This window comes from Muscardinus avellanarius (genome assembly GCF_963383645.1).
Source record: "Muscardinus avellanarius genome assembly, chromosome: 4".
Classification (NCBI taxonomy): Eukaryota; Metazoa; Chordata; class Mammalia; order Rodentia; family Gliridae; genus Muscardinus; species Muscardinus avellanarius.
The window spans coordinates 76,875,931-77,020,109 of NC_137789.1; the positions used below are offsets into that span (position 1 = coordinate 76,875,931).

Consider the following 144,179-nt stretch of genomic DNA (forward strand, 5'->3'; position numbering starts at 1 on the left):
AGGCTGAAGTAGAAGGATCACATATTTGAGGCCAGTCTTAGCAATTTAGTGAGGCCCTGCACAACTTAATGAGACTCTGTTTCAAAAATAAAAAATAGAAGCTGGGTGTGGTGACGCACATTTGTAATCCCAGCATTTGGGGAGCTGAGACAGGAGGATCACGGTTTGAGGACAGCCTCATCTGTTCTCAAACAAAATAAAAATAAAAATAAAAAATAAAAATAAAAAATAGAGCTGGGTTATGTCCCTGGGTTCAGTCCCAGGTAAAACACACCTGGGGACTTAATCTGAAAGTAGAAGGCCCCTGGCTTCCATCCCCAGTGCCATAATAAAATAAAATTAAAATTAAATAAAGCTAGGAGTGTTTGTAGCTTAGATGTAGAACCCCCTCTGTGGTCAATCCCCAGTTCACTCCTTCCCCAAAAGGAAGTAGTTAGACATATTGGATGCACATATCATAGATATACTAAATGCCACTAGATTATTTATTATATTTATTCAATCAATTTATTTTTGCAGTACTGGAGATTGATCCCAGGAACATTCTACCTCTGAGCTATACTTTCAGCCCTATTTTTTAATTCTTTATTTTGAAACAAGGTCTCATTAAATTGCAAAGGGCTTCACTAAGTTGCTTAGGTGGCCTTGAACCTGCAATCCTCCTATCTCAGACTCCTAAGTATTAGGATTAGAAGCGTGTGCCATCATGTCCAGTTAGAATTGTTGATTTATATTATTTATTTTTGTGTGTGATGCTGGGCACTGAACCCAGGGTCATTCTACCTTTGAGCTACACCAGCAGCACAATTTTTTATTCTTTTTTTTTAAACAGGGTCTTACTAAATTGTGGAGGGCCTAAGTAGCTGAGGCTGGCTGGGAACCTAGATTCTCCTGTCTCAGCCTCCCAAGTACTGGGATTACAAGAGTGTGACACTATGTGTGACTCAAGAATTGTTGATTTAAAAGTATTTATTTATTTTGCAGTACTGGGGATGGAACCCAGGGGCATTCTACTTTCGAGCTACACCTCCAACCTTATTTTTTATTCTTTATTTTGAAACAGGGTCTCGCTGACTTGCCGAGGGACTCACTAAATAGCTGAGGCTGTCCTCGAACCACGATCCTCCTGTCTCAGCCTCCCAAATGCTGGGATTCCAAGCGTGTGCCACCACACCCAGTGATGTCTTTTTAAAAAGACTATTTCAAGCCAGGTGTGGTGGCACATGCTTGGAATCTCAGCATTCGGAGGCTGAGACTGTAGGATCACGGTTCGAGGACAGCCTCAGCTCTTTAGTGAGGCCCTCCGCAACTCAGTGAGACCCTGTTTCAAAATAAAGAATAAAAATAGGGCAGGGGATGTGGCTCAGAGGTCAAATGCCCCTGAATTCCATCCCCAGACCTGCAAAAACAAAAAACAAAAAACAAAACTATTTCAAAGCCAAATATAAGTTTTTTTTTTTTTTGTTTGTTTGTTTTTTTCAGTACTAGTGATGGACTCCAGGGGCATTTTGTTTTTTTTTTTCAGTACTAGTGATGGACTCCAGGGGCATTCTGCCCCCAAGCTACATTCCCAGTCCTTTATTTTATTTTGAAACTCTCACTGAGTTGAAAAGGGCCTCATTAAGTAGCTGAGGCTGTCCGTGAACCTTGATCCTCCTGTCTCAGCCTCCGAATGCTGTGTGCACCACCACGCCTGGCTCCCCTTCCCTTTCTGATGCTCTAAAACCCTCACTCCCCTAACCATATTTGCGATGGGCTGAATTGCATTCTCCTGTAGACAAAAACTCATGTTGAAGTCCTGAACCCTAGGACCTGAGAATACAGTTGTGTTTGGATTTTTTTTTTTTTTTTTTTTTTTTTGCCATACTGGTTATTGAAACCAGGGGCATTTTACCTCTGAGCTATGCTCTCCAACCCTATTTTTAAAATCAATCCTTCCTTCCTTCCTTCCTTCCTTCCTTCCTTCCTTCCTTCCTTCCTTTCTGTTAGGTTGAAAATAGAGTTAGAGGGTTTAGGAGAAAGGTAAAAACACCAACTGGGTTATCAGAGGCCGTTGTTTTATTCAGCCCCTCCATAGAGTCAGCCAGGCGGGGGGTGGAGGAAGGGACAGACGGGCCATGCGTCTGGAGAGCTGCCATAGTCCTGATCGGCCGGCTGAGTCACCTGGCAGATCGGAGGCACTGATGTTTTATAGGCATGCTGATTCTCTTGTGACATCTGTAGTCTTGCGATGTTTGGAGTCTCGCAATATCTCCGCTTCTGACTTCCGGGGTTCTGCCTCCTGTTTCTGCTGACCTCACATAGGGGAGGGACCCGACTTATCACTTTCTTTATTTTTTGCAGTACTGCAGATGGAACCCAGGGGCATTCTTCCTCTGAACAACACCCCCAGCCCTTTTTTTCTTTAGTTTGATACAGAGTCTCACTAAGTTGCAGAGCCTAAGTAGCTGAGGCTGTTGAGGCTGTCCACGAACCTTGATCCTCCCATCGCAGCCTCCCAAGTACTGGGATTACAATTGTGCACCACCATACCTGGCTCCTTAAAATTCTTTTATTTTGAAGCCATGTATAGTGGTGCATGCTTGTAATTCCAGCATTTGGGAGGCTGAGAGAGGAGGATATCAGTTCGAGAACTGCCTCAGCTACTTAGTGAGACCCTTTGCAACTCAGTGAGACCCTGTCTCCATATAAATAATTAAAAAAATAGGGATGGGGTGTCACTTGGAGGTAGAATGCCCCTGGTTTCCATCCCCAGTGCTGCAAAAAAAAAAAAAAAATCTTTATTTTGAAACACAGTCTAAGTTGCTGAAGGAGTATGTAGCCGAGGCTGGTTGAGAACCCCCAGCACCATTTTATTTTTTTATTTGGAAAGAGGGTCTTGCTAAGTTGCCCGAAGCCTTGCTGAATTTCTGAGGCTGACTTTGCGCCTGCTATCCTCTTGTTTCAGCCTCCCAAGTACTGGAATTAAAAGTGTGTGCCACCATACCCTGCTGGAAATGGGGTTTATATTTGCTCTTAGCCCAAAGCCCAAGAAGCAATGGCGAAAGTGGAAAAAGGTGTTCTTTTGTGGGGAGAGTATTGGGGATTGTACCCAAGGGCATTCTACCCCTGAACTACACTTCCAGCCTGATTTTATTTTGAAACATGGTCTCACTAAATTGCTGAGGCTGGCCTCAATCCTGCAATCTTCCTGTTTCAGCCTCCCAAATACTAGGCTTACAGGTATGTGCTGCTGAGCCCAGTTTAAAAAGGTTTGACAGTATAATGAAGCTTAAATGAGGTCATTAAGGTAGGCCGTAATCCACTATGACTGGTGTCCTTGAAGAAGGGAAAGTTGGGATAGACACACACACACAAAGGGAAAGATAATATGAAGACACAGAAGTTAAATTACCTGTCACATAATCTTTTTTTCTTTTTTCTTGCGGCACTGGTGATGGAAGCCCGGAACTTGCACAATAGGGAAGCACTCCACCACTGAGCTATACACTCCACCTCCAGCCTCACAATATTCTTTCTTCCCTTTAACATCTTTGGAGGCCCATATCAGCCAACAGAGATGGGTTCTTTTTTACTGGGAAATGTGAATCTTCAAGATCTTGGGTTTCTTTAACTTTCTTTGTTGTCTGATTCCATGGAAATCACATCAGTTCATAGAGATCTTTCTCAAATCTGTGTGTGTGTGTGTGTGTGTGTGTGTGTGTGTGTGTTACTGGGGATGGAACCCAGGGGCGTTCAACCTCCGAGCTACACCCTGAGCCCTATTTTTATTCTTTATTTTGAAATAGTGTCTCACTGAGTTGCGGAGGGCCTAATATCTGAGGCTGTCCGGGAACAGCGATCCTCTGGTCTCAGCCTCCCAAATGCTGGGATTACAAGCATGTGCCACCACGCCTGGCTCTCAAACTTTTTAAATGGCTCTGTAGGATTCCATTGTGAGTGCACACTCTTTATTTAATCACTCTGTGTGCAAATAGATTTTCAGTATTTTGCAGTTACACCCGCATGCTGCATGGTAACATTGTGCATGTGCAGTGTTGTCGGGGAGTGGACATGCATTGTATTAATTATGGTCAAGTTTCCTCCAGACAGTACTCCCAGCTGGCACTGCCCCCAGCACGATGGCACAAGATGCCTGACCAGCTGTATGTGGCACTCTCATGCTTTGACAGTTCATCCGGGTACCTTGGTTTTAATTTGCATTTCTCTGTTTAAATTAAAAAATGTTGTTGTCTCTATCTAAAGTGCACAAAAGTGATTAGACACATTTACTCCCCCCCCCTTTTTTTTTTGTGGTGCTGAGGCATTCTACCTCCGAGATATACCCCCCAACCCGAGTTTTTATTCTTTATTTTGAAACAGGGTCTAAGTTGCAGAGATCCTCAATAAGTAAGTACCTGCGGCTGTCCTCAAACTCAGATCCTCCTTCTCAGCCTTGTGCATGCTAGGGCAAGTGGTCTACCATTAAGCTACAACCATAGCTCTTGTTACTTTTTTGGGAGGTCTGGGGGTGGAACCCAGGGGCATTCTACCTCCGAGCTACACCTCCTGCCCTATTTTTTATTCTTTATTTTGAAACAAGGTCTAAGTTGCAGAGGGCCTAAGTAGCTGAGGCTGGCCATGAATGGCAATCCTCCGGTCTCAGCCTCCCAAATGCTGGGATTACAAACATGCGCCACCACGCCTGGCTCCTTATTTGTTGAGACTGGGTTTCATTCAATTGTCCTGGCTGGGCTCAAACTTGTGACTCTCCTGCTTCAACATCTTGAGTAGCTAGATTTCAGATGTGTGTTAACAGGCAGTTTCCTTAAAAACAAACGGTACAATGTAAAGTTCTCATACACTGCTTGAATTATCTAATTATATGCCACTTTCAAACATTGGCTCTCCACTCATTTTAAATTTAGAAGACAAATGGTGATGTTTCTATAAGGATTGTATATCAAGACATTAAAAGTAGTTTTATTTTTTGTAACTGATTTCCTGGCTATTATAACATGGTATAGCTGGGCGTGGTGGTGCACGCTTGTAATCCTTGCGCTTGGAAGGCTGAGACAGGAGGATCGTACAGGTTCGAAGCCAGCCTCAGCTACTTAGTGAGGCTCTCAGCAACTTAGTGAGACCCTGTTTCCAAATAAAGTAAAAAATAGTTGTGGGAGTGTAGCCCAGGGATAGAAAGCCCCTGGTTCCATCCACCCCCATCACTTACAGTAGGAAAGATTTCATCACAGGCAGCAATATTACATTGTTGTTCATGACAAAATGAGTAAGGAATGGGAACACTACCATTGCTTTTCAGTTAACATAAGGGATTCATGTTTTTTCAGTGGCAGATCAGCTCTGTAGAGATAGTGACAATGGTTTATAGAGTGGTCTGCCTACTTGCGCTGACTGTCCTGGACAGGGATGCAAGGCTGCAATGGAAGCTTTATTTGAGGGCCCCATTTTTCCTTAGGATATTAAAACACATGCTCATTTGTTGCTTGTTTTAGCCATTAAGTTATTATACTTGATTTAGAAAAAAATTAAGGGAGATAGTATGGAACAAAAAAATGCACTGAACTCCTGTAAAAGTTAACGCTGGTTTTAAAGTTTCCAAGGAATCAAATCTGGTGTGGTGGTGCACGCTGGTGACCCCAGCATTTGGGAGGCTGGGACAGGAGCCTCGCAGGTTTGCGGCCAGCCTCAGCTAATACTTAGTGAGCTCCTCTGCAACTCAGTGAGCCCCTGCTTTAAAATAAAAAAAAAATATATAGGGCTGGGGTGTAGTTCAGAGGTAGAATGCTCCTGGGTTCCATCCCCAGTCTCCCCTTTCACCCCCTAAGAATCATTCTTTTCTAAGTACGAACAGCAAGTGGCCTCCTTAATGACTACTAATCAGGAAAGAGGGTGGTGTGTGCTGTCAGTGACTCTGTTGTGACCACTTTAAGAAAAAGAAGCTCACAACAAAAACACTCATGAAACTGTTTCCTTTCCACTCTCCCTCTACCCTCCAGGAGCAAGAAAAAAAACTACAACAACAGTTGGTGATTTTTCACAAGAGTAACGTCAAAGCTTTGACAGAATTTTGCTGAATCTTCAGGAAAGACCTGCAGAAAGTTGATGTTAGTGACTTTCACACTTCCTGCGTCTTCTTACAGGCACAATGCTCCTTTGTGCTAATTGTTGCTTACTTTGTCAAGAATTTTAATATAGTGTGGAGTTTTATCACATTTCAATAAAATTTTTATTCCATTTCCCATTTAGAAAAAAAGTGCAGTTTGTTGCCACATTCATTTTATTTTATGTAAACACCCTCTTTGGAGGGTGAAGCAGATCTGATTCACTGCTTGAAATGTTTTTGTTTGGACTATATACAGCTGTAAGCTTATTTACAGGAAAGTCAAAGGTCTGATTTTTTGAAATGAAATCTGGGCCTTTGACTGACCAGCAGATATGAAATAATTATTGACAGGATGCCAACACTAAAAAAGCAAAAGTTGCCGGGCGTGGTGGTGCACGCTTGTAATCCCCACACTTGGGAGACTGAGACAGGAGGATCACACAGGTTCGAAGCCAGCCTCAGCTACTTAGTGAGGCTCTCAGCAACTTAGTGAGACCCTGTTTCCAAATAAAATATAAAATGGGTCTGGGAGTGTAGCCCAGAGGTAGAAAGCCTCTCAGTTCCACCCTACTACCACAAAAACATAAAATAAAATAAAATAAAATAAAAAAGCAAAAGTTGTAATCTGCCCGAGGTAAGGTGTATCCAAATGAGGCCTGTCCACCAAAATATCTGTAACTCTGGTTTCTGCAGTAACATTACTGCTAAAAAGACTTTGACTTCATCACTGTCAGGGTCTTTATATTCTCCCATTTGTGAAACTCCCTCACAGCAATGTAATTCAAGGGTTATCTTGGAGTAAACGCTGCAGCTCCAAGCTTCACTGGTGAGTATTCTTAGGGCAAACGAGAAATGGGTTAAAAAAGGGCGAGTGTTAAGCCTTCTGACCCTTTTACAAAACATCCTTAAGTACATGTGAAAGCTGTAAGTGAACTAAAATAACAATTTTTTTTTAAAAAAAAAGATGTGGTCATAAAAAAGAACACTTTTATATATAGTATTTTATTTTGCACTGCTGTAACAATTTCATTATAGACCAAGGGAGAAAAAGAAAAAAAGGATAAAACCACACTGAGTAAATTACTAAAGCTTTTCTACTTTTTAACAGGATTTTCCACCTGGTAGATTTATTGTCATATTCCCTTCAAAACAGACAAGATGCTTACCATATTGTAAAGATTATAGGTTGCCACTGAAAGAAAAATTTTACACAGTCACTGTACATCAAGGTTGAAAAACTGTCCTGCATGAAAAATATACTTGGAAATCATGTGAATAAAAGAAAAAGAAACCATTATTGTGTTTAAGGAAAGATTAAAGTCCTCATAATGTGCCATCTAGGTGTGGACACTCAGTCTTCTTGGAGTCACAATGATGCAGGGATTTCCTGCTTCTGCCCTTTCCACTCAGCCTACTGTGTGTTTACCCAACAGTATCCATTAAGGCAAACAAATCCTTTTCTTAAGAGGTCTTAAGGAAACGGTGGACAAATAGCAAACTTTTGGCATTAAAACAGGTTAACACATACACAGCCTTTAGTAATATACATTAAGCATAGTTTTCTTGGACTAGTGACAAGAAATGATGAACATGCTTGTTAACAATGTCAAAAAGTTTAAAATTCAGTGTCCAAGCAATTCCTAACAATGCTTCTGTAGCTTTAAGCTCTAAACAGTATAGAATTTATGCAAATGCATTAAAGAATTCAAGCTTGGCAAATTACACCCAAGCAAGTTATTAAACTATATATACAGAAAGTAAATGATAAATACAGAATTAAAAGTCCTTCTGTTTTTCCTTAGAGCTTTGAAAATTGACAAACTTTCTGAGGACAGTTCTATAATATTAAACATTAGGTAACCACAGGTGTTGGGAAACCTAACTACACAAACTGATTTAAAATACTCAAGATGACTTTGTAGTGTTTAATACAATTCAGTTTGTAGTTAAGGGCACAAGACAACATTCAACAAAAATAATCACATCAATTGACCTAGAAATCAAATGTGAAGATATGAATACAATCTCCAAAATCTGTCTTTTTAAGTGAACATTAACCATTTATTCAAAGTTATACAAGAATCTGAAGGATTAAAGTCTTCTGTGACATAAAGCCATTTTGAATAGTTTCATGTCTCAGCTGAGCAGGAGGAGAGAGGGTGAAAAGAATAGGTGAGTAGCCCCATTTGGGCGGCTAGACGGTAAAAACAGACTCAACAGCAGCCACCCCCGGCCTGCTGTCCTCCCTGATTGCCTGCGTGCGTTGCATTAGTAGCAGCATGCTGAGGGCCAATTTTAATGCCATTTGCCTGAAATGAAAGAGAACAGAATAATAAGTACAAGTGGACCCAACTAGCCTAGAGTTTAATTAGATTTTTAAAATGCTCACTTAATTCTTAATGATATAATTTTTTAAACAACTTTGAATAGGTGGATCTTGTAGCAACAATGAAAACAATACCGCTCAGGAGATATTCCTTCTTTCTAAAAACAACACTGCATAAATTTTTCTGAAAATAATTCTTTTATTATAATGCCGGTTTTCAAGGAATTTTTAAAATGGGGAAATTGTTTAAAACACTTATTGCAAGGAGTCTTTAAAGGATAAAAATACACAGAGGCCCTGCTACTCTAACATGAGGTAAAATCTTTTCTCTCGACAGCATTTCTGTTCCATGTTGAATCAGCTGTACAGGCTGAGGGCATATGAGTGTTCTGTGTCATCAATAATTTCTATGATCCCCAAAGACATGGCAGGTTGCCAAGAACCCACACACACAGAGTAGTTCTTTCATTCATCAAACTCACACTTATGTCTTAACCCTCACTCCCTCAAGTGGATTTTACCTAAAAATACAACACTCTGAGAAAAGTAATACAGTAGCTTCAGAAATTAAGCTCTTAAGGAAACTTTACGTCACAGTAAATCTCAGATTTATAGTGCTTGGCAGTTGTTCTGCAACAGTAGTAGCCTTGGGGTTTCTGGCACTAGCTCAGTATTGACAGCAGCTGATGTGGTTTCTTCTCGCTCTTTTGACTCCTCTTTAATGAAAAGCATGCCCTATGGCTCATTGGTTCTGCCCCCTCTGGGCTGGTAGCAACTTCTTGAGGAATTGAGGAGTCAGACTTGGCATTAGGCCAAATAAACAGCACGGCCGGTTGGCTCCTGACAGCACATTGCAATCAAAGCTGCACAAGGCACAGTAAAGCAGTCAGCTACTATATGAAATCAGACAGTAACAATGAATGTGCTCTTTTAAACAGAGGCCCAATTACTGTTCAATTTATAGGGCATTAGCCTCTGAATGGTGTCATCTTTAAATTAATTCAAGAAGTACTACCATAAACTAAATAAGTACTAAGTACTACCATAAACTACCACAAATAAAAAGGAGTGAAAAAAGATCAAGTACTTTTTGGAAACCTTTGGCAAACTGCTATGTGTACAGGCCAAGCAACATGTACAAAATAGTTTCCCAGGAGGTTTTTCTAAAGCAGCTAGGGGAGGAATCAGGGCTTTTTTTCTCGGAAGCCTGAAGTCTTAATACACACTGGCAAAAATATTTATGTAAAAGTAAGTAATAGAGCCGGGCGTGGTGGCGCACGCTTGTAATCCCAGCATTCAGGAGGCTGAGACCTGAATATTGTGGTTCGCGGACAGTCTCAGCTACTTAGTGAGACCTGGTTTCAAAATAAAGAATAAAAAATAGGGCAGGGGGTGTAGCTTAGAGGTCGAATGCCCCTGGGTTCCACCACCAGACACGCAAAAAAAAAAAAAAAAAAAAAAAAAAGTAATAGGCTCTATTCACAGAAACTTCTTTGAGATAAGTAAGAATACACGCAGAATAGGGAGTTAGGTCAAAATTATGGCTAATAAATATTAATCACGTTTCAGAAGCTTTACATTTCATTGAGTATGGTGGTTCATGCCTGTAATCCCACTACATGGGAGGCTGAGACAGGAGGATCAAAGGCTCAAGAACAACCTCTGCAAATTAGTGAAGCTCTCAGAAACTTAGTGAGACCTTGTTTCAAAACAAAAAATAAAAAAGGATTGGGGATGTAGCTTAGAGATAGATATGCCCCTGGGTTTATCTCTAGTACCCCACCCCCCAAAAAATCTTTACACTTTTATCTTAACCACACTGACCAAAACAGGTTCAAAATAACATTACAAAGAACCCACTGAAAATCCTAAATTCTATCTATTTAGTCTTCAGAAAACATACTCTGCTATATGGGGAATAATTTCTAAATTGGGAATTTCTTTCATAACAGAAAACAGAGAGAGCACCTTGCATTAGTAACAAAGTACACACACACTTTTCTTTCTTTTTCTTTTTCTTTTTTTTTTTTTGTGGTACCGAGAGTAGAACCCTGGGGCCTTTTCTACCTCCAGGCTATACTCCCAGACCTATTTTATACTTTATTTGGAAACAGGGTCTCACTAAGTTGTTGACAGCCTCATTCAGTGACTGAGGCTGGATTTGAACCTGTGCAATTCTCCTGTCTCAGCCTCCCAAGTGCTGGGATTGCAAGCGTGTGCCATCATGCCCGGCTCACACTTTTATTTTTATTTTATTCTACCTCTGAACTACATTCCCTGTCCTATTTTTATTTTTTGGTGGTACTGGGGGTGGAACCCAGGGGCTTTCTACCTTGGGCTATACTCCCAGACCTATTTTATATTTTATTTGGAAACAGGGTCTCACTAAGTTGCTGCGAGCCTCACTAAGTAGCTGAGGCTGGCTTTGAACCTATGTGATCCTGTCTCAGTCTCCTAAGTGAGGGGATTACAAGCATGCGCCACCACGCCCAGCTCTATTTTTATTTTTAAACAGGGTCTTATTACGTTGATGAGTCTCACTTACTTGTGAGGCTGTTCTTGAACTTGGAATCCTTCTGCCTCAGCCTCCAAAGTATTGGGATTACAGGCATGGGCCACCCGTGTCTAGCTACAGTACATGAATTTATATACCAGAATACTATTTCCCAAAGCAGATGGCACCATACAGACATGTGAATAAAAGTGGATTTTTCTTTGCTCTCTGGGGATTTATATTATTTTGCATTGCCTGCTAATAATGGAATAGAACCACTTACATTTATGTAGGTAAAGTGGTTCTTTACTAGAACATAAAGATACACTATATACACCATGTTTTTAGTCAGAAAACTGCTAATGTTTTAGCTGATTATCAGTGATCCATTTAGGGATTAAAAAAAAATATGAAACTGGGGCATGGTGGTGTACACTTGTAATCCCAGTACCCGGGAGGCTGAAATGGGAAGATCGAGGTTTGCAGCCAGCCTCAGCTACTTAATGAGGCCTCCACAGTTCAGTGAGACCGTTTCAAAATAAAGAATAAAAAAAACAGGGCTTGGGATGTAGCTCAGAGGTAGAATGCCCCTAAGTTCCATCCCCAGTGCCCCCCCACATTAATATAAAAAAAAATCATGAATGTAAATAGTAAAATCAATTCTAAATGAATACTAGTCAATACTATTTATATGACTATACCTCGTTATTAATGTCAAAGACGCCTTCCTGGATTTTTTCATAAATTTCTTTCGCTGTATTAATAAATGCCTGAAATATAAAGTAGAAAAATTAGTTCATATTATTCATGTAAGAATTCATGTAAGAATTCATATTATTCCATATTATTTCATATTTCACAACAGTGAAAAAATTATGTAAAAGCTCCAGAGATTATTTTAACATTTGGCATATACTATACTGATATATTATACCCTATTGATAGAACAAAGGACAAAAATCACAGGATCATCTCAATAGAAGTAGAAAAAGCATTTGACAAAATCCAACAACCTTTTATGATAACAGTACTCTACCAACTAGGCATAGAAGGAACTTCTTCAACCTGATAAGCATCATTTATGAAAAACAACACCTAAGATCATACAGAAGACTGAAAGTCTTTCCCCCTAAGATCAAAAGCAAAGCAAGGAGGCCTGCCTGTGAATTTTCAGTAGCAGCATTATTCACAAAAGCCAAAATGTAGAAACAACAAATATATTCATCCATCAATGAATGAAAAAAAAATGTGTACTACTGCTATAAAGAAACATTATTCAGCCATAAAGGGGATGGAGTGCTGATTCATGCTACAATATGGATGAACCTTAAGAACATGCTACATGGCAAGTGGCAGATTCAAAGCCCACACACAGTACAATGACATTTATATGAAATGTTCAGAACAGGCAAATCCAGAGACAGAAAGTAGATTACCGGTTAACCAGGGACTAGGAGGAGGGGAAGCAGGGATTGACTAGTGAGTATGGGGTTTCTTTTTGGGGCAATGAAAATGTTCTGGAATTAGACTGTGGTTATGGCAGCACAATTTTGGGATTTAACTAAAGCCCACAATTTATAAATGTGAATTTTTTTTTTTTTTTTTTTTTTTTTTTTTTTTTTTTTAGTACTGGGGCTGGAACTCAGGGGCATTCTACCTCTGAGCTACACCTCCAGCCCTATTTTTTTTATTCTATATTTTGAAACAAGGTCTCACTAAGTTGGAGAAGGCCTCATGAAGTAGCTGAGGCTGTCTGAAAACCATGATCCTCCTGTCTCAGCCTCCCAAATGCTGGGATTACAAGCATGCACCACCACTCCCGGCTTATAAATGTGAATTTTATGGTGCATGAATTATATCTCAAAGAAAAAAATCATGGCCATAGGAGGCATGGAGAGTTAAAAAATGTGAAAACAGCACATGTAAGAAAAACACAAGTCAACTAGGTAACCTGCATAACCCTCCATGTTGAAACCAGCTTACTCTGGAAGACACTGTTCCACACAGGCCCTTGTGGCCATATATAATATATAATTTGGGAGGAAAAGAACCAGGATGTTTATAATAAAGACATATAAGGCAGCTGAAATCTTATGCCCTGTTCAATAAATTTCTACTCTTTTCTCATATAGTGTTCTACTAAATTGACAGAAAATTAGCTTTGGAATACTGTAGACCAAATTAAGCCCCCAAACCCAAATTTATCCTCAAACATTCTATATTTATGCAAAATAAGGAATTTTAAATATCACCAATGCTATAGAAGATGTACACAGTCTCTGATAAGGTTCTAAACTCAGATTTATGAAAGAACAGATGATAATATTAATCAATATTATAAACAAGGTGCTCTTTAATTAGTATTCTATGAAAATCCATAAAAGACATTCTCCTGTGCCACTGATACGGACCTAATTCAAATTTTAAAAAGTAAACAGGGTTCATGGAGAGGCACAAATCATACCTTTCATCCTTTCTATACTGGTAATATTTGACTGCTGAACTTGCCATCAGAGCTTTTGTTTTCTAATTAACAGGACTGATATGTTTTCACCTTTAAAGGCCTTACAGCTCCCCAGAGTAATCAATCTACTGCAGCTCAATTACTGCACCAAGCACACACCAGTCAGTGAAGGAGACTTGAATGACTGCGGCAGGAGCAGAGATATGAATATGCATAAACTCTACTTGGCTGATCGAATCATCACAGAGGGTCATGAGAATTTGCAGCAAAATAATGAGAAGAATTAATCACTGCAGATTCACGAGGCACTTAGGATGTGAGTATGCCTTTCATGTGTGTGCTGGAGTTAAAGTGAAGGAGAAATTGGCCTCCAGCCAACTATGAATTGATTCACATTTTTCAAAATTGAAGTTCTCCCTATAAATGAGGAAATTTTTAACTTTATTTCCAATAACATTTCAATTACTGTGCTGGCCTTAGAAACCAGGCTGACTAAATACTGAGGTCAACAGAAATATAAATTTACAGGGTGAGGTTCCTCATGGAGATAACCACTTGTGCACATTTCACTTGAATACTAGGCAGAACTACAAGGTTCCATAAATGAGTTTTAACTTCAAATAAACAAGCAGTTTTATGTTAAAAAAGTCTATGAAATATGCCAATTTATGTAAGTAAATTGTCTTTTTGCCACTCTGTTGATAAATCACTTTAAAAACTGGCTTAAAAAAGCTGGGTGTGGTGATGCATGCTTGTAATCCCAGTGCTTGGGAGGCTGAGACAGGAGGATCGCACAAGTTCAGAGCCAGCCTCAGCTACTTAGTGAGGCTTTCAGCAATTTAGTGAGAGACCCTGTTTCCAAATAAAATATATATTAACAAATAGGTCTGAGAGTGTAGCCCAGAGGTGGAAAGCCCCTGGATTTCATTGCCAGTACCGCAAAACAAACAAACAAACAAACAAACAAACAAACAAACAAACAACTGGCTTAAGCCGGGTGTGGTGGTACACATTTATAATCCCAGCACTTGAGAGGCCCACTACAGCAGAACTGCAGGTTTTGGTCAGTTTCAGCTACTTAGTGAGGGCTTAGGCAATTTAGTGAGACCCTGTTTCAAAATAAAAGAGTAAAATGGGACTGGAGGTGTAGCTCAAAGTTAGAATGCCCCTGGGTTTCATCCCCAGTACTACAAAAAAGCTCCCCTAAAACCAAAGCAAAACAAAAGAACCTTGTTTAAGAGCTGGGAGTGGTGGTGCACGCTTGTAATCCCAGTACTTGAGAGGCTGAGACAGGAGGAGCGCAGGTTCTAGGACAGTCTCAGCAACTGATGAGACCCTGTTTCAAAATTAAAGAATAAAATAGGGCTTAGGACATAGTTTACAGGTAGAATGCCTCTTGGTTCAATCCTGAGTACCACACAAACAAAAAACAAAACAAAAATCTGGCTTATGCCATATAAAATTTCCCAAGTTACTAATGATTTTATTTCCTAATAAGTACTTAATAATATTTTATTAAGCACATTCATTCATTCATTCATTCATTCATTTTGCGGTATTGGGGATAGAATCCAGGGGCATTCTACCTCTGAGCTAAACCCACAGGCCTATTTTTTAGTTTTTATTTTGAAATAGGGTCTCACTGAGTTGCAAAGGGCCTTACTAAGTAGTAGCTAAGGCTGTCCACAAACCACAATTCTCCTGTTTCAGCCTCCCACACGCTAGGATTACAAGCATGCACCACCACACCTGGCTACTAAGCATTTTATTTATTATTATTTTTTATTTTTTGGTGGTACTGGGGTTCCTGGAAACCCTTCTACCTCCGGGCTACACTCCCAGACTTATTTTATATTTTTTATTTGGAAACAGGGTCTCTTAAGCCAGTGAGGCTGGCTTCGAACCTGCGCGATCCTGTCTCCGCCTCCCAAGCATGGGAGATTACAAGCGTACACCACCACGCCTGGTTTACTAAGCACTTTTAAATCTTAGTTGTACCACAAGGACTCTAAGGTGTATTTTATATATGAAAGACTAGGTTCTTTAATTTTTTTTTTATATTGGGGATGAAACCTAGGGGCATTCTTCCTCCAAGCTACAGTCAGCCCTATTTTTTCTTTATTTGGAAACAGGGTCTCACTGAGTTGCAGAGGGCCTCACTACATAGCTGAAGCTGTCCTAGAACTGCAATCCTCTTGTCTCAGCGTCCCAAATGCTGGGATTACAAGCATGCACCACCATGCCCAGCTTAAGACTAGGTTCTTCAAATTGCAATATAACAAATGGTTATATATTTCATTATAATTTCTGTCATCTCGATATTGAATAGTCTTTGATAATGCTACATTTACTGCCATACAATTCTCTACTTACACTTTAAAGACACTAGTATATTTTCTATCCTTCTAAGTATATTATAGCTAGGCATGGTGGTACATGCTTGTAATCCCAGTATTTAGGAGGCTGAGACAGAAGCATCACAGGCTCAAGAACAACTTCAGCAAGTAGTGAGACTCTCATCAACCCATTGAGACCTTGTTTCAAAATAAAAATAAAATAGGCCTGGAGGTATAGCTTGAAGGTAAAATTTTCAATGATGACTGAAAATGAGTTAAATACATACATACATACATACATACACCATAAGTGGATTGTTGCAGTTGTTGTTTTTGGTACTGGAGATTAACTAAACCCAGGAACATTCTGAGTTATATCCCCAGCCCTTTCTTAAAAAGTTTTTATCTTTTACTTTTTTTTTGTTTTTAGTACTAGGGAATGAATCCAGGGGGCATTCTACCTCTGAGCTATACCTACAGCCCTATTTTATTCTCTATTTTGAAATAGGGTCTCACTAAGTTGCAGAGGGCCTAAATTGTGCTGGCTTTGAACCTGTGATCCTCCTGTCTCAACCTCCCAAGAACTGGGACTACAGGCATGTGCCACTATGCCTGGCTATCTTTTACTTTGAAACAGGGGTTTGCTAAGTAATTGAGGCTGCCCTCAAACCTGTGATCCTCCTGTTTCAGCCTTCTAAGTACTGGGAGGCATGCACCACCACACTTGGCCAAATGGATTGTTTTGTATACTTCACGAAAAAAAAGTAAACATCTAATGTATCTTACTAAGTGATTACTGGTCAATTTTAAAGAGTCCCTACAGTGTGCATGCAGCTCAACATGACAAATGTAGACATTAGTGTATCTGGGTTTTTTTTGGTGTGTGTATGTTTGGTTCTGGGAATTTGAACCTAGGGGTTCTCTACCTCTCAGTTTTCTACGTCCGAGCTATACCCCTAGCCCTATTTTTTCTTTTTCTTTTGAAAGAGGGCCTTACTAGGTTGATGAGTCTCACTACTTGCTGAGGCTGTCCTCAAACCTGTGATCTTCCTGTCTTAGCTTTCCAAGTACTAGGATTACAGTAGCATTTGCCACTATATTTAAGTATTATTTGGTAAATATTTCATGGCAGTACTAACATTCTTCACAGAACGAGTTTAATTTGAATGGCTGAGTTATTCTCTTAAAATACTTTACTTGAGCCAGGTGTGGTGGCACACCTTGTAATCCCAGCATTTGGGAGGCTGAAACAGGAGGAATGCCTCTGGGTTCCATCCCCAGTACCACAAAAACAAAACAAACAAAACACTTTACTTGTAGCCAGGTGTGCTTGTAATCCCAGTACTAGGAAGGCTGAGACAGGAGGATTGCAGGTTCATGGCCAGCCTCAGATACTTAGTGAGATCCTATTTCAAAATAAAAATTTGGGCTGGGGTAGTAGCTCAGAGGTAGAGTGCCCCCTGGGTTCAACCCCCAGATCCATTAAAAAAAAAAAAAAAAAAAAAAAAAAGGCTGTAGAATGCTCCTGGGTTCCATCCCTAGTAACACACACACACACACACACCCCACACAACAAAAACAACTTTATTTGTAGATATTAAACATGTTTTTGTATCTCTAGTATAATGCCTAAAATAAAGTTAATACTTAAAAGACCATTATTAAACTCAATTACCCTTAGCAAGGAAATATGTAAAGGGACCACTGAGTTTACAGAAAATGACAATTTCTTTTTGTTTATGTACACATTTCTTTGGGTAGAGATTCTCTTAAGACTTTACTAAGGGGCAAAACTAATAGATTGGCAAATTTGCTAAGAAACTGCAGCCCACTGATGTGGTGATCCTCTTGCTTCCCCTGCAGTGAGCACTAACCAGCACTGGAAGCCTGCTTCTGTCTTGGCTTTACCTCCAGCTCTCCCCTTCACCACACTTTGATTAATTGCCACCTTCAGTGTTCTACCCTCATTGTCTTCATTAGCCATTAATTCTCTTGCTTTTTACTTCAGACACTAATCATTCAACCCTTGGCAGCAGTTATCTGAATGGTATTGATAATACCTCAACTCAAGGCAAATTTTCAGGGACTTCTAAAGCACAAACTAAAATATATAATCATAAAATACTATAAATGTGCTATAATTCAAATACACATTCAGTTAGTACACATGTTGATGTGTTTTAGGTCTCACTGACATTCATTCAAGTCATTACCCCATATTATTAGATCATTACCCAATATTCAGAACGACTTAGGGACCACGGGAGATACAAGAAAGAGGAGGACATGGTTCCTACTGTTGTTGAACTAAAGCTAATTAGTTGGGAGAATGAAAGCACGAGGGCTCAAATCTCAGTTCGAGACAGAGGACAAAGAAACTTCCTGCATTAATGGAGAGAAGGAGAACAAGGCAGGGCTGAGGAGTTCTTCCTGCATACCACATACAATGTGCCAAGAGGGCCGTCAGTACTGACTAGAGAAAACAGGGGTAAGAAGACACTTAGAAAACTTAATAAAAATAAGATATTCTTTTTATGAAAGTAAATTCTGTATTCAATAGTGCTAATTTCCTTATGCAACATGCTGCCACCTGGTGGCAAGATAAAAATCACTGTATCTATTAGGCCGACTTAAAAATCACAATGCAAATGTTTTATTTTTTTACTTATTTTTTTGGCACTAGTAATTGAGCCTCAGGGGAATTCTACTTCTGAGCTACACCCCTAGCCCTAGTTGATTTTTAGTTTGAAACAGGGTCTCACTAGATGATGCTGTAGTTTTATTGAAATAACCTGAATGCAAACACACCAAGTGATTTTCACTGTGATTTATAACTACAAAGCACCAAATAAAAACGAAGCAAAATGTAAATATCTTGAATACATGTTAGAGAGCAAGGTTTCTTACAAAATCAGTTAACTTTTAGTTTTTGAGTTAAGAAACATAAGGTAACTACCATGCTGTTTAATTTTCTTCTCAATTGCTGAAATGAATTGCAGGTGTTCATTTGACTAAACTAATAATATTCAACACTTTCTAATGTATTTGTTAGGGGTTAGTCACTAAACTAAGTGCTTTTTATTTTATTTCATAAAAGAAGTTAAAATTAAACCCAGTGTGGTGCATGTTTGTAATCCCAGCATTTGGGAGGCTGAGACAGAAGTATTGCGGTTTAAGGACAGCCTCAGTTACTTAGTGAGGCCCTTTGCAACTCAGTGAGACCCTGTTTCAAAGTAAAAAATAGGCATGGTGTGGTGGTGCATGCTTGTAATCCCAGCATTTGGAAGGTGAAGACTGAAGGATCTGTTTTGAGGATAGCCTCAGCTACTTAGTGAGGCCCTTCACAATTCAGTGAGACCCTGATTCATGAAATAAAAAAGACTAAAGAAAAAAAAGCTGATCATAGTTCGTGGACAGCCTCAGCTACTGGGATTATAAGAGTGCCACCACACCCAGCCAATAAACAACTTTTTTATACAGTAAAAATTTTAAGGTTTTCTAGGTTTAAAATAAAGATTAATAAGATGAACATAAATGCCATCAAATAGACATGATTAGCTGCCTAGACCAGCATTCCTTCTGCTTTTCCTGAATATCTACAAAGCCCTGATTTTCCATGAGTACATTATCTTCCCTTCTCTAGTATTGAGAGACTACACCGACCAGCCCACCTTGTAGCTAAGTTCAGGCAAAGAACCATGTTCTGGCCAACAAGCACTGTGGAGTACTTCTGGAAGGCTCTTAAAATGGTTAATCAAGTTGGGTGTGGTGGCACACACTTGTAATCCCAGCATTTGGGAGGCTGAGACAGGAGGATTGCAGTTTGTGGACAGCCTTAGATACTTAGTGAAGCCCTTTACAACTCAGACCCTGTTTCAAAATAAAAGATTAAAAAATAGGGCAGATATAGCTAGGAGGTCGAATATCCCTGGGTTCTATCCCCAGACCCACACACAAAAAGGGCTGGGGGAATAGCTTGAAGGTAGAATGCTCCTGGGTTCAATCCCCAGTGCTGCAAAAAAAAAAAAAAAAAAAAAAAAAATTAAAATTATGTATGTAGATACTGAAAATGAACTTAAATTTTCTTTAAAGAAAACTATGGCTGAAGAATGAAGTTATGACTATAAGACTAACAAAATGATTACGGTTCTAATGAAGTTATGACTATAGAACTAGCAAAATGGTTATGGTTCTAGACCTAGGTTCTCAGGATTAAAATCTTGCTAGCTATGCTGCTTGGGACTTTCTACTTAACCTCTCTATAAAATGAGGACCGTTAATGGTGCTCCTTCACAGGATTGCTGGGTTAGTGTAAGGCACTGAAAATAGTGCTTGACATGCAGTAACTACTCTCTGTGTGTTGGCTTTTATCATGAACGTTTGGGTGCTATAACATATAGGGAGCGCTAGGAGAAGGGAGTGCAGGTGCCAATGTGAATGTGCCCTGAAACACTGCAGAGTAAAGGAAAGAAAGTGATCAATGCTCTTTGGTAAATTAAATATCCTGATTAAATAACGCTAACATCAAGGAAGTAAATTAGCAACACAACATGTGTAGAGTGAACTCTATGATAGATTGAGGCAAAGCTTAAATATTATGCAAAGAGGGAAAACTCCTGTGAAAAGATCACTAAGGAGAACTTGGTATTAGGGAGCTTAAATAAGTAAGAAACTGCTTCAGATTCTGTGACCTTAAAATGTTCTGATTCCATTTGATTTAGCTTCAGTGGAAGACTTATAGAGCATCAATTAATGGCTTTCAAGTCGTATTTCAAGGTGATTCTACTGGGTCTTTCTTTTGGAGATGAGGTAGAGTAGGGATAGCCCAGTGGAGGGTGAAACTCTTCCTCGTTCCCCCACTCCAAGGTAGAGCTGTTCTGCCTTTACTTCTTTCATGCAGTTTCCTTGTGTTTCGTGGAAAGAAGGCCACTGCTAAACCTGGTCATCTACAAGAATTCTCTCATGTAACAAATAAAACTGAGCTGCAAGAAGAGAAGTGATTTGCTTGAGACCACACATGAGTATGGCAGAAGCAGGATTTCCTTTACTAGGATTACTTATCTTCAGTATAAGACTAAGGTGTAGTTAAATTGCACATATTTTCCATATACTTCAAAAACTTTATAGCTAGAAATTATTTTTGATTTCTAGGATTATCCTTGGAAGTAAATGAAATTTGTTTTCATGTTCTGTCTCCTTCCTTCTTATCCTTTATAAAAATTAACATCACCAGTGATTACTTAAGAGGGAAAGAAGGTAGCCTAAACAAATCCAGATCAATTTTAACAGGGGGTGTAGCTCAGTGGTAGAATGCATGCTTAGCATGTGTGAGATTCTGGATTCAATTTCACAGCACCCTGCACTCCTACAAATGAATAAATAAATAAATAAAAATAATAAAACAGCAGAGGAATTAAAGGGGGGGGGAAACTGGAACTATAAGATTAAAGTTTGGAATTAAGCTGGGCATGGTGGCACACGCTTGTAATCCCAGTACTTGGAAGGCCAAGATGTGAGGCCTGCAGTTCCTGGCCACCTTCAGCTACTTAGTGAGGCCCTCTGCAACTTAGTGAGACACTGGTTCAAAATAAAGAATAGAGCCGGAGAGCTGTGGTGGCACAAATTTGTAATCCCAGAATTTGGGAGGCTGAGACGGGAGGATAGCGGTTCATGATTCTCAATTACTTAGAGAGGACCTTTGCAATTCAGTGAGACCCTGCTTCAAAATAAAGAATAAAAAATAGGGCTGGGGGTGTAGCTTGGAGGTAGAATGCTCCTGGGTTCCATCCCAGTACTGGAGAAAAAAAAAGGGTGGGGGGTGGTGTTCCAGATTATAGTATTTAAGAATCCCTTGTTCTACTTTGTCAGTGGTAACATGAAGATATATTTAATTCCTTAGTAATCTAGTTCTTTTATTCAAAAACATTTATTAAATATGTGATCTGTAGCAGGCATTGGGAATATTTAGGTAAATATGAATATTATATGCCTCAAGGGTGAGCAGGTAGAACATATAGCTGCAAATCTAAAATTGGAACACAGCTTGAAGACCTCCAGTTGATTACAGGCATAGAGCATCACTATTTCTTTTCTTTTTCTTTCTTTCTTTTTTTTGGATCTGGGATAGAACCCAGAGCATTCGACCTCTGAGCTACACCCCCTGCCCTATTTTGTGTTATTTTGAAACAGGGTCTAAGTTGCAGAGGGCCTCACTAAGTAGCTGAGGCTGTCCACGAACTGTGATCCTCTAGTCTCAGCCTCTCAAATGCTGTGATTACAAGCGTGCGCCACCACGCCCAGCTCAGGCATCACTCTTTCCATGAAAGAAAGACCCATGAGTGAAGACCTGTAGGATAAGCAAGTTCCTACTCATTTATTAGAAAAACTGGAGAGAGGAACAATTGAGAGTTTATGCTCAGTTCTGTTGGAAGCTAGGGGCATGCAAGCATGTGAGCTGACTAGAAGTGGCCCTATTCAAACCAAGGAACTCTGAAAGGTAACAAGCAGGTGAGGAATAGACTTGAAGGACAGTTTGGAGGATAAATAATAAGAATAATGATAATAATAATAACAATTATTATTACTTGTAGTATTTGGGATTGAGTCCAGAGGTACTCTACTTCCGAGATACACACCCAGTCCTATTTTATTTTGAAACAGGGTCTAAGTTGCAGATGGTCTCATTATTTGCTGAGGTTGTTTTCCAACCTGTGATCTTTCCGTCTCAGCCTCCCAAATACTAGGATTATAGGCATGAACCATACCTGGCTTGGAGGATTAATTATAAGGGGGGCAAGGCTGGCAACACAAAGAGCAGCAAGAAGTCTAGAACAGAAATCCAGTAAGAAGCAAAGGCTTGATGAATTAAGATGGTGGCAAAAAGAATGAAAAGCAAAGATCAAATTTAATATCCATTTTAAAGAAACTAATAGCACCTGGTGAATGATATGTTAAAAATGGTAAAGTGTTGCTGGGCATAGTGACACATACTTAAAATCCCAGTAACTTGGGAAACTGAGACAGGAGAAGCACAGCCTCAGCTACTTAGTGAGACCCTCTGAAACTTAGTAAGACACTGTTTCAAAATGAATATAGCCTGACATGGTGGTGCATGCTTGTGATCCCCCCGCTTGGGAGGATGAGACAGAAGAATCACACAGGTTTGAAGCCAGCCTCAGCTACTTAGTGAGGCTCTCAGCAACTTAGTGAGACCCTGTATCCAAATAAAATATAAAATAGGTCTGGGAGTATAGCCCAAAGGTAGAAAAGCCCCTGGATTCCACCCCCAGTACCACCAAAAGAGCAAACCAAACCAAAACAACAACAACAACAAAAAACAAAACAAAACCAAAACCAGGGTTGGAGGTGTAGCTCAGAGGTAGAGTGCCCCTAGATTCCACACCCAGTATCGCCTGCGCGCGTGCGCGCGCGCGCGCGCGCGCGCACACACACACACACATAAGGTGCTTATGACTCCACTTTTGGTTCCAGTGACTGAGATAAAGGGTATATCATGAATTGAGATAAATTAAAAATAAAATAAATTCTTGCAGGAAGAAATGAGATATTTTCGATGAAATCCTAATGCTTATGGTATCTAAATGGGCAAGTCTTGGTAGCTGGCAATCTTTTAAATTGCATGTTTATATGTTACCATACACTATAGGTATGGATAAGATGGCATGCACATATAGCTATCCTGGTTTAGAAATAGAAAATGAGAGCTGGGTGTGGTGGTGCATGCCTGTAATCCCAATACTTGGGAAGCTGAGACAGGAGGATCGCAGGTTTGCAGCCAGCCTCGGCAAGTAGTGAAACTATCAACCTAGCAAGACCCTGTTTCCAAATAAAAATAAAACAGGGCTGGGGATGTAGCACAGAGGTAGAATACCACTGAGTTCAATTGCCATTGTCACCAAAAATAAAAAGCATAAGAAATGGACATACCTTTCAAGACTTAAGAGTCTGGATTGAATTGAATTTTATTTTCGGTGCTGGGGATGGAACCCAGGGGCAATCTCCCTCTGAGCTACACCCCCAACCCTATTTTTTATTCGTTTTGAAATAGAGTCTCACTAAGTTGCAAAGGGACTAAGTAGCTGAGGCTGTCCGCGAACTACAATCCTCCTGTCTCAGCCTCCCAAGTACTGGGATTACAAGTGTGTGCCACCATGCCTGACTTATTATGCTGGTTTTTAAAGGTACTTGAATTTTTAAAATTTAAACTACTATTTATTTATTTATTTATTTGGCGGTACTGGGGTTCCTGGAAGCCCTTCTACCTTCGGGCTACACTCCCAGACCTATTTTATACTTTTTATTTGGAAACAGGGTCTCTTAAGACAGCACGGCTGGCTTCGGACCTGCGCGATCCTCCTGCCTCCGCCTCCCAGGCCTGGGGATTACAAGTGTGTGCCACCACGCCTGGCTTAAACTACTTTTTAAGCCGGGGGTGATGGCACATGTTTTTACATTTTCCCCAACATTTGGGAGGCAGAGACCTGAAGATCATGGTTCGCTTCAGCTACTTAGTGAGGCCCTTTGCAACTCAGTGAGACCCTGTTTCAAAAAATAAAAAGACTAAAATAATAGGACTGGGGGTGTAGCTCGGAGGTAGAATGCCCCTGGGTTCCATTCCCAGTACTTCAAAATAAAAAACAAACAAACAAACAAAAAAACTATACATATTTATGGGGTATCATGTGATGTTTTCATACATGTTTACATTTTTTTTTTTTTTTTGCAGGTCTGGGGATGGAAGCCAGGGGCATTTGACCTCCAAGCTACATCCCCTGCCCTATTTTGTATCCATCCATCCATCCATCCATCCATCCATCCATCCATCCTTCCTTCCTTCCCTCCCTCCCTCCCTCGTGGGTTTGGGGATGGAACCCAGGGGCATTCAACCTCCAGGCTACACCTGCTACCTTATTTTTTATTCTTTATTTTGAAACCAGGTCTCACTGAGTTGCAGAGGGCCTCACTAAGTAGCTGAGGCTGTCTGCGAACCGCGATCCTCCGGTCTCAGCCTCCCAAATGCTGGGATTACAAGCGTGCGCCACCACGCCCAGCGTATTCTTTATTTTGAAACAAGGTCTCACTAAGTTGTGGAGGACCTAAGTAGCTGAGGCTGGCTTTGAACCTGTACGATCCTCTTGTCTCAGCCTCCCAAGCCTGAAGATTATAAGTGGGCGCCACCACACCTGGCAACATTTTTTTTTTAATGGTGAAAACATTCAAAATCCTTTCTTTGGCCAGGCATGGTGGCACATGCTTATCATTCCAGTACTTGGAAGGCTGAGACAGGAGGATCATAGGTTCATGGCCAATCTCAACAACTTAGTAAGGCCTTCCATAATTTAGTAAAAATCTGTTTCAAAATGAAATAGGGCTGAGGTGTATCTTGGAGATTAAATGTACTGGGGTTCAATCCCCAGTACCTAAAAAGAAGGAAAAAATTTCTTCTAGCTTTTTGAAATATACAGAGAGTTACTTTTATCTATAGTTGTTCTACTATATGAAAGGATGGCACAACTTCTTGCTCCTTACTAACTGTAACTTCTCCCTGTTCTTACTCTTCCCCCATCCTGCTCCAGCCTCTGGTAATCACCATTCTAGTATCAATGTCTATGAGATCAACTTTTTTTTTATATTCCAAATGAGTGGCATCATCAACTATGTATTTCTTTTCTTTTTTTTCCCTTGAAACAGGGTCTAAGTTGCAGAGGGCCTCACTAAGTAGCTGAGGTTGGCCCTGACCCTGTGATCCTCCTGTCTCATCCTCCCAAGTATTGGGATAAACTATGTACTTCTATGATTGGCTGTACTTCACCTAACATAATGATCTCCAGTTCCATCCATGATGCTGCAAACGACAGGATTTCAGGTTTGAATGGCTAAATAGTATACCACTGTGTCTGTGTACCACAAATGGTACCTTGCCCATTCAGCAGTTGATGGAATGCCTGTTTCCATTTCTTGGCTAATGTGAATATTTTTTTTAAGTTTTTGTAGCTTTATTTAAGCACACGTGTGAAAGCACGCTTGTGGCGTCTACTCGTTTTCCTCACTGCGCAGCCTGGCGTTGGGATTGGTGACTCTGATGGCCAGCTGGGCTGCTCTTTTCTGATGGCTTTGCGGTTCTTGGAGGAGACCTTGTGGGCAATCTCAGCACAGTAAGATTTGTTGCACAGCAGGAGAACTTCCAGCTCCTTGACGTTGTGGACCAGGAACTTCTAGAAGCTGCTGGGCAGCATGTGCTTGGTTTTCTTGTTGCTCCCGTACCCGATGTTGGGGATCAAGAATCTGGCCCTTGAATCGTCTCTGCACCCGGTTGTCAATACCTCTGGGTTTCCTTCAGTTCTGCTTAACTTTGACATATCGGTCTGACTGGTGCCGGATGAACTTCTTGGTCCTCTTTCACAATCTTAGGCTTCACGAGAGGTCTGAGGGCGGCCATTGTGCTGAGTGGGAGATGGCTGCCACCTCCGTAGGCAGCGCCAAGAAAGAGCGGCTAATGTGAATATTGAAGCAATAAAAATGGGAGTTGCAGGTGTGTCTTTGACACATCAATTTCATTTCCTCTGAATGTGTTATACCCAATAGGGGGATTGCTGGATCATATACTAGTTTTATTTTTATTTTTCGAGGGACCTCCATACTGTTTTCCATAATAGCCACACAAATTTATATTCCTACCTGGAATGTGTAAGGATTTCTTTCCTTTTCTCTATATCTGCACCAGTATTTGTTTGTATGTATGTATGTATGTATGTATGTATGTATGTATGTATGTATGTATTTTTTTTGTGGTACTTGGTATTGAACCCAGGAGTACTCTACCTCTGAGCTAAATAGGGATCCTAGTCCTATGTTATTTTCATTTTGAAACAGGGTCTGGATAGGTTGATGAGTCTCACTACCTGTTAAGGCTGTTTTTGAACCTGAAGATCCTCCTTGTCTCAGCCTCCAAAATACTGGGATTGTAGCTGTGCGCCACCATGCCTGGCACTGGTTATATATATATTTTTTTAATTTAAAAAAAAATTTTTTTTTTTGTGGGTCTGGGGATGGAACCCAGGGTCATCTGACCTCCGAGCTACACCCCCTGCCCTATTTTTTATTCTTTATTTTGGAATCGGGTCTCATTGAGTTGCACAGGGCCTCACTAAGTAGCTGAGGCTGTCCGCGAACCGTAATCCTCCAGTCTCAGCCTCGTGAATGCTGGGATTACAAGCGTACGACACCACGCCTGGTTGGTTATATTTTTAATTGCTAGATCTGTGTTTTGATATTTAGCAAAAATTATGGCATGCTATGGAAAGCATTCCTTCCCAAGGTCCTTGTGATTTTTGCCTCAAGTGTTTTTGTTTTTTTGGTAGGACTGGAGATGGAACCCAGGGGCATTCTACCTCCAAGCTACACTCCCACCACTATTTTTTATTCTTTATTTTGAAACAGGGTCTCACTGAGTTGCAAAGGGCCTCACTACATAGCTGAGGCTGTCCGCGAACTGCAATCCTCCCATTACAAGTGTGTGCCACCACACCTGGCTTCAAATGTTTTTTGATGCTTCTGTATTTCTCTAAGAAAATTTTCAGTTCGTTCGTTCGTTCATTCATTCATTCATTCATTCATTCATTCATTCATTCATTCATAGTACTGGGGATTGAACCCAGGGGCATTCTACCTCTGAGCTATACCCAGCCCTGTTTTTATTCTTTATTTGGAAACAAGGACTAAGTTGCAGAGGGCCTAAGTAGCTGAGGCTTGCCCTGAACCTGCAATCTTCCTGTCTCAACCACACCCACTGACAAATTTCAAATTAGAGGGAAAATACAAAGTAGTTTTAGAATTTGGGAGGGCAAGACAGGAAGATCACAGGTTGGATGACAGCCTCAGCAAACTGACAAGACTCTGCTTCAAAATAAAAAATAAGCTGGGTGTGGTGGTACACGCTTGTAATCCCAGCGCTTGGGAGGCTGAGATAGGAGGATTGCACAGGTTTGAAGCCAGCCTCAGCTACTTAGTGAGCCTCTCAGCAACTTAGTAAGACCCGTTTCCAAATAAAGTATAAAACAGGTCTGGGAATATAGCCCGGAGGTAGAAAGCTTCTGGGTTCCACCCAGTACCACCAGAAAAAAAAAGAAGGGCGGGGGATATAGCTTGGATGAATTACGGAAGCAAATATATCAGCATTTTCCTAATATTCCAAAAGGTGGCATATGGAAGGTGGCATAGGGAATGTTTTACCAAGCCTTCCATAATCTTTGCTAATCATCATGACAGATATCCCTGAATCTTAAAAAAGCTCTTTTTTTTTTTTTTTTGGTACTGGGGGTTGAACCCATAGGCATTCTACCTTCAAGCTACACTCCCAGCCTGATTTTTATTTCTTATTTGAAACAGGGTGCTGCTAGGTTGATAAGTCTCACTACTTGCTTTAGGCTGTTCTTGAACCTTCTATCCTCTTGTCTCAGCTCCTAAGTACTGGGCTTACAGGTGTGCCACCACGCCCGAAATAAAAAAGCCTTTTCAAACCACACAGACCACAGGCAACTACAGGAGAAAGCAGTCCTTAAACGAAGAGCCATCTGCTCACCCGCAGTTTCTAAAATCTCATGTTTTAAGATACTGAGGACAAAGGTAAGGTTTAGGACATTTCCACCTACACTAAGAAGTGAGACCAAAGCATAAGCTAAGGCTGGGCATGATGGGACACACTTGTAATCCCAGTAGTTGGGAGTCTGAGACAGGAACATCACAGGTTCGAGGCTATCCCCAGCTACTTAGTGAGGCCCTCTGCAACTTAGTGAGACCCTGTTTCAAAATAAAGAATAAAAAATAGGGCTGGGGGTGTAGCTCAGAGTTAGAATGCCCCTAGGTTCAATCCCCAGTAACACACACACACACACATGCATGCGGGCTAGGATGTGGCGTGGAGGTAGAATGCCCCTGGGTTCAATCCTTAGTACCAAGAAAAACGAACAAAAAACATAAGCAAGCTGAGCATGGTGGCGCACGCTTGTAATCCCAGCATTTGGGAGGCTGAAACGGGAGGATCACACAGGTTTGAAGCAAGCCTCAGTTACTTAGTGAGGCTCTCAGCAATTTAGTGAGACCCTCTTTCCAAATAAAGTGTAAAATAGGTCTGGGAGTACAGCCCATAGCCCAGAGGTAGAAAAGCCCCTGGGTTCCATCCCAGCACACCCCCCACCCACACACACAAAAGAAGCATAAGCTAACTACTACTAAAATGTGTGCCTATGACTATTCCTTTCTTTCATATCAGCAACAATAGTCAAATTACAAAATATCTGAGACTATTTAAAGAAAGAACAGAAAAGCATCTGTTAGGTGTGGCAATTAGAAGGCCCAGGATGACTGCAGCTTATGGTGGAGAAAGTGAGACCATGAAGTGAGGTGTGAAAAAGAATGAGGAAACAGATCGCTCTTAATGGAAGCTAAAAAGGAACATATTCAGGAGAACTGAAGTGACAGGTTTTTATTTTGAAGATGGTTGTATAATTACATGCTAGGTGCCAAGAATCAATGGAGAAGGAAGGGATGAAGATCATGAGAAGCTCTGAAGCAAGAATGTATCTGAGAAGATGAGAGGGGAGAGTACTCTGCCAGATTTTTCTGTTATGTAGCACAGCTTGCTGGACTCTTGATGGCCTCTACAGATTCTCCGGGAGCAATTCCAGATCAGCATACTGGTAGCAGTAGAGGGCTAGTAACAAAGAAAGACTCACAGGCCACATGACAGAGTTACTGAATCTGAATTTGCATTTTCTTTTTTTTTTTTTGTGGTACTGGAGATTAAATCCTGAGGCTTCCTACCTCTGAACTACACCCTCACATCAACTTTATTTCTTATTTGGAAACAGAGTCTTTGCTAAGTTGCTGAGAGCCTCACTAAGTTGCTCTCACTAAGTTGCTGATAGGCTGGTTTTGAACCTGTGATCCTCCTATCTCAGTCTCCCAAGTACTGGGATTACAGGTGTATGCCATTGTTCTTGGAAAAATTTGCATTTTGACAGGATTCAAAACACTGCTCTAAAAGACAAAAAAATCAATAGCCGTATGAGATATTCTGAGCTTAAGAAAAACATTGTCTTCCTGACTCTTACCACCACCTAGATGTTATACGATGAAGTAAGAGAATTAGCACATTAGAGAGACACCAGTCCACAAACGTAAATGTAATTTTCCCTCAAATTCCATTTTTGGAAAACTCTGGGTTAAATAAAAATCAGCGACTTCTGGGAAGATGGCGACTGAGAAAAGCAGCATTTAGGAGCCCTGCTAAAACTTGATCTCTACTGCCACAAAATCAGTGCTTTTCATAGCCAGAAAACACCATCAGCAGAGAAATAAAAAAAATGTAAACACAAGGGACAGAGAAAAAAAAAAGACTAGAAGAACAACCAGAGACCAGAAATCAAGCCCGCAATGCAGCAGCAGGGCCGCGCCAGCACCATCTTACCTCACAGCACCAGGATCCAGAGAGGAAAGGTAAACAAGGAGCTGAAGTGAGCTGCTGAGGATCATTCGGGTGTAATTCAGCAGTTCTTTCAGCACAAAGAACATCTAAAATTCCCAGTGGTCAAGCTCATCACGCCTTCCAGGGACTCCAAATGGAGCTCAAAACCAGAAAAGAAATACGCCAGCTTCACAGCCAAGGGTGTGGCAGTGGCACCATATTGCCAGCAGCGCCAGCCTCACGGCTGAGGGTGTAGCAGCGGCGCAATATTGCCAGCAGCGACAGCGAGCTTACCGCGCCCTCGACAGCTCCTGATCAACAATTACAATAACTGTGAGTGAAATTGCAGCCCCTAAAGGAGAAATCCCGGTACTGCACACCCAGGGACTTTGATAATCTCCCTGGGTCTGAGATTTTGCAGTCCAACCCAGTGAAGGAGTAGCAGTGGCAGAGATACCACACCTTAGTCACAGCTTCCTGTGGGAAAACACCCAGCCCAGCACCCCCCACAGTCTCATGCAGCCTCAATTAACTTCCTGGGTCTGACACTTTATGATACAACCCAGTAAAGGAGTAGTGGGGGCTGAGATTACCACAGACTCGAGATACAGAGCACCCTAAGTCAAGTCGTAGTGACCCAGGGAAGGCAAAAACTTCTGAAATCATGGGAAAGAGGAACAACAATAGAGCAATGAATGTCCACAACCCCATATTATCAGAGCCTGTCAACACAAAAATTCAGAGATCTCCAGAAGATCAAATCAGGAATATAACTGTAGAAATAATACAGGACCTTCGAAAATAATTTAAAGAGAGTCTAAAAGAAATAAAGGATGCAATCATTGAGGTAAAGGCCTCAATTCAAAGTATAAACAATCGATTAGACCACATGGAGAATAGTCTTGCTCCTAAAAGATGATCACTCCAAAAACAACGCATAACTTATAACTTAGAAAAAAAAATCAGACAGCAGGAATCAGGCATTGAAGAAATATGGGCCCATTTTAAGAGAGCTAACCTAAGAATAATCGGAATAGAGGAGGGAAAAGAGGTGAAACCAAAGGGATCAATAATCTCTTCAAAAAATAATAGCAGAAAAATTTCAAAACATAGAGCAAGAGGTCGATACACAGGTCCAGGAAACTTATAGAACTCCCTTTAGACAGGATCAGAGAAGAGGTTTCCCATGCCACATAATTGTCAAAATGACCAATGTGGAAGCCAAGCAGAGAATCTTAAAGGCAATAAAAACAAAAGGCCAAGTGACATTCAGAGGCAAACCAATTAGAATCATTCCAGACTTCCCAAACCAAGTCATGAAAGCCAGAAGGGCTTGGAGTAACATATTCCAAACTCTGAAAGAAAACAACTTCCAGCCAAAAATTTCCTACCCAGCACAACTATCTATCAAATCAGATGGGGAAATAAGAAGCTTCCATGACAAACAGAAACTCAAGGAATTTATGTCTTCAAAACCAGCGCTAGAGAAAATACTCAAAGAGATTAACTACACAGAAGAAATAGGTAATACACACCAGAACCAAAGAAACAAGATTTTCCATTCAGCAGACAACTAAGCAAAGAAGAATATATTCATGTGTTTATTGGTTAAAATCTTTGGAGATTCATTATTTATTTTAGTCTTTTACCTATTTCTAAATTGTATTGTTTGCTTTTATTATTGCTAATTTTTAGGATTTCTATTTGGAATATTAATATACCTCCAGATATAGCATTTGGAAATATTTTTTCACATTCTATGAGTAACTTTTAACGTTTATATTGTCTTTGGATGTACATTATTTTTTAGAAAGTTTGTTTATTCTTTTGTTGCCTGTGCCTTTAAAATCATATCCAAGAAATCACTGCCAATTTCAATGTTGTGAAGTGTTATGACCCAGGTTTTCTTCTATAGTCTTAAGATTTATATTTAGGTCTTTTATCTATTTTGAGTTAATATTTGTATATGGTGTTAGGTAAGGGTCCAACTTTATTCTTTTTCATGTAATTATTATTTTTCAACAATATTTAGTGAAAGGATCATTATTTCCTTCACCAAATGTTCTTGGAAACCTTGTAAAAAATAACTTGACCATATATGGAAGAATTTATTTCTAGGCTTTTTATTTTACTCCACTCCTTTATAGCAGTACTACACTGTTTCAATTATTGTAGCTTTATAAGGTTTGAAATCAGAAAATGTACATCGTCTAGCTTTGTTCTTTTTCGAGATTGTTTTGGGTATTTAGAGTTCATATTTTATGTTAGGATAGGTTTTTTCTGGAAAAAAATGTATGATAGTTTCACCTTAAAAAAAAAAAAAGAAAAAAAATCCTCTGGTAAGAAAGAAAGCAAAAAGAAATATTGAAATGTTATCTCTAAGTGATCAAAAGTTTGATATCAGACAAATGAATCTGTTATGTGAAATTATCATTGTTAATTTTTGATAAATTGCTATAATATTAGATGTCAACCACTAAGCCAAGCATGGGAAAGAGGGAGGGTGAGGGAATGGTGTTGGGTAGGGGCTAACTGGGCGATGTGTGCAAGTATGTCTACACAAGTTTTTTTATCCCATGATGATGTATGAATACAGTGCACCAATTAAAAAAAAAATCAGCAAGTTTCTTAACAGTGAGTTCCCAGGAATTAACATACTATTGTGAGTTCTGCTACTCTCAAAAGGGAGCAGAAAAATGCCAGATTTTACCAGACTCACCTGTCCATGGATCCTTAAGCAGAGGTGGTCCTTTTATCCAAAGATCCTCTGCAGCAGGAGGAGGGAATATCCTTTACTACCCTTCTCTAGGGTGCTGCATAACATAAAGGGGAAAGGACTGGAAACTGTAACACCTGGGTTTGAGCTCACTGTGAAACTGGAATAATACATATGAAAAAACTCTGACAAAGTGCCTATCATTAAGCTTATATAGCATTCAAATGCTATGTTTAAAAAATCAGTATTAGGCACTGGAAATGTAAAGAATGAATTCCAGTCTCCTGTTCCTATGGGAATGACATATGAACAAGAATGTTGTTGTTGAAATTGGCTTTTTTATTTCAGTGACATTTAGGAGATGATCTCTGAGGATGACTTCTATTATCACATACAAGGTGTATCTCCTTAGTGAATAATAAAAAGAATAAATGATAATAGCGTATTTGGAGCCATTCTAAGTTGTAGAAAATGGGGATTAAAATCCACTTCATAGGAGCAATGACTTAAAACTTAGAAACTGATCCCCTCTCTTTTTTCCATACACATACACAATTCTGTCTGAGAAATTCTTATTTCTGTAAGCAATTTCAAGGCAGACTAGGGTATCATTTTGTTTTATGCTCTTAGAAATTAACTTCAAAGATCCTAGTTCAAGATAGGCAGCATAAATTCAAGCAAAACAGTTGGCACATCAGGCTACAATTAATAGAGCACTGCTTAAGAATGATTCTGATGAGCCAGGTGTGGTGGTGTACGCTTGTAATCCCAGCATTTAGGAGGCTGAGACAGTAAGATCGCAGATCGTGGACAGCCTCAGCTACTTAGGCCCTTTGCAACTCAGTTAGACCCTGTTTCAAATTAAGAATAAAAAATAGGGCTGGGGGTGTAGCTGAGGTAGAATGCCCCTGATTTCCATCCCTAGTACTGGAAAAAAAAAAAAGATTCTGGGGGGGTGCCTAACTTAGAAAGGAGGAAAAAGAGGTCAGTAGGGGCCAGGAAGTGAACTTGGATCCAGGTACCAACAAAACTAGCATGGAGGTTGAAATAGTTGAGGGTATACATTTTAGGACTGGCAGGTCAGAGGCAGCCCATTAAGGACATAATTTCATAACGGTATTGTTTAGTTTTATTCTTTCCCTCAGGCTATCATTGAAATAAGCATTTTGAATGTGAAATTCACAGTACAATCCCCTCCTATTACTCAACAATTAAAGAGGATTCATGTATTATTTTGTGTGGCTGGTGATTCACTTCCTTGAATTTTATTGTATTTTATTATTCTGACTCAATGCTTTTCAATCTCAACACTGCTAACATTTTGGACCAGGTAATCCTTTATTATGGGAACAAGCCTGCATACTTCTCTCTAAGACTAGTTCTTGGCCCCTTCTACCCCTCAAAAGATCCTTCATGGATGAAATCACTAAGCTGACTAAAAGTAAAGAATAAATTTGTAAACATTAATAGTAAAGCTATTTTCAGCAACAATGCAGCTAACACTGAAACAGTGGGATAGTTATCTTATGCTGCAATAATCTAAATCCTAAACTCTTCCAAAGGGAACAGGTCCAGTTCTAAACAACACCAATTTACAGTTTATTCAGCCTCCTGTCTCAGCCTCCCAAGCACTAGGATTACAAGCATGTACCACCACACCCAGCTTTATTTTTTATTCTTTATTTTGAAACAGGTCTCACTGAGTTGCAAAGGGCCTCACTAAGTAGCTGAGGCTGTTTGCAAACTATGATCCTCCTGTCTCAGCCTCCCAAATGCTGGGATTACAAGCATGTGCCACCACACCTGGCTCATAATTTAGGTTTTCAAAAAGGCTTTTGAGATGATTCATATATGGGCTTACTATTTTTTTTTTTTTAATGGTGGAACTTGGGATTGAACCCAGAGGCATTCTACCTCTAAGCCTACCCCCAGGCCTATTTTTTATTTTGAAACAGGGTCTAAGTTGCTGAGAGCCTAAGTAGTTGAGGCTGGCCACAAACCTGCAATCCTCCTGTCTCAGCCTCCCAAGTACTGGGATTATAAGCGTGTGCCACCAGGTTCAGCTTACTTTATTTTTTACTTTATTTTTTAACGTGGTAACACTGGCTGAATTGATTTAAGACAGCAGTTCTATCAAGTTTATTGTGAGCCCACCAAAATGCTTTAATATGTTATGCAGAAAAATAATCCAGTGGATAAAAGCATACTGTTGTAAAAATGTATGTATTTACTTAATTATGTACTTATCTATGCTTTAAAATCTGATATGTAGACATCGTGAATGAATTGTACTCTTTTTCAACCTGGTTTCTTATTCCATATAGCCTAGCTGTCTCTTTTTTATGATTATTACTATAATTCCATCATCAGCTACTTCTGAGAAATGTTCTTAGAAGAGTGTATGCCTAACAATAACCTGAATATAAACTGTTTGTAAGGCATATGCTAAACATTTAACATTTGGCATGGAGGAACCCAGTTATATAAAAATTTTCTTTGTGTAAAATATGACATAAAGACTCATTCTTAACAAAAATTTAGTAAGCTAATAATTTTTTTTTGGTGGTACTGGGGTTCCTGGAAGCCTTCTACCTCTGGGTTACACTCCTCTTAAGCCAGCATGGCTGGCTTCGAACCCGTGCGATCCTCCTGTCTCCGCCCCCCAAGCGAGGGGATTACAAGCATGCCACCACGCCCAGCAACTAATAATTTTTTTTGTGTGTGTGGTGCTGGGGATTGAACCTAGGGCATTCAACCTTCAAATTACAACCCCAGCACTTTGTTTCTGAAACAGGGTCTTGCTAGCTTGCTGAAAGTCTCATTAAATTGATGAGGCTGCCCTTGAACCTATGATTCCTCTGTCTCAGCCTCCCAAGTACTGGGATTACAGGTATGCACCACCATGCCCAGTTGTAAATTAATAATCTGACAAAAAAAATCTGTATTCGCCGGGCATGGTGGTGCACGCTTATAATCCCAGCATTCGGGAGGCTGAGACCGGAGGATCGCGGTTCGTGGACAGCCTCAGCCACTTAGTGAGGCCCTCTGCAACTCAGTGAGACCTGGTTTCAAAATAAAGAATAAGCCGGGCGTGGTGGTCTGGGAGATCTGGGAGTATAGCCCAGAGGTAGAAGGGCTTCCAGGAACACCAGTACCACCAAATATAGCCCAGAGGTCGAATGCCCCTGGGATCCATCCCCAGACCCACACACACACACACACAAAAAAAAAAATCTGTATTCTTACTGGGCTTGGTGGCATGCACCTATAATCCCAATACTGGGAAGCTGAGACAGAACTGCAAGTTCAAGGATAGCCTCAGTAATGAAGAGAGAACCTGTTTCAAAATAAAAAAAGGGCGCCTTGCTGGCTTAAGAGACCCTGTTTCCAAATAAAAATATAAAAATAAAAATAAATAAATAAAAATAAAAAAGGGCTGGGGGTATAGCTCGGGTTCAATCTTCAGTAAACAAAACAAAACATACTGTATTCTTCATGAATCAACAAAAAAGTCATTTATTTTTTTTTATAATCATTCCACATTCCCACACTTATATTTTATTGTAGTTGTGAGGTGTCTCCCTCCATTCTCAATTTTACATTTTAAGCTGTCATTATGGGCTGGCCATGGTGGTGAGCACCTGTAATCTCAGTACTTGGGAGGCTGAGACAGAAGGACCACACAAATGACAGACTTAGTTAAGTATCAAGACTCTCAGCAACCTAGAAGACCTGCTTCAAAATAAAAATATAAAGGGCTGGGGGTGTAGCTCGGCAGTAGAATGCCTCTGAGTTCAATCTCCAGTAACACACAGACACACACATACAAACTCATTATGATGTTAAAGTATTTAACTTAAAGTTGTATTTTTTTGGACAAAACCTCATTTTGAGGTAACTCTAGATTCATTTATAGGAATGAGAAGTAGTACAGAGATATTCTCTGTGACCTTCATCTAATTTTCCCCAATGGTGACTTTGTACATTGTTACAACCAAAATTCTGACAAAGGATGCAGATCATTCCTATTACCACAAAGATACTTCATGTTGTCTTTTTATACCTCATCAACTTTCCTCCCAGTTAGCACCTTCTTTAAACTGCTGGTGACTTTCTCCATGTCTTTAATTTTGTCATTTCAAGAAAATGCTACTCATGGAATCACAGTGTGCAACATTTGGGGACTGGCTATTCAGTGAGCTTAGCTCTCCAGGAGTTGACCTGGGTTGTTGCAGGTGTCAGCAGCTTCTTGTTTTATGTGGAATAATGGTATTCCATGGTGTGGATGTACCACACTTTGTCTAACTTTATTCAGCCACTGAGGTGTCCTTCAATCCTATGTCTTTGGGTTGCTTACAATGTGGGGCTATTAAGAATAAAACAGCTATAAACTTCTGTGTAAGTTTTTGTGTAAACATTAAGTCTTTGTTTCTTTGGAATAAGTGCTCAGGAGTGATTTGCTGGGTCATATGGTAGTTGCATGTGCAATGTTTAAAGACACTGCCAAATCGTTTTCCAGAGTGGCTTTACCATTATACATTCCAACCAGCATTGTATGAGTAATCTAGTTTCTTCACATCCTCACATTTGGTGTTGTTACCATTTTTAATTTTAGCTATTCTCATAGGTGAGATTTCACTTCCTTAATGGCAAGAGATGCTATCTTTTCCAGTGTTTGTCATTTATATATCCTTTCTGATGAAATGCCTGCCCAGGTGTTTTCCTCATTTTCTAGTTAGACTTTTTTTTTTTTTACTATTGAATTTTGAGAATTTTATTTTGAGATGGGGGTCTCCCTATGTTACTCAAGCCTGGCTCTAGACTTGGGCTCAAGTGATACTCCGATGTTAACCTCTAGAGTGCTGGGACGACAGGCTTGCGCCACCATTCTACATACATTCTATGTAGAACAGCCCTTTGTGGGATATGTGGCTTGCAAATAATTGCTCTCAGTCTGTAGATTTGTCTCTACATCTACATAACAGTATTTCACAGAGCACACATTTCTGAAGTCTAAGTGATCAACTTTTCCTTTTATGAATGGGTTCTTTTGATAGCAAGTATGCCCAGGTCCCAAAGATTTTCTCCTACTTCTTTTTCCTAAAAAAGATTTGTTTTATATTTAACATCATAATCCAGTAGAGTTAGTTTTTGTAGCAGTACAGGACTATGGGTTTTTAATGACTATAGCACCATTTATTGACAAGGCTATCTTCTTCATCCACTGGATTGTGTTTATATCTCTGTTAAAATTAGTTGTGGAAGCCAGGCGTGGTGGCGCACACTTTAATCCCAGCATTCGGGAGTCTGAGACTGGAGGATCACGGTTCGTGGACAGCCTCAGCAACTTAGTGAGGCCCTCTGCAACTCAGTGAGACCCAGTTTCAAAATAAAGAATAAAAAAATAGGGCAGGGGGTGTAGCTTGAAGATAGAATGCCCCTGGGTTCCACCCCCAGACCCGCAAAAAAAAAAAAATTAGTTGTGGATATTTGTGAGTGGATTTTTGGGCTATTTATTCGGTCCCACGGACATATGTTACTCCTTCACTAAAATTACACAGGATTGATGAATGTAGCTATGCAAAACTTGAAATCATGTAGCGTGCCTCACTTCATTTTATTGTGCTTTTCTGGGGAATGCTTTGACCTGTCAGAAAGGCAGGATGTCTATTCTTACCATTATTCGACATGTTGATAGAAATTTTAGCCAGAAAATAAAATAAAACCCTTAGAGAAAGGAGAAAATTCAACTTCATTTGAGGATGACATTAATTGTCTCAGAAGAAAGTTTTAAGGGATTTATAAGGAAAATACACTGCTAGAACTAATAAGGCTTTTTACTTTTCTTTGCGTTCTTAAGATTATTGATTTGAGATAGTTTGTCTTTCCTATAAAATTCCTTCTTTTTTTTTTTGGCGGGTTTGGGGATAGAACCCAGGGGCATGTGACCTCCAAGCTACACTCCCTGGCCTATTTTTTATTCTTTATTTTTTGAAACAGGGTCTCACTAAGTTGCAGAGGGCCTCACTAAGTAGCTGAGGCTGTCTGCACACCGCGATCCTCTGGTCTCAACCTCCCGAATGCTGGGATTACAAGTGTGCACCATCACGTCTGGCTCATAAAATTCCTTCTTGTGAGATTGCTTTAACTGATTCTATAAAATTGATATGTTTTATCATTTTTGTTCAGTTCAATATGTTTTTCTATTTTTTTCCTCTTTGACACAAAGAAGTGTACTTTAAGGTTCCAAGTATGGGTAGATGTTTTGTAGTTATCTGTTACTGATTTCTAGTTCAATTCCATTGTGTTTGGAGAATACACCGAGTATGGATTCAATACTTTTAAATCTATTGAGACTCATTTCATGGCCCACATGTGGTCTAATATGGTATATGTTCTGTGGGCAACAAAGGGATAGTAAAGTTTCCTACTATAATAGTAGACGAGTCTCTTTCATTCCATCAGGTTGTTTTTTTTTTTGGTGATACTGGGGGTGAAACCCAGGGGCTTTCTACCTCTAGGCTATACTCCCAGATCTACTTTATATTTTATTTGGAAACAGGGTCTCACTAAGTTGCTGAGAGCCTCACTCAGTAGCTGAGGTTGGCTTTGAACCTGTGCGATCCTCCTGTCTCAGCCTCCCAAACGCAGGGATTACAAGCGTGTGCCACCATGCCCAGCTCATTCCATCAGTTTTTGCTATATATATATATATATATATATATATATATATATATATATATATATATATATATCTTATAGCTCTGTGTCTGGCTCATACACATTTAGGACTGCTATATCTTTCTGGTGAATTGACTATCACTGAGTTATACCCTTAGCTCTTTCAATTTTTTTATTTTGACACGTCTTGCTAAGTTGCCCAGGCTGGCCTTGAACTTTTGATCATCTTCTCATCCTCCTAAGTAGCTGTTATAAGAGGTGTGGCTTGATTAGTGTATTTAGATAATTTAGTTTACAGGGAATGTCATTTTACATTAATGTAATTCACATTACATTACATGTCATTTTACTCTGTTTTCTTTTTCCTGCTTTCCTGTGGGTTAAACATCTGTTTGAGTTCAAAATTATCTATTTTTTTTTTTTTTTTGGGTTGTACTGGAGGTGGAACCCAGGGGCTTTTCTGCCTTTGGGCTATATTCCCAGACCTATTTTATATTTTATTTGGAAACAGACTCTAAGTTGCTGAAAAGCCTCACTAAGTAGGTGAGGCTGGCTTGGAACCTATGCGATCCTCCTATCTCAGCTGCCCAAGCGCTGGGATTACAAGTGTGTGCCACCATGGCTGGTTTTTTAGTGTATATGTATGTATAACTTTTTAAGTAGTACCTTCAGAAATTGCACTCTACATATATAACATTACAGTCTACTAGTGTCATTTCCCCAAATCTAATAAAGTATAGAAATCTTTCCTCCATTGACATCCTTTTCTTTTTCTTCTTTCTTCTCTCTCTCTCTCTTTTAACTGTTGTGCTGAAGACTGAACCCAGAGGCATTCCACTTCCAAGCTACACCCTAGCCCAATTTTTAAAATAATTCTTTATTTTAAAACAAGGTCTCACTAAGTTATGGAGAGCCTCAGTAAGTAGCTGAGGCTGGCACGAACCACGATCCTTCTGTCTCAGCCTCCCAAGCACTGGGATTACAAGTGTGCATCACCATGTCGGGCTTTTGAAATCCATTTTCATCTATGATTTATAGTATTTCTATCTATACTGATACCATATCTGACAGTGTTACTGTTTTTTTTTTTTGCTTAAACCATCAAATGAAATTTTCTTCAAATGTAATTTATTCAAAAGAAAAAAGTCTGTCTTATCTGTCTATATTTTTGTTTACTGTATTCTTTCTTCCATTACAGTGTTCCATGATCTTTCTTTCATCATTTCATTTCTATTACATAACTTTCTGCTATACCCCTGGCCCGATTTTACTTTTTATTTTTGAAACAGTCTCACTAAGTTGCAGAGGACCTCACTAAATTGCTGAGGCTGACTGAGATCCTCCTGTATCAGCCTCTCAAGTACTGGGATCACAGATGTGCTCCACCACAACAGGCTTGAGAGTGTGTGTGTGTGTGGGGGGGGGCACACTGGGGATATAACCCAGGGGCCTTCTACCTCCAGGCTCCAACCCCAATCTATTTTGTATTTTTATGCGGAAACAGCGTCTCACTAAGTTGCTGGGAGCCTCACTAAGTAGCTGAGGCTAGCTTTGAACCTGCATGATCCTGCAACTCAGTGAGACCCGGTTTCAAAATAAAGAATAATAAAAAAAATAGGGCAGGGGGTGTGCTCAGAGGTCGAATGCCCCTGGGTTCCACCCCCAGACCCCAACACACACACACACACACACACACACACACACACACACACACCAAAAACCAAACTTTTATTTGGTTCTTTTTATCTTTTTTTTTGAGACATACTGGCTCAAGATTATTTGTACAATCAACACAGGAAGAGGACACCAGTGCCACGATCTCATCAGTGCTTCTTAAGTAGACAGAGAGAAATCTTTATTGTGAAACTTTCATGAGGGCCTGAACCCCTTTGGGAACCTGAACCAGAGCTTATTGCGCCCCTTGGGACCCACACTTCTAGTCTTGAGGTAATACACTAAAGTCTGTTGATTCTGTGGCTGACACCCTTTGGGACTGTGGGCTTTACAAAGGCCTTGGCATGGGCTTTCATGACCTTGGCATTGTCTGTATCTTCTTCAGGCCTTTCTTGTGCTTGCTGGAAAAACTCATATTTCTCACTCTTAAGAGATTCATACGTTTGTGACCAGAGTTTCTTGATACTATTTCTGTGCCATTTTTCAGGACTGTGGTTCTTGAACGTGGCTATGCCTGTACCATAACCTGCCCTCTTATATTTCTTTCGCTGAAACTTCCTGTGTGTGTGCGAGTGTGTGTGTTTGCAGTATTGAGGATGGAACCCAGGGACACTCTACCTCTGAGTTACACCCCCAGCCCTATTTTTTATTCTTTAGTTCCTGAGGGCCTAAGTAAGTAGCTGAGGTTGTCCGTGAACCACGATCCTCCTGTCTCAGCTTCCTAAATGCTGAGATTACAAGCATGTGCTACCACGCCTGGCTCTCAGTCCTATTTTTTATTCTTTATTTTGAAACAGGGTCTCACTTAAGTAGCTGAGGCTGGCCATGAACCTGAGATCCAACTGTTTCAGCTTTCCAATTACTCAGATTATAAGCATGCGCCACCACACTGGGCTCCATCCCCCTTCCCCCCCACCTTTTTTTTTTTTTGCGGTATCAGGAATGGAAACCAGGAGCGTTCTACCTCCGAGCTACACACCCCAGCCCTATTTTTTATTTTTATTTTATTTTTTGTGGTACTGGGGTTCCTGGAAACCCTTCTATCTCCGGGCTACACTCCCAGACACCTATTTTTTTTAATATATTTTTATTTGGAAACAGGGTCTCTTAAGCCAGCGAGGCTGGCTTCGAACCTGCATGATCCTCCTGTCTCCGCCTCCCAAGCATGGAAATTATAAGCATGCGCCACCATGCCTGGCTCTATTTTTTATTCTTTATTTTGAAACCGGGTCTCAGAGTTGCAAAGGGCCTAAGTAGCTGAGGCTGTCCACGAACCACAATCCTCCTGTCTTAGCTCCCTAAATGCTGGGATTACAAGCGTGTGCCATCACATCCTACTAGCTCCATCCCTTTTTAATGTTTATTTTATTTTTTGGTACTGGGGATTGAGCCCAAAGGCATTCTACCTCTGAGCTACACCCCTATCCGTATTTTTTTTTTTTTGTGGAACAGGTATTGAACCCAGGGGCATTCTACCTCTGAGCTATACCTCAGCCCCATTTTTTATTCTTTATTTTAAAACAGGGTCTCACTAAATTGCAGAGGGACTCATGAAGTAGCTGAGGCTATCCGTAAACTTGTGATCCTCCTGTCACAGCCTCCAAAGTACTGGGATTACAAGCATGCACCATCACACCTGGTTCCTTGTATCTTACTTTCCTTATCTTACAAATGACAATAATAATTAAAAATATATCATTTTCAAGGCTTTAGATGAATCAATACACAAGCATATTAAAACTGTGCATGGAAAATGCTAGCAACCAGCACATACAATAAACATGCCTAGAAAGTATATTACAAAAGAAGTAATAATCTATTCTTGAAAAATTTCTATGGAGTATGTATGTGCTGTCCAGGGTTTTAAACAGATGCACTTAGGAGGAGGAATAACGAAAAGCAAATCTATCTTTCTAGGAGCAAAAGTCTCTTGGCTATTACTTTCATGTTTAATCATTCCAAAATCATATCAAGAGATTTAACATTGATTTAATCCTTTATCAGATTATAGAAGTCTTTATTATTATTATTAATTATTATTAATTATTATTAATTATTATTATTATTATTATTATTAATTTATTTTTGACGTACTGGGGATTGAATCTAGGGGCAGTCTACCTCTGAACTATACCCCAGCCCTATTTTTTATTCTTCATTTTGAAACAGAGTCTCACTAAGTTGTAGAGGATCTCAATAAGTAGCTGAGGCTGGCCGCGAACCTGCGATCCTTCTGTCAGCCTTCCAAGTACTGGAATTACAAGTATGCGCCACCATGCCCGGCTAGTTTTCTTTTAAAAATTCTTTATCACGAGGTATTGTTTATTTTATTCTATTTATTTTGTGATGCTGGGGATTGAACCCAAGGGCATTCTACCACCAAGCATACATCTAGCCTGACTTTTTTTTTTTATTCTTTGTTTTAAAACAGGGTCTAAGTTGCAGAGGACCTCATTAAGTAGCTGAGGCTGGCTGTGAACCTGGATCCTCCTTAGTCTCCCAAGTACTAGGATCATAAGTGTATACCACCATTCCCAGCTAATATGAGGTATTTTTTAGATTAAAACCTTATGGATGATTATATTATATACTATGAATCCATGAATCCTTTAAAAATTAAATCATGTCAGATTATTTATTTAAATATTTGGGTTTAAGAAGAAAATTAATTTTCACTGTAAGTAAAATACATATTATATACTCCTGAGGGAGGCAAATTTCTGTATAGATTAAATTTAAACAATTATTTTATTAATCACAAATACACTTTTTGTAGTAAATGATACCCAAACACTCACAGAATATTTCATTTAAATGCTTAGCCAATGGCTGGGTATGGTGGTACACGCTTGCAATCCCAGTTCTTGGGAGGCTGAGACAGGAGGATCATGGTTCATGCCAGCCTCAGCTACTTAGTAAGGCCATCTGAAACTTAGTGAGACCCTGTTTCAAAATAAAGAATAAAAAATCGGGTGGGGGGGCGTGTAGCTTAGAGGTAGAATGCCCCTGGGTTCCATCCATAGTGTAGAACACCCCCCAAAACAAAAAACAAACACCCCCCCCCCAACTCAGACAAAAGGACAATAGTAGTGGGTATGGTGGCGCATGCTTGTAATCCCCATACTTGGGAGGCTGAGACAGGAGGATTGTACAGGTTCGAAGCCAGTTTCAGCTACTAAGTGAGGCTCTCAGCAACTTAGTGAGACCCTGTTTCCAAATAAAATTAAAAAACATAGGTCTGTGAGTATAGCCCGGAGGTAGAAAGCCTCTGGGTTCTACCCCCAGTACCACAAAAAAAAAAAAAAAAAAAAAAAAAAAAAGGACAATAGTATTTACTGTTTTCCAATAAATACCTACTTTTATTGTTAAGATAAATGAACGTAATGGCATTAGAGATAGTATGGCTCTTTTCTTTTCTTTTTCTTTTGTGGTACTAGAGATTGAACCCAGTACATTTTATTTCTAAGCAACACCTCCAGCCCTATTTTGCTTCCTTTTTGAAATAGGCTTGCTAGTTTGATGAGAGTCTCACTACTTGCTGAGGCTGTCTTCAAGCATTCCGACCTTCTTATCTCAGCCTCCCAAGTACTGGGATTACAGGCATGTACGACTATGCCTAGCTTGACTCTTTTTTAAGATACAAATAGTTTTGGGTTTATGGTTCTTAAAATCAATATGTACTTCGTTAACATTTTTTTTTTTTTTTTTGGCAGTACTGGGGATGGAACCCACAGGCATTCTACCTCCGAATTACACCTCCAGCCCTATTTTTTTTATTCTTTATTTTGAAACAGGGTCTCACTGAGTTGCAAAAGGCCTCACTAAGTAGCTGAGGCTGTCCATGAACCACGATCCTCCTGTCTCAGCCTCCCAAATGTTGGGATGACAAGCAGATGCCACCATGCCTGGCTTCATCGTTAACAATTTAACAAGGATATGTTTCAGATGTCTTGAAACCTTCTGGGGATTTTATGGTTTCAAATGCAATACTCTTTTTATTTTTAAACAGGGTTTCCCTAAGTCATTGAGGCTGCCTTCAAACTTGCAATCCTAAGTACTGTGATTACAAGCATGTGCCACTATGCCTGGCCAAATGCAATACTTCTAATAGAGGAGCACCTCTCTGAAATCAGTAGCTTTATATGTTTGTTTAAAGTTGAACAAAAGAGTACAAAGAGTACAAAAGGTTCTTTTGCTTGTGAAGTAAAATGTTACTCTTATATGTTATCAAGTTGTAATCATTGTCAATAACAAGTAAAACATTAGTGCCTACAGGAAGTACATTTATAGTAATTATGAGGTACCTCATCAAGTACAGATAACAGGCTACCTAAAAAAGAATTCTTTGGCCGGGTGTGATGTCACACGCTTGTAATCCTGGTACTTGGGAGGCAGAGACAGGAGGATGGTTCAGGTTTGAAGCCAGCCTTGCTGGCTTAAGAGACCCTGTTTCCAAATAAAGAAAAGAAAAGAAGAGAAAAAAAAATATATATATATATATACACACATATATAATAGGTCTGGGAGTGTAACCCGGAGGTATAAGGGTTTCCAGGAACCCCAGTACCACCAAAAAAAAAAAAAAAAAAAAAACTTTGGTGAAAACATCAGTGTTATGAACTTATTGTAGTTTGTTTCTGGGGACTGGGAATGTCACTCATTGATACAGTACTTGCCTAGCATGTATAAGTCCCTAGCTAGAGGCCCAGCATGACAAAAAGGAAGAAAAAAAAAAAAAGAATATTTTTCTGGGCTCAAGGGTTAATTGGGAGAACTCCAAGTATCATTGTAAATAAATATTTACTGAGTGCTTACTATGTTGAAGGCACAGTGCTAGCTGCTGTCTAGGATCCTGCGCTCTCCTATCCTTAAAATGGTGAGGTTTTTTTCCCAATAATTTGTTTTCTAGAATCTCTTTCTGTAGCTGCTTTTATATGTTATTGTTATATAGAAGATAGAAATTAAACATTACTTGTAAGCTAATAATTTTCTTAGTCTTATTTCCTTTGATAAAATAGCAATATTTACCTTAGTCATCTATGTACAGTTTATAAATACCATATCCAAATACACCATAAAAGAACATGATGCATTAAGAAAACTTTCAATTAGCTAAGGCTAATCAATGGAAATAATTGATATGATGCAAATCTTATCTATTAAAGATGGCCCTTGCCTTGTACAGTGTTATGTAGCAATAACATACATATGAAGAAAGATGTGTTAATAAATGCAGACTTAAAGAAAAGGCTGCAAACATAGTTTAAGAATTTGATAGAAGAAAAGTGTTACAAGGCATTTCAGAGGGATACAATTTTTCTACTCCATGATATTCAAGGACTGCTGGAGACTAAGAAACACTGGTAAATAAATGCTGGGGTATATGAAACATTTCTATTAAGTAAAAGATGATAGACATTAAAAGTGCCTCTTATTTACCTCTTCTACATTGGAAGCAGTCTTAGCAGAAGTTTCCATGAAGATAAGTCCATGCTCCCGTGCAAAAGCTTCACCTTCTTCTTTTTTTACTTCTCTTCTAGATTCTAAATCACTAAGCATAGGAGAAAAAGGTTGTTATTAACCAACACAGTATAAACACTATCTTCAGAAAGCATATCATGGGATTAAAAGTTGTGCATAACATTCTTTCAGTTAGTAAAAATAACAATTTGAAAGAGCAGGATCCTATTAATCTCCTCACTTATCAAAGTGAATTGTTATGCATGTGATTAAAATATTAGCCACCCAAGAAACATTAATTAGATTAACTAATTAGTCTCAATTGGTTTAATTCTCAGTTTATTCTTAAAACTATAATGGGGGAAGGTAGAGACAGATAGCAAACGTCTAAGTTTAAAATTCTGGATGGAAATATAACATTCATTTTATTATACTGGAACTATACTAGTGATGTAAGGGGAAAAGTAGCAAGTCTCTCTTTTTAACATATATATATATATTTTTATTTGTGCATTGTAGTCATACATCTAACAAGTCTCTTTGAAGTATGTTTTAAACATTTATTGTGAATGTTTAAAAACTTTACTATTGCTGGGTGTGGTGCTTGTAATCCCTGTTCTTGGGAGGCCAAGACAGAAGGATCGCAGGTTGGAAGATAGCCTCAATTAAGTAGTGAGACTTTCATTAACCTAGCGACATCTTGTTTCAAAATAAAAATAAAATAGGGCTGGGGTGTAACTCAGAGACAGAATGTCCCTTGTACCCAAAAGACAGAAGAAAACTTTACTATTATACAACATAATAACTAGAATATAATACCTATGGCCGGGCGTGGTGGTGCACTCTTGTAACCCCGCGCTTGAGAGGCAGAGAGAGGAGGATTGCGCAGGTTCGAAGCCAGCCATGCTGGCTTAAGAGACCCTGTTTCCAAAAATAAAATAGGTCTGGGAGTGTAGCCCGGAGGTAGAAGAGCTTCCAGGAACCCCAGTACCACCAAGAAAAAAAAAAAGCGCTCTCCCTCTTTCTCTCTCTCTCTCTGTACTGGGTATGAAATCCAGGGACATTCTACCGCCGAGCTATTCCTTCAACCCTATTTTTTCTTTTTATTCTTTATTTTGAAACAGGGTCTCTGTAACTTGTAGGTAGAATGTCCCTGGGTTCCATTCCCAGTACTGCCAAAAAAACCAAAACACCAAAAAAACAAACAAACAAAAACCACCACCACCACCACCACCACAACAACAAAACAAAAAGGCACTGGAATATGTACCCAGAATATTTATATATATAATTTTTAGTACACTATAGTATAGCAGTAAAAAAAAATTAAAAAGTAGATCTACATGTATTCTGTAGTGAATTTGAAAGATTTGATTTTAACCCAAACGAACAACTTATAGAAGAGTAGCTACATCTAGTCTTTTAAAAATGCAGAAAATACTAAACACTGATATAAAAAATACATGAGAAGGAAACACAAAATTCAAGATACTGGTTATTACATAAGACAGCAGAATCAGGAATACTGGGGAAGTAACTGAATTATTTTTCTATCTTAAACAAAATCTGAAATAAATTCGGCAAAATAGTTAATCAACGGAGACAGGAGGATCACAGGTTTGAAGCCAGCCTCAGCTACTTAGGGAGGCCCTCTGCAACTTAGTGACACCGTTTCAAAATAAGGAGGAAAAAAAAAAAAAAATAGGGCTGAGGATGTAGCTCAGAGGGGGAATGCCCCTGGGTTCAATCTCCAGTACTGGTGAAAAACAAACAAAAAAAAGAAATAGAATGGAAAAATCATTCATTATTTCATGGATTTTGTCTTAAATAAATATATAATTTATGCATAATGTAAAATGCATTTATTATAGATCAAATAAAACCCAAAAGCTACTGTATTTACATACATGCTTAGTGCAAAGCTGCTTTCCAAAACAATGGTCATCTCCTCAGTTGTACAGTCAGGTTGCTATCTTTGACTCTGTACTCTCTATAAATTTCGCTTAAGTTGCTCCCATTACGTACTCATCTGTCTTTCCTAAACTATTATTTTATGCACCTTTATTGCTTAGAGTTTATAATTACAATCCTTTTACTATGAAAAATTAATCTTTTTAGGCTTTGCTTCCTATTTCTTACAGAACTGATTTAAAACAGCACAGTAAGAAAAATTTGTGTCATTTGTCATTCTGACGAGGTCAACTGCCTTTCTCAAATCTTTTCATTTCTTCCCTACTGCTTACTACTTCTACTTCAAAAACTGCTTATTCCGTTTTGAGATCTATCCCAATTCACCTCACTCATTCAATAAAATTGTCTTAATTTATTTTTCTGTTTTTTTCCGAATCATTCTATTCTATTTTTTTTTTTTTTTTGCAGGTTTGGGGATGTAACCCAGGGGCATTTGACCTCCGAGCTACACCCCCTCCCCTATTTTTTATTCTTTATGTTTAAAATAGGGTCTCACTAAGTGTAGGGCCTAAGTAGCTGAGGCTGTCTGCGAACCATGATCCTCTGGTCTCAGCCTCCCGAATGCTGGGATTACAAGCATGTGCCACCATGCCTGGCTTACTTTTTTTTTTTTTTTTTAATGGATGGATCCCAGGGCATTCTATATCCGAGCTATACCTCCAACCCTATTTTTTATTGTTTATTTTGAAACAGGGTCTCACTAAGTTGTAGAGAGCCTAACTAGCTAAGGCTGGCTATGAACCTGTGCTCCTTCTATCTCAGCCTCCCAAGTACTGGGATTACAATGTGATGCCACACCACGCTATACTCCTACTTATAAGTTTCACCAATCTACAATCATTAGACACTTTTCTTTAGTGTACACTATACTTTGTTTTTCCTTTACACATTTGAACTACAAGTTCCTCATGGTCAGCTACCAAATATAAAGGCACAAGCAAGTTGCCACACACCATGTTTCAGAAGAGTGAAAAAATAAGTACGAAATATATTTTATTCTCCGAATATTCACCACTTATTATTTCATACATTGAATGGTAGAATGAATACCTTTATCACAAAAAGACTAAAGTCTCCCTGCACTAGATTTAAGCTTAAAAAAAAAAAAAGTTGAGCTGGTCATGGTGGTGCACGCTTGTATTTCCAGTACTTGGGAATGCTGAAATAGGAGGATCACAAGTTCACAGCCAGCCTTAGCTACTTAGTGAGGCCTTCTGCAACTTAGTTGAGACCCTGTTTCTAAAAATACAGAATAAAAAATCAAGCTAGGGGTGTGGCCTGGAGGTAGAATGCCTCTGGGTTCAATCCCTAGTACTGGGGGAAAAAAAAAGTTTAAGTGAGGAAAGAATACCCAAGAAAAGGCTGTGTGACTGCCAAGATAATACTTCTAGTTACAAAAAAGTAACTGATAGTTGGTATTTTATTTTTTTAAATATATTTTTATTGGTGCAGCGTAGTCAAACATCACAATGGAATACAAGACTTGTGAGGATATCCAAGCATACACCATTCAATTGGCCTTTATCCAATCCCCATCCCACTTCCTCCCCCTCCTTCAATCCCATGCTTGATTTAGTGATTAACTTTGATATATTTGTTTATGTACATCATGTGTTTTAAAGAGATTCCATCTTCCCCCCATCCCATCCCCTCTGATTTGTCATCTTAATTGCTCCTCCATAGGGCCCTTTCTTCAACTAGATTTCCTATTACCCATTTCTTCCTAGTTTTTGCATATTAGGGAAAGCATCTTATTTTTTATTTTCTGTGATATTTCTCTGTGTATGTTGCATTGCAAGTTCCGATCCCACTCTTGAAGGCCCCGGCACCAGCCTGGCCACCCAACAGACTCTGATCCCGGCCTCGCTGGCTCCAGAACCGGCCTTGCCTCAGGCAGGCTCAGATCCTAGCCTCGGAGGCGCCAGCACTGTCCTTGCCTTAAGGCAAGCTCCTATCCCAGCCTCACTGGCTCCAGCTATGGCCTCATGGCATGGCAGGCTCTGATCCCGGCCTTGGACTTGAAATCATGATCCTCCTGTCTCAGTCTTTAGAGTAGCAGATTACCATTGCACCAGGCTTCATTTTTCTAACTACTTTTGAAGAGAAAAAGGTTATTTCTGTTAAAGTGTAATTTATTTTCTTTTATACTCCACATTTTTTTTTACAGTCCCTTGGTTGCCAAAAGTTGGACCACTAAATTTTTTGTCTTTAAAAAATTTTTTTTAACTCCTTACTTAATTTATTTTTTGTGTGGTACTGGGGGTGGAACCCAGGGGCTTTTCTACCTTTGGGCTATACTATAAGACATAAGTTGCTGAGAGCCTCACTAAGTGCTGGTGCTGGCTTTGAATCTGTGGGATCCTCCTGTCTCAGCCTCCTAAGTGCTAGGATTACAAGCGTGTGCCACCACACCTGGCTCTTTTTAAAGATTTTTTAAACAGTTTTAGCTTTTACATTTAGGTCTGTAATCTGCATATGGTATAAGGTATGGGTTAAAATTCATTTTTTGCATGTGGCTACTCTACTCAAAGACTCTTTAAAGAAATTACCCCTTCCCACACTGAATTAGCACCTTTGTCAAAATATTAAACATGTATGAATGGATCTTCTTTAAGACTTCTTACTCTGTTTCACTGATCTACATATGTCTATGCTGTTATAGTTTGGATCCTAAATGTCTCCCAAAAGCTCATGTGTTAAATGCTTGGTCCCTAGCTCATGGAACTACTAGAAGGTGGTGGAAGTTTAGAGGTGGGTCCAGTAGAATCCTAGCCTCTCTTCATGCTTCCTGGCCACCATGAAGTGAGAAGCTTTACCTCACACTGCATTCCCTGCTACTGTATTTCTTGCCTCGCTACAGGCCTCAGTGAGACCCTATTTCAAAATAAAAATAAAAACAAGAGCAGGAGGGTGGAGCTTAGAGGTAGAATGCCCTTGGGTTCCATCCCCAGTACCGGAAAAAAAAAAAAAAAAAGTTAAGAAGCTAGTAGCTATGACATGCAGGCAAATATACAAGAAAAGTAGTCATACAAATAGAATCTGCAGTGTTCATTATTACTGTAAAGTATGCTCTAAATTAGACCTTTACCTTTTATTTCCAATAAGCATAATGACCATGTTGGAATTGGAATGCTGGCGAGCGTCTTCTAGCCAGGTTGTCAAGTGGTTGAATGTATCTCTCCTAAACATAAATGGTAATTTGATTATCATTTCAAACTATTTCTTTTAGTGATACACAACAAATACATCTCATTAACCATTAGTCATTTTTAGCCATGTCCACTTATGTAATGAAAAAAGATTTCAAGTATATTATCTGAGTTTAGAGTTCATTGATTACATTTCAGTTTAGAAATTAAATGTAACCATGCTTTAGAAAATTTTAATGTATAAATAATATTACCACATTGATCTGGGGTGCTTATTTAAGTAAGAAAAATAATTTAGTAGCAGATCTCTGTAGTGAGTTTAGATTTGAATCAAGACATAGTTATTACAGTGATTAGTCAAGGAATACAGGCAAAGCCATACTTTTATTACTTGTAACCATATTTCTTTAGAATTATTCTCTGCACTGACCACTGGATTAAAAAACTGACAAATACTCACCTTGTAATATCATACACTAGTAAAGCTCCTGCTGCACCTCTGTAATATGACCTCGTGATGGAACGGAAGGACTCCTGTCCTGCCTGTGAAGAAAGAAAAGAGTGAAAGTTTCCTTTAAAACCGTGTCCGAGTCAGGCATGGTGGTGCGTGCTTGTAATCCCAGTGCTTAGAAGGCGGAGACAGGAGGATCGCACAGGCTCGAAGCCAGCCTCAGCTACTTAGTAAGACCCTGTTCCCAAATAAAGTATAAAATAGGTCTGGGAGTATATCCCAGAGGTAGGAAAAAAAAAAAAAGTGTCTGGCCGGGCATGGTCGCACACACTTGTAATCCCAGTACTTGGGAAGCTGAGACAGAAGGATCACAAGTTCGCAGATAGCTTCAGCTACTCTGTGAGGCCCTCTGCAATTTAGTGAGACCCTGTTTCAAAATAAAGAATAAAAAATAGAGCTGGGGATGTAGCTCAGAGGTAGAATGCCCCTGGGATTCAATCCCCAATACTGCAAAAACAAAAACCAAAATCTTGTCCTTTACATTTTTATATTACTTCTACAGAGGGTCTAAGCAGAAAGGGGGAAGAAAACTTCCCCAATATTAGGAAAAAGTTGCATAATACCACTGCTGCTGTTACTGGTATGTACATGCAGCCTTTCCTGCAAACTTTACTCCCCTACTCCAAAGAAGACCCCTAACCCTTTTTGGCAATCCCTGACAACCCAATTTACTGAATGGCTTCACAATACATGAATCATTATTAGAATACAGAATGGACTCCTAGCAACTAAGCTCTGAAGACAAATTTGAAAGGAAGCAAATAACCCAGAGCCTCACATTTGAATTCAATAACCCACTCCTCCCTGGGGCAGCTGTTGACACTAGAATAAATAAAGCCCATTGTAAATAAATGATGAATGACATCTTTACGCCCACCATCTGCTGGTGGAAAGGTTGTTGGAAGGCCAAGGATGCAGATTTTTATCAGTCATATCATAAACTGCAATGAGCTTTCAACAGTCATAAGATGAAATTCTTTGAGCAATCATTTTATTATGAAAAACAGAAAATGGTTATGAATTTAATTTATATAATCCCCCCCCACATATCATCAATTTTCTCTGTATTTGATATACAATGCTTGTCAAAAGGCTATAGGAAGCATCCATTTGTGAAACAGACAACAGAAATTATACAAAATTAAGTAATTTCTCTAACTTGTGGTAGTAACATTCTATATTTTAAGAAAGACTGATAATAGAACTATTGCCTGAGTTAAAAAGATAGCTATCAAAATTCAAATTTAAATTAATCACTTATTTTCTACCTTTAAGAAGAAAATAAGTATTTTATTTAGGTAAACAAAGTCAGTTTTTAACAACTTTTATATTTAAAATCTGCTAACTTAGCTGGGCATGGTGGCGCACACTTGTAATCCCAGTACTTTGGGAGGTTGAGACAGGAGGATCGCGCAGGTTCAAAGCCAGCCTCAGCTATTTAAATAGTGAGGCTCTTAGCAATTTAGTGAGACCCTGTTTCCAAATAAAATATAAAATAGGTCTGGGAGTATAGCCCAGAGGTAGAAAGCCCCTGGGTTCCATCCCCGCTACAAAAAAATAAACTAAAAAATCTGCTAACTTGAAAAGTATGCAGGTTCATATTGAGAGTTCTGATCTTCCAATGTAAATATAACCCCCCCACACACACAAATAAATAAATAAAATATAAGTTAAAGCCAGGAGTGGTGGTGCATGTCTGAAATTCAAGAACTTGAGAAACCCTGTTTCAAAATAAAAAATATAAGCCTGGCGTGGTGGTGTACACTTGTAATCCCAGTGGTTGGGAGGCTAAAACAGGAGGATCGCACAGGTTGGAAGCCAGTCTCAGCTACTTAGTGAGGCTTTCAGCAACTTAGTGAGACCCTGTTTCCAAATAAAATATAAAGTGGGTCTGGGAGTATAGCCCAGAAGCAGAACTAAGGCCCCTGGGGTTCCACCCCCTGCACCACAAAAATAAATAAATGAATAAATAAAATGACTGGGGGTATATAGTTTAGAGGTAGAATGTCTTTGGGTTCAATCCCCAGAAAACACAAACACATATTTCAAAATGGAAATGATATGATAGTGGAATTTCTTCTCTAATTGCTTCTCACGGAAAAACTAAGGAATTTTTTTTTTTTTTAATGGTACTGGGGGTGGAACCCAGGAGCATTCTACCTCTGAGTTACACCCCGAACCTTATTTTTTATTCTTTATTTGGAAACAGAGTCTCACTGAGTTGCAAAGGGCCTCACTAAGTAGCTGAGGCTGTCTGTGAATCACGATCCTCTTGTCTCAGTTTCCCAAATGCTGGGATTACAAGCGTGTGACACCATGACTGGCAGGACTAGATCTTTAAAAGACTCATTTTATAAATTCAATATAAAAATCATGGTTAAAGCTCTTCCATCTTTCAAAGCTAACCATCAAGTAAAAGTCCTTTAAAACAGTCTACTACCTGGGCATGGTGTGCACACCTCTAATCCCAGTACTTGGGAGGCTGAAACAAGAGGAGTCCAAGTTTGAGGGCTGCCTTAGTAACTTAGGGCGATCTGTTTCAAAGTAAAATGGGTTTGGGGGTGTAGCTTGGAGGTAGAATGCCTCTGGGTTCAACCTTTAGTACTAAAATAACAAAACAAAACAAACAAAGGTCTCCTGGGAGCGCTAGCATGGTGGCTCATGCTTGTAATCCCAGCATTCGGGAGACTGAGACAGGAGGACAGCGATTTGCAGACAGCCTCAGCTACTTAGTGAGGCCCTTTGCAACTCAGTGAGACCCTGTTTCAAAAAAAAAAAAAAAAAAAAAAAAGACTAAGAAATAGGGCAGGAAGTGTAGCTTGAAGGTAAATGCCCCTGGGTTCCATCCCTGTACCCCCCCCCCCCCATAATCTCCTGGGAACACTGTGTTAAGAATAAAGTGAGCACATTGCTAGAAAAGACTACTCTGGAGGTAAAAATACTAAACTTCATTGTTCACAGTTTAAATAATATACTATGAAACAGTAAAAGGTAAATGCAAACTTCTATTGTTAACTTCTGGTTAACTGTGAATGTATGTGTGTGGTACTAGGGACTGTCTATCTGAGCTCACATCTAGCTCTATTTTTGTTATTTTGAAACAGGGTTTTACTAAGTATCTGAGGGCCTTGCTAAGTTGCTGAGGCTGGCCTTGAACCTGTGATCCTCCCTCTGGTCTCAGCCTCCCAACTACTGGTATTACAGGTGTGCACCACTACCCTCAGCAGAAATGCAAACTTCTATAAACCATTCCTACTCCTCTTGAATTGTTTTACAGAGAACAAAAAAAATGTTCCAATATGTAACTATACAATGTACCATTTTATACTAAGTCCATTGAATCTGGATTTTGTCCATTATGATTATGAATGTAGCTGTGTTTCTTAAAACATTATGATTGTTTTATAATAAATGAAATCTGTATTCAGAATAATTTCCTAATTTTTGAGACTTGACTTGCATGAAAACTAATATACACTCTGATCTGATCTCTGGTAATGATATAGACAGCCTCAAGATAAATCTCATCCAATAAAGTGTTTTATACAGCATTTGTGTGTGTGTGTGGGGGGGGTACTGGGGTTCCTGGAAACCCTTCTACTTCTGGGCTACAATCCCAGATCTATTTTTTAATATTTTTATTTGGAAACAGGATCTCTTAAGCCAGCGCGGCTGGCTTCGAACCTGCGCGATCCTTCTATCTCCTCTTCCCAAGCACAGGGATTACAAGCATGCGCCACCAAGTTTTGTTTTATACAACTTTTGACTATAGTTTGTTTGTTGTTCTGAGGATCAAACTCAGGGCCTTGCACATTCACATCAAGTGCATTAGCATGTGGCTGCATTCATTAAATATAAAAACTGTCATGCAAACTAACTGCATTAAGCAAGTCAAATGGTTAACTTTCTTGATCAAACTAAAGTAAAATAATCTAGTTTAAAAAGAATTCTTTAATATTTTGTCTAAATTTTGACTGCTCTATATTGTGACAAAGGATATTAGCTTAGGAAGCCAGACATCATGGTGGCACATGCTTGTAATTCCAGTGCTTGGAGGCTAAGACAGGAGGATGGCAGATTTGTGGCCAGCCTCAGCTACTTAGCAAGGCCCTTCACAACTTAGTGAGACCTTGTTTCAAAATAATAATAAAAAATAAGGCTGAGGGTATAGCTGGGAGGTAGAATGCCTCTGGGTTCAATCCCCAGTACTGAAAAAAAAAAAAAAAAAGTTAACTTAGGAAATATAGGTGTTGTATTTGATCTTCTTTACCATTAAGTGTTGCTTAAAGAGGGATTTTATTTTATTTTATTTTAATTTTTTATTGAAGGGTGTAAGTTTTATTTTTTTTAATTAATTAATTTTTTAAATTGGTGCATTGTAGTCATATATCAATCACATTGGAGTACAAGACTTGAGAGGATATACAAGCACACATCATCCAATTAGCCCTCATCCGGCCCCCATCCCATTCCCTCCCCCTCTCTCCATCCCATGCTTCTTTGGTGATTTACTTTGATACATTTGTTTATGTACCTCCTGTGTTTTAAAGAGGCTCCGTCCTCCAGTATTACATACCCTCTGATTGGTCACATTAGTTGCTTCACTATAGGGCCCTTTCTATAGCTCAACCTCTTCCTGTTGCCCTTTTCCTCCTAGTTATTGCTGATTAAGAGAAGCGTCTGATTTATATTTTCTGCGATATTTCTCTGTGCATGCTGCGTTGCAAGTACCAATCCCACTCTTGATGGTCCCAGTAGTGGCCTGGCTACTCAGTGGACTGATCCAGACCTCGCTGGCTCAAGCAGCGGCCTTGACTCATGGGAGGCCCCAGTTCTGGTCTCGCTGGCCCCTGAACCGGTCTAACCCCTAAGCTGGCTTTGGTCCCGACCTTGGAGGCCGCAGGAGTGAACTTGCCTCACGCCAGGCTCCCATGCTGGCCATTGGCCCCTGCACCGGTCTAACCCCTTGGCAGGATTTCAATCCCGGCCTCGGAGGCCCCAGCACCGGCCTAGCCTCATGGCAGGCTCCAATGCCGGCCTCGTTGGCCCCATCACCAGCCTAACCCCTCGGCAGGCTCCGATCCCGGCCTCGGAGGCCCCAGCACTGGTCATGCCTCAAGGCAGGCTCCGATGCCGGCCTCGCTGGCCCCAGCACCGGCCTAACCCCTCGGCAGGCTCTTATCCTGGCCTCAGAGGCCCCAGTACCAGCCTTGCCTCAAGGCAGGCTCCGATGCCGGCCTCGCTGGCCCCAGCACCGGCCTAACCCCTTGGCAGGCTCCGATCACGGATTTGGAGGCCCCAGTACCGGCCTTGCCTCAAGGCAGGCTCCGATGCCGGCCTCACTGGCCCCAGCATCAGCCTAACCCCTCGGCAGGCTTCGATCCCGGCCTCGGAGGCCCCAACACTAGTCATGCCTCACGGCAGGCTCCGATGCCGGCCTCGCTGGCCCCAGCACCGGCCTAAACCCTCGACAGGCTCTTATCCTGGCCTCGGAGGCCCCGGTACCGGCCTTGCCTCACGGCAGGCTCCGATGCCGGCCTCACTGGCCCCAGCACCGGCCTAACCCCTTGGCAGGCTCTGATCCCGGCCTCGGAGGCCCCAGCACTGGTCATGCCTCAAGGCAGGCTCCGATGCCGGCCTCGCTGGCCCCAGCACCGGCCTAACCCCTCGGCAGGCTCTTATCCTGGCCTCGGAGGCCCCAGTACCGGCCTTGCCTCACGGCAGGCTCCGATGCTGGCCTCGCTGGCCCCAGCACCGGCCTAACCCCTCGGCAGGCTCTTATCCTGGCCTCGAGGCCCCAGTACCGGCCTTGCCTCAAGGCAGGCTCCGATGCCGGCCTCGCTGGCCCCAGCACCGGCCTAACCCCTTGGCAGGCTCTTATCCTGGCCTCGGAGGCCCCAGTACCGGCCTTGCCTCACGGCAGGCTCCAATGCCGGCCTCACTGGCCCCAGCAGCGGCCTAACCCCTCGGCAGGCTCCGATCCCGGCCTCAGAGGCCCCAGTACCGGCCTTGCCTCAAGGCAGGCTCCGATGCCGGCCTCGCTGGCCCCAGCTCCGGCCTAACCCCTTGGCAGGCTCCGATCCCGGATTTGGAGGCCCCAGCACTGGTCATGCCTCAAGGCAGGCTCCGATGCCGGCCTCACTGGCCCCAGCACCGGCCTAACCCCTCGGCAGGCTAAAGAGGGATTTTAGAAGCTTGAAACAGGACAGAATTCTTATTAGTCTGGGACAGAATTCTTATTAGTCTGGGATTCTTTGCGGTAGCTCAGGACACAGAAGGAAAATGCATTAAATGAAAATGGGAGTGACAAGTGAACAGCACCAGAAAGCAAATAAATCTGGGTGACAGGTGCCCAGAATGGACCATGGGTTTCCATCAGCTCTCAAGACAACTGTTTGAACCAGGTGTGGTGGCCCACGTTTGTAATCCCAGCATTTGGGAGGGTGAGACAGGAGGATCACGGTTTGTGGTCAGCCTCAGCTACTTAGTGAGGCCCTCTGCAACTTAGTGAGACCCTGATTCAAAATAAAGAATAAAATGTAGGACAATGGGTATAGCTCAGAGGTCGAATGTCCCAGGGTTCCATCCCCAGACCTGCAAAAAGAATAAAAAAAAAGACAACTTGTTTGGTTTATAGGGAAAAAAAAAGCAGCAAAATACTCAGATATACACACAAGTAAGCAGTAAGTCAGCTTTAAGAGTTAATGGACACACTCATTTTTAGTGATGTGTACAACTTAAATCAAAATCAGTACATTTGTGCAAAAGAAGTCTTATAGACCTTAATTTTCCTTATGAGTGTTGCTAAATTAAATAAACTTGTTCTTCTGTGCCATTTAAAACTTACTTCCAATAGCCAAATAAAGATTCCCCCAAAATAGCTTTCCCACGTGTCTGAGTCTGTCAATACCAAGTTTTATAGTAACCAGGCTGGCTACTGGTGGCAATCTTAGCTACTTTTCCTTGAAGTAGCTATTGCTCAAAAATCTCTAACTTGAATTAAAGTTGTGAGCTCAAGAATCTGTTCTATATTGGTCTATAAGAATTTTTTTCCTTTTCATTAAATGTTTTGTTCATATAGTTAATTTTTTCCTTCTGATAATTTTACCTTTAGTCTAAATATTACTGCTTTTGTGTCTGGTCCTTAACTCCCTACCCAAAAAACTATTTCCTCCTCCCTCCACTTGTCCAATTTCTGTTTCCTAAGGGACAAGTTTTTTTTTTTTTTTTTTTGGAACCCAAGGGGTTTTCTACCTCCAGGCTATACTCACACACCTATTTTATACTTTATTTGGAAACAGGGTCTCACTAAGTTGCTGAGAGCCTCACTAAGTAGCTGAGGCTGGCCTTGAACCTGTGCGATCCTCCTGTCTCAGCCTCCCAAACCCTGGGATTACAAGCATTCACCAACATGCTCGGCCTAGGGACCAGTTTAAAACCCTGTATTTTCCGCAAAACTAGGAAGCATGTCTACTATAGTCCACAATTATCCTTTTTCTTTTTCTTTCTTTTTTTGGTGGTATTGGGGTTCCTGAAAGCTCTTCTACCTCTGGGCTACTCTCCCAGACCTATTTTATATTTGTATTTGGAAACAGGGTCTCTTAAACCAACGAAGCTGGCTTCGAACAAGCGCGATCCTCCTGTCTCTGCCTCCCAAGCGCGGGGATTACAAGCGTGCGCCACCATACCCGGCAATTATCTTTTTTCTCCTGACAAATCCAAAAGCACTTTTATGTGGTCTTATGGTCTTAAGAGTATTGATTAGATAAAAGTGAACATACTGGCTCAAATACTTCCTCTTTTGTTCTCCTTGAGGACTTAACTCAGAGTACTGAAATGTATTTATAATAGACACTGAAGAGCCAATAAAGACAAAATTAAGATTTGTAAGAATCAACATTATAGTATTTCTTTTAAATTGCTATTTATCTAAAAATTTCAGCTTTATAGAACACAGATAAAAACCAAAAAAGAGAAAAAATCCTAAATAGCCAAATAAGCTGTCAGTTGCCTAAGCATTACATCAAGCACTTTAATAATCAGATTCAATTTTAAAGTTTAGACCTATGATCAAGGAACTGTTATGACTTGAGTTAAAATTTTGAAATCTACATGCATCAACAAGACATCTGCTTTGGGTGACAATCACTTTACAGAACCAAACTAATTTTTACACTGCCTCAGTGTTCACAGCAAGAATGGTAAAAATGTAAAACCAGACTAATTCTGAGCTTTATAAAGGCGTCTCCTTTAGAAACTAAATCAGATCCTGAAAGAAAAACAAGGGTTGAAAATAACTACAAAGAATAGCACATGTTTAATGCTTTAAAAAAAATTGAGGGCTGTAAGAGTTGGACCTCAAAAGCCTCTCAGTGGGCTGGGGTGGGGTGGAGTGTGAAGGGAGCAGAGCACCACAAGGCCAGGCAGGGCTGTTTTCCCGCTCTGAGTTCTAGGCATCTCTTCCCTGGCCCTACTGCATTCTGGTCATCCATCTTTAATGATACACTGAAACAAAATAATATTCAGGTTTTATGCTACTAATGATTAAATCCAGGGTATTCTACCTCTGAGCTAGATTCCCAGCTCTTTTTTATTTTGAAGCAAGGTCTTGTTAAGTTCTATGAACTCCTCAAACTGAGATCCTCCTGCCTCAGCCTCCCTAGTACTGAAATTACAGGTGTACAGCACTGTGTCTGGCTTCACTTCTTAAATACTTTGTCAATTATTTCACTCTTGAGAAAATATTTGTAAATCTAAGATAAAAATATAGGAAGACTGAACAGATATATTTAACTGAAACGTGTTAAGTTTATTTGGTTGTGCTGGGGAAGCAACTGAAAAAGGAATAAATGGCAAAAGATGAGTAGGAGTATAGTAGGTTGGGTAAAGGCTGGCTAAAGTCTAACAAGAAGAACAGCATTCCTCTGCCCCCTTCCAACAATCAGTGACCAAGAACAAAGTGCATATTTGGCTTCTGCTTTTGATTAAAAAAGAAAAATCACTTATTACTGGGCCCCCAAACAGTGCTTAACAGGAGGCAACTGATAGACTTTTATCATTGCTCCCAGCTGTGAAACTGACTGATGGCCTTAGGGCATTGAAGGAGCCATCTGCTGGGAACTATTCTTGCTGTGGAAAAAGGAAAAGGAGAAGGAAGGGGAGGAGGAAAGAGGAGATGAAGGAAAAAGAAAAAGACAAGATGGTAGATGTAAAATTTTGCAAAGGAAAACTTAAATTATTATTATTATTATTATTTTATTTTTTTTTTTTGCAGTACTGTGGGTGGAACCCAGGGGCATTATACCTCTGAGTTACACCCCCAGTCCTATTTATTAGTATTTTTACTTTTTGAAACGGGGTCGCACTGAGTTGTGAAAGGCCTAAGTAGCTGAGGCTGCCCACGAACCCAGATCCTCATGTCTCAGCCTCGTGAATGCTGGGATTACAAGCATGCGCCATATCTGGCCTTATTTTAAAATTTTTGGTTAAGTGAAAATGGATATATCGCTTCTTGGCCTTTTGGCTAAGATCAAGTGTGAAGTGAAAATGGATAAACAACGAATGACACATATCCTAAGATATTGTAACTTGGCCACAGAGCAAGGGTATTAATTTAAGATTGATGAAACAATAACATTTAGCTAATTTTCCTTAGAGGACTCTAGGATGGTTCTGAAAATGTCCTAGGTCAGGACAGACACAACTCTCACTACTAAAAATGTAATAATGTATACATACACTGCAAAACATTTACATTATGGAAAACTGTTTCACTTAGATATAAAGCGTGAAACCAACTTTAATCTTGTTATATTCACTGAAGAGTTTTGGAAGTTAGATATAAAAGAAAACCAATGAAAGTAAGAGGAGAATCTGTAAGGCTGAAGAAACAAATGTCAAAAGAAATGTTAGCACAATTTTTTCAGTTCGTTAAATCTAAAACAGGCCATTGGCTCCTAATGCTCTGTATGCCAGGAACTCTGAAATTCCTTCTTAGGATTTATGATGTTTTCAAAGGTACCCAAGTCAAGAACTAGGCCTCTGCTCTCTTGGAGGAAGTACAAACAGGGGTTTCTTCTTTTCATAATTGCATAAACAACTATTTTATCTTTTAGCCCCCCCCCCCCCCCCAGTTCTAGGGACTGAACCCAAGGACATTCTATCTCCAGGCTACATTTCAGCTTTACTTTTTATTATTTTATTTTATTTTGCAGGTCTAGAACCCAGGGGCATTCAAACTCTGAGCTACAGCCCCTGCCCTAATTTTTACTTTTTATTTTGAAACAGGGCCTCACTAAGTTGTGAGGGCCTAAGTAGCTGAGGTAGTCCCTGAACCACAATCCCCTGGTCTCAACCTCTGGAATGCTGAGATTAAAGTGTGGGCCACCAAGCTTGGCTACTTTTTATTCTTTATTTTGAAACAAGTTCTCACTAAGTTGTGGAGGGCCTCACTAAGTAGTTGAGGCTGGATGCAAACCTGTGATCCTCCTGTCTCAGCTTCCCAAATACTGAGATTACAAGCATGCACCACTGTACTGGGCTTAGATTTCATCTGAAAGATCTCTGCCATGTAAGAAAATCAGCTGACAGGTGGGGTGCAGAGCTCTCATCAAAGAAGGCATGACTAGTTAACATACAAAAAAAAAGATAACCATGGAATGAATGGCTTACTAAAGTTTCCCCAAACAAAACAAGATTATTTAAGGGAACATGTTAAGCACAGAAAAAAAATGGAATAAATTAGAATAAACTATATACAATGAGGTGATTTGCATCTAAAATACAACTATCACTACTACATTAATCTTTTCCTTTTTAAAAACAGCTACTTTGAGCCAGGTGTGGTGGTGCACGCTTGTAATCCTAGCATTCGGGAGGTTGAGACCTGAGGATCATGGTTCGTGGATGCCTCAGCTACTTAGTGAGGTCCTCTGCAACTTAGTGAGACCCTGTTTCAAAATAAAGAATAAAAAATGGGGCAGGGGGTGTAGCTCGGAGGTTGAATGCCCCTGAGTTCCATCCCAGACCTGCAAAGAAAACAAAACAAAACAACCCAGCTGCTTTGGTACAAGATATTTATTGACCACAACCAGTAATACTGTAAGATATTTATTGACCACAACCAGTAATACTACTAGATGCATCACTGGGCATGGTGGCTCAGGCTTGTAATCCCAGTACTTGGGAGGCTGAGACAGGATGGTTGCAGGTTCATGGCCAGCCTTATTAGCAAGGCCCTTCAAAACTTAGTGAGACCCTGTTTCAAAGTAAAGAATAAAAAAACAGGGCTGGGGGTGTAGCTCAGAGGTATAATGCCCCTGGCTTCAACCCCTAGTTTTGCAAACAAAACCCCCCAAAAACTATAAGATGCATAGATGAGATTCTCTACTTATTACTTCAGTTAAATTTGCAACTGTTTCAGTCACTGAGCTAAAATCACAACAAGCAAGACTGAGTAAGACAGTTGGTTCCTTCTCTTAAAATGCTCACTGAGGATGATGAATAGGTAAACAAACAAACAAAAAATAAGATGACAATGGCATTGGAGCTATAATAAAATGCACATGAAATACTGTGGGAAGAGTAAGTCCTTCTCATGGGAGTCAGAAAGGCCTCAGAAAAGAGCTGATACCTAATGTGCCTTAAATGGTAAGTGAAAAGAGACATTTGAAGCAAAGCAAGCATTTACGTACTTAATGCAGGTAAAACATGTTTAGTAGACATTCTGATTCACACTACAATAAATAATGTGCATATTTCAGGTTATTAACTAGTTTATGTAGATTAGTTCTAGAAAAAACATGTTTTTTTTAAAATTAGAAGCTATTAATACAGAAGTAGCAAATACTTGCTTTTGGTTGGAGAACCTAATTTTAAAACTCTCAAAAAGAAAATAATTGGTATATTTTATTTCTCTTTCCCATGACATTTTAAATCAAGTTGCCTGAAAGAATATAAACCAAAAATGTTTTGAAAGCCAGGCATGGTGGAACACACTTATAATCCCAGTACTTGGGAGGCTGAGACAAGAGGATCACAGGTTCATGGTCAGCTTCAGGTACTTATGGAGACCCTGAGCTACTTACTGAGACCCTGTTTTGAAATAAAGAATAAAAAATAGGGCTGGCAGTACAGCTCGGAGGTATAATACCCCTGGGCTCAATCCCTAGTAACACACACACCACACACACACACACACACACACACACACACACAGCCGGACCTCTGGGCTCAATCCCTAGTACACACACACACACACACACACACACACACACACACACACACACTCAGCCGGACCTGGGCACACTTGTAACCCCAGAGCTTGGGAGGCTGAGACAGGATCACACAGGTTCGAAGCCAGCCTCAGCTACTTAGGCTCTCAGCAACTTAGCGAGACTCTGTTTCCAAATAAAGCATAAAATAGGTCTGGGAGTATATCCCGGAGGTAGAAAGCCTCTGGGTTTCACCCCCAGTACCACCACAAAAAAAAAAAAGGGGGGGGGGAGGTTGACATGCTGTAAGCTCAGGGAGGAAACCTCTAAGAAACTGTTAAAGTATGGAGAAGCAGGGTTTACCAACTAGAGACAACTGTAGGACACATAGGGGGAAAACAAAAACAAAAACAAAAAACTACTACTTAGTAAGACCCTCTGAGACAGGCGTAGTGGCACACGATTGTAATCCCTGTGCTTGGGATGCTGAGACAGGAGGATCGCACAGGTTCGAAGCCAGCCTCAGCTACTTAGGGAGGCTCTCAGCAACTTAGTGAGACCCTGTTTCCAAATAAAGTATGTTTCCAAATAAAGTATAAAATAGGTGTGTGAGTATAGCCTGGAGGTAGAAAGCCCCTGGGTTTCACCACCAAAAAAATTTAAAAACACCAACCCCCCCAAAAACAAACTTCCAAAACCCCCACAACCCTCTGAAACTTAGTACGTCCCTATTTCAAAAATAAAGAATAAAAAATAGGGCAGGAGGTGTAGCTCAGAGGTAGAATGTCCCTGGGTTCTATCCCCAGTACAGCAAACAAACAAAAAACACCAAAAATCAAAAAACAAAAAACTACACTGCATGACATGTAACAGATACTCAATAAACAGGGATAAATGACAAAATTAGGATATTGGATTAGGAACAAGATGGCTTCCTTCAAGAGTTTGGGACTAAATAAAAATTTTTTTCCGGTTCAAGTCACTTTATTGAAGGGCTCGGAGGCAGGGAAGAGGGGCTGAGGAAGCGCCGCAGTGCAGTGACCTCCGTTGTCCTTGGCAGGCCTGGATCTGCCATCTTCGAAAGCGGACTAAATCAAATTTAAAGTTGTCAAGGTAAATTATCCTATGGTACTAATATTATTTTAGTTCATACATATACTTTAGACATGCTGATATTTTTCTTAAAAGTACAGTTTCTAGAGCACTTCCATTTAGACTAAACAGCCTGAACATTGATTCAGATGTGTTCACCAACACCCAATGCCTGAGGCTACACCTGCATAAGAAAAAACAACCTCTTTTAGCACCACATTTGATTCCATAACTACAGGATTTTAGTGTCTACAAAAGTGTAACAGGCATAAATAACACTAAACAAAACAAGCATACAATGTACTTTAATAAATTAACTTTATTTAAGTCACATAGTGTACTTCTGCTATACTTACCGTGTCCCATATCTGAAGCTTTATCTGTTTTCCATCAATTGTTATCATTCGAGCACCGAACTCTACACCTGAATAGAACAGAAAATGATTTGTCAAGTAATCTAGCTGAATTATATTTCACGTTCAAGGATTAAAATGTAGAATGTTTATTTCCAGGATGCACTATGCTATGCAATATATAGATCATCTTTAACAGTTACTGTTCTTATAAAATATATAAGCTAAGGCAGAGGTGCTAATAAGATATAAGTTAAAGGTATACTTAAATTATTAAAATACTGTGGTCTGGCATAATCAATGTCATGAAGCCAACTGTGGTCTTTATGCTTTAAAGCCTTTAACAAAAACAACTAAAAAGTAATTCAAAAGCCATAATTATTACTATTGAATATTAAAATCTATTTAAAATTACATTAGTATGGTATAAAAATCACTAAAAGGTAAATAAACTTCAAGATCATAATCCTGGTTCCCAGACTATGAAAAAATCTCCATATCTGTTCACAAGATTATAACCAGTTTAAACATACTTTCAGACATTGCTGTGATTACTGACACAAGCAGAAATACACATATGGGAGAATATAAGTGCTATTGTGTAATTTGCTTTTCATTTAATATGTCGGAGACAATATCCCACATCACAATCATCTTTGCAAACCAATACACATAAAATTTTATCATTACTTTTGTCTGTATAATATTCCTTTGCATACAGATCATTTACTAAATTGATGTTCTATGAACCGGGTATGGCGGTGCACACTTGTAATCCCAACATTTAGGAGGCTGAGACAGGAAGATCACAGGTAACAGACATGCTTAGCTACTTAGTGAGACCCTTTGCAAGTCAGGGAGACCCTTTTTCAAAATAAAGAATAAAATGCAGGGCTGGGAGTACAGCTTGGAGGTAGAAAACCCCTGGGTTCCATCTCCAGTACCACACACACAAAAAAAGGGTGCTCTATTGCTATGAATTTAGGTCATTTCCAAGTTTTCACTAAATAGTAAATGCTGAAATGAACTTTCTGCATACATTGTCCGACTTATTACAATTTTAAGACATTATAGAAAGCAGAACTATACAGGTCAAAGGGAATATAGACTTTGTGCTTAAAAGTTTACTTCTTTGTCTTTTTTACTTGCATTTATCATCTGTTTAAGAAAATACTCTTGCAAAAGTATTACTCAGGAGAAAGATAGGAGATAATTTTATAACAGCAAACAGATGAGACTTCTGAAAATAGTCTATCACTTATGTCAAATCATTACTGCATGAAGTATGTCCTATCAATATTTAGATTAGAATCAAGGAGGGAAAATACGCATAGTCTCCAGAAACCAGATGTTACGTTATCCTGGCAGAAAAATAGCTTAGTTGAGTTTCCAGGGAAAAGCAAACTGCCTACTGTCAGAATTCCATTTCTGCATGCCCTATAATTCCTCCAACTGTGATAAGTATGAGATAGAAAGATTATTTGTCTTTTCAGGATATAAAACTAGGTGTGGTCTTTAATTTTTTTTAATTTTAATTTTATTTATACGTGAATCATATTGAAATTGTACACATTTAGACTGTGCTTGGTGCCACCCCTTTTCCCCTCCCAACAATGAGTGTCCAGGGCAACCATGCTATGCTATATTCATATATATTCGGGTGTAGCTCCTCCATTAATCAACCTCAGCCTTCTTCTTCTCCTATCCTTCCATTTTAGCTTTGCTGAGATTTCCCCTCCAGTATCTGGAGTCCCTATGGTATCTACAATGCTCCCTACTTTGGGCATATTAGAGAAAAACCTTTGTCCCTTCGCTTTCTGTACTTGGTTGATCGCACTTAACATAATGTTCTCCAGACATCTTGCGAATGGCATGATTTTGTTCTTCTTTATAGCTGAATAGAATTCCATTGTGTGTATTTCTCATAATTTTGCAATCCATTCATATGTTGATGGAGAACTAGGTTGGTTCCATATTTTGGCTATTACAAATTGTGCTACTATGAACATAGGTATGCATATGTTACTGTAGTTCTTTGATTTCAACCCCTTTTGAAAAATACCCAGGAGTGGTAGAGCTGGACCATATAGTGGATCTATTCCCAGTTTTCTAAGAAATCTCCACACTGATCTCCATAGCCGCTGAAATAGTTTGCACTCCCATCAACAGTGTAAAAGAGCTCCTCTTTCCCCACATCCTCACCAGCATTTGTTGTTATTTGATTTCTTTATGCTTGCCACTCTGATTGGGGTTGGAAGGAATCTCAGCGTAGTTTTGATTTGCATCTCCCTGATGGCTAATGATGTAGAACATCTTTTTATATATCTACTGGCCATCTGTATCCCTTCTTTTGTGAAGTGTCTATTCAGTTCAGTTGCCCATTTCTTGATTGGGTTATTTGTTTTGCTGGTGTAGAGTCTTTTGAGATCTTTGTATATTCTGGATATTAGCCCTCTATCCAAGTGGTGGCTGGTAAAGATCCTCTCCCATCTAAAATCTAAAATCTATTTAGATTTTAATACTTATTCCATCCTAAGAAACAATCAGTACCAAGAAACGAATGGTGATATACATGTTTCTCAGGCTCAGAAATATTGGAAACCAAGAGAAAAATAGACCAGGAATCATAATGTACTAGTATTAAGATGCAAAATTATGCAATTGTACAACATAAAACCATTAGTGTTCATATATCTACTAAGCTCTATACAGATATACATATCTGTTCTAAGTCATTGAATGGGGACACACACAGAACCACCATCCACCAATGGCACAAAAATGAAAGCACTCGTGGAAAGAAATCAGTGGTTTATTACATTTTTTTGAAAGAGCTACTTCTATCTAAAAGGAGAAAATTCTTCTTGTCAGCAAAGTACTTGACGCAGCAGAAACCTTCCTATGAACCTATTGTTTGCATTCACAAATGAGAGAGAGAGAGAGAGAGAGAGAGAGAGAGAGAGAGAGAGAGATTGATTGATTCTATTTTTCTTTCTGCCCATTCCCAGGCCCAATTCCTGAGACAACTGCAGATACCCTAGCACAGTCCCTTTTGCTTAACTGAGTCGAGTATGTTTTTCTCTTTATTCAAAGTAGGTAAAAGCACCTCTAAAAATATCAATTTTTAAGAAAACCAGTCATTTGAAAATCAATGTTTTGAAAGCAAGAAAGTATTATATGATTGATGATTTAATTTCATTTCTCAATAGGGTGAGGACAGAGAACTATTTTTAAAAAGAGGTAATGACCAGTTAAAAAGCTAAATAATACAGTAATGCAACATTATTTCTTAGACGTGAGGTAGAAAATGGTAGTAAGAAATACACATTTCAAAAAGAAAAATTCGCCGGGCATGGTGGCGCATGCTTGTAATCCCCACACTTGGGAGGCTGAGACAGGAGTATTGCATGGGTTAGAAGCCAGCCTCAGCTACTTAGTGAGGCTTTCAGCAACTTAGTGAGACCCTGTTTCCAAATAAAATATAAAAAAGGTCTGGGAGTATAGCCCAGAGGTAGAAAGCCTCTGGGTTCTACCCCCAGTACCACCACCAAAAAAAAAAAAAAAAACCTCACAGGCATTGATTACTGAAAAACCATAACTTATTTTCCTATCAAACATAACAAAAGTAGCCTTCAATTTCAGCTTCAGAAAATTAGCTCTTCCCATTTACCTCTTAACTGGGTCCAATATAGATCTTACTCTTATGTTTTATGAGGCAAAAGAAAATATTAAAACCAAAAGTATCCTGTAAGTCTCAGAAGCAAATACAAAAGACAAAACCTCATTTCTTTTCTGGATTGTTAAACATTTTAAGTCTTTTTTCCTCTTAAGTGTGAGAATCCCATTTAGAAAAATGTCCTTATCTTTTTTTATAAGCTAAACCATCATCCCCTATGCTCTCGAGACTCTTTTCCAGATACATTTTCAGTTAATGGCCAATTTGGCAGCCAGAGAAATTATCAGTGGAGCCAAAGTCAAGACCTCATTTACCTGACACTGTCAGAGAGTGATGCTTAGTTTTCTCATTCAGGTTATTCACTTCCAAATATCTGGAACAAAATGCTTGGGATATAAATACACATTTTCTAATTGTCTCAAGATTATTATCATCCTTACAAAGTAATTATACCATTTACTGAGCACTCATCATCAATACCTTCTACTTGTATGACCCTGGGCAAGTTATTGAACCCTTCCCGTGTCTTAGTTTCCTCACCTCTTAAATGGTATTTCCAATACCTACTTCATGAGGTTTTATCTCTTAGATTAAAAGGGCTGTTACACAGAAAACAGAATAGTGTCTGACACACAGCAAGTATTTAGTATGTCAGATATTATTATTCCGTATTATACAACAGAATTTCTAAAACCACATCCCGCCTAATAATGACAGCTTCAGTAAGAAAGGGACACCTGTCAAGAGCCAGGAGATTGTGGAGATACAGAATGTGGCACCTCCTGCAGGAGAGGCTGGGGCAGGAATATTCAGGCCTTCTTATAATGCCAAGGCCAGAACCTTCAGGCTGCTAGGTACAAGAGGGTGATGTCAAAGCAAAAAGCAGAGGTGAATTTAAACAAATAGCCAGGTCCAACCTTCCTTAGACCATTGTGGGGATGTACTGGCTTCTATCCCCTACTGCTGTTACCTAGATACCACAGAAGTTCAAGTTGGAGACTTCTGGGAAGATGTCTTGATTTTTCCTAACTCTAGAAACAAAAGAAAACTACATATAAAAAGTAATGTCCTTAATTTTCTACTGAAGCAAAAAAGCAAGCACCAAATTTAATAGTAAAACACTAGAGGAAATTAAATTACAATGAAAAAATATATAAATGTCCTCAACTTGAAATTCTAGCAATTTTGTCAAAAAATTTAAGATCATGTTGGTCGTGGTAGAACACATTTGTAATCCCAGTAATGGGGAGGCTGAGACAGGAGGATCACAGGTTGGCAGCAAGCCTTCGAAACTTAGGCCCTGTTTCAAAATAAAAACTAAAATAGGGCTAAGGGTATAGCTCATAGGTAGAATGCCCCTCGTTTCAACTCTCAAGCATCAAAAACAAAACAAAATTATAAAAATAAAATATATATGTTAACTAAAGAAAATTATCAATATATTTGGCAGAAAAAAAACCAGCAGAAGGGACAAAGAAGTAACAGAAAAGTCAAGAACAAAGAAGTGATTCTTAAATATTCAAAAATCATCAGCCACATCAAAAATTAAAAAAGCTAAAAAGTACTCAGGTGTGGTAAAGCATGCCTGTAATCTCAGTAATTGAGAGGCTTACAGGAGGACTGTAAGTTCGAGGACAGCTTCAATAACTTAGTGAGACCTTATTTCAAAATAAAAAGGGCTGGGGGTGTAGCTCAAGAGGCAGAATGACCCTGGATTCAATTCCCAGGAACAAAACCCTGAAAATTAAGATCACAATTATTTCTCGTCTTTCTGATCCACAAATTTTAAAGCTATACCAGATGAAGGGTGAGAGAAGTGGGTAGTTCAGGACATATTAAGTTTGAGATGCCTACAAGAGAAGCCTACTAGACATCCAAGAGAAAAGCTGGTGAATATGCAGCTGGATAGGTACATGGTGGGGACTGTAGTGGGTTCAAGAAAGTATAGGTGGAAAGAAATTAAAGATTAAAAATATGGACAATTCTGAGGAATTTTGCTAAAATGAGAGAAAGGGATTGAAAGGTAAAGTAAGAAAAACACCATAAAAAAGGGGAAAACAGCATCAAAATAAGAAAAACAGCCATCAAAAAGGGCAAAATTAAAGAGGTTTAGAGAAAAAAGAATTGCTAAGGTGTCCATGAGTAGGCTCTGGCTATGAGCTAAAAGTTCTCTATAGTAGTCAGGAGAAGGCTAAGTTATTGGCATAACATAGGTAGGTTAGGTAGGTCTATGTGGTGGTGGGAACCTGAGAAAAAGCTCTTCTAGCAGGGAATGGTGGCGCATGCTTGTAATTCAAGCATTTGGGAGGCTGAGACAGAAGGATCTCAGATTCATGACAGCTGCAGCTACTTAATGAGACCCTTTGCAACTCAGTGAGACCCTATTTCAAAATAAAGAATAATAAAAAAAAATAGGGCTGGGGGTGTAGCTCAGAGGTAGAATGCCCTCTGTGCATTTAAAGGTAAGTAACTTGCCTTTACTTTCTGAGGGAAACAGAAACCAAAGTTATCAACAGACAGTAAAAATAGGAAAGGTGCTATATGTTTGGAGAATAAGAAGGTACAATATAATTTTACAAAAAAAACCAGAGAACAATGGGCTGGAAATAAAGTACAAGTGTCAGGTAATATTAAAGTTTCTCTTCAAATTAGTGCCCAACAAATTAAAAACAGATTGGTTAGCATGCTCCTCTGTTTTTCTCCAGCCACATCTCCTTTTACACATGCAGGCATGGAGTACAAATAACTTAGCTATAGAAAAAATTTTTTTTTTGTGGTACTGGGGGTGGAACCCAGAGGCTTTCTACCTCCAGTCTATACTCCCAGACCTATTTTATATTTTATTTGGAAACAGGGTCTCACTAAGTTGCTGAAAGCCTCAATAAGTAGCTGAGGCCGGCTTTGGACCTGTGTGATCCTCCTGTCTCAGCCTCCCAAGCGCGGGGATTACAAGTGTGCACCACCACGCCCAGCTAGCTATAGAATTTGATGAAGCAAGAGAACTGAGATGTATGCAGGGATTGTACATACATAGGTTTATAATGACACAGTATTTAGAGTTAAAGGTTGGTAGGCAGGGAAATAAGAGGACAAATGGGGGTGAGAATAAAACAATGGTACAATCAATGAATTATAGATCTATGGGATAAAAAAATGCTAGCATTCATAATTACAGGGAGTGAGCTAGAAGATGGGAGAGAGAGCACCAAAAAGCCAGCTGTCTGAAAGTAAAATCCCAGAGTGGCTCCTGATATTGGCAATACAAATGTCTTGGCTGTTGTGGGGGACTACATAGCTAAGGTTGGGAGAAGGCAGTCACTGGAGATTAGGAAGGAAAGAAACTGGAGACCAAAATGTGTGTGGGTCCATGCACGTGGACAGACAGATGGTACAGAATGTATTTCTAGCTGGATAATCAGTATTTAAAAGAAAGTGTTCTAATACTTCTCAAACTTTATAGCACATATGAATTACTTGGGAGATTCTGTTAAAATGCACATCATTAATTAGTAGGAGTGTGTACGCGCGTGTGCATACTGCGAATTGAGCCTGGGGCCCTGTGTGTGCTAGGCAAGTATTCTGCCACTGAACCACATCTATAGTCTTTGAGTAGATTCTTTAATAAGCTGTCACGTGATACTGATGATGTGTCCAAAAAGCCATTTATAAATGGCTTCTTTGATGTATATTTTATAATTCCCACTGAGATAAAGTATAAGGAATATTTTATAGTCCTTACTAAACTTTTATGATCTTTCATTTCTTCTTTTCTATTATATAATACTTTCTTGGTCATGACCCAACCTTTAAATTTGTCACCATCTATTCATCAGGCAAAGGCAAGTATGCAGCAGAATCAAGATACTGTCTACATCTATCTTAGCTAACAGCCCAACAATTCTTTTAAAATTATGTGCTGATGATCTGCTATTTTTATGTCTCAAAAATAAACTGCTGTGATGGGTGTCAAAAAAATGTTAGCCGGGCACGGGGTACACGTTTGTAATCCCAGCATTCGGGAGGCTGAGACCTGAGGATTGCAGTTCACGGACAGCCTCAGCTACTTAGTGAGGCCCTCCGCAACTTAGTGAGACCCTGTTTCAAAATAAAGATTAAAAAAATAGGGCAGGGAGTGTAGCTTGGGGGTTGAATGTCCCTGGGTTCCATCCCTAGACCCTTAAAAAAAAAGAAAAGTTAAAGGGGCCATATGTAGAAGTAGAAACAGTAATTAACATTTTTTGCTTGTTCTGCTGGCCTGCTTTCTTAGAATGCAGTCTGAGTGTACTACATGTACATTCCGAGTGTACTACCTAAGCTGTTAATGGTAGGAAGGGGTATCAGAAAGAACAACTGGGTCAGTCTTTACTTCTTAAAGTGCTCTGCTGTGGAAAAAATGTACTTATCAACATCAACAGTGAACAGTAAGCATCTTAATATTTTGAGAATAGTTCTATGATCCTGAATAGTCATTTGCTTTGGAAAAAATTATGAATTTCTGAAACATTTTAATTTGAGGCCATTTACATTTCTTGACTAACAGCATCTACATAGTGAATTTATTAAGTACATATGCATTTGATTTATAGAATCTGAAATAAAATCCCAGTTTAAGAAAGGAAATCTGGCATGGTGGCACACACTTGTAATCCCAGTATTTGGGAGGCTGAGACAGGAGAATACAGGCCAACCTCAGCTATTTAGTGAGGCTCTCCATACTTAGTGAGATCTTTTTTCAAAATAAAAAATAAAAAATATGGCTGGGGGTATAGCTCAGCAGTAGAATGCCTCTGGGTTCAATCCCTAGTACGGGGTGGGGGGGGATACATTTCTAGTGGCTAGTGTTTTTGAAATAATGAAATTATTATTTTTAGAGTTGGACTATGTTCTCTAATAGTTATAAGGAAAAATATAATCTACTTTTTAAAGTCCATTGGATGTAGTTTCCCTGAACACAAAGCAGGTACAAGATGGGCTTGCCTATATCCATTCTCTGTAAGATTTACTCTGTCTTTTTTGTTTTGTTTTGTTTTGTTTGGTGGTACTGGGGATGGAACCCTTCTATCTCTGAGCTACACTCCCAGACCTATTTCATATTTTATTTGGAAAAAGGGTCTCTTAAGCCAGCGCAGCTGGCTTCCAACCTGCGCAATCCTCTTGACTCCACCTCCCAAGCGCAGGGATTACAAGCGTGCACCACCATGGCCAGTTACTTTTGTCTTTTTAGGAGTAATGACCCTGATCATAGACAAAGAATGTCTCAAGCATGACCTACTATGGACATCACCATTTACCACTCAAGTTGGTACTGGGCATCATGTTGAAACTGAGTTCTATAAAGTTATTCTACATTGGGTGTTTTCCAGCATTTAAAAAATTTCTTTCTTGCTAGGTGTGGTGGCACACACTTGTAATCCTAGCATTTGGGAGGCTGAGACAGGAGGATCATGGTTCATGGACAGCCTCAGCTACTTAGTGAGGCCCTTTGCAACTCAGTAAGAACCTGTTTCAAAATAAAGAAAAAAAATAGGGCTGGGGGTGTAGCATGGAGGTAGAATGGCCCTGGGTTCTATCCCCGGTACTGCAAAAAAAAAAAAAAAATCTTTCTTTACAGTCAACAAAAATTCCTCATATGCATAAGTATACAAATCTCATTTCCTATAAATTTGGGATACAGTTTGAGGCATGCAAAATTGGTCAGGAAATAACTTCAATAAGAGACATCAAGCAATCAGCATGTACTGAGAAGAAAAGTTTGAGGGTATGAAAAATTACTAAGTATTCAGGGAAGAGGAAGAGGCTAAAATCTGATTGGACATGTTATATTCATGTGTTAGGACAAAGTAGGAGAGAATGAGAAGGCAGGCTGAGGAGAATCTGAAGTTGGGAGTCAGTGACTTGGGAGTCAGTTGGGAGAAGTGACCGTTATAGTAGGCAGAAGTTAAAATGTGATGACTGGTAAGAAAGCTAGGTGTCAGGGCACTTGGGTGGCAGCTATGTGTGATTATTCACCCAAATTGCCACCTATCACTACCAATTTAGTAACCATGCTGTCTGGGCCTGCAGCCAGGGCTGATAAAACGGGTGAGCGGGCCTGAACCCAGCTGAGATTTGAATTCTCTTCCCAGGGAACTTGGAATTGAGTTTAAAAGAATCTCTGCCCTCCTGAATGAGATATGAACTTTGGAGCTATTGTAATGGTTGTTCCTTATCATGGATACAAGGAAACCCAAAACACTGGTTAATAGGGAGAGAGCAAAATGAAGCAGGTATAAAGAAAGAATGAAAGAAAAGGAGGAAAGAATGTGAAACAGAGAGCAAGAATTACTTGTGTTTCTTTACGAGTTCTCACCCTGATTCTGCTTCTTTCCCTCAGTTCCTGTGGGACACACTTTAATATTCTCCTTTGGCTTCAGCTAAGTTAGGTAGATTTTGATATTTACAACCAACTGTCAAGACTAGAGGTGGGTTATCTATCTAGTTAGGGTCTGACCAGAAAAACAGAGACTACACTTAAGTATTTAAAGAAGAGATGAGGAATCAACTCAGAGATTAGTCACAGCAGGGAGCTGCTACCCTTCCTAGGCTGGGAAGACAGTTAGAAACTAGAGTTATCAGAGCTCAGAAGCCAGACCACCAGTGGGTTTGCCAGGCAATAGGCTGAGCTGGAGTAAAAGAAAATGCCAGTCAACCCAGGCTGACAGAGAAAGAGAAAAGGATCCTTGGCTTTTCTTTTCTTTTTGCCTTTTCTTTTCCAGTGTCTGCCATCAGCAAATCTAGAGCAAAGCCAGTTGGCAGTTACATGAGTTACAATTTTCCAAACAACTCTTTTTGGTCTGCTCCCTCATCTCCCTTTCACAAGTGTAGCTTATGCCAATTTCTGACAGCAGGCTCAGACCCATTCTCCACTGAGTGTGCCAAAACAACTCAAAAATTTATATTTAAGACTCAATAAGAAGGACGAACACTTAAATTTTGTATCATTTATAAAGTACAACTGACTAGTTGTCTTAGGACTGAATCATGCCTAAAACTGACTTGCCAAGGTTCTAAACCTTTTGAGCAAAGAGCAAATCCTACACAAAACAAAGCTCATAAAAGTAAGTCATGAGGATCAGCATGAAACAGTATTATCTGGTCCTCTCAGCATTATTGTATACAGTTGAAACTATCAAAATAAAAACAATATGAATATTCTTATTTACGGTAGTTAATTAAGAATTTCAACATTTCTACCACCGAAACTATTAATCGATCCAAATAATCAGATTAATAGGCTTTATCTTTGATTTTATACTTTAAAAACACATACAAAATCAACATGCTGTAAATGGCAAGTTAATATCAAGAGAAAATAAGCAGTGACTGAAGATTCATTAAGCAATCAGTTGAAGAGTAACTAGACCTCCAACTGCCCTTTTTACTTACATTTTTGGGGGGGGGGTGGTACTGAGGTTCCCTGGAAGCCCTTCTACCTCCGGGCTACTCTCCCAGACCTTTTTTTTTTTTTTTTTCATTTTTATTTGGAAACAGGGTCTCCTAAGCCAGCGCACGTGGCTGGCTTTGAACCTGCGCAATCCTCCTGTCTCTGCCTCCCAAGTGCGGGGATTACAAGCGTGCACCACCACGCCCGGCAATATAATCATTTTTAAACTTGAACCTCAAGACAGTATGACTATCTAAAACTTTTCGGTTCTTATTCATTTTGATTTTATAACTGCATACTAATAACAGTATATCTTATCACTTTAAAAATAATAGGTAATATTTATCAATTATTTCTTACCAGTAATTATCTCATTTACTCTTCACAACTGTCTGGTAGTAAGTTTTCTTGGTTAATAATTAAAGGTAAGTTTACAGGATTTACCATACAGCTAGGCACTGTTCCAGCACTTCACATTTATTATTCACCTACTGCTCATAATAATTGTGGGACTAGTACTACTATTATTTTACTTATACACACTCTATCAAGAAAAATGAAACGGAGTTGTGAAGTGGCTTGACCAGAAAATGACAGATACTAGATTTGATTTCTAGCAAGCTGATTGACAGTCTGCTCCTAACATGATGTTATACTGCCTCTCAACTATTTGTTTCATCATGAAATGCAATTGAAATCTTAAATACTAGTGTCTTTTGCACTCTAACCATTTGTGCAAAGTTAGGCAGTATTTATTTATTTATTTATTTATTTATTTATTTATTTATTTATTTATTTATTTATTTATATTTTGTGGCACTGCGGACTGAGCCCGGGGGCATTCTACCTCTGAGCTCTATCCCCAGAGCAATTTTTTAATTCTTTACTTTGAAATGGGGTCTAAGTTGCTAAGGCTGGCCACGAACTCAGATCCTCCTGTTTCAGTCTCCCAATTACTGTGATTACAAGTGTGTACCACCATGACCGGCATAATACTTATTTTTAGTACACTTATTTATAAAAAAGAAGTGGAGCTGGGCATGGTGGTGCATGCTTGTAATACCCGCACTTGGGAGGCGGAGACAGGAGGATCACGCAGGTTCGAAGTCAGCTGTGCTGGCTTAAGAGACTGTTTCCAAATTTTAAAAAAGTATAAAATAGGTCTGGGAGTGTAGCCCGGAGGTAGAAGGGTTTCTAGGAACCCCAGTACCACCACCACCAAAAAAAAAAAAAAAAAAAAAAAAAAAGAAATGGAGACTAAACTATCCAATAACAAATCAAGTTTTAATTGACTTTGGAATCATCACTAATAAAATGGACTCTCTTGCATCTTAAATTTAAACTTATTCAAAACGTGTGTGTGTGTGTGTGTGTGTGTGTGTGTGTGTGTGTGTGTATTGGGGGTTGAACTCAGGGGCATTCTGCCACTGAGCTATGTCCCTACTCTTTTGCTCTTTTTATTTTTTTTGTGTGGTACTAGGGGTGAAACCCAGGGGGCTTTTCTACCTTAGGGCTATACTGCCAGACCTATTTTTATACTTTATTTGGAAACAGGGTCTCACTAAGTTGCTGAGAGCCTAAGTTAGCTGAGGCTGGCTCTGAACCTATGTGATCCTTCTGTCTCAACCTCCCAAGTGCTGGGTACAAGCATGCGCCACCACGCCTGAATGCTCTTTTTATTTTTAAGCAAGGTCTCTCTAAGTTACCAGTGCTGGCCTGGAACTTCAAACTTGTGATCCTCCTGTCTTAGCCTTTCACCTATGTATCACCCATACCTGACTTAAGTATTCAAAACTTTTAATGTTTATTTCTTTTATAAAACTTACCAATAGTGAGGTCATGTACTGGCTGAAACCTCTTGTCTGTGAACTGTAGCAATAAGCATGATTTACCAACACCTGGAAGTTTAAAAAATAAAAATTAAATCAAACTTAGAGAAAATTAAGAAACATTTTATAAAAGCACATGGAAAAATGGCAGCAAGGAGTCTCTGAGTGCTGTGAACAACCTACCATGATTGTTTAGTGCTCTTAACTTATCAAATACTCTTTACTCTTTCTTATTCATTTAACATTTCCACGTGAATGATCGATGTGTCAGCTAACCTCCTAGAAGACAACTTGTCCTCCTAGTATCCTCTATCACATTACCATGCAGTACAATCTTCATGTACTTTTGTTTTTGTGTAACAGTAAAAATATTTAAAATATACCAATTTCCCAATGTTTATTTATCATATGCCCCTATAAACAAAGAAACTAGCCAGCAGTAAGCATTTGGGATCTATTTTTCTAGAAAAAGCTGCCTGTTGTATTCTTGCTAATTCCTTTCATGAGTAATTAATCTGAGTTCCATTCCTATATTCTACTAAAATTAATTTCATTGAGGTCATGAATAACTTCTACATTCCTAAATTCAAAGAAAAATTTTCTACATTCATCCTATTTGTTCTGTAGGGGAACGGAATATTGAATACTACACCTCTTTCCTACTCATTTTCAGGTCTTCTAAGAAACATTTCCTAATCCTCACAATAAACTAAGACTGCTTAACTGATAGCATCCCACACTACACAAAACCCAAAAGGCAGTCATCATTCACTCAAAATCTTTACTAAATGCTAAGTATACACTGCACTAGTGACTTATACCGACATGTTTCCTGCATATAGAACTTACATTCAACCATAGGTGAATCAATTTGGAAAAAAAAAAAGAATACTCACATAATATATATGAATCACAATTCATAATATATATGAATTATGACTATAATTCGAAAAAATAAAGTGCTATTAGAAAAAGTAACAAAAAACTATTTATTTTAAGGGAGATTGAATTCTTGTACCCTTACAACTTTCCACTTTAATGAATCTTTCCCCTCAGGACACAAGCTCAAGTCTACACTCAAACAAACCAACTCCCTTCAAGGTAAGCTCAGTCAGGCCTTGTTCACTCTCAGCAGCCAAAGTAGAAACTAGCACTAAACCACAACCCTAAACCTAAACAGTAAGGCTTAGAAAATTTAAGAAAAACCAAAAAAGTTCAATAAAAAGAATTACCCTGCAAGTTTGGAGAGAAGTCCCTAGATGGCAAAGATTTATTTTTTTGTTTTCTTCAGCAAATAGAAAACCCAAAGCCCACCCTCCACCTTATCTCTGAGCTTTACAAGAGCCAGTCACCTTCATGAAGATTTCTGGATTTTCTCATTAGCTGGATGTGATCTTTGCCATAATGGGCTTATAGATAAGACTTTATTTCTTTTTCTGAAATGACACTTAATATTAACTTTTATCTTACATTCCTAGTTATTTAAAATTTTAAAACTCTTTTATACACAAAGTTCCTTGAAGGCAAGACCTATATTCACCTTTTCATCCTCCAAAGTACCTAGAATGATCCCTTCAGCCAGTAGTTATTAAATATTTGTATAATAAAAAGCAGATGTGTAAATACTATTCTTAAGGCCTTGTGTGGATATTTTGGATATCGTTATCTCTCTATTATTAATAAAAACTATTAATTTTTTTTTGGTGGTACTGGGGGTGGAACCCAGAGGCTTTCTACCTCTGGACTATACTCCCAGACCTATTTTATATTTTTATTTGGAAACAGGGTCTCACTAAGTTGCTGAGAGCCTCACTAAGTAGCTGAGGCTGGCTTCGAACCTGTGCGATCCTCCAGTCTCAGCCTCCCAAGTGCAGGGATTACAAGCGTGTGCCACCATGCCCGGCAAACTATTACATTTAATAGTGATATTCTGAGGGTTCCCACCATGAAGTCACCTTATCTTTTTCCTTTAATCAGAGACCAAGTCACTGCCTAACAATTATAAACAGCACTCATTAAAAATGCAAATTCCTGAAGCTGGACTCCAGAAATTCAGTAGTTCTTTGGTAGAGCCCAAGATTCTAATTAGTAAGTCCTCTAGTGGTGTTGTTCTTGTTTGTTTGTTTGTTTGTTTTGGCGGTATTGGGGATTGAACCCAGGGGCATTCCACCTCTGAGCTACACCGCCAGCCCAATTTTATTTTGAAACAGGGTCTAAGTTGCATCTGAGGGCCTCCACAAGTTGTGGCTGACCTCAAATAGCAATCCTTGCCTCAGCCTCGTGGTTCGTGGACAGCCTCAGCTACTACTTAACTGAGGCCCTTTGCAACTCAGTGAGACCCTGTTTCAAAATAAAGAATAAAAAATAGGGTTGGAGTTGTAGCTCAGAGGTAGAACATCCTTGAGCTTCATCCCCAGTACCGCAAGAAAAACAAAAACTTAACTCAAGTGCTACATCTTTTAGGAAACTTTCCATAACACATACCCCCTTTTCACAAAATATTTCAGGTATTCTCCTTAAATATGGAGATTTCCTGACTGAGTATATAATTGAATTGTCCGGTTTCAGAGAGAAATACAATATTCTCTGTTGTCAAAGGGGGGAGGGAGATAACTCTAGAAAAACAAATCTAGACTTGCACTTTGACTAACAGATGATGTCAGGCCTCCCTGAAGGGTAAAATTGACCTTAAAAGTAAGCTTATAAAGGGTGACAAACACACTATGTATTGAACATCTCTTTAATGAGCACTTATAATGGATACAAATAGCGAGGATAAAAGATTTGGCAGTTTATTCCTTCACCTGGACTCCTTACTTTTTAGTGGTACTGGGGATTGAACCCGGGGGTACTCTACCACTGAGCTATATTTCCAGGGTTTTTTTTATTTCGTTTGTTTTGTTTTGTTTTATAGTACTGGGGATGGGACCCAGGGACATTCTACCTCTAAGCTACACCCTCAGCCCTAGTTTTTATTCTTTATTGGAAACAGGGTCTCACTGAGTTGCAAAGGGCCTCACTAAGTAGTAGCTGAGGCTGTCTACGATCCATGATCCTCCTGTCTCAGCCTCCCAGATGCTGGCATTACAAGCATGTACAACCACGCCTGGCTAACCTCCTCCAAATTTTAACCTTTACTTCTCCTGATCTGTTGCTCTTGTTATAATGTCATCTTTTGTCTCCATAACCAGTTTTTAAGCCCTCTCACACCAATTCTGTCTGTCCATCTGCCTGCCCAGGGGCATTCTATTTCTGGTACTCTACATATACTCCCAGCCCTTGTTAGTTTTTTGTTTTAAAACAGGGTCTCACAAGCCGGGCGTGGTGGCGCACACTTGTAATCCCAGTGCTTGGGAGGCTGAGACAGGAGAATTGCACAGGTTCGAAGCCAGCCTCAACCTTAGTGAGGCTCTGAGCAACTTAGTGAGACCCTGTTTCCAAATAAATTATAAAATAGGTCTGGGAGTATATCCCAGAGGTAGAAAAGCCCCTGGGTTCTGGTACCACAAAAAAAAAAAAAAAAAAAAAAACCAGGGTCTCATCAATTGCTGAAGATCTTGCTACATTGCTGAGGCTGTTCTTGAACCTGTGATACTTCTGTGTCAGCCTCCCAAGTCCTGGATTAAAGGTGTACACCACCACGCCCCGCTCTAATACAGTTTTAATATCATGTGAATGCATTATTTTTGTTCAAAGACAAATAAAAAAATCTATATTTGAGGTATTCACTCTTTAGAAATGAAAATTACTTTCATCTTAAATCCTTTTCATTTCCTATAACATTATTCACTGTTAATTTTCTCACTTCTAATCGGCTTTTCATTTTCACTATTGTTACAATACATAAGCCCTTTACTAAATCTTGTCTTGACCAGTATAATAATTATAACCCTCCCATGTCTAACCATACCACATGAGACTGTACCAAGGATGGATAAAAAAAGATAGAAGGAAAAGATTACCTATACCATCTATTTCTGCTGACATATTACAACATATGCACGGCACAATGATGTTTCAGTGATGGACTGTATATAGAATGGTCCCATGAAATTTTAACACAGCTGAGAAATTCCTATTGCCTAGTCACACTAGCTGTCACATCTCACAGCTGTGACATCATAGTGTAATGAATCACTCCTGTGTTTTGGGGTGATACTACTAAACCCATTGCATTACCAGTTGTATAAAATTATAGCATATACAATTATGTACAGTAGACAATACTTGACAGGGGTATTCTACCTATGAGCTACACCCCCTGACCCTATTTTTTATTCTTTCATTTTTGAAACAAGTTTTCACTAAATTGCACAGGGCCTCACTAAGCAGCTGAGGCTGGCCACAAACCTGCAATCCTCCTGTCTCAGCCTCCCAAGCACTGGGATTACAAGCATGCACCACCACACCCTGCTAGAGTATACTCCTTTTACTTATTAATAAAAACAACAAAAAGTCAGCTGTAAAGTAGCCCAGGCAAATCTTTCAGAAAGAATTCAGAAGGCATGGTTATCAAAGAATGGGACAGTTCTGTGAGTGATACTGTCCCTGAACACCTTCCAGTAGAACAAGATATGGAGGTGGAAGGTAGTGATATTGATTATTCTGACCATGTGCAGGCCAGAAGGAAAATATGTTTTGTATAGCTATAAAATGTGTTGATGTTTTAAGTCAAAAAGAGTCGAAAGTTTAAAAAAATATAAATTAATGAAATAAAAACTAAGCTAAAGTTATTATAGTATTTTTTAATAAATATAGTGTAGCCTCAGTGAACAGTGTTTAAAACATCTATAGAGTACAGTATGTCCTAGGCCTTTACTTTCATTCCCTATTTACTTGTCAAAACTGACCCAGAGTAATTTCCAGTCCTGAAAGTACTATTTATTTATTTATTGGTACTGAGGATGGAACCCAGAGCTACTCTCCGAGCCCTATTTTTTTTAAATAGGTATAAGATTTATTTAAAAAAATTTTTTTATTGGTACATTGTAGTCATACATCTTAATGGAATAAAAGACTTGTGTAGGCATACATGCATGCATCACCCAATTAGCTCTTACCCAATCCCCACCCATCTCCCTTCCCATCCTTCCTTCCCATGCTCGGCTTTGATAACGTTTAAGTACATCATGTGCTTTAGAGAGTTTCCCTCTCCCCACTCCTATCCCCTCAGTTAGGTTACCTTATTCTGAGCCCTATTTTTTATTATTTATTTTGAAACTGGATCTCACTGAGTTGCAAAGGGTCTCACTAAGTAGCTGAGGCTAGCCATGAACCCTGATACTCCTGTCTCAGCCCCCCCCCCCCCAAATGCTGGGATTACAAGCATGTGCCACCACACCCGGCTATTTTTTAAAATTATTTTTTGTGGTACTGGGGTGAACCCAAGGACATTCTACCTACAAACTACATTCCCAGCCCTTTTTATTTATTTATTTTTTGTTTTCAAACAGAGTTTGGGCTGGACATGGTGTTACATACTTGTAATTCCAGCACTTGGGAGGCTGAGACAAGAGGATCATAAGTTCACAGCCAGCCTCAGATACTTAGTGAGGCCTTCTGCAACTTAGTGAGACCCTGTTTCAAAATAAAAAATAGAACTAGCCAGGTGTGGTGGTGCACACTTGTAATCCCGGCATTTGAGAGGCTAAGACCAGAGGATTGCGGTTCGTGGACAGCCTCAGCTACTTAGTGAGGCCCTTTGCAACTCAGTAAGATCCTGTTTCAAAATAAAGAATAAAAAATAGGGCTGGGGGTGTGGCTCAGAGATAGAATGTCCCTGGGTTCCATCCACAGTACCGAAGGAAAAAAAAAACCCCACCCCAAAATAAAAAAATATAAAATAGGGCTGGAGGTACAATGCCCCTAGGTTAAACAATTAGTACTGTTCCATACCTTTATTTTCTTCACTTAAGGATAAGTCTTATGTTTCTTTCCATATCAACACATATAAATGATGTATTAAGAGCCAGGCATTGTGGCACACGCTGAGACTCTTATCAACCTAGTGAGCCCCTGTTTCCAAATAAGAAATAAAAATTGGGCGGATAATATAACTCGAAGGTAGAATATATCTGGGTTCAATCCTGAGTACCACACAAAAAAATTTTTGTGCACAAATATAAATGACTAATTAAAAAAACTCTCCAAGCCAGGCATGGTGGCACATGCTTGTAAATCCCAGATTTTTGGGAGGCTGGGACAGGAGGATCACAGGTTCTCAGCCAGCCTTAGCAACTTAGTGAGACCCTTTTTCAAAATAAAAATACAATAGAGCTCGGAGTGCAGCTCAGAGGTAGAATGCTCCTAGACTCAATTCCTAGTTCAAGGCCAGTCTCAGCAACTGAGTGAGACCCTGTTTCAAAATTAAAAATTAAGCCGGGCGTGGTGGCGCATGCTTGTAATCCCCGTACTTGGGAGGCAGAGACAGGAGGATTGAGCAGGTTCAAAGCCAGCCGCGCGCTGGCTTAGGAGACCCTGTTTCCAAATAAAAATGTAAAAATAGGTTTGGGAGTGTAGCCCGGAGGTAGAAGGGCTTCCAGGAACCCCAGTACCACCAAATAAATAAATAAATAAATATAATAATAATAATAATAAAATAAAATTTAAATAAAAATTAAGAGCTGGGTGTGTGCCTCAAAGGCAGAGTGTGCCCCTGGGTTCAATCTTCAGTACCAAAGATAAATAAGTAAATTACCAGCAATGCTTCTACATGATTGAAAATAGTTATATTAAATAATGGTCTGTAAGAAAATTACAAGGAAGCCTGCAAGTAAACTAATACATTATAAAAACAGATTTTTATTTTATTTATCTCAAAAAGTCTTTGAAGACCACTACTCTATATAACTCTGCACATATCTATTACATTTGCTTTTTTGTGTGTGTGTATGGTACTGGGGATTGAACTCAGGAGCATTCTATCTCTGAACTACACCCCCAGCCCTATTTTTAATTTTTTTCTAGGTAGGTTGGTAAGAGTCTCACTAAGTTGCTAAAGCTGCCCTTGAACCTGTGACGCCCATGTCAGCTTCCCAAGTACTGGGATTATAATAATGCACCACCATGCCCGGCTCATTTGCTTGTAATTACTGTGGCAAACTGGTCTCCAGGGTAGAATCAAATCACAACCCTCTACCTTTGTGTCCATCTTCTAAGCCCTAATATGTATCAATCAACCCCCTGCTTGAATAGCTCCAGTACAAACTGATTTACCACCTAACCAACTCTCCATTTCATAGAGTCCATATCTATCTTTTTTCTACTCATGGTCTTGGGTCTGCCAACAAAAAGCCAGAAAGTCCAAGCCCTTATTTTATATGACAGTCACCTAAATATCTGAAAGTCATTGTATTATCTTTTAAATATGACTCAAATGGTCCTAAAGAATCATGGTTGATATAGCCATCAGACTATTCTCATTGGTCTCCTGAGCAGACTCCAGTTTATAGATGCTGCTCTGAAACAAGTTTCCATAAATGACTTGCAGCTAGGCCTTAGAGTGTAGAACTATTGCCTGTCTTAACCTTACATTATACTTTTACTGACCTAGCATCACATTTCTTCTTTTATTACCTCTATTACTCATCTGAGTCATATGAATCAAGTCATATAAAACTACAGTAAGTTTTTAGATGTGTGCTACTAATTACTCAGGGTAGTTATTCTTTAAGTAAATACAGGGCATTAATTCCTTTTTTTTGGGGGGGGTACAGGGGATTGAACTCAGGGGCATTCTACCTCCAAGCTACACCCCCCAGCCCTATTTTTTATTCTTTATTTTGAAACAGAGTGTCATTTAATTGCAGAGGGCCTCACTATGTAGCTGAGGCTTGCAAACCTGTGATCCTCCCATCTCAGACTCCCAAGTACTGGGATTACAAGCATGTACCACTTCACGGGCTCATTAACTCCACTTTGTGTGTGTGTGTGTGGAACCCAGGGGCATTCTACTTCCCAGAGACACCCCTAGCCCTATTTTGTATTCTTTCTTTTTTTTTTTTTATTATTTTTTCAGTCTGGGGATGGAACCCAGGGGCATTCATCCTTCGAGCTATACCCCCTGCCCTATTTTTTTTATTCTTTATTTTGAAACAGGGTCTCACTAAATTGTGAAGGGCCTCACTAAGTAGCTGAGGCTGTCCGCGAACCGCGATCCTACGGTCTCAGCCTCCCGAATGCTGGGATTACAAGCGTATGCCAGCACGCCCAACTTGTATTCTTTATTTTGAAGCAGGGTCTCACTGAGTTGCAAAGGGCCTCACTAAGTAGCTGAGGCAGTCTGAGAACCGAGATCCTCCTGTCTCAGCCTCCCAAATGCTGAGCTTATAAGCATGCCTGGCTCTCATTAACTCCATTTTTAAAATGTCAATTTTGCTAATCATTCTGGCTATCAGGTCATTTTAGATTTTGTTATAATCCATATTATACATTAACTCTTTCAACCAAAGTAAACTTTATCCAAATTGTTGTGAATGTTAAAAGTAAAAAAATCCAGAACTCAGTGTAGTAACATGTGCCTACAGCTTGCCTATAAGGACAGCCTTTTGTGGACAATTATTCAATCAGTTGATTAATACTGGTAATTTCTTTACCTCAAACCCAAGGTCATTCTGAAAAAGTGTAACAAATATCTTTACTTATAAGTAAACTCACCAGGCATACAATTACTACTGTTTCAATTGATAGTTGTAAGTCATTATGTTATTATTAATTTTAATATCAATCTAAGTTTTAAGCATAAGTGCATTCTTACACTGAACTAAATTTTTTTATTTTTGCTGGTCTAGAGATGGAACCCAGAGGCATTTGACATCTGAGCTACACCCCCTGCCCAATTTTTTATTCTTTATTTTGAAACAGGGTCTCACTGAGCTGCAATGAGCCTCACTAAGTAGCTGAGGCTATCCACAAACTGTGATCCTCTAGTCTCAGCCTCCCAAAGGCTGGGATTACAAGCATGCGCCACCACGCCCAGCTTGAACTAATAATAATTTATCCAAAGAATTAAGTATTGATCAGCTGATTTATACCAAAGACTTCTGCAAATCTACAAAACTGCCTCTTTCCAAAGGGGCAAAAAATTGAGAGAAATCACTTACTGGTATCATAAGATATCATCTTTTCCCTGAAGACTAGTAAAGTTTCTTTTTTTTTTTTTCCCCATACTGGAGATGGAACCTAAGGGTATTTTACCTCCAGCCACACCCTGGCTCTATTTTTTTTAATTCTTTACTTTGAAACAAGGTCTAAGTTGCTGAAGGCCTCACTAAGTAGTTGAGGCTGTCCTCATACTGTGATCCTCCAGTGTCAGCCTTCCAAGTCCTGGGATTACAAGTGTGTGTCACCATGCCTGGCTAGAACTTCTTTTTTGGTAGTCTTCAATCTCAAGTGGCTCATGAAGACATCTGAATCACAGAGCTGCCATTTTGTGGTTGCCACATGATACTGTTTCTTTCAACTCCAATAATAACAATTTGAAGTCAGCTGAGCAAATAGCTTTTTTAATAGGCAAAGACCCATTCTGCTAACATAACTTTAGGATGCTCAACAGATAAGAAAAATTATGCCTCAAATGTTATTATTCTTATTACTATTACTGCAATTATTATTATTACTATGGTACTAGGAATTGAACCCAGGGACATTCTACCTCCAAGCAACAGCCCTAGCTCTATTTTATTTTTATTTTGAAACAGGGTCTCACTAAGTTGATGAAAGTCTAACTACTTGATGATACTGTCCCTGAATTTGCGATCCTCCTGCCTCAGCCTCCCAAGTAGTAGGATTACAGGTGTGCACCACACCTGACTAGATGTTATTAATGAAGTACTTCACAGCTTATAAGGCACCTGCACACAGTATTTACATTAAGCTCATAAAAATCTCATGAAGCAGATAAACCATGCAGTACTACTTACTGGCTTTTCTAGATGAGAAAAAATGAAGATGTTTAAATTTTACCATGGTTATAAGAAAACAATGAAGCCACCACACTAATCAAGATATTTTAATTTCAAATGCTAGACTCTTGGAAAACTTCCAAGTGTGCTAAGTTAAAACAGCAAGAAAAGAATTGGAATAAAATATTATTTGACCACTAATACATATCAGTCATTGCTAAAGATGACCAAATGCAAAAAGGAGAGTCACCAATCATTTTTAATAATGCTAGGGGCAGAAGAGAAAGCATGAATACACTACTTATCCTGATATATCAACTGCGAATAAGAGAAGGAAAAAACAAAAACAAAAACCTGACTGCTGCGCTTGGGAGGCGGAGACAGGAGGATCGTGCTGGTTCGGAGCCAGCCTCGCTGGCTTAAGAGACCCTGTTTCCAAATAAAAGATATAAAATAGGTGGAACCCCACTACCACCAAAAAAAAAACCCTGACAATGGAATTTCAAAGACAGCTATAAAATTAGAGGGAAAATGTGACTTTGAGCTTAGGTGAATAATTGTATAGGATACACTAGACAATACTATACCAATTTTACAAACAGAAAACTCACAAATCAAATCAATTGTTCAATTCTAGAAATCATTAACCTCTTTCTACAGTGTCCTACAAGAAACAGATGACAATACACATCTTGGGAAATCTGACCATCATATTGCTTTCTGTGTAAGATATGTGCCTAACTCAACCTAAAAACCGATAGTGAATGGGCACACCTGTGAACTACTCCTTGATCCAGCACATTTGACTAAACCAGAGTATTGCTTGATAACAGAAATAAATCCAAATTCACAAATGATTAATAAAAGAGAAGTCCTGGGGGGGAGAACAAAGATTTCATTTGTCTCATATGTGGTCATACAATGTTATAATTTGGATCTGGAACGTCCCTCAAAGGTTCATGTGTTGAAGGCTTAGTCCCTGATCAGTATTCAGAAGTAGAGCTTTTGGGAAGTGACTGGTTTACAAGGGCTTGGCTCTTATCAGTGGACTAACCCACTGATGGATTTAGAGCTGAATGAAGTGCTGGAAGGTGGTGGGAACTGTGGGAAGTGGAAATAGTTTAAAGAAGTAGGTTACTGGAGGAATCCCCTGGGGGTCTGTCTTTGGTCTCTTCTGTGGGCATATGCACAATCACACTGTGTGTATGTGTCTCACTCTTGCTCTGTGCTATCTGGCTGCCTTGAGGTGAGCAGCTTTGCTTCTCCACATTCTTCCACCATGATGTACTATCACACCATATGCCCAGAAACAATGGAGCCATCAAGCATGGATTGAAACCTCTGAAACTATGAGCCAAAATAATTATTTCCCTCTTTAAATTGACTTTCTCAGGTATTCTGTCACAGTGATGAAAAGACTATTCACACACACAGTTTTTCTTGGATTTCTTTAAGCCTTCTTTAAATTATTACATTTTCTTTCTTAGCTAGTGGGAATGGGTTTCTGTTTCATATACTCAAATGGCTCCTTCTAAGAACAAAACCCCAAGTCCTTCTAATTAACTAGAGGATTTCGATGGTCATACACATTAAATTAAGCAAAGCTGCTATAAATATATGTGTATACACATATACCTGGGATAAAATGAATCTTGGTAAAGTATCTCTGTAATGTAAGGAACCTTTCACAAAATATCTAAATGAAAACAAATATGGCAAAAAAAAAAAAGCCAAATTAAGCTAAGAAAAAAACAAAATCAAGGATAGTAAACTCCTTAAAGTACAACTAGCCACAAATAAGCAAGCTAAGCAGGGATGTGGGGGGAGGTGGGGAATGAACATATCAGGACACACAGAGGACAAAATAAATCATTTCTGCTCTTTGATCAGCATTACTAAGGCATTACAGCACTAATCAAATTAGGGTTAGTTTTTTTAAATGCATATGGTGAAATTACAGAAACATTCAAGGAAGAAGGATAAAAAGAATGAAATATGAACCATTTATTAATGAAATCACTGTTACGTATCTAATCTCATTTATTCATTTCCATTTTGTAGATGAAGACACCAAGATTCAAGTTACTCATAGTTACATGGCTGGTAAGTTAGCAAAGACTTTATCTTAGTTTTATACAGGATAGCTCTGCCCTGCTTTGTGAAAGTGGAGGTGCCATCTGTCTAAGTGAAGGCAACAGAGGGACTAGACACTCCCAAAGCAACTCAACAGACCAAGCAATTAGGAGGTCAAAAGCAGAAGACTGATATAGAATTTATGGGAATCAAGAAATATATGAGAGTTGGACATTGTGGCACATGCCTGTAGTTCCAGTATTTTGGAGGCTCAGACAAGAGGACTGCAATTTTAAGGCTAGCCTGATAACTTTAATGAGACTCTCAGCAACCTAGTGAATTCAAGGTAGAACATCCCTGGTATTGGGGCAGTGAAGAATATATGTGAATTCACCATCGTTCACTAGTATTTACCAGTGAACAATCCCCATTACAAAATAGAGAAAGAAAAACATAAGAAATATATATATCGGAGGAGAAAGCACAGACTTTGGAGTCAGAAAGGCATAGGTTCAAATCCCAGCTTGGTAAGTTCCTAGGGTTATGACGAGACAATTAGTATCCTTTTTCTCATAGAAAAATATCATCTTTACAGATATTACTGTTCAGATTCAATGAGTTATGTCACTAGAGAAAATGCCCTTATCAGTTTTATATTTATAATTTTTCACTATATTACACAGTATTCATTTATTCATTCATTCATTTATTTATTTATTTGCAGTACTGGGGATGGAACCCAGGAGCATTCTACCTCCAAGCTATACTCCCTATTTTTTATTCTTTATTTTGAAACAGGATCTCACTGAGCTGCAATGAGCCTCACTAAGTAGCTGAAGCTGTCCTTGAACCGTGATCCTCTGGTCTCAGCCTCCTGAATGCTGGGATTACAAGTGTGCGCCATCATGCCCAGCTAGTATATATCACTTCTTAACACACACTTTAGGTATTAATGTCCCTTCTGATTTTAGCCTGTTGTTTCCACCATTTGCTCCTTAGCCTTCTATGGTAAGTAGAATAATGCCCTCCAAAAGATGTCCACACCCTAATTTGTGAAAACTATGAATATGTTACCCTACAATGTAAAGGTAACTTTGCAGACATGAATAAGACCTTGGAATGGATAGATTATCCCAAATAATCCAGATAAGCCCAATCTAATCACACAAAATATTTAAAAGTGGATAAACTTTCCTAGATTAGAGAGAGATGAAATGGACCAAGAATTAGAATTATGGGACATGAGAAAGATGTGCCTCACTGTTACTGCCTTTAAAGGTAGAGAAAGGGAGCCACTAACCAAATAAAATGTGGGTATGGGAATGAGTTCTAAATGCTGGGAAAAGCTGAGCATGGTGTCACACATATATTGTTACAGTGAAATATGTTACGGTGTGGGAATGTTATGGTTGTGGGAAAACTGTTTCCGGGGACCCCTATTAGGGTCCCGGACACAATTTCCCTCAAACCACAACAAAACCCAAAACATCCCCAAACAGAAAAACAGTGGGTTCTTGTCCTGAGTTAAGGATAAGTATATATAGCTCGGACACTTGCTGAAGATTTAAAGAAGTTTATTAAAAAGACAAAAATACAGAAGATAGTTACAGCCCCATGTCATTCTAGCATGGGGGCCGGTGGTTCGAGCCAATTCACCACCCAAAGTTACAGTACGCGACCTGGACTTTTTATATCCATGACCTCCATCTTGTTTAAGTAATTCTGACATAGTAAGCGTCCCTGTAAGGTATCTCCCTTTACCCTGTAAGGTTCCTCCCCCAGAAAGGTGTGGCAAGGTGTCTCCTTTCAAGAAGGTCGACCCCTCCTACCATCTTAGCTAGCTTATCTATTCATGTAGATCTGTCTTTAGACAGAGAAAGGCCTAGTTCCCCTCTCCTATAGACTTGCTAATTACCTTTAGCTAGGTTAATTTACATTGAAATAGTTGCCTGCTTTTAGGCAGAACCGAAGTCCTTTCACAGATTTGCCCCTCACCCAATTTTTGGAATATATTAATAATCATAGCTTTCTCAAATCTTTCTAGGCCATTCCCAATACTGGTACACTATAATTCCAGTAATTGGGAGGCTGAGACAGGAGGATATCAGGTTTAAAACCAGGCTCAGCAACTTAGTGAGGCTCTCAGCAACTTAGTGAAAACCTTGTTTCCATATAAAAACAAAATAGGTCTGGGGGTGTAGCCCAGAGGTAAAAGGCCCCGGGTTCCAACCCCAGTATCACAATAAATAAATATGTAAGTAAGTAAATAAACAAATGAATGAATAAATGAATGCCAGAAAAAACTCTCAGGTAAAAGCTAGAGAGCAAATAGGTATTACAGCCCTACAGCTACATGGACCTAAATTCTGCTAACAATCTGAATGAACAAGGCCTCTCCAGAAGAGAATTCATCCCTGCTGAAACCTTAATTTTAGCCAATAGACACATTAGATTTCTGAACTAAAGAATGTTAAGATAATTACTATTTGAGCTCCTAATTTTGGCAGTTATGGAACAAGAGAAAAGTAATATATCCCCTTCCGTCTCTCGTTTTCATAAAAAACTATCAAATTTTACATATGTGCTCTTAAGTCCTCTTGGAAACAATTAGGAAAAAAAATGGGTCAATGCATGCAGTCTACCCAGGACACATTCATCATTCACTGAAGTACTAACTGTGCCAGGCACCATCCTGCTTCAAGGAGTTGGCAGCACGCGGCCATCAATATTCACTTTCCCCTTTTTTGCTTGAGTGTTTGGCCATAAGCACAGTAAAACTGTAAGCTACCTCTAAAAATGGGAATATCTGGAAGAGAGTACAAAGAGAACCTAAACTTTCATCAGTTATGAAAAATAAAGTCTAAGAGGTAGATGGAGAGAGCAAAGAGGAACAGAGCCAGGTGATACTATAGTCAAGGGTGTGGGACTAATTGGCTCCAAAAACATAGTTCATTTTCTTTATCTATAAAATGAAAACCTCATAAGTGTGTTCAAGGATTAAAAGATAACAAACCTTTGACATGGTGTCAGAACCATAACATGTGAAGGATTCCTCATGAGAATCTACTACAAAGACATTGTGCCAAAAGCTAATGTGATGGAGAATACCAGAGAAATACTGTCTAGATATAACTTAGGTTGTATTTAAATAAAATATAAGAAGCCAGAGAATAGTAGTAGGAAAGAATAAAATTTAGGAAAATAGAAAAAAAGGACTAGGACTGAACAACAGAGGAATGGATCATGATACTACTGGTACAATTACTGGTACAAGAAATATGTTTTAAAAATACAGATACAAAGCTGGGTGTGGTGGCACACGCTTGTAATCCCCGCGCTTGGGAGGCAGACACAGGAGGATCGCGTAGGTTCGGAGACAGCCTCGCTGGCTTAGGAGACCCTGTTTCCACATAAAAATGTTAAAAAAATAGGTCTGGGAGTGTAGCCCGGAGGTAGAAGGGCTTCCAGGAACCCCAATACCACAAAAAAAAAAAAAAAAAAAAAACCAGATACGAGCCGGGTGTGGTAGGTTCACACTTGTAATCCCAGCATTTGGGAGGCTGAGACAGGAGAATCAAGGTTCAAGGACAGCCTCAGCTACTTAGTGAGGCCCTTTGCAACTCAGTGAGACCCTGTTTCAAATTAAAGAATAAAAAATAGGGCTGGGGATGTGGCTCAAAGGTAGAATGTCCCTGGGTTCCATCTTTAGTACTGCAAAACAAACAAAAAAATACAGATACCCAGTATTTACTTTGGAGCTATTAAAACAGAATTTATATTAAAAAAGTTGTTTTACAATTATAAAACACTGATGGAATTAAAAGGAGATGACTACCTGTGTTTGGTAGCAGAGGAAATCTAACGTCTTTTTTTTTTGGTTGGTACTGGGGATGGAACCCAGGGACATTCTACCTTCGAGCTGTACCCAGCCCTATTTTTTTTATTGTTTATTTTGAAATAGGGTCTCACTGGGTTGCATAGGGCCTCACTAAGTAGCTGAGGTGCAACCCAAATCCTCCTGTCTCAGCCTCCCAAATGCTGGGATTACAAGTGTGAGCCACCACACCTGGCTTCTTTTTGAAGCATCCTTTATTTTTAAGCGAAGAAAAACAGCTAAGATATAGGGTTTTTTTTTTTTTTTTTTTTTTTTTTTGGTGGTACTGGGGTTCCTGGAAGCCCTTCTACCTCCGGTATACACTCCCATGGGCTACACTCCCAGACCTATTTTTTTAACATTTTTATGTGGAAACAGAGTCTCTTAAGCCAGCAAGGCTGGCTCAAGAACCAGCGCGATCCTCCTGTTTCTGCCTCCCAAGCGCAGGGATTACAAGCATGCGCCACCACGCCCGGCCTAGATATAGGTATTTTAAAACTTGCAAATAAACAGGGCTTATGAAATAAAAGTTAGAAAATTTTCCATAGTAAACTAAAAGTTAAGCCGGGCATGGTGGCGCATGGCTGTAATGTCAGTACTTGGAAGGCTAAGACAGAAAGATCCCAGGTTCATGGCCAGCCTCAGATACTTAGTGAGGCCCTCAGCAACTTAGTGAGACTGTTTTAAAATAAAGAATAAAAAATAGGGCTGGAACTGGGCATAGTGGTGCACACTTCTAATCCCAGTACTTGGGAGGCTAAGACAGAAGGATCACAGGTTTGAGGACAGCCTTGGCAAGTAGTGAGACTCCCATCAAACTAGTGAGGAACTATTTACAAATACAAATAAAATAGGGTTGGGGCTGTAGCTCAGAGGTGGGATGCCTCTGGGTTCAATCTCTGGTACTGCAAAAGCAAAAACAAAAATGTAGCAGTTAGGAAGGAGATGAGAGAGGTTCACATGTGGCTGCATCTTTTGTAGCAAGACTCAGAGATTTGAGAATGAAAGAGAGAATAACAAAATGGAGCAAGCATAGCTGAGCCAGAAGGAGAAGGGAAAACAGGTGAGTTGGCAAAATTAAGGGTCTGTTAAATAATACGGCAAAATTACTAGCTACTGTAAGAGAAGGAAAGCTAGAGAGATAAAAGGGGGGGCAGATAAAAGAGAAAATTGATTTCATGGTGGAGAAGGAATAGAATAGGATAACAGGAACAAAAAAGCACTGGCAAGGAATGGGAACGGGGCATTATTTGAGATGAGAAATGAGGTCGATCATGGGAGGTTAAGAAAGGGAAAAAGGAATGAGAACAGGACCAACACCCTCTATAGCTCAAAAGTAGCTGGGTGTGGTGGCATATACCTGGGAGGATTCCAAGTTTGAGGACAGCCTCAGCAAGTAGTAAAACTCACATCAACCTAATGAGACCCTATTTGGGAAAAAAAAAAAAAAAAAAAAAAAGCCAGGCATGGTGGTGCATGCTTGTAATCCCAGTACTTGGGAACCTGAGACAGCAGGATCTCAGGTTTGCACCCAGTCTCTGCTACTTAGTGAGGCCCTCAGCAACTAACTGAGACCCTGTTCAAAATAAAGAATACAAAAATAGGGCTGGGGTGAAGCTCGGAGGTAGACTGCCCCTGGGTTCCATCCTCAGCACTGCCAAGTAAATAAATAAATAAATACAGACAGACAGACAGACAGACAGACAGCTGTGGTGGCACACGTTTGTAATCCCAGTACTTTTGGAGTCTGAACCAGAAAGATCTCAGGCTTTCAGCCAGCCACAGCAATTTAGTGAGATCCTCCCTAACTTAGTGAGACCTTGTTTCAAAATAAAAAATAAACTAGGGCCAGGGGTGTAGCTTGGAGGTAGAATGTCCTTGGGTTCAACTACCCAGTATCAATCAATCAATCAATCAATGGGCTAGGGTTTTAACTTAGAGGCAAACTGTCTCTGGTTCAATCCTCAGTACCACCACCAACAAACAAAAAAACATAAAACGTTAGAAGCAATGCAAATACTAGGGAAAAATAAGTTGCAAATAAACTGGGTTAGGAATAGGAAATGGAGAAAACAGCTAGTCAAAAATCTTCAAAGAATAACTATACATGACATATAAAAAGCATTGTTTAAGAAAAGCATACCATCTAAATTCTGTGATGTTAAAAGGTGTATTTCAGACATGGGTCACCTCTCACTTGATGAATTAAAACAGCTAAACACATTTAAAAGCAGGAAAAACTAAACAAAAGTAGTTTAGGGATGCTACTATGAACAAAAAGCCCAGAAAGGATTAATATAAAATTCAGGCTAGTGAAAACCAGATTTTGAGGAAAAGATGTAAAGATGTATATTCCTTGAGGATGAGGATTTATTATTTTTTAAAAATCTACTAAACTAGCCGGGCGTGGTGGCGCACGCTTGTAATCCCCGCGCTTGGGAGGCAGAGACAGGAGGATCGCGCAGGTTCGAAGCCAGCCGTGCGCGCTGGCTTAGGAGACCCTGTTTCCAAATAAAAAATATAAAAATAGGTCTGGGAGTGTAGCCCAGAGGTAGAAGGGCTTCCAGGAACCCCAGTACCACAAAAAAAAAAAAAAATCTACTAAACTATACAGATTATACATTCTTTTATGTGCACAATGTAGCTCATACTTAAAAAACTTTAACAGAAATTTTCTACCTCCAATTTTCTTCCCAGTTTGTTTTGCTAATTTTCAGAAAATATGAAACCTGCTCCAACAATAAACTAGTCTCAAAACTGCAATCCTAAACCGGGCGTGGTGGCGCACACTTGTAATCTCCACGCTTGGGAGGCTGAGACAGGAGGATCGCACAGCCTCAGCTACTTAGTGAGGCTCTCAGCAACTTAGTGAGACCCTGTTTCTAATAAAATATAAAATAGGTCTGGGAGTATAGCCCGGAGGTAGAAAGTCTCTGGGTTCCACCCCCAGTGCCACCAAAAAGAAACAAACAAACAAACAAACAAAAAAACAACAAAAAACTGCAATCCTCCTGGCTCAGCCTCCCAAGTACTGAGATTAAGGGTATGTGCCTTCTCATTCACTTTTTTTTTTTTTGGTGGTACTGGGGTTCCTGGAAACCCTTCTACCTCTGGGCTACACTCCCAGACCTATTTTCTATATTTTGGAAATAGGGTCTCTTAAGCCATTGGCTGGCTTCGAACCTGTGCGATCCTCCTGTCTCTGCCTCCCAAGTGCAGGGATTACAAGCGTGCGCCACCTCGGCAAAAAGTTTAATTTCTTCAGAGTAGGGGCTCACTAGTAAGTTTTTTAAATAGAATATTTTTTATTAGCTTTGTTAGAGTAGGCAGCTAGGCAAACAACTAATAAGTATTTTTATGTTATGAGAATTTTTGCTTCCCTACAAAATTTCCTAATTTGAACAGTTCTGACTTTGAAATCTCAGATAATAAAGATTCCATTTTATGCTTTTTAGCTTCCAAATCTCTAGCCTATGTCACTCTCTTGAGCTGCAAACACATACTTCCCGAGATACATTCTCCCTTGCGCATATGACAAATCCATGCTCATCATTCTAATTTCAGTTCAGACTTCACCTCATGTAAAGCCTTGCAGCACCTCCCCTAAAGGCATGCAAACTTAATAAAAAACCACCAATGGCATACCATTATATTTAAAACAAGTCAAAAGCCTTCTTCAGAAAAAGATTTAAAATGCAGTAGAAATAGGTAGGGAGAAAAGGGGAACAGAGAATGAGGTAAGAGAAAAAGGATCAGAATAATTCAACAGGGAGAGATGGGTTTGCTACTCTCACTTAAAAGTACAGATGAAAATATGTGAAATTACCAATGCCCAAATCAGTAACATGTATGGGGAAGGAGACAGAGTAAGAAGGGAGCTGGGGGGGAGCACACCAAGCACTATGTGCATTTATGTCCCTATTGCTCTGAACTACATTTTGATATGAAACTACAATGTACCAATAACACACACACACACACACACACACACACACACACACACACAAACACACACACACACACACACAGTATATATGCTCATAAAGAGTAAATGAGCCGGACGTGGTGGCGCACGCTTGTAATCCCCGTGCTTAGGAGGCTGAGACAGGAGGATCACATAGGTTCAAAGCCAACCACGCTGGCTTAAGAGACCCTGTTTCCAAATAAAATATAAAACAGGTCTGGGAGTGTAGCCCGGAGTTCGTAGAAAGCCCCTGGGTTCCACCCCCAGTACTACCAAAAAAAAAAAAAAAAAAGTAAATGAATAGGAACTGACCAGAAGACAGGTTTTCTCTCCCCCCTCCTCCTCTCTCCCCCCTCCCTCCTTCTCCCTTCTCTCTCTCTCTCTCTCTCTCTCTCTCTCTCTCTCTCTCTCTCATGCTGGTGATGGAACCCAGAGGCTTTCTACCTCCAGGCTATACTCTCAGACCTATTTTATATTTTATTTGAAAACAGGGTCTAAGTTGCTGAGAGGCTCACTAAGTAGCTGAGGCTGGCTTCGAACCTGCACAATCCTCCTGTCTCAGCCTCCCAAGTATTGGGATTACAAGCAAGCACCTGCCGGCTCTTTTTCTTTTTTTTATGTGGTATCAGGCATTCTAACCTCTCAGCTACACCCCCAGCTCTATTTTATTTTTATTTTGAAACAGGGTCTCACTAAGTTGCAGAGGGTCTTATTAAGTTGCTGAAGCTGGCTGTGAACCTGCCATCCTCCTGTCTCAGTCTCCCAAATACTGGGATTACAATCTTGTACCACAGTCAGCTTGGCACAATCTTTCTTTTATTTTTTTTTGAGTTGGGGTAAGAAGGTACATGTCAGATAGTAGGACACAGCTAGTTTGTGCCTCTGTATGCCTGGTTGAGGGACAGGGAGAGTTAGAGATGAGTTTAAAATGGTAGACAGATGCCAGAAATTTAGGACCAACAATTATAGATTTATTAAATTTTCTCTTGATATATATTCATTTAATATTAGGCCAGGCTTGCTAAAAACCACCTTCCACTTGACTTAAATGACACATCTTCCTAAATAATTTTTCAGAAACAAGAAGTTACCAATGAAAACAGCTACATCTGAAGAAACATTTGGCCTTACAGTAAGAAAACAGTTCAACAGTAACATAATGATAATGTGAAAGTGTTAAAAACCTCTACTATGAAAGAGGGATCTCTGGAAAGAAGCAATACACATAATTCCTTTCTCTTGAGAAATCAAAACACTTTTACATTTAGTCTTATTTTATAAAGCATACTACTGAGAGAAGACAGGCCTAAGAATGTTTTAAAAGGGAACGGGAAAAACAGGAAATTGGTGATTTCCATTCCATGTTGCATATTTTTCACATTTTGACTTTAAAAAAAAAATCAAAATGAGCTGGGAGTGGTGGCGTACGTTTGCAATCCTAGCATTCAGGAGGCTGAGACCAGAGGATCTCAGTTCGTGGACAGCCTCTGCTACTTTGGAGGCCCTCTGCAACTTAGTGAGAACTTGTTTCAAAATAAAGAATAAAAAGTAGGGCAGGGGGGTAGCTCAGAGGTCAAATGACCCTGGGTTCCATCCCCAGACCCGCAAAATAAATAAATAAGACCTCAAACTACTGGGTTAATATAATTTGGGAACCACATTACAGCTATGGATATATTCTGAATTAAGTAAATAAAGCAAAGGTTGTTTTTTTTGTGTTTTTGTTTTGTTTTGTTTGCGGTACCTGGAATGGAACCCAGAGGCATTCTACCTCCGAGCTGCACCCCCAGCCCTATTTTTTATTCTTCATCTTGAAACCGGGTTCACTGAGTTACAAAGGGCCTCACTAAGTAGCTGAGGCTGTCCGAGAACCCCGATGCTCTGGTCTCAGCATCCGGAATGCTGGGATTACAAGCATGCGCCACCATGCCTGGCGTCGCAAAGGATTTTAGATGAGGCCATAAATAAGAAAGTGGAAGGACTGAGCTAAAATTTTCTGTAGTTAATTAATGTATACTAACAGAAATACTGGATTGTTTTGCTCCTCATTTCATTAAATATATAAGGCCTAGCAGGGCATGGTGGCGCATACTTGTAATCTCAGCATTTGGGAGACTGAGACAGGAGGATCTGGGTTCGCCTTAGTGAGGCCATCTGCAACTTAGTGAGACCCTATTTCAAAATGAATAAAAAATAGTACTGGGGGTATGGCTCAGAAGTAGAATGCCCCTGGGTTCCATCCCCAGTACCCCCCACACACACACTATACATATATATATATATATATATATATATATATATACACACACACACACATATACACACACATATACAAATATATATACAAACATACATACACACATGTATACATGCACATGTATGTATGTGTGTGTATATATACATGTATATATGTATGTGTATATATGTATATATGGCCTACTTTTCACTAGATTCTCCCTAAAATAAAGTCATATAAAAGCACCTCTTTTTGCCCTCAAAGCAGAGGGAACAATAAGGCCCAGGGAAACATCCCAAATCAGCAACTGTGTCTCACTAGCAGAAGCAAGGGGGAGAAATAGTGGGAAAGAGAGCTAGACATATATAGAAACTAAAGTATGGAGCTTACTCAAGGTCAAACTGAAAACAAAAACGCAAAAAAAGAAAAAAAAAAAGGAAAGCAGCCACAAGGGAGCAGAGGAGCTGCCTCCTTAACATCCATATTTCAAGAAGATTAAACTTGACAAGTGAACTATACTGGCTGTACTAGAGCTGAAAGAAAGCGCTTCTTTACACTATCTAGTGTCAAGTATTCAGTGCTTGAACTAGGTCAGAATAGCATGAATGCCAAGAAAATTGTCTTTCTCTGAACTGCATAGGTGCTGTTTTTGGATGGGTACAAATTTCACAGCCAGGTGTGGTGGTGCACACTTGTAATGTCAGTACTTGGGGAGTCTGAGACAGAAGGATAGGGGTTCCTGAACAGCCTCAGCTACTTAGTGAGGCCCTCCAAAACTTAGTGAGACCCTGTTTTAAAATAAAGAATAAAGCTGGGCATGGTGGCGCACGCTTATAATCCCTGTGCTTGGGAGGCTGAGACAGGTGGATCGCACAGGTTCAAAGCCAGCCTCAGCTACTTAGTGAAGCTTTCAGCAACTTAGTGAGACCCTGTTTCCAAATAAAATATATTTTTAAAAAAAAGATCTGGGAGCATAGCCCGGAGGTAGAAAGCCTCTGGGTTCCATCCCCAGTACTACCAAAAAAAAAAAAAAAAAAAAAAAAAAAAAGAATAAAAAATAGGGCTGAGAGTGTAGTTTGGAAGTAGAATGCTTCTGGGTTCAATCCCCAGTACTGGGGGAAAAAAAAAATCAAGAGGATGAAACACCAACTTGTTTTGAAAAGGAAGCCCCACTATTTCCTGACAATACTTTCTTTTCCACAGTAGACCTTCAATTTTAAATAACCTGAAATGCTGTGGCTCAGTGAGAGAGAGTCTAGCATGGAGGTAGTCCTGGGTTGAACCCCAGCAGAGAGAGAGGAAAAAAATATATATATATATATAGCTGAAAGAAGGTAATCTACAAAATCTAAGTTGAGCAATTATTTCTACTGAGATAACCAAGTAACTATAGTCACTCTTTATTTCTCAAACTCACTTCATTATATTTAATGTGACATCTCTTTCCAATCTCGTTGTTATAGCTTAAATGATTTTAGAAGGATCCTTCCAAATACACCACATTTTTTAGTTTATAAATTTATCATTTAACATTTGCAAAACACCCCTGCTGTCCAGGATTTTACATAGAAAACCACCGTTTACACACACGCACGCACACGCACGCACATATACACAAACCAAAATAACCTTGCTGAAAAACCGTATTTACAACAGAAAGTTACTCTTGCAGGAAAACAATCAACAAGCTTCCATAGCTACTTAAACAACCTGCTACATCACTAGTGCAATTACAAGCTGCTGCTTACATTTCCAAAGTTGTGCAAAGGGCCCAAAGTTATGCAAGAGTTACCACTGAAATCAGACTCTAGTATATTAATAGTTATAACACCTGAACAAGCTTTACGTTTATTATTAGATTCAAAGTAATGCCAAAATCACAGGTATTAAAATATTTTACAATTAGTGTGTTTAATTATCTGTGAAATGTACCAGGATGTTATTTTAACAGAAAATAACTGAATCTTTTTTCTATTTCAAATGGACACGAGTTCACCTGAAAATCAGTTGTAACCCAAGACTTGACACAACTGAAAAATCAGCGCCCCCAGCACGCACACACTTAGGGCACTGAAACGGCCTTGCATTACTACCAAATCAGTTTTGCCAGTTTACACGTGGCAAGTCGACAGAACTCTTTCGTGCTTTAATGACCCCGAAAGGGATTACCTAGTCGCCAAGTCATGTGATGTGACTTATTCTAACTTAGGAGTTGAGGATTCTGAAAATAATTTTTATATGGGCTTCTTCTCTCCTTTTCAGTTGGCTGTCTCACACCAGAGCGCGCCGTGCTCAGGCCGTGGATGAGGAGTGCGGGTCCGAGAAGGTGGGACTGGTCAGGACAATCAAGACCTCATCCTATCACCTCTGCTCTCCTCTACCTTCTCTTTCTCGAGTCGCCAAGGGACCCCAGAAGGGAGGTCCAGGGCCGGGTGCAGCCGTCTGCGTCGGGCCCGGCCAGCTCTGCGCAGAGCTGCCCCTGTCAAACACGCTCCGGCCCGGTGGGGCAAACGGTGCGCGAGCCTCGCTGCAGGGCCGGCCCCGCCGCCCGCCCGGCCGGCCAGGCCGCGGCCTCGAAGCGCCCACGTCACCAGCTCCAGCACTGCGGAAATGGAGCGGCGCGGCCCGAGGGAGGCGCCGGGCGGAGTCCGCGCCCGCGCCGCCGCCGGCGCCGTTTGCCCCGCAGCCCCGGCTCGAGGGCCGCCGGCCCCCGCCCGTCCGCGCCCCGGGCCCTCACCTGTGTCGCCGATGATGATGTACTTGAAGAGATAGGCGTACGCCATGGCCGCGGCCGCTCGGTGCCAGGGCTCACGGCTCCTCCTCCTGCGACTGCTCCTCCTCCGCGCCCCTCACCCCGGCGCCGCTCAGCCTCGAAACGCCAGGCCCCGCCCGCCGCCGCCGCCGTGGTCGTCAGCCGCCGGGAGTGAGGGGCCGAGAAGGAGCCGGAAAAACTGACACCCGCGGGGCCGAGGGAGACAGCGCCCGGCCGAGCCCAGCCGAACAATAACAGCCGCCGCGGCACCTCCGCCCCGCCTCCGCGCCGACCCGGAAGTGCTGCAGCCGCCGGAGGCGCCAGAGGAAAGGGGAGGAGCCCTGCAGGCCGGCCGTGCCCCGCCCGCGGAGCCCCGCCCCGCCCGGGCCCCGCCCCGCGCCCTGCGAATCTGGTCCGCCCGGAGCCCGGCGATGCCGTGGCCGATGGTTCCGGCGCGTCTCTGCGGGCGACCCCGGCGGCCCGGAGACGCCGAGGAGGACGCGGGGTTCGGCCCCGCCGGCCCGCGCAGGCGCCGCAGCCTTCCGCGCTGCGAGGGGCGGGCGCGCGGCGGGAAGGCGGGGCGGGAGCGCGGGAGTGCGGGAGCAGGGCGGGGACGGGGCCTTGACTGTAAAGATGAAGGTATTTTTTGGTAAATTGGAAACTAGATCACAGACTTGAAAGCGTGATCTGCCCTTTCCGTGGAATACTACACTGCTTTAAGAACTTCTCTCATGCGAAAACAAGGCAGATCTTGTGTGCAAATATATATTTGAATTGAGTATTAGATATCACATGTCAGATATAACGTAGCAATTATATATAAACCATATGTGAACATCATTTGTGTACATCTATGTAAGTTATATCTTTTATAAGAACATACATGCTTTTTGTCGTCCTGTTTTTTTGTTTTTTTTTAACCCGGGACTTTTTGCATATGGTAGTCACTCTACCACTGACCTAAATTCTCAGCCAAATTTTTGTTTACCATGTGTAAAAAGTAACAGGAATACACTTAAATATCTATATCTGTATTGAGCGGGGCAAGGTGGCGCAAACCTGTAATCCCAGTACTTAAGAGCATGAGCCAGGATTTCAGGTTCAAGACCAGTCCAGCAACCTAGTGAGACTCCGTTTCAAAATAAAAAAAATAAAAAGGACTGGAGGCAGAATGCCCCTGGATTCAATCCCCAGTATCACCACTACCACCCCCAACCCCAACCAAACCTGTGTGTGCATAATCAATTTGAAGAAAAAAAAGTATTAAGGCAGGAGGTAGGAATAGGGAGGAAAAATTAAAAAAAAGTTTTTTTGGTGTAGTTTGGAAATTTTCATGTTCATGAATTATTTACTGAAAAATACTGTTAAAGGAAAAAGGAAAGGAGACTTTTTTATTCATTCTGCTAATATGTATTAAATGCAAATTATCTCCTGCAATGCCAGACATAGTAACTAGAAACACACCTTGTAAAGAAACAGGTTTTGGAAAAGGGAGAGAACAGAGTTGTTTTAAGTATCAGGAAAAGTTACCTAGAGAGACTGATAACTCAACAAGGAAAATGGATAAGAGTTTGTCAAAAGGACAGAAGTTTGGGGAAAGCAACCAAAGTTTAACCATGAAAAATGGAATATGCAAAGTTTATGGATACGTTTGGGAAGTTTAAAGCTTCATAAGGAAGGTAATTTAGTAATCCATATCCTCTGCTGTTGGCAATGTGAAGAGAATCATTGCTGGGGGAGAAGTGACTGGAGTTTAGTGGCCCTGATTCTTACTGCATAATATTTTCCTCTTTCTTTTGTAATCTCATTACATAATTACTAGTACTCAAACCATTACTCTGGGCTTGCTGGGGTTGGTTGCTACCTGTTTTGGATGGCCTTACAAGGTTTTTCTGGAACATTTGGATGTAATTTTACTAAATGTTCAGTGACAGGACACAGTAATTTTTTTCATTTTTTGTATTGGGGATTGATTCCAGGCCTTCTAGTATGCAAGGCAAGTACTCTACTGCTGAGCTACATGCTCAGGCCTTAAAAAATACATGTAGTCATAAACAAATAAATACATATTAATATTATGAAAATAAAATATATATATTGGGTGTGCGCACACCTGTTTTCCTGGTAGTTGGGAGGCTGAGATAGAAGGATCACAAATTTAAGGTCAGCATTAGCAACTAATGTAGCAAGATCCTGTTTCAAGATAAAGGACTGGCATGGAGCTCAGAGTAGAACACTTCTGGCTTACACACACAAACACACACACACACACACACACACACATATACAAACACACATGTATATATGTATTATTTTCTTAATGACAGGGTCTTGCTAAGTTAGCCAGGCTGGATTCAAACTCCTGACTCTGACTCCCAAGTAGTCCAACAGGACACAAAAATTTAATATGAAGAGTTACCCTGAATTGCAGTCATTGGTCTTTATTTTGGGAGAGTTGAGGTCTCTACCCAAAGCCTCCAGGTTTCAAAGATTGTTTTCTCCTTTCTACATGCACCTAAGTCTTTTCCCAGGTGGCGGATTAAATACTCAAGCCCTTACTTTTAGGGGTGTGGCCTTTACCATCATAGCCTCAACAGGATGACTCCGTAGTTGTTAAACAGAACCCTAGCATTCTTAGGAATCAGGAGCATTCCCTTACTGTTAGAGGAGATGTCTAGCTGGATAAATCTCTTGTTTCAGGGTGTGGGGGGCCTTGGATATGCCATGTTAAAATACATATAGAACTTTAAAGGAAATTGTGAAGGCAAAGAAGGTAAGAATTGGGTATGTGTTCTGGTTGGATATGATGTGTCCCCCAACGATTCTGGTGTTGAAGGCTGAGTCCCCAGTGCAGCAGTGTTCAGAGGTAGGGCTTTGGGGAGTGATTGGATCTGAATCATGCTGGCTTTGATATTGTCAGTAGACTAATCCATAATTTCTATGCCTGAAGAGACTGCTTGGAGGTGGTGGAGACCCTAGGAAGGAGGGAATGGTTGGAGGAAGCAGGTCACTGGGGGTGTGCCATTGGCTATTATATCTTGTCCCTGGTCCTGTCTCTCAGATTCCCAGCTGCCTTGACAGATTCCCAGTTCTGTTCCACCACAACTTCTGCCATTGTTTACTGCTTCCCCTCAGGCCCAGAGCAATGGAACCGGCAGTCCCTAGTCTGAAATCATGAGCCAAAATAAATCTTTTTCTCCTTCACATTTTCTCAGGTATTCATCACAGTGACAAAAAGCTAACTATATAGTATGTAACAAAAGTCATAAAAATAGATAAAACAACTCAGTGTAAAGAAAAGAACTTAGGAAATCTGGCTTCTGGTGTTAGCCCTACCACTAACAGGTTGGAAGACTGTGATGAATCATTTGGCCTCTCAGTGCTTCAGAGTACTCATCTATAAAAGGCAGGAGTTAGTTACTTAAATGAACTATTCCAAGTCTGGAGTTCTATAATTTTATATCTATCCAAAGCCACCTTTAGAGCTGGGCGTGGTGGTGCACGCTTGTAATCCCAGTACTTGGGAGGCTGAGACAGAAGGATCTTGCAGGTTCAAAGCCAGCCTCAGCTACTTAGTGAGACTCTCAACAACTTAGTGAGACCCTGTTTCCAGATAAAGTATAAAATAGGTCTGGGAGTATAACCTGGAGGTAGAGAAGACCCTGGGTTCCACCCCCAGTACAAAAAAAAAAGCCACCTTTAAAGAAAGTAGTAATCCTTCCCTTGTGAAAATGTACAGGCTTGCAGGTGTCAAATACATAGTTATTGCATAGAACATAAATGCAGTATTTGTTTGTGTTTAGGAATTGTAATGGTCATTTGCCGCAGTATAATCTAATGAAAAGAGGAAAGGCTTTATTTTCAAAATTTTCCCTGAGCTTCAGTTTCTTTCTCTGAAAAATGTTGATAATCGCTGCCTCACAAGGTCAGTGTAGTATCATATCAGATGGCAAATGGGCTCCAAGTGTAGATCATTTGTAGAGCTTTTGCCTAGCGGGTGTGAAGCTCTGGGTTCAATCCCCTGCACCACATACACACACACACACACACACACACACACACACACACACACACACACACACTCTCTCTCACACACACACACACACGAAAACTTTGAGAGAATGAGTCTAATCACTATATCAATTCATGTTTAAAAATCAACATTCTGGCTGTATTTTAGGTCAGAATCCTTTTTTTTCTCAATGAAATTCATAACATTTTGTTATATTTTCTTTAAACCCATAAGCTATCTTAAATCTTGCAAACAATACAGGATATATATAAAAACCATATAAACATCATTTGAAACATTTTACTTAGCCTGTAAAATTCAAACATGTTTTTCAAGAATTCCTCAGATGTAGGGACAGTAATAAGCCCCTCTTTTCTTTCTAGGATTTTCATTCAATTTGATTTTCAGTTATTTTCCCTCTCGTGGGGATGAATTTCAATAACCTCATCTCTCAGTCTTGTATCATATATGGTCTGAAGATTATAAATGTGAAATGTAAAGATTGTTAAGACTATATTTCTATTGCCTTATTCAAGTTCTCCATGATGTTTCATATTAAAAATTTGTGTTTGCTGCTCTCACCTAAACTTGCAACTTTTCACTTTTCTGTTTTTTTGTTTTGTTTTGTTTTGTTTTGTTTTGTTTTGTGGTACTGGGGATGGAACCCAGGGGCATTATACCTCCAAGCTACATCCCCAGCCCTATTTTTGTACTTTATTTTGAAACAGGGTCTCACTGAGTTGCAAAGGGCCTCACTAAAGAGCTGAGGCTATCAGTGAGCCACAATCCTCCTGTCTCCAACTTCCAAATACTGGTATTACAAGCATGTGCCACCACACCCGGCTATTTTTCTCTGGTTTTTATAACTCTTGGATTGTGGGAAAGAAAAAGAAGGGTTAGGATGGTAGACTGCTAGTTTGAAAGTCTGTAATTTTGGGTTTCCTACCTGGGTTTCCATGGTTCCTTAACCAATCCTCCTAAAATAGTTTGCAGCCGGGCGTGGTGGCGCACACTTGTAACCCCAGTACTTGGGAGGCTGAAACAGGAGGGTCGACAGGTTCAAAGCCAGCTTCAGCTATTTAGTGGGGCTCTCAGCAACTTAGTGAGACCCTGTTTCCAAATAAAATATATAATAGATCTGGGAGTGTAGCCCAGAGGTAGAAGGCCCCTTGGGTTCTATTCCCAAGTTTGCAAAATGATGTATGTATTTGCATATTTGCAATTTTATACGAGAGAGTTTTGCAAAGATCTATGACCCAGAAATAATTAAGGAACACTGTGAAATGCCTTCTTTCAGCCATTTCTAAATACCATGACAACTAATTTTTAGCAAATGTTTAATAAGATCAGTAGCAGTGTTGGAGGAAGAATTAGTCAAATTCTTTTGTGTGTGTGTGTGTGTGTGTGTGTGTGTGTGGTTCTGGGGATGGGACCCACGGGCCTTTACCTCCAGGCTATACCCCCAACCTATTTTATATTTTATTTGGAAACAGAGTCTCACTAAGTTGCTGAAAACCTCACTAAGTAGCTGAGGCTGGCTTCGAACCTGTGTGATCCTCTTGTCTCAGCCTCCCAAGTACTGGGATTACAAGCATGTGCCACCACGCCTGGCTTAGGTTCAAATTCTGACTTTACCAACTTATTGGTTGAATAAACTCTCTAAACCATTAGATTACATATGTAAAGTGTTTAACACAATAAATATCAAGGCCACAGTGAATAATAAACATGGAAGTAATTTCCTTCCATTTCTGTCCTCCAGGCCAGCCTGTCAATAAGAACTGTGGAGTTAAATGAGCCCAATAAGGACTCTGCCTTAAAAGAAATTTGAGCCTCCTGCTAGTCAGGAGTAGCTTTGGTCTGATGAGAGCGCCAGGAGAGGTGCTCAGGTTGTATTATTTTATTTTCATACTGGGGGTTGATCCCAGAGACATTCTACCTTCAAACTACACCCTTATTCTTATTGCTTTTTATTTTGAAACAAGATCTTGCTAAGTTGCTGAGGGCTTACTAAGTTGCCCTCATGCTTTGTCCGATTATATCATATTATATTATATTATTTATTTATTGCAATACTAGGGATGGAACCTAGGGGAATTCGACCTTCGAGTTTTACCCCCAGCCCTATTTTTTATTCTTTATTTTGAAACAGGGTCTCACTGAGTTACAAAGGGCCTCACTAAGTAGCTGAGGCTGTCCATGAACCTCTATCCTCTCTCAGCCTCCCAAATGCTTGGATTACAAGTATGTGCCACTACTCCCGGCTCTTATTTTTATTTTTATTTATTTATTTACTTTTGCAGTAGTGGGGATGGAACTAGGGGCATTCTACCTGTGAGCTACACCCCCAGCCCTATTTTTTATTCTTTATTTTGAAACAGGGTCTCACTGAGTTGCAAAGGGCCTCACTAAATAGCTGAGGCTGTCTGTGAACTGCAATCTTCCTGTCTCAGGCTCCCAAATACTGGGATTACAAGTGTGGGCCACCACACCCAGCCAATTATATTATTTTAGAGAAAAGAGTTTTGTTCTGGGAAATGAGAGTAGGTTTTACAGAGGAAGAACCCACTGAGCTGAACCTTCAGAGGCTTTGTCTTTTATAGTTATTATTTTAACTTAATTCAAGTGCATCAACCATCCTCTTCATTGTTCTTTGCCATTTCTGTTGTAAGTGGGCAACATTCTTAGTATTTCTTGTTTGACTTCTCTTTTCATAATCTATTTCTTTGTGTATGGGGTAGTACTGGGGATTGAACCTAGGGATTAAACCTCTGAGCTATCCCCCGCCTTATTGAATTTTTTTTTTTTTTGAACAGTCTCACTAAGTTGCAGAGGGCCTTGCTATGTTGCTGAGGCAGTCCACAAACCTTCAGTCCCTCTGTCTCAGCTTCCTAAGTTCTGGAATTACAAGTATGTGCCACCATGCCTGCCCTTATGACCTATTTATGACCCCTTGTCTTTTTCTCCATTCTGCTCATCCTTCCAAAAGCTTACTTGAAAAGTCAAAAATTATGCTAGCAAATTCAATCTTGCCAGGTATGGTGGTACATAGCTATAATTTCAGCTAAGACAGGAGGATTCCAAGTTTGAGGCCATCCTGGGCAATTTAGCAAAACCCTATCTCAAAAGAAAATTAAAGGGACTGGAGACATAGCTCAGGGTGTATTTGTCTAGTATGCTGGAGGCCTTGGGTTCAATCTCCAGAACAGGAAACACTAAAACAACAATAGTAACCAAAATCACTTCTTTAGTCAATATATATGTGTAGAGAGAAGAAACTTTCTTTTATATGTAGGATATTCTTTTTACTATTATCATTAATAATAGAAGGGACTGATATAAGTACATGGGTCAGAAGAATAATTAATATTAGCCAGGCGTGGTGGAACACACTTGTAATCCCAGCGTTTGGGAGGCTGAGACAGGAGGATTGCACAGGTTAAGAGCCAGCCTCAGCTACATAGTGAGGCTCTCAGCAACTTAATGAGACCCTGTTTTCAAATAAAATATAAAATAGGTCTGGGAGTGTAGCCCAGAGGTAGAAAAGCCCCTGGGTTCCACTCCCAGAAATACACACACAAAAAAAAAGAATAATTAATATTGGAACAACAATAAGCTCATCTATAAAATAGTGCTTCAAAATAAAACCATGTATAATACTTTATTTTTTTAATAAATTTTTATTGGTGCATTTTATTCATACATCTCAATGGGATAAAAAAAGACTTGTGGAGATATACATGCACACATCACCCAATCGGCCCCTACCCAATCTCTAACCCCTTCCCTCCCCCTCCCTCCTACCCATGCTTGGCTTCCTGATTGACTTTGATATGTTTAAGGACATCATGTGCTTTAAAGAGTTTCCCTTATCCTCCCTCTTATCCCCTCAGATATGTCACCTTCATTGCTCCTCTATAGGGTCCCTTCTTCATCTAGAGTTCCTCCTGTTACCTATTTCTCCCTAATATTTTGCACACTAAGAAAAGCATCTGATTTCTTATTGTTTTGTGACATTTCACTGTAAATGTCATAATTTTATTCTCCCTTATGGCTGGGCAAAATTCCATTGTGTACATATCCCATAGATTTGAAATCCACTTATTCATTGAAGGACATCTTGGCTGGTTCCACAGTTTGGCAAAGATGAACTGTGCAGCTATGAATGTGGTTGTTCATGCATTAGTTTGGTATTTTGGTTTTCATTCTTTTTGGTAGATACAAAGAGGTGGTATTGCTGGATCATATGGTAAGTTCGTTTTCCTTCTTCTGAGGATCTTCTATACTGTTCTCCAAAGTGGTTGTAACAACTTGCAATCTCACCAACAATGTATTAGAGCTTCTATTTCTCCACACTTATTCCCACTTTCTGAAAACCTGAAAGCTAGAAGGTGAGTAACTTTGACAGTATGATCCACTCACAACCAATTTTTTAAAAATCGAGGTCACTTGGATCTGGAAATCTGCTGAGAGATTAGGTGAGGCAGTGGCAGCTTCTATTGCTTCCTGGCCACACAGTTGAAGAAACCCGCTGGCCCTTTGCTGTGAAGCAGGCCCCAGTTCCAGGCCTGTTATGCAACAGGCTCCAGGCTTGGCCTCACTGGCTCTAAACCAGGCCTTGCCGCATGGCAGGCTCCAGGCCCAGCCCACAGGCTCCTGACCCTGCCTCGCCCCACAGCAGGCTCCAGGCCTACCCGCTGGCTCCTGACCCGGCCTTGTAAAATACTTTAAATAAATAATAAAAAGTGAGCTAATAATGGCAATAGTGTTCTGTATTTTTTTTCCAAATTATTAAGAGTTGCCTACTGCTTTTTTTCTCTTTTTTTAAAAAAATTTTATTGGTGCATTATATTCATACATCATATTGGGGTAAAAAAAACTGTGTGTACATACATGAACATATCACTCATTTAACCCGTACCCAATTCCCACCCTCTTTCCTCCTCATCCCTCCTTCCCTTGCTTGGCTTAGTGGTTGACTTCGATATGTTTAAGTACATTCTGTGTTTTAGAGAACTTCCTTCTTCCCCCTCCCATCCCCTCCTTTAGGTTGCCTTGTTTGCTGCTCTATAGGATTTCCTTTTTCATCTAGAGTTTCTCCTATGACCCATTTCTCCTTAGCTTTCAAATATTAGGGAAAGTATCTGATTTCTTGTTTTTTGTGACTGACTAATCTCACTTAGCATAATGTCCTCCAATTCCATCCATTTCCCTGAAAACGATGTAATTGAGTTTCTTTTGATGGCTGAGTAAAATTCCATTTTGTACATATCCCACAGTTTTGTAATCCATTCATCTGTTGATGGACATCTTGGCTGGTTCCATAGTTTGGCTATAGTGAATTGTGCAGCTATGAACATACATACACATGCATTAGTTTGGTAGTTTGGTTTACTTTCTTTTGGGTACATACCCAGAAGTGGTATTTCTGGATCAAATGGTAGATTTGTTCCCATTCTTCTGAGGATTCTCCATACTGTTTTCCAAAGTAGTTACACTAATTTGCAATCCCACCAACAATGTTTTAGAGTTCCCACTTCTCCACATGCTCGCCAGCATTTGTTATTTGTGTTTTGAATGGTTGCCATTCTAGTTGGAGTTAGGTGAAATCTCAGGGTAGTTTTGATTTGTTCTTTATTTTGAAACCGGGTCTCACTGAGATGCAGAGGGCCACACTAAGTAGCTGAGGCTGTCCATGAACCGCGATCCTCCAGGTCTCAGCCTCCCGAATGCTGGGATTACAAGTGTGTGCCACCCCGCCCGGCTGGGGTAGTTTGGATTTGCATCTCTCTGCCAATGATGTTGAGCATTTTTTCATGCATTTATTGGCCATTTGAATTTCTTCTTTCATGAAATGTCTATTTAGTTCTCTTGCCTATTTTGTTATTGGATGCTTTGTTTTCTTAGTGTTGAGTTTCTTGAGTTCTCTGTATAGTCAAGGTATTAGTCCTATATCTGAGGTGTAGGTGGCGAAAATCTCCCATTCTGTTGGCTTTCGGTTGAGGTTCCTGACAGTTTCCTTTGCTGAACAGAAGCTCTTCAGTTTCATGCAATCCCACGTGTTAATTCACCTTTTAATTTGTTGTGCCTTTGGGGCCTTGTTGATAAAGTGTTTATCTCTGCCTATGTGTTGCAGTGTTGGACCTATGACTTCTTCAAGGAGCTTCAAGGTCTCTGGTTTGATTTCCAAGTCTTTGATCCATCTTGAATTGACTCTTGTGCAGGGTGAGAAAGTGGGGTTAATTTCCAGTTTTCTGCATATGGTTAACCAGTTTTGCAACACCATTTGTTGAAGAGGCTATCTTTTTTCCAGTGTATGTTTTTGGCCCCTTTGTAAAAAACCAATTGGCTGAAAGTGTGTGGACTTGTTTCTGGGTCTTCTATTCTGCTCCATTGGTCTATGTATCTGTTTTTGTGCCAGTACCATGCTGTTTTTATTACAATGGTTTTGTAGTATAGTTTAAAGTCAGGTATTGTGATTCTTCCTGCATGGTTTTTGTTGCTGAGAACTACTTTGGCTATTCTTGGCTTTTTTGTTATTCCAGATAAATTTAAGGACTGTGAGGAATGATCTTGGTAATTTAATGGGCATTGCATTAAATCTGTAGATCACTTTTGGGAGGATGGTCATTTTAATGATATTTATGCCAATCCATGAGCATGGCAGATCTTTCCATCTTCCAAGATCTTCTTCAATTTCTTTTTTCAATGTTTTATAATTTTCTTTGTAGAGATCTTTTACCTCCTTGGTTAAGTTTATTCCTAAGTATTTTATTTTTTTGTGAGAGATCCTGAGTGGAAGTGTTTTCTGAATTTCTTTTTCTGTGGATTTATGGTTGGTGTACAGGAAAGCTTCTGATTTTTTAAGATTGATTTTGTATCCAGACACTTTGCTGAATTTGTTGATCAGTTCTATAAGCCTTTTGGTTGAGTTTGTTGGGTCTTCTAAATATAGTATCATGTCATCTGCAAGTAGTGAAAGTTTGAGTTCTTCTTTTCCTAGTTGTATTCCTTTGATTTCCTTTTCTTGCCTTATTGCTCTGGCTAGAGTCTCTAGAACTATATTGAAGAGAAGTGGTGAAAATGGACATCCTTGTCTCATTCCTGTTTTTAGGGGGAATTCTTGAGCCTACTGCTTTTAACAGAGAAGTGGTGTAGAGAAAGGCCCAACATTAGATTTTAGAAGGCCTGAATTAAAGTCTCTTTCTTGTCTCCAAATAGATGACCTTGAGAAAATGCTCTTCAGGCTTTTCAATAAAGATAAAAATTCTGGCCAGGTATGGTGGTGCATGCTTGCAATCCCAGTGTTTGGGTGGCTGAGACAGGAGGATCACACAGGTTCGAAGCCAGCCTCAGTTACTGAGTGAGGCTCTCAGTAACTTAGTAAGACTCTGTTTCCAAATAAAGTACAAAATAGGTCTGGGAGTATAGCCCGGAGGTAGAAAAGCCCTTGGGTTCTACCCTCAGTACCACCAAAAAAAAAAAAAAAAAATAATAATAATGATAAAAATTCTGGTTGCTCAAGCCGGGTGTGGTGGCACACGCTTGTAATCCCCGCGCTTGGGAGGCTGAGACAGGAGGATCGCACAGGTTTGAAGCCAGCCTCAGCTACTTAGTGAGGCTTTCAGCAACTTAGTGAGACCCTGTTTCCAAATAAAGTATAAAATAGGTCTGGGAGTATAGCCCGGAGGTAGAAAGCCCCTGAGTTCCACTCCCAGTACCACAAAAAAAAAAAAAAAAAAAAAATTCTGGTTGCTTACATAATAGGATTATTAGAGGTAGATGTGAAGACACTCTAAAAAGTACAATATTTGTAGAAGAAAACATATACTAAATTGTAGTTGAATTATTTTATTTATTTATTTATGTGTGTGTGTGTGTGTGTGTGTGTGTGTGTGTGTGTATGTGTTAGTTACTGGGGATGGAACCCATGGGCTTTCTACCTCCAGGCTATACTCCTAGACCTATTTTATATTTTATTTGTAAACAGGGTCTCACTAAGGTGTGGAGGGCCTCACTAAGTAGCTGAGGTTGGCTTCAAAATTGTGTGATCCTCCTGTCTCAGCCTCCCAAATACTGGGATTACAAGTGTGTGCTACCATACCCGGCTTTTATAATTTTCTACAAATATATCTGAGTATAATAAAAGAATGACTTCCATGGAACCATATAACATCAGTAATATTTTATTACCTGTGTTGTTGATTTTTTTTTTTTTTTTGGTGGTACTGGGGTTCCTGGAAGCCCTTCTACCTCTGGGCTATACTCCCAGACTTATTTTTATACTTTTTCATTTGGAAACAGGGTCTCTTAAGCCAGCACGGCTGGCTTCGAACCTCCGCCATCCTCCTGTCTCCACCTCCCAAGCATGGGTTTACAAGCGTGCTCAACCACGCCCAGCAGTTGTTGATTCTTTGATCAACAGAAACCAGACCTTGCAAGTATTTCAACCCCCCTTTCCATGTATGATTTTCTGCTATTTTGTTTTAGTTTTAATTTATTTTGGTGCTGAGGATTGAACCCAGAGCCTTGCTCATGCTAAGCATGTACTCTACCATTGAACTACATCCTGAGCCTCCATTTATCTTTAATGAATTATATGTCTTGTGTTAATTGGTAGGCATTCCTTGCTTTGGAAAATTTGGGATCGGAATGAGAATTGGGATGCATTCTCACTTTTTTTTAGTGTGTGTGGTACTGGTAATTGAATCAGAGGCATTCTTCCCTGAGCTATACACCCAGCCCTATTTTATTCTTTATTTTGAAACAGGATTGCACTAAGTTGCAGAGGACTTCGCAAGATGCTAAGACTGGCTGCGAACCTGCAATCCTCCTGTCTCAGCCTTCCAAGTACTGGGATTGCAAGCCTGTACTACCAAGCCCGGCTAAGATGCATTCTCATTTCTAACCTAAAGAAAACAGGAGTCTATTTTTCCAAATTTTCTTATTTAAAAAATAAATGTTGCCAGCATGAGATGCATACCTATAATCTCAACAAGTCAGGAGACTGAAAGGAGGATCACAATTTCAAGGCCAGGCTGGAAATTTAGGGACACTCTGTCTCAAAACAAAAAATAAAAAGGGCTGGGGATGCAGCTCAATCCCCAGTTCAGTCCCTAGTATTAAAAAAAAAAAAAACCCTCAAAACATAACAAAAAAATCCTCTACAAATGAACAGATTATAAGAAAGTACATTGCAGCCTTAAAACAACAATAAATGTTCTCTCAGAAAGTTTTTGTGTATCAGAGATCTAGGAGTAGCTTCACTGCATGATTCTGGCTTAAAATCTCAGGTTGCACTTGATCTTCCAGCCAAGGCTGCAGCCATCTGAAGGGCTGACGGGGTTGAGGATTTACTTACAAGGCTGCTCACTGGTGGCTGAGGAGAGGCCCTAGTTTAGTAGTACCACATGGCCCTTTGCATAGGACTCTTGAGTATCCTAATATCCTCAGGGTAAGGCAGCTGATTTGTCCCAGAGAGAGTGATCTAAGAGAACAAGGCAAAAATCCCAGGGTCTTTTTATGACTTAGCCTCAGAAGAAGTTACAAACCAACACTTCTGCTGTGTTCTACAGTCCCACAGACCAACCCTGATAAAGTGCAAGGAATCAGAAGCGAGGCTAGCTGGGAGTCGTAGCTGCCACAAACCTGAACACAAACAGGTATCTAGTAAATGTCAGTCATATGAAATTAGATGCACTTTGGGTCAAATCAGGCTTGTTTAATTTGTTTATAAACAATATGTGTACTAAAATGGATTATTCTATAGAGAAGTTTATTGTGGTTTTGGTTTATGTACTACTAAATTATATTAGATAATGAACTAAAAATCATTTCACAGTAGGAAAAGAAGACAAAGCATATTTTTGTTTTCTTTTTTTAAAATTTCTTTATTTTTTATTAATTTATTTTTTAAGTTGGTGCATTGTAGTCATATATCAATCACATTGGAGTACAAGACTTGAGAGGATATACAAGCACACATCATCCAATTAGCCCTTCTCCAGCCCCCATCCCATTCCCTCCCCCTCCCTCCATCCCATGCTTCTTTGGTGATTTACTTTGATACATTTGTTTATGTACCTCCTGTGTTTTAAAGAGGCTCCGTCCTCCAGTATTACATACCCTCTGATTGGTCACATTAGTTGTTTCACTATAGGGCCCTTTCTATAGCTCAACCTCTTCCTGTTGCCCTTTTCCTCCTAGTTATTGCTGATTAAGAGAAGTGTCTGATTTATATTTTCTGCGATATTTCTCTGTGCATGCTGCGTTGCAAGTATCGATCCCACTCTTGACGAACCAGTAGTGGCCTGGCTACTCAGTGGAATGATCCAGACCTCGCTGGCTCAAGCAGCGGCCTTGCCTCTTGGGAGGCCCCAGTTCTGGTCTCGCTGACCCCTGCACCGGTCTAACCCCTAAGCTGGCTTTGGTCCCGGCCTTGGAGGCCGCAGGAGTGAACTTGCCTCACGCCAGGCTCCGATGCTGGCCATTGGCCCCTGCACCGGCCTAACCCCTTGGCAGGATTCCAATCCCAGCCTCGGAGGCCCCAGCACCAGCCTAGCCTCACGGCAGGCTCCAATGCCGGCCTCGTTGGCCCCAGCACCGGCCTAACCCCTCGGCAGGTTCCGTTCCCGGCCTAGGAGGCCCCAGCACTGGCCATGTCTCACGGCAGGCTCCGATGCTGGCCTCGCCTCACAGCAGGCTCCGATGCCAGCCTCGCTGGCCCCAGCACCGGTCTAGATCTTCGGCAGGTTGTTATCCTGGCCTCGGAGGCCCCAGTACTGGCCTTGCCTCACGGCAGGCTCCGATGCCAGCCTCGCTGGCTCCAGCACCGGCCTAACCCCTCAGCAGGCTCTTATCCCGGCCTCGGAGGCCCCAGCACTGGCCTTGCCTCCCGGCAGGCTCCAATGCCGGCCTCACTGGCCCCAGCACCGGCCTAACCCCTCGGCAGGCTCTTATCCTGACCTCGGAGGCCCCAGTACCGGCCTTGCCTCACGGCAGGCTCCGATGCCAGCCTCGCTGGTCCCAGCACCGGCCTAACCCCTCAGCAGGTTCCGGACCCAACCTCGGAGGCCCCAGCACAAGCCTTGCCTCATGGCAGGCTCCAATGCCGGCCTCGCTGGCCCCAGCATCGGTCTAACCCCTCGGCAGGTTCCAATCCCGGCCACGGAGGCCTCAGTAGTGGCCTTGCCTCACAGCAAGCTCCGATGTCGGCCACTGGCCCCGGCGCCCGCCTAACCCCTCAGCAGGTTCCGATCACTGTCTCTGTGGTTATTATTTCAAAGGTTCCAGGTGTAATGTATCAGATCTCTGCCTCCCCTGAGTATTGGCAACTGGCATTGCCACTGCCTCCACCATTTCAAATCCTTCCCAGGCTCTTTTTCCACTCTGAATGTTGTCCGGTGTTCCTAAGCATGCGTGATGGTAGCATTCGACATTTGGTGTAATTTCTCAAAAAAAATAAAGTTGGTAGGATCCGGTTTCTGCTTCTCCTGAATACAAGTCTCCACCACCATCGCGGAGAACTCTTTCAACACCGCATTGCTCCTTGGTCTCCGCTAAACTCTCTCCTTACAGGTGATGTCTGAGATTCTTAACAATATAGAGAAATAGCAGTCCTCTTTCATGGCGAATTTTTCCATAAGTTCCAGTGCATTTAGATAAGTTTTGTCTCCAGTGTCCTGGCATCCATAATGGCTTTCTTACCTCCTCTCCGATATTTTTCTTTATCTTTTTCTGTTCTGGGCCAGGTTTCTCCAGGGGTCTGGCGTGCTACACGCAGTTCGGCCCGAGGCCCAGGGTCCCGCGACCCGGGCCCCGGCTGGCGTCTATTTTTGTTTTCAAAATTTATATTTCAAAACATTTTTTGAAGTGTAATACAATGACAAAGTATCCTAAAAAGGATTTTTTATTATATTTTTTTATTTTTGGTGGTACTAGAGGTGAAACCCAGGGGCTTTCTACCTCCGGGATATACTCCCAGACTATTTTGTGTTTTATTTGGAAACAGGGTCTCACTAAGTTGCTGAGAGCCTCACTAAGTAGCTGAGGCTGGCTTCGAACCTGTATGATCCTCTTGTCTCAGCCTCCTAAGCACAGGGATTACAAGCCTGTACTACCATGCCAGGGTCCTAAAAAGGATTTTTAAAAAGGAGTTGCTACTTGTTTCTAACCCAAGTCCTAAGTATTCATGTGGATGGAAAAAAAAGTAAACTATTTTCACTTGTTCATAAACTTCTTAGTTTCATTTACTAAGAAGTATGTTTTCTGGCCCATGAAAACTATTATATCCAAATATTATAGAAGTTATGGGCTACTATGCATTACAAGTTTTGGGTTAATGCAAGCTACACCCAGCCTCATTTTATTTTATTTTATTTTGTTTTATTTTAGGGTCTTACTAAGCTACTGTGTGCTAGCCTCAAACTTGCCATCCTCCTGTCTCAGCTTCCCAAGTAGTGGGATTACAGGTGTATGCTACCATGCCTGGCTCTAGCTGAGCAAGTCTCAGGTACAAAACTGAATTTAGGAAGCTTCATTCTCATTTTATTCCCCTTAGTGTCTTTTCTGGTATTATAGTAATAGAAGAACTAGAAGAACTGAAAAGCTTACTTCATCTTGGAATCTTATCTTGACGTTTTCAAAGAGGCTCCACCAAGCCGAGCAGGATGATGATGCACGCTTGTAATTCCAGCATTTGGGAGGCTGAGACAGGAGGATTGTGGCTCACTGATAGCCTCAGCTACTTAGTGAGGCCTTTTGCAACTTAGTGAGACCCTGTTTCAAAATAAAGAAAAAAAAAAGGTTTGGGGGTGTATCTCAGAGGTTGAATGCCCCTGGGTTCCATCCCCAGTACCACAAAACAAAAACAAACAAACAACAACAACAACAAGAAAAACAAAGAGGCCCACCTTCTAAACTTTTTACCACCTCCAAATATAGCCACAAGCCTGTAGCACATGGTCTTGCTAAGTGGCCCAGCCTGGCCTTGGACTTTTGTCCTCTAGCTTCAGCCTCCCAAATTGCTGGGATTACAGGTGTGTGCTACCATGGACTTTAATTTTTCTCTAGATCATCCAGTATTTAATACTCCATACATTGCTGGGCGTGGTGGCACACACCTGTAATCCCAGTACTTGGGAGGCTGAGACAGGAGGATCTCAGGTTTGAGCCTCAGCTACTTAGTGAGACCCTGTTTCAAAATAAAGAATAAAAAGTAGGACTGGAAGTGTAATGTCTATTTTTGTTTAGGACAGATACAACTTTTTTTCCCCCTTAAGTATTTCTGGTCCAAGTTTGGTTGAATCCACAGAACCCATGGATATAGAGGGCTGACAGTAATTATTTATTTGACTTCATAGCCATTAGAGGTTGGCTGAGAGCAGGAAAGAATGGCTTGAAAGCCAGAAAAAGAGGGCTGCTTCTACTTGAAGTTGCCCCTGCCCCCCAAATCACCCAGGTGGGTGTCTAGGCAAATCAGGCACTTGACACGTGTTCTTTCCTTTCTCATTTCTTTTTGGGAGGGTGAGTGTGAGTGTACTTCCAGAAGGGTGAGTGTGAATGTGTGTGTGTGTGTGTGTGTGTGTGTGTGTGTGTGTGTGTGTGTGTGAATATGAAGCAAGAGGAAGGAGTATCTGCCCACCTTGGCTTCCTGAGGAACTTAATGAGGCCACTCCCTTCTGGCCCCTAGTAGATACAGGAAACACCCAGGAATCCAGCTTGCTGATGGAACATCTACAGAAGGACTGGGAAGGAGACGTGTCAAGCACAAGTCCTATGTATTTTGTATGATGAGTTCAATTGAGGCAGGAGAAGATCAGATATATGGGGAAGAGGGGAGGGAGTCACAGATTCTGTTTAGAACAGAACTGAGATGGCAAGAGATGTGTGCTATGGTATCAACGTCCTCTCTACAACTCATGTTGATTTTTTTTTTGTGTGTGTGGGTCTGGGGATGGAACCCAGGAGCATTTGACCTCCAAGCTACACCCCCTCCCTATTTATTTTATTTTATTTTATTTTTGCGGGTCTGGGGATGGAACCTAGGGGCATTTGACCTCCGAGCTATACCCCCTGCCCGCTCTTTCTTTCTCTCTTTCTTTCTTTCTTTCTTTCTTTCTTTCTTTCTTTCTTTCTTTCTTTCTTTCTTTCTTTCTTTCTTTCTTTCTGTGGTACTGGGGTTCCTGGAAGCCCTTCTACCTCCGGGCTACACTCCCAGACCTATTTTTACATTTTTTAAATTTGGAAACAGGGTCTCCTAAGCCAGCGCTTGCGGCTGGCTTCTAACCTGCGTGATCCTCCTGTCTCTGCCTCCCAAGCGCGGGGATTACAAGCATGCGCCACCACGCCCGGCTCATTCTTTATTTTGAAACCGGGTCTCACTGAGTTGCAGAGGGCCTCACTAAGTAGCTGAGGCTGTCCACGAACCACGATCCTCTTGTCTCATCCTCCTGAATGTGGGGATTACCGGCGTGCGCCACCACTCCCGGCTCATGTTGAAATTTAATTGCCACTGTAACACTGCTCTTGGACTTCCTCGCTTCCAGAGCTCTGAAAAAAATAAATGTCTACTTATAACATACCCAGCCTATGATATTTTGTTATAGCAGCAGAAAGCAGAATAAGACAATACCCAGGTACAGATGTCAAATGAGCAATTAGACTTTCAAATAGGGTGCATGGGGAGTAGAATGAGTTAGAGATATCTAACCATATGTGCTGTATAGCTTATATTATTATGGGGGACCAAATGTTTTCTCAAATGTCTAATAGACATGTAGTTTCTCTGTTACAGACTGTAAGTTTATGTCCTCTACCTATTTATCTATTGAGTCTCTGACAATTATTCTTAAGATTTCCTATGATTTTAACACATTCTATTTATTTATTTATTTATTTATTTATTTATTTATTTATTTATTTATTTATTTATATTTTGGTGCCAGGAATTGAACCCAAGGGCATTATACCTCCAAAATAAAATCCAGCCCTGTCTTTTCATTCTTTATTTTGGAATATGGTTTCACTAAATTGTAGAGGGCCTCACTAAGTAGCTGAGGCTGGCCATGAACCTACAATTCTGTCTCAGCCTCCAAGTACTGAGATTACAAGCATGCACCACCATGCCAAGCTTTTAACACAATTTAAAATGTATAATTTAACACAATTTAAAATGTATAATTGAGCCCGGTGTGGTAGTGCTTGCCTGTAATCCCAGTAATTGGAAGGCTGAGATAGGAGGATCTCACAGGTTCGAAGCCAGCCTCAACTACTTAGTGAGGCTCTCAGCAACTTAGTGAGACCCTGTTTCCAAATAAAATACAAAATAGGCCTGGGACTGTTGCCTGGAGGTAGAAAGCCCCTGAGTTCCATCTCTAGTACCACAAAAATAAAATAAAATAAAATAAAATGTGTAACTGCTTACCATGGTGGTGAACACCTGTAATCCCAATATCTTGGGATGCTGATGTAGGAAGATCTCAAGTTTGAGGCCAACCTGGGCAATGTATTAAGACTCTGTCTCAAAGTAAAATATAGCAAGTAAAGAGACTCTCATCAATTTATTGAGACCCTGTTTCAAAATAAAAATAAAAAAGGGCTTCAGATGTAGCTCAGAGGTAGAATGCCCTTGGGTTCAATCTCCAGCATTGCAAAAAAAATTAATTAATTAATAAAAGCAATGCATGGTGGTACACGCTTGTAATTTCAGTACTTGGGAGGCTGAGACAGGAGGATTCACGTTCACATCCAGCCTCAGCTACTTAGTGAGGCCTTCTGCAGCTTAGTGAGACTTTGTTTCAATATACAAAGAATAGAAAATAGGGCTGAGGGTGTAGTTCAGAGGCAGAATGCCCTGGTTTAAGTTCCCAGTGCCACAGATGAATGAATTGAATAAATAAATAAAATAAAAAGGCTGGGGATTTAAAAAAAAGGCTGGGGATATAGCTCATTGGTACAGTGCTCACCTAGCATGCATGAGACCCTGGGTTCAATACTCAGTACTGCAAATACAAATATATGAATAAAAATAAAATGTGTAACAAACCACCTCAAATCATCTAGGCTTCACAACACACCTGATATAATATTTTAGATATTATTTATTTATTTATTTATTTATTTATGGTACTGGGGTTTGGACCCAGGGGCATTCTACCTCTAAGCTATACCCCTAGCCCTATTTTCTATTTTAATTTTGAAATAGGGTCTTGTTAGGTAATGAGAATCTCACTACTTGCTGAGGCTGTCCTCGAACCTGTAATCCTCTGTTTCAGCCTACCAAGTACCTGGATTATAAGCATATCCCACCATCCCCAGCTATAGATTTATTTTATGAAATTTTGTTTTATAGCCTTTTTTGAGTTTAAAGAGGTTAATTTCTTATGGCTAGGCATGGTGGGGCATGCCTATAACCCCAGTACTTGGGAGGCTGAGACAAGAGGATTGAAGGTTCAAAAACAGACTTCAAAGCTACTTAGTGAGGCTTTTAGCAACTTAGTGAGATCCTGTTTCAAATAAAAAAAATAGGTTTGGAAGTGTAGCTCAGAGGTAGAATGCCCCTGGGTGCAATCCCCAGACACCCCGCCCCATATACAAAATTCTTATAACAGCTAATTAGAGGCAGCACTCGACACTGAATCTATGGATCTAATGAGAATTTTGACCTCCATAGACAATTTAGACATTATCAGCATATAACAAATAAGAAAAACATATTGTTCTCCACAAGGAAATGATGTATACTTTATGTTCACAAATCAGGGATATATTGAGTCTCTCAAGAGAATTCACAGGACGGCACATGTAGTAACTCAGGCTTTAAAAGGTGATTTCTGTGCACATTAATGGTGAATCCATCTCAGGAATAGACTCACATTAGCCTAGTTTATGAGTCTGATTTTAAAAAGCAGAAGGTCAAATTGCAATGAGAAATCACTGTCCCAGAGATAGGAATATGTAAACTCCATGAAACTAGCCTCTTTGTGTGTGTGTGTGTGTGTGTGTGTGTGTGTGTGTGTGCGCGTGGTACTGGGGGTGGAACCCAGAGGTTTCCTACCTCCGGGCTATACTCCCAGACCTATTTTTGTATATTTTACTTGGAAACAGGGTCTCACTAAGTTGCTGTGAGCCTCACTAAATAGCTGAGGCTGGCTTCGAACCTGTGTGATCCTCCTGTCTCAGCCTCCCAAGCGTTGGGATTACAAGTGTGCACCGCCATGCCTGGCTTAAACTAGCCTCTTTTTTTTTTAAATCTTGAACAAAGAGTGAAGTGTATGGGATATTTAACAACCTTAAGCAAAGAGAACATGAGCCATCCATCTCTCTTTTGAGATGATCTTTTTAGAAATGAAAATCTATGAAGCCCAATGCCTTTAATGTCTCTTTCATTTTATTAATCCTGACCAGACTCATTTGTCTCACTCTTACCTGTATAATTTATCTGTTTGGCCTCTGAAGACATTTGTAACTCTAGCCCAATGGCTTTACCCAATTCCAAACAATTGGATAAGTGGGAAATTCTCCTGAATTGTGTTTCAATAGGTTATAGCAAACTGTGTGTGTGTGTGTGTGTGTGTGTGTGTGTGTGTGTGTGTGTGTGTGTGTGTGTGTATGGTGTGATGTATTGCCTTGGCCTTACCCCAGGGCCTTGGCCATTCATGTTGAGCAAGTGCTCTACTACTGAGTTACTCCCTAGCCTGATAATACCAATTTTTATCTTTGAGAGCTACCGTTTTTGAGGTACTAAGGTTGACCAACTCCCCCTCTAATGGGCCATCACTTCATATACCTTAACAAATTCAGTCCAACTACCATTGGGTTTTAGCCCTGGGGTCCATTCTTGATCATTAGTCACCCCTATGATGCTATTTTACAGTCTATTAATCCCCCAGCTTCATTAATTACTGGTTATATGATCTAGCTACACCAGTGATTCTATCCACACCTCAGTTTCTTTATTTGTATGGGGGAAATTATATCAAAGTCATAGTATAACTAGTTCTTAGGTGAACCATGGGTATAAAACTCATGTGTCTATAGTGTCAATCACAGGGTTGTTGGGTTTTTTTGGGTATTGGGGATGTAACACAGGGGCATTCTACCTCCGAGCTATACCCTCAGCCTCACTTGAGTTGTGAAGGGCCTCACTGAGTAGCTGAGGCTGTCCGCAAACCACAATCCTCTGGTCTCTGCCTCCTGAATGCTGGAATTACAAGTGTGTGCCACCATGCCCAGCCTCACAGGTGGTTTTGAAACTTGAAAAAAGCCGGGCATGGTGGTGCATGCTTGTAATCCCAGCATTTGGGAGGCTGAGACAGGAGGATCGTGGTTTGTGGACAGCCTCAGCTACTTAGTGCGACCGTTTCAAAATAAAGAATGAAAAATAAGGCTGGGGGTGTCGCTCAGAGGTAGAACCCCCTGGTTCCACCCCAGTATTACAACAACTACAACAACAACAACAACAACAACAACAACAACAACAACAACCTTGAAGCTGGGCATGGTGGTGCACACTTGGAATTTCAGCATTTGGGAAGTTGAGACAGGAGAATTATGGTTTGAGGACAGCCTCAGCTACTCAGTGAGGCCCTTTACAAGTTAGTGAGACCCTGTTTTGAAATAAAGAATAAAAAATAGGGCTGGCGGTGTAGTTCGGAGGTAGAATGCACCTGGGTTACATCCCCAGTAATACACACACACACACACACACACACACACACACACACACACACACACCTACCTTGAAAAAAGGGGTGGGGGAGGCAGTGGGCCCCATAGCATTAACTTCAAAACCGCACTGAGAAGCAGTAATCTGATAGATTTAAAAAATGAAGCTGGGTGTGGTGGTGCACACCTGTAATTACAATATATGGAAGGTCGAGACAGGAGGATTTCAAGTTCAAGACCAGTCTCAGCAATTTAGACTTTCAGCAATCTAGAGAGAACCTATTTCAAAATAAAAAATAAGCCGAGCGTGGTGGCGCATGCTTGTAATCCCCGCGCTTGGGAGGCAGAGACAGGAGGATCGCACAGGTTCGAAGCCAGCCGTGCGCGCTGGCTTAGGAGACCCTGTTTCCAAATAAAACTGTAAAAAAATAGGTCTGGGAGTGTAGCCCGGAGATAGAAGGGCTTCCAGGAACCCCAGTACCACCAAAAAAAATAAATAAATAAAAAAAATAAAATATGGCTGTGTTTATATGTAGGAGAGTACCCCTGGGTTCAATCCCCAGTATCAACAACAACAACAACAACAACCTACACGTATACACACACACACACACACACACACAGCAGGGCAGGAACATTAGGGAGTGTTTTATTTTTTTCTTTTAGCAACAAACCTTTCAGCAATCCAGTGAAGCCTCAGAATAATGGATGCCTTCTCAGAATAATTGTTTGTTTGTTTGTTTGTTTGTTTTAGGTGTAAACTGATAGGTTGGGCCCTTCCCTTCCCCCCACACGCAGGGAGGACAGGAGGTAGAGGACAGGAGGTGGAAGCCAGAGCTGAGATGCCTTGAGACAGAGGTGAGAATCGGCATTCCTACAATGCTAGCCCCACCCAACCCCCCCCCACTTTATTTATTTATTTACTTATTGGTGGTACTGGGGTTCCTGGAAGCCCTTCTACCTCCAGGCTACACTCTCAGACCTATTTTACACTTTTATATTTTTTGGAAACAGGGTCTCTTAAGCCAGTATGGCTGGCTTCGAACCTGCGCGATCCTCCTGTCTCTGCCTTCCAAGTGCGGGGATTACAACTGTGGGCCACCATGCCCGGAAAATCCCCCGTTTTAAACATCAGTACTTCCTCTCTGAAGGATGACTTGGGTGACCCCATGGTTCTTCCCTCCCTTCCCCCATTGTCAGGCAGACCTGCCCAAAGGAGGCGGTTGATTAAAGCAGCTTTTGATAACTAGGCTGCAACCCCCCCTCAATTTCAACGTTACATAAACATCAGGTGTTGTATCCAAATAACAAACTTAACAGCAGTAAAAACAAATCACTTATAGCATATAATATGTTATATTAAATGTACACAATTATATATATAAACATACTATTTATATCATACAGTAATTTATTTATTTATTTATTTATTTATTTTGGTGGTACTGGGAGTGGAATCCGGGGGCTTTTTACCTCCAGGCTATACCCCCAGACTTATTTTAGACTTTATTTGGAAACAGGGAACAGGGTCTCACTAAGTTGCTGAGCGCCTCACTCAGTAGCTGAAGCTGGCTTCGAACCTGTGCGATCCTCCTGTCTCAGCTTTCCAAATACTGGGATTACAAGTGTGCGCCACCATACCCGGCTCGTACAGTAATTTAAAAACAGGAATATCAAAACAAATACTACTCATACACACACACACACACACACACACACACACACACACACACACCTCCAACATTTTGATGCCTTTCTCTCCATTCCCAATTTGTAGCCAATTAAACCGTTTGTCCCTTGGAGAATAATGGTTTTAGAGCTGTGCGTGGTGGCACAGGCTTGTAATCCCAGCACTTGGGAGGCTGAGACAGGAGGATCTCACAGGTTCGAAGTCAGTCTCAGCTGCTTAGTGTGGCTCTCAGCAACTTAGTGAGATCCTGTTTCCAAATAAAATATAAAATAGTTCTGGGAGTATACCCCGGAAGTAGAAAACCTTCTAGGTTCCACCCCCAGTACAAAAAAAAGTTTTAAAAGTATAAAACACAGAGGGTTATAAAACAGTTAGATTATATTGAAATTATCAGAACACTCCAAACATAAGTTTGTTCCCTTCCTCCCCCACCTCCTCCTTTATTTGGAACCCAGGGCTTCTTTCATGCTACGCAAGCAGCACTATACTACTGAGCTACTTTACTAGCCCAGGCTAAATTGTTTTTTTTGTGTGTGATTTTTTTTGGGGGGGGGGCCTGGGGATGGAACCCAGGAGCATTCGACCTCCTAGCTATACCTCCAGCCCTATATTTTATTCTTTATTTTGAAACGGGGGTCTCACTAAGTTGCTGAGGGCCTCACTAAATAGCTGAGGCTGTCCTCAACTGCAATCCTCCTATCTCAGCCTCCTGAATGCTGGGATTACAAGTGTGCACCACCATTCCCGGCTCTAGGCTAAATTTTAAGGAAGCAAAATGAGGAGAATTACATAAAATGTTTTGAAATAACAGTCGTTGGGCACAATGAGTATTGTTTGGCCAAGGCTGAACAGACAGTTGCTGGGCAGATGTCCTTGCAGAAGCATTTTTTAAAAATAAGGTTGCAGTGGCCTCTGTGCAAACCTGTGGTTCAGTAGACTCTTTTGTGATAGTTCCCATCAGGCAGTCTGGGTAAGAATGTATGTTTCATAACCTCCTGGATTTATTTACTTTTTAAAAAGTAGGATTGATAAATTTGATTCTGATTGACTTCCACATGCTAAATTTCAGTTAGAATTAATAAAAGTAAAAATATAATTTCTTTCTATCCATGTCCAGGTGGTCCATTGACCCTAGATTAAGAACCCATGGTCAAAGGACAAATTATACAATTTAGCTACAAGATTATTTTTGTGTGTTTGTGGTACTAAGGATAGAGCCTAGGGGTATTCTACTTCTGAGCTACACCCCAGGCCCATTTTTTACTCTTTGTTTTGAAACAGGGTCTCACTGAGTGACAAAGGGCCTCACTAAGTAGCTGAGGCTGGCTGCGAACTGCGATCCTCTTGTCTCAGCCTCTCTATTAAAAGCATGCACCATCACGCCCCACAGTAGCTACAAGATCTTAATTGGCTTTATTTTTGGTTCTAGAACTGGGCATCCCTTCATGCCATAATGCAGAGCAAGTGCTCTGCAGAGCTGAGCTGAAGAGGTTGGCTCTATAGACAGAAACAGGATTGAAGAAAGTAGAAACAAAAAAACAAAACCCCCTAAATGTGAGTAGGCCATTTCAAAGTTACTTTCTTTGCAAGGCAAGCCAGAAAGACAGAACAATAGAAAATAACTGACTAATTAAGACCAGGTTATCTTTTTAATGTGTAAGGAGTAAAGCAGAAGGAACTTCCTTATTTTGCTGATTGAAACAGGCATATCTGGAAATTTGGCCACTATCTCTCCAATCTAGATTTTTGAGAAAGTCAGATGACCAGATTAGCTTCAGATTTGATGAGAACTTTAGCTTGAAGAACTTCATTTTCATTTTTAGCCTAGTCTGTTAGGACCCTGGTCAGGAGCTTAGTCCAAAAGAATTTCCTCCTCTAATTTTTATTTAACACCATGCATTGGAGGGTGGTAGTACAGACAGTAAAGAGATTGTGTGTGTGTGTGTGTGTGTGTGTGTGTGTGTGTGTGTGTGTGTGTGTGTGTTACTGGGAATTGAACCCAGAGGCATTTTAACTCCAACCTACACCTCCAGCTCTTATTTTTTATTCTTTATTTTGAAACAAGGTCTCACTAAGTTGCAGAGGGCCTCACTAAGTAGCTGAGGCTGGTGGAGAACCTGGATCCTCCTATCTCAGACACCCAGTACTGGGATTATAAGTGTGCACCACCACACCTGGCTAAAGAATTTTTTTTGTGTGTACTGGGGATGGAATTTAGGGGTGAAGGGACTCACTAAGTAGCTGAGACTGTGCCTGAACTGTGACCCTCTGGTTTCTGCCTTCAGAATGCTGGGATTACAAGTGTGCGCCACCATACCCAGCTAAGAAAGAGAATTTTTGAATAAGCAATTGGTTAATACATTTATCAGAAAGATTAGACATCATAAACTTGAGACTACATATTTGGTTTATCATTTAAGAGATAATCAGTGAGCACTATCCTGTAGTTTCCCTGGAGGAATTGGGATTGTAAATGAGATAAATCTTTCAGTCACCATTCTCACTGCTGTGACCCAAAAACCTTTTAACAACTTAGAGGAAGGGTATTTATTTGCTCACACATTTCACACATTTGCAGATTTCAGGGCTTCAGTCCATGTTAGGCCAGGTGAAGTGTGAGGAGCTCAATGCGCAGGGGTGGGAAGGAGAGAGAGAGAGAGAGAGAGAGAAGAGAAGAGGAAAGGAGAGGAGAGGAGAGGAGAGGAGAGGAGAGGAGAGGAGAGGAGAGGAGAGAAGAGAAGGGGGAGAGGGGAGAGGGGAGAGGGGAGAGGGGAGAGGGGAGAGGGGAGAGAGAGCGCATAAGTAGTCCGCTTTTCTGTCATGAAGGTAGGAAACAAGAGAGAAAAAGCAAGGGGAGGAGGAACCTATATAATCTTCAAGGTCACACTCCCAGGGGCCCTTCCTCAGCAACCAAGCCCCACCTCCAACATGGCTGCCTTGTCTTTGTGAGGTCTAAGGGGCATTCTGAATCCAAATTATAACAATCACGGTAGTTTGAGGATTAAACTACCTCAAATGGAATGAAAGTGTAGACATGAGGAAGTGGAGAAGCAGAACAAGATGTTACTTTCAAGGAGCTTGGTGTGGGAGAAAAGTGCCACAGATGGAAGCGTGTTTGTCCAAGGAAGGATTGGTTACCCAGGAAAGAAGTCTGGACAAAGCATGTGATTTGGGAAAAGAACAACAGAAAGGGAGAGTTTGGAGAGTCAAGATGGAGGGGAAGTACATGACATGGGGAGACTTCTGAAGAGGTAGGAGAGACAGGACCAAGCAAGAAAGCAGGCAAAGGAATCTAGGTTGGTCTAGAAAAGGAAGGCCTTCTACTGACAGATGGGAGAAACCTGAAAGAAATATGCAGAAAAAATCAGTCATAGAGAGCAGAAAATTGGTAAAGTCTCAAAACTGAAATCTGTACTTTTGTCCCATAGCAGCCACCAAATGGGCATGCTATTTAGGCAGACAGTAGGGGTAAATGCCTAAAAAAGAGTTATATTGAGTTGGATATTTGTTTTGGTTAATAATTTGTTTTGGTTAATAACTGAAAGCCCATCACTGGGAATTTATTATTTAATTCTAATGGCTTCAACTTAGTTCATTCAACTGAAAAAGTCTAGGGATGGGTGGGTGGCTGGTTGTTCCTGCCTGGCTATGGGCTGCTCACCTCCAGGTCTTGGCTTCATCTTCAGGGTGGCAGTGACTCCCTGGTTGAGGAGTCCCAGGTATCACTACCACACATGAAAACTGCTAGGGCCAAGAAGCTATTTCTTCCAGATATGCTTTTTCCAAGTTTCTTGTGCAAAACTCCCCCAGAAAACCTCCCTTACATCTTATTGGCACCAGCTACTTTTCCAGGACCATTCCTGGACCATTCTTTGTGGCAAGGAAATTCCCTTCAATGGTTGGCTTACCAAGTACTGAGTAAATTCCTGAGTCATCAGTAGTAGGAGGGACAGCACATCCTGTAGACTAGCCATTCTCAAGCAGAACATTGGAATATGAGTGTGCATTGTACATTTTGGGTTGTTAGAATAATTGCAAGCAGAGGTCATGAATGCTAAACCTCCGAAAATGCAGGCGATGGCTCTGGAGAGCAAAGAACTTGTCAGCCTCAAGTGCTAATTGCACCTGCTGCTAGGAAATACTGTTATAGACAGAAACCCACCCCTGAATGTAGCTCATTGGCTTCATTTGAGGATATCGATGTCTGAACAAAAACCTAGAAAGAAGGGGAAGCTAGTGAAGAGAGGGCAGCCAGTACCTGCTACTGTGGAGATTGGTTTTTAAAAGCTGGGATTTAAATCTTGGCTCTTACTTTTGAGACATGTGATCTCGGGCAAGTTAATGAAACTTTGAAAGCCTTACTTTCTTTAGTAAAAAAAAAAAAAGGAATAAGAATACCTGCCCATGAGATTACTGAGAGGATTCATGGATAAAAGAGTCTCTGAAATGTCTTGGCCCCTGGTAGAGGTCAGTGCTTGTTGGGTTTCTTCCTTCTTCCTCTTATGTATATTAGTTTACCGAGTAGCCACTTGATAGAATCTGTAAGGATAGTACCTTGCCATTTCCAACAAATGTGTTTTGAGGAGCTAATATCTTCTCATGAGGGCCTGAGCCACCATTTAAACCATTAGATTAGGAACATTACAGATGGTCTCAGCACAATGTGTTCATGTCACAGATGGCTCAGAATGGCAAGATGGCTCATAATAGCAAGTCTCAATAAGCAAGAATAGACATATCTGTTTTAACTCTGGGATTTAATTTCCTTCTTAAACATATTAGCACTGCATAAGATAAGTACAATATGTGTACATACGCATGTTTGCCTTTCTGTATGTCATAGTAAAGACTGACACACAAAAATAATCCTCGTGTAATTTTTTGTTGTTGTTTTTTGCCTTTTGTTTATTTTTAGGTACTGGGAATTGAAACCAGGGGCATTCTACCTCTGTGTTACTCACCCCCAGCCTGATTTTTTATTCTTTATTTTGAAACAGGGTCTCACTAAGTTGCAGAGGGCCTAAGTAGCTGAGGCTGACTGTGAACCTCTGATCCTCCCATCTCAACCTCCCAAGTACTGGGATTACAAGTGTGTGCCACCACGCCTGGCCTCATTTAGTTTTTGAAGTCATCTGTTTTCCTTCAAATACAGACCTTTGTGGGTACGGCTCCCTTTGTCTCAGGGTTAACCCATACTTTCCTTTCAGATTCCATGTAAATCATTGACTCCTCTGGAAAGTCCTCATTAGTTTTCATAGTCATGGATTTGGTTCTTTTGTTTTTATTCTGTAGATCCATGCTTTTGTTATCTATTTATATATTACAAACTACTCCAAAATCAATTCGTTTAAATACTAAGGGGGCTGCCGGGCATGGTGGCGTATGCTTGTAATCCCAGCATTTGGGAGGCTGAGACAGAAAGATCACAGTTCACAGACGGCTTTAGCTATTTACTGAGGCCCTTTGTAACTTAGTGAGACTGTTTCAAAATAAAGAATAAGCTGGGCATTGTGGCACACTCTTGTAATCTCTGCGCTTGGGAGGCGGAGACAGGAGGATCGTGCAGGTTCGAAGCTAGCCGTGCTGGCTTAAGAGACCCTGTTTCCAAATAAAATATAAAATAGGTCTGGGAGTGTAGCCCACAGGTAGAAAGGTTCCGACCCCAGTACCACCAAAAAATATATATATAAATAAATAAAATAAAAATAAAAAATAAAAAAACTAGGGCTGCAGGGTGTATCTCAGAGGTAGAGTGCTCCTGGGTTCCATACCCAGTACTGGAAAAAAAATAAACCAACAAGTAAATAAATACTAATGGGGTGTTATTTCTCATGGTTCTTTTGGCTGATCAGGCAGTTCTTGTCTCTCTTGCTGTTGGCTGGTGTGCTGGCATAATTAGAAAATCACAAGGCAGGTATGTCATGCTGGCACCTACTGGGAGCTTTCTGGGACTGTTGACCAGGGCCCTTGGTTATGTCTCATGTAAACCCTTGAATGTAGCTGCTTGGCCTTTCCCACAGAATGGCAAATGGATTCTAAGAAACTGTATTCCAAGAGGTCTATGTGCAAATCCATGTGCAAATGCTCATCAAACTTCTTTTTTTAAAAATTTGTATTGGTGCATTGTAGTCATACATCTCAGTGGGATAATAAAAAAAAAAAAAACTTGTGGAGATATACACGCACACATCACCCAATCAGCCCCTACCCAATCTCTAACCCCTCCCCTCCCTCTCCCTCCTACCCATGCTTGGCTTCCTGATTGACTTTGATATGTTTAAGGACATCATGTGCTTTAAAGAGTTTCCCTTATCCTCCCTCTTATCCCCTCAGATATGTCACCTTCATTGCTCCTCTATAGGGTCCCTTCTTCATCTAGATTTCCTCCTGTTACCTATTTCTCCCTAATATTTTTCATATTAAGAAAAGCACCTGATTTCTTATTGTTTTGTGACATTTCACTGTAAATGTCATAATTTTGTTCTCCCTCATGGCTGGGCAAAATTCCATTGTGTATATATCCCAAAGATTTGAAATCCACTCATCTGTGAAGGACATCTTGGCTGGTTCCACAGTTTGGCAATGATAAACTGTGCAGCTATGAATGTGGTTGTTCATACATTAGTTTGGTATTTTGGTTTTCATTCTTTTTGGTAGATACAAAGAGGTGGTATTGCTGGATCATATGGTAAATTCGTTTTCCTTCTTCTGAGGATCTATACTGTTCTCCAAAGTGGTTGTAACAACTTGCAATCCCACCAACAATGTATTAGAGCTTCTATTTCTCCACACTTATTCCCACTTTCTGAAAACCTGAAAGCTAGAAGGTGAGTAACTTTGACAGTATGATCCACTCACAACCAATTTTTTAAAAACGGAGGTCACTTGGATCTGGAAATCTGCTGAGAGATTAGGTGAGGCAGTGGCAGCTTCTATTGCTTCCTGGCCACACAGTTGAAGAAACCCGCTGGCCCTTTGCTGTGGAGCAGTCCCCAGTTCCAGGCCTGTTGCACAATAGGCTCCGGGCCCGGCCTTGCTGGCTCTATACCCGGCCTCGGGCCATGGCAGGCTCCTGGCCCAGCCTTGCTGGCTCCACAGACCAGACCTTGCCTTGTGGCAGGCTCTGGTTCCTGTCACTGTGGGCAGGACGTTTACAGAGGTTCCCATTTTTCCCTCCATATATATATATATATATATATATATATATATATATATATATATATATATATATATATATTTCCCTTACATATATATATATATATACATATATATATATGTATATATATATATATATATATATATAATGAGAAACCAGTATGTGTCATTTGCTGAGGGCCCAATTCCCTAGCAGTAATGGATTTGTGGAGCCTCACTGGCTCCACAGACCCGGCCTTGCCATGTGGCACACTCTGGGCCGCGCCTCGCTGTCTCCAGACCCAGCCTCACTGTGCAGCAGAGTCCGGGCCCGGCCTTGTTGGCTCCAGACCCAGCTTCAGCCCGAGGCAGGCTCTGGTTCCTGTCACTGTGGGCAGGACGTTTACAAAGGTTCTCGTTTTTCCCTCCATATATATATATGTAGAGCCTATATATGGAGGCCCCAGTTCCAGGCCTGTTGCACTACTAAAATATATTTTAGTAGGAGAAACCAGCACATGTCATTTGCAGAAGCTGAGCGCCCAATTCCCTAGTAGCAATGGATTTTATCTCCCCACTGAAAGTGGAGGCTCACAGCCTCACCATGGAGAGCGGGATCTGCTGCTCCAAGCACACCCTGGCCCCCAGCGCACTGCGGAGGAGTGCAGTGGCCCTGAGCTGAGGTGTCCTGGGACCCCAAGGCAACGAATTGGCCCAGTAATACAGGCGGGGCTCCCTCCAACTTGGCCCGGACATTTTTCTTACATAGTATGTTGTCCAGAATGTCCTGCACATGTGCGTCAAGAGCAGTCTAATTTTGGGGAGATATTTTCAAAAATTCAAGGTGGATTGGATTAGATCTGTCTGCCTCTCCCAAATACTGGCTATCGGCGCTACCACCTTCTTGGTCCGTCTCTACAAAACTTTTCCTTACATAGTACATTGTTCAGAGTTCCTGAGCATGTGGGGCAGGAACAGTCTACTTTTGGAGAGATTTCTTCAAAACTTCAAGGTGGATTTGGTTGGATCTGTCTGCCTCTCCTAAATACTGGCTGCCACTGCCGCCTTCTTGGTCTCTCCTAGAGTATGTTGTTAAATATTCCTGTGCATGTGTGGCAGGAGCAGTCTGCTTTCTGATCTCTTCTGGGATATTCCTCCAAAAATCCCTTTTCTTGCAGTGGCGGGTGTTGTGCTGCTGTCTTGCCTCTAATTCTGCCATTTTTCACTCTCTCTCCTATGTTTCAAATAGGAAGTCATGACTGGAAATGTTTTTGTGTGTTGTCCCAATCAGCTATTAAATCAAAATCTGTTGTCCAGGGTTTCTCAGAGGGATGCATGTCCTATTTGGCTGCTACTGTTACCGCTGCGGCCGTGGTCACCACTGCAGCTGCAGTTGCCGCCATCTTCCTCCCTCTTCAATATTTTTTAATCAAAGAAAACAGTACGTGTTTTTTGCAGCAGTTGGGGGCCCAAGTACTTAGTAGCAATGTGTTTTATTCCCCCGCCAAGACTGGAGGCCCACAGATTCACCACAGAGAGTGGGTTCTGCTGCTCCAAGTGCACCCAGCCCCAGCCCTGTGCAGAGGAGCATGGAGGCCAGGAGTGCCCTTGGCTCCCAGGACCTGCAGCATCTGCCGACCCGACTCTGCGGGGCTTCATCTGACGTGCCCCAAACATTTTTCTTACATAGTAAGAAAATGTCCAGAGTTCCTGAGCATGTGGTGCAGGTGCAGTCTACTTTCGGGGAGATTTCCTCAAAAGTTCAAGGTGAATTAGAATGAATCTACCTGCCTCTCTCCGATACTAGCCACTGCCACCACCGTTATCTTGGCCCTCCTCTCGAGCATTTTTCTTACATAGTATGTTGTCCAGAATTCCTGAGCATGTGGGGCAGGAACAGTCTTTTTTGGGGGGAGATTTCTCCAACAGTCCAAGGCGGGTTGGATTGGTTTTATCTACCTCTCCTCAATACTGGCCACTACTGCTGCCACCGTCTCTGCCATCTTGTTCGTCTCTTCTTTCTTATATTTTAGTTAGGAAGTCATGGCTATACATGTCTCTATATATTGTCTTGATCAGATATTAAACCAAAATCTGATGCCCAGGGTTTCTCAGAGGAATACCTGTCCTATTTGGCTGCTGCCAGCTATTGTTGCTAGGGCTGCGGTCGCCATCTTGGCCCCTCCCCATCAAACTTCTTATACCTGTTCATGATGTTTCAATGATGAAAGTTATCTGGCCAAATCCAGTGCCAACATAGAAAGAGATTATTGAAGGAAAAATATCAGGAGGCATATTTCATTGGAGGCCACCAAAGTCTACCATATCTGCTGTACACTTCCTTCAGAGCACTCATCATTGTTTGCAACTACGTATTTGTGGTGTTTTCTCTTTCTCCACTCTAATATCCATGAGAATAAAGAACATTTGCGTTTTTGCTAATTATTGTGTAGCAAAACTTAAGTACAATATAAAGATTTTGAAGGTATACAAGTGGCTGAGAAACTAACACTAGGTGCCACTATGCAGGGATTGCAAAGGGAATTGGTCCAAAATGGGTCTGGCCAGTGCTAGCTGATCCCCCACCTCTTTACTATTTCTGAGAGAGTTGTTGGGCATCCTGTGCTCCCTCCCTCAACCTGGGGGAAGAGACCAAGTCACTTCCTTCTCACCTCAAGTCAAGTGAGAGGAATTTCAAAAATCAGCTTTAAATTTTGTTTTACACTCATTCCAGGAACTGAGCCAGAGATTGAGCTTAATCACGTGTTTGATGATTTAATCAATCATGTCTTTATAATGAAACCACAATAAAAACTCTGGATAGCAAGGATTGCTCGTTGGTTAGCACATTGATCCTGCCTCCACAAGGGAAGGTACTGAAACTCTGTCCCTTCCCAGATCCCACTCACCCCATGGATAGTATTTATAAGACTGTTATTAAAAAAAATACAGCATTTTCTGAGTTCTGTGAGCTGTTTTAGTAAATTATAAAATCTGAGGGAGTTGGTAATTGGGGAAAACCCTTGAATTTCTAGCCAGCCAATTAGAAGAACTAACCATCCAACTAGTTGGTCATTTAAAATAATTTTAAAATTCATTTCTCACAATTCTTTTCTTTTCTTTTTTTTAGTAGTGGGGATTGATTGAACCTAGAGGAATTTTACTGCTGAGCCCCATGCCCAGCCCTATTTTATTTTTATTTTGAAACAGGGTCTTGCTAAATTGATCAGAGTCTTACTACTTGCTAAGGCTGCCCTCAAACCTGCAATCCTCTTGTCTCAGCCTCCCGTTTATGCCATGAACCACCATGACTGTCTAATTTCTCACAATTCTGTAGGTTTACTGTGCTTAGTAGATGGGCCCTCACCTCCAGTCTGCTATGCAGGTGTAGTGAGAGGGCACCTAGGTCTGGGTGGGTGGTTCCTGGGCTGGGTTCTGGAGCATCCAGCACTGGTTGGGATCTCTCATTCTTCATAGCTAGTCCAGACTTTGTCTTACTTTGGTGTTCCAGAGTAGTCAGATCTTTATGTTAGAAATAACTTTTCATGACTTTTAAGAAAATAACTTTTAAGAAAAGACATGTGGCCAAAAATTGCTTGGTATGGTGATTTTTCCCCCCCAATATGGTGCTCCTGGATATGTAAGAGAGCTCACCTAACAAAGAATCAGGTGGGTCTAATATCACCAGTGCAACCTTCCTCCTGCTCAGAATTCCTGTTGGTGGGAGTTACAGCTTCACATTCTTTCTGGTCAGCTTACAGGGTAAGATGAGGGGAGCGTCAGCACCTGCAATCTCTTAGGAGATGCTAATTATGCAAAGGAATGTAAGTCCTACCTGATTACAAAATGGCAGTTTAAATTTAAACTACTCCTTTGACAGAAAAGATACAACTATATTCTCACAATTTCCCCCTCTTTTATTATACATACATTATTACTCTTCTATTAACATATGGTGACTTGCTCTCAAAGGTGTTTGACAAGAGATTATTTTAGTAATCTATGGAGGATGATCTGGTTAGAAATGTCTCTGCCTGTCTAAGGAATATGGCCCTAATAAAGAGGATTATATTGAATCCCAGTACGATCATTATTTCAAATGCTATATGAAGCTGGGCGTGGTGGCGCAGGCTTGTAATCCCCACTCTTGGGAGGCGGAGTCAGGAGGATCGCGCAGGTTCGAAGCCAGCCTTGCTGGTTTAAGAGACCCTTTTTCCAAATAAAAATATAAAAATAGGTCTGGGAGTGTAGCCCAGAGGTAGAAGGGCTTCCAGGAACCCCAGCACCACCAAACAAACAAACAAACAAACAACAACAACTATATTAAATATTATGACCATATGACCAAAGTCATTATTTCTTCTTGTTTTCTAAACCATTGTTCCATTAAGCTGGGGAAAGGACCATCTGTCATTTTTTTTTTTTTCTTTCTTTTTTCTTTTGCGGTACTGGGGATAGAACTCAGGGGCACTCTACCTCCGAGCTACACCTCCTGCCTGATTTTTTATTTTTATTTTTTATTTTGAAACAAGGACTCACTGAGTTGCAAAGGGCCTCAGTAAGTAGTTGAGGCTGTCCGCGAACCACGATCCTCCTGTCTCAGCCTCCCAAATGCTGGGATTATAAATGTAAGCTACTACACTCAGCTTATCCTTGAACTTGACAACGCTTTGTTGATTGTAATATATATTGTTCATCCAATCTACCTTTTTATTAGTCATGGACCACCAAAGTAATATTGTGTAAACCAGGTAGTAACCTGTTTTTTAGCCTTAAACTCATTGGGACCACCCTTTGAAATCTTGATCAAATCAACATAAATGCAGAGGTCTAATGACTCACATGGGGTTTGAAATGCCAGGGTGAAAGGGATTGCCAATTGTACTAGAATGCAAATTTTACTTCAATTGACTAGTAAAGTCTCTAGTAACAGTTCTCCACAATACCACGAGATATTTGCGTGCAGCTGCTAATGCAGCTGATTATCTAGCTCCTTAAAGGACCATCATCAGAGAAGAGGCCTTATGCTGTATGTAGTGCCAAGGCTATACCAGAACTGCAGATTCAGACTCCGCACTCCCTCATTACACACATGCACACCCCCCCCCATGCCCCGAACGCCCAGGTGTTACTTGGTTCTCCCTGAAGCTTGTGAACTCACACCTGGGTTCACATGTGGGTTTCAGGTTGCCAAGGTTAAAGCCTTAACTGTGTTACCTCACAATTTTCGCCTGAAGGTTTGTCGCCTTCTCCAGAGATTGTGGGCTCCCTTTTCCTCAAGGCTACCACAGTAGTGTAGTAGAACATGTCTCCCTTGAGAAGAAGGATCCTTACCACCCTGGAGGGGCACTGTGTCCTACATTGGGCACAACATTTGTTAGAAATAACTTTTTCTAGCTGGGGCGTGGTGGCGCACACTTGTAATCCCCGCTCTTGGGAGACGGAGACAGGAGGATCGCGTAGGTTCGAAGCCAGCCTCTCTGGCTTAAGAGACCCTGTTTCCAAATAAAAATATAAAACTGGATCTGGGAGTGTAGCCCGGAGAGGTAGAAGGGTTTCCAGGAACCCCAGTCCCACAAAAAAAAAAAAAAAAAGAAAGAAATAGCTTTTTCTGGTGTTAAGAAAAGACACACAGTTGAAAATTGCTTGGCAAGGAAACTTTACTATTTTGCAAAAAAGGGTGCTCCCGGGTATGTGAGAGAGCCCACCTGACAGAGAACCAGGTCTTATATCCTTAGTGCAACGCTCCTCCTGCCCTGAACTCCTATCGGTGGGAGTCACAACTTCACATTCTTCTGGGTTTGCTACAGTGGGAGACGATGGTTAGACCTGCAATCTCTTAAGAAATCACAGAAATGGTGGTTAAGTTTAAACGACTCCTTTGACAGAAGAGATACAACTATATCCTCACATTTATTTTTTTAATTTTTAAATTTTTTAAATTTTTATTTTATTTTTTTGGTGGTACTGGGGTTCCTGGAAGCCCTTCTACCTCAGGGCTACACTCCCAGACCTATTTTTACATTTTATATTTGGAAACAGGGTCTCCTAAGCCAGCACGCGCGGCTGGCTTCGAACCTGTGCGATCCTCCTGTCTCTGCCTCCCAAGCGCGGGGATTACAAGCGTGCGCCACCACGCCCGGCTTAATTTTTTTTATTTTTGGTGGTACTGGGGTCCCAGAAGCCCTTCTACCTCCGGGCTACGCTCCCAGACCTATTTTATATTTTTGAAACAGGGTCTCTTAAGCCAGCGCGGCTGGCTTCAAACCTGCACGGTCCTCCTGTCTCTGCCTCCCAAGCGCGGGGATTACAAGTGTGCGCCACCACACCCAGCCTATATCCTCACATTTATATAGTGTGCTTCTCTGTGACTGAGCATTCAAGGAAACCAGAAGTGGAAGATCCTGGTCTCTGAAGGTCCAACCCTAACAAGGGGCACAGAATTGCTTCCACTGTACCATATTGGATAATCACACAAAAAAATTGGACAGTCACAAACCTACCCAGGCATAAAGGGAAGGGGCATAGAGCCCCAGGAAACAAATAATTTGTGGCCATCTTTAATCGGCCTCATGTTCTCGTTGACGTTTGACACTGACCATCATAGATGATATGACATCTATTGCCTAGTTTTCTTTTTATGTCTGACTATTCTTCATTCATCTTCTTCAATAATGCTATGGGTTGAATGTTTCTCTACTCTCAAAATTTCATTTTGAAACTTTACTCCTCACCCTAATGCACTAGTGTGGGCAGGTGGGGGCTAATGGGAAGTGTTTAGGTCATGAGGGCCTTATCCTCATGAATGAATTAATGCCACTATAAGAGTGGGCTTCTTACCATTTGAAGGCAAAGCGCTTGCCCTTCCACCTTCCACAGCAAGAAGTTCCTCACCATAGCCAGGCATGGTGGCGCACACCAGTACTTGGAGGTTGAGACAGAAAACCACAGGTTCGAGACCAGCCTCAGCAACTTAGTGAGCACCTTAACAAACTTAGCAAGACCCTGTTTCAAAAATAAAAACCAAGCTGAGCGTTCTGGCACGTGCTTGCAATCCTGGGACTTGGGAGGCTGAGACAGGAGGACTACAGGTTTGCTGCCAGCCTCAGCAACTTGTGAGGCCCTTTACAACTTAGTGAGACTCTGTTTTAAAATAAGAAACAAAATAGGGCTTAGTGTATAGCTCAGAGGTAGAATGCCTCTGGGTTCAATTTCTAAGTATGGCAACACATGAATAAATAAATAAATAAACAAATAAATAACAAATAAACAAATAAATAAATGGGCTGGGTGTGTAGCTTGGAGGTAAAATGCCCCTGGGTTCAATCCCTTGTACCCTGTATCATTAAAAAATAAGGTCTTCACCAGAGCCGTTTTTTCTGGCACCTTGATCTTGGCTTTCCAGGCTCCAAAACTGTTAAAAAACAAATTCCCATTCTTTATAAATGATTCAGACTTATTGGCTTTTATTATTTATTTTGTGGCACTAGGGATTGAGCCCAGGAACATTCTACATATGAACTACATTCCTATCCCTAATTTATATTTGTTTTTGAAACAGAGTCTTACTTGGTTGATGAAAGTCTCTACTTTCTGAGGCTGTCCTCTAACCTGCAAGTCTCCTATCTCAGTCTCCCAAGTATTGGAATTACAAGTGTGTGCCACTATGCCAGGTTTGTCTTATTGGCTTTTGTAAAAAAAAAAATTGAATTGAATTGAATTATATTTATTTAAATTTTTTTTTACTGGTGCATTGTAGTCATACATCTCAGTGGGATACATGATGGTGGAGAGATAAATGCACACCTTATTGGCTTTCAATAAAAAATAAAATAAATTACCCAGTCTGAGGTATGATGTGGTAGTACCACAACATGGGCCAAGACAGAAGAAATCTTTTTCCTACTACCTGAACATCCTTTTTTCTTCTCTCTCTCATTACTCATGTACCCTTGATGACTATAACCACTCTTACGACTTCAGTATCACCTTCAGTATGAAGATCTTCTGACTCTCTAACGATGGCTACTCTAATTTCCTGACTCATGCAGTCAAGGACCCTTTACAACACTTGTGGAAGGCAACCAAACAGGCTTTGTACCTTTTTCAGGGATTCTACCCTGCCATAAACAGGGCTGTGAGTTTTTCCTAAGGTTGCTTAGATCTTCCTCATGCTGCTGTCCTGGGAGTTTCCTGCTTCTTTCAAGCTGTGCCCGTACTATAGCTGCATTTCCAGGATTAGGTCATAGAACCCCAGAGTGTCCAAAAGTTGTGGGAAGACTGATGGTCACATGAACAAATATGATTTACATGAACATTTAAAAGATATTTACTGTATGACTTGCATTTAGTGACTTCAGGTCACTTAGTTGTAAGGAACACCGATAGTCATGATTTGCATGTTTCTGCTAATTGTAGTTTGTTATATTCCTTTTTTTTTCTTTTCTTTTTTGTAGTAGGGATTGAACCCAGGGGCATTCTACCTCAGAGCTATATCCTGAGTGCTTTTCCTTTCCTTCCTTCCTTTCTTCCTTTCTTCCTTCCTTCCTTCCTTTTTTTTTTTTTGCGATTAAACCCAAGAACATTCTACCTTTGAGTTATACCCCCAGGCCTATTTTTTATTCTTTATTTTGAAACAGGGTCTCACTAAGTTGTGGAGGGCCTCACTAAGTAGTTGAGGCCAGCCACGAACCTATGATCCTCCTGTTTCAGCCTCCCAAGTACTAGGATTATAAGTGTGTGCCACCAAGCCCGGTTTTCTTTTCTTTTCCTCTCTTTTCTTTTCAGTAGTGGGCATGGGCCCAGGGGCATTCTACCTTTGAGCTACATCCCTACCCCTATTTTTTATTATTCTTTATTTTGAAACAGGGTCTCACTGAGTTGCAAAGGGACTCATTAAGTAGATGAGGTTGACCTCGAGC

The 144,179-nt window shown here is 40.5% G+C and overlaps 1 protein-coding gene and 1 pseudogene across 3 annotated transcripts; both read right to left on the reverse strand.

Annotated features, from left to right (window-relative positions):
- Positions 1 to 8,316: 8,316 nt before the first annotated feature.
- On the reverse strand, positions 8,317 to 103,787 carry RAB2A (RAB2A, member RAS oncogene family; the record flags this gene model as incomplete). 2 transcript variants are annotated; one of them, XM_080694657.1, is made up of 8 exons in its annotated part: positions 8,317 to 8,412; positions 11,625 to 11,693; positions 46,719 to 46,830; positions 51,799 to 51,891; positions 52,320 to 52,402; positions 66,031 to 66,098; positions 78,953 to 79,024; positions 103,742 to 103,787. In XM_080694657.1, 8 exons carry the CDS (start codon positions 103,785 to 103,787, stop codon positions 8,317 to 8,319), a joined length of 639 nt encoding a protein of 212 aa, XP_080550783.1. The 2 variants fall into 2 exon arrangements, with proteins under 2 accessions (XP_080550783.1, XP_080550784.1); XM_080694658.1 differs by lacking the exon at positions 78,953 to 79,024.
- LOC308262215 (large ribosomal subunit protein eL32-like) lies at positions 25,777 to 26,230 on the reverse strand (annotated as a pseudogene). Its single transcript has one exon. The product of its transcript is annotated as a large ribosomal subunit protein eL32-like (transcript).
- Positions 103,788 to 144,179: the final 40,392 nt, after the last annotated feature.